General features: G+C 45.4%; 2 protein-coding genes across 9 annotated transcripts; both read left to right on the forward strand.

The window, feature by feature from the left end:
- The first annotated feature begins 24,531 nt into the window (after positions 1 to 24,531).
- LOC147110613 (transmembrane protein 238) lies at positions 24,532 to 44,315 on the forward strand. The gene is made up of 2 exons (XM_086000773.1): positions 24,532 to 25,150; positions 43,575 to 44,315. Exon 1 carries the CDS (start codon positions 24,637 to 24,639, stop codon positions 25,144 to 25,146), a length of 510 nt encoding a protein of 169 aa, XP_085856899.1. The 5' UTR covers positions 24,532 to 24,636; the 3' UTR covers positions 25,147 to 25,150; positions 43,575 to 44,315.
- A 24,895-nt stretch (positions 44,316 to 69,210) lies between these two features.
- Positions 69,211 to 109,858, forward strand: rrn3 (RRN3 homolog, RNA polymerase I transcription factor). Of its 8 annotated transcripts, none has more exons than XM_086000777.1 (19): positions 69,211 to 69,383; positions 70,716 to 70,896; positions 73,460 to 73,565; positions 73,663 to 73,719; positions 76,152 to 76,241; positions 76,487 to 76,616; positions 77,567 to 77,626; positions 80,545 to 80,608; positions 83,839 to 83,908; positions 86,663 to 86,761; positions 89,230 to 89,328; positions 90,461 to 90,596; positions 96,246 to 96,376; positions 97,871 to 98,001; positions 101,902 to 102,086; positions 103,264 to 103,372; positions 104,316 to 104,468; positions 106,563 to 106,650; positions 108,356 to 109,858. In XM_086000777.1, the coding sequence occupies exons 3-19, from the start codon at positions 73,473 to 73,475 to the stop codon at positions 108,506 to 108,508; spliced, it is 1,848 nt and encodes a 615-aa protein (XP_085856903.1). In that variant the 5' UTR covers positions 69,211 to 69,383; positions 70,716 to 70,896; positions 73,460 to 73,472; the 3' UTR covers positions 108,509 to 109,858. The 8 variants fall into 8 exon arrangements, 7 of the variants coding, with proteins under 7 accessions (XP_085856903.1, XP_085856904.1, XP_085856905.1 ...); XM_086000778.1 differs by having other exon boundaries at positions 70,716 to 70,781; XM_086000779.1 differs by having other exon boundaries at positions 69,211 to 69,377.
- The last annotated feature ends 286 nt before the right edge of the window (positions 109,859 to 110,144 follow it).

Below are 110,144 nucleotides of genomic sequence, written 5' to 3' on the forward strand. Positions count from 1 at the left end.
TGTCCATATAAAGTAGCAATAGCCTGAAATAACACCAATATCTTACAAACATGTCATATCTGCCTGTTTAAAACACCTGAGAATATATTTGTCAAATGTGTAATGCAATACTGTCTACAATGTACAGGAACACCGCTTAGACAACAGCTAATCTCTCATCATGTTTTATTTCGCTGCATAAAGCGATTGTTTGCAGAACTAAACCAATAACAAGCAATTTATGTAGAGAAAAGATGTGTCAGCAGACTACGCCTGGTCAAAGTCCCCCGTGTCCAGATGGCGAGGTACCCGCCCGTCTCCCCCTGTAACCACCAAAAAACAAATCCACCTCGTTCACTGCGTGGATCTCGCTCCTTAGAATTCTTCACACCGATCGATGTATTTCTTCCAGCGAGCTCGATCATTCCACGTTACATACAGAGGTCACTTTTCTTGCGGCGTTATCGGGAGACATTTCCCAGAAAATGCTTCCGTCCCTGTAGCAATTGGAGGATTATAATTGTCTTTAGTTTCCTGTGCAGGGTTTACACAGGCTGCTATTTACTTTGGATGCTCAGTATGTGCCGAGTTGGCCAATTTTTTGTTGTTGAAAGGAGCTGAATAGCGGCAGCTGAGATGTAATTCACAGATGATGCCACAATATTTAATCAACGGTATTTAAACGAGTGCCGTGCATGAATAGTGATAAGCACACATCAACAATTACACATGACTCACAGTGTTAACTGAATAGTGACTAACCGGCGGCGAGTGTCCAGTATTTTCTCTCAGGATCCGCGTTGATTTTTATTAAAAGTCACAGCAAACCTTTCCTCTTTTGCATATCGCAACCATCTGGTAATGTTCGGGCAGGACAATACAGAGCAACACGAAAAGCAAGCTTTAGGGGTTATGTTATACAGGAGAAAATAAACGTCTTGTAATGACTTGGTAAGTCAGGGAGACATTTTTGATAGTTTTAACGGAAGTATAAGGAGGCTTGGATTCGGAGCATTACTTTTTGTTGGTGTAAAAGTAAAGCCATTCTCTAACTTTAAATAGAAGTTGTCGATACTGTAATATTCGTATATCTGCTTGAGACAAGATGAGTGCTCTGCCCGGTGTGTGAAGTTCTGGGCTTCAGTAACGGCGCCTCCCTTGGGGGTTGTCTCCTTCCTGTTTCTGTCCCGCAGCCAATGGTGCTGTGGAAAACATAATGGTGTTTGCCCCTTTCCCCATCAGTCTGACAATCAAACTTTGCTGAATTGCTGCAAAGTCTCTCCATCTCCTGGGTTCACCGGAGTAGACAACAGGCATGAAGCGTTCGCCGGACGCTGTCTAAGCTCGACTGCCAGATCGCCAAGTGAGTACAGCCCCATACCCTTACTGAGAACCCCTGAAGATCCAGCTTCAGCCCCTCTCTCCCTCTCTCTTTAAGGATCAGACAAGAGTTGTTGCGGACAGCGGTTGTTCCAGCATGGGTCATTCTGCATAGCTTTCATGGGCGACTGCAAACGTGGAATCAAAATTTCAGACCTTAAGGGATATTCCAAACAAGCGCAAACGGTTATTAAGATGCTTGTTAATGTTAATGCATTTGTTGCAAAAGAGCGAGTCAACTCCCTGAATGTGCAGTCTTTTCAGATTACATATTATGTGTATATTGCAAAACTGTTGTCTCAGAGTTTGATGCGAAATTTCAGCATACGATAATAAAACGGCTCCCTGCAGACACCGATAAAATATTCCAGTTTCATCTGCTTTGGGACTGATGTAAATTGATATTACTGTTTATAAATTTCAGAAAGTAAAATATGCTACGGTTACAGTGTTACACTGCTGCAGTCATGGAGACTAAAGTTGTGATTCAATAGCAAATACTTCTCCATCTACGAGCTTCATAAAAAGAGTGGAGGCCGGAGAAGTGTGAGTCCCTTGATGCTTTAGAAGTTGACCAAAAATAAAATATGAAAGGGGGAAGGGTGGGACGGGATTAGGGTAAGATTTTTGACTGAACAACACTACGCTGTACAACCCATCATAGATTTACCAGATACAACCGTTAAATTACACTAAATATCTAAACTTAAACCTGAGGTCATTTTAAATTCCTCAGTAACAAACATAGGATTTTAACTCTAAAAACAGATGGCATCGTCTATTACGAAAACATCGAGAAAGCTAGCGCAAGTCATTTGGGCTATCCGAACTTAGATCTTAGCACAGTGTGAGACAGTGGGAAAGTTTAATTTGCAATAGTTTTGAACGTGGTGTGAGAATAGTTCTACAGCCCTGACAACGGATTATATTGAGTAGTTGATCTTCAGGAGCTTTGATCACAGACAAAAATGAAAAAGAATCAATCTCTCTTCCTGTAACTGCTTGCTTGTTACCTGCACTCGAACTCTTTCTGGCTCGTTACATATCCTTCTGCTTGTCTTCAGCTTTCTCTGTCTCTGCCTGCCTTTCACACATTTTGATTGTTGGTTATGTATCTCTGTCACTTTTCTCTCTTTTTCCTGCAATGCCAGATCTTTCTCTGTACTTATCTGTACTCTGTCTGCCTCTCACCATATTTCTCTGTCTCTCCCACTTTCTGTGTATCTCTCGCTTTGTATGCTGTTCATAAAATGCATCTCCCTTTCTCCCAGGGCAGAACGGGAGCTAGAAATCCAGGGACTGGAACAAAGAAGTAGGGAAGCTGGGGCTGGGAGTAAGTGATTACATAGGATTACATTGGATATATGGCACAGAAACAGGTCATTCGGCCCAACCAGTCCATGCTGGCGTTTATGCGCCACACGAGCCTCCTCATGTCTTTCCTCATCTAAATCTATCAGCATAACCCTCTATTCCCTTCTCCCTCATATGCTTGTCTAGCCCCCCCTTAAATGCATCTATACTATTCACTTCAACCACTCCCTGTGGTAGCGAGTTCCACATTCTCACCACTCTTTGGGTAAATACGTTTCTTCTGAATTCCCTATTGGATTTCTAGGTGACTATCTTATATTGATGGTCTCTAGTTATGCTCTTCCCCACAAGTGGAAACATTCCCTCTGTATCCACTCTATCAAAACCTTTCACAATTTTAAAGACCTCTATTAGGTCACCCCTCAGCCTTCTTTTTTCAAGAGAAAAGAGACCCAGCCTGTTCATCCTTTCCTGATAGGTATACCCTCGCATTTCTGGTATCATCCTTGTACATCTTCTCTGCACACTCTCCAGTGCCTCTATATCCTTTCTATAATATGGCGACCAGAACTGTATGCAGTACTCTAAGTGTGGTCTAACCAAGGTGATACAGGTTTAGTATAACTTCCCTACTTTTCAATTCTATCCCTCTAGAAATAAATCCTAGTGCTTGGTTTGCTTTTTTTATGTTACTTTTAGTGATTTGTGTATTTGTACTCTGAGATCCCTTTGTTCCTCTACCCCACCTAGACTCGCACCCTCCAAGTGATACGTGACCTCCCTATTCTTCCTACCAAAATGTAATACCTCACATTTATCTGTGTTGAACGTCATTTGCCAATTATATGCCCATTCTGCAAGTTTATTAATGTCCTCCTGTAACTTGTTGGTCCTCCTCAGTATTAACTATCCCCCCCAATTGATTGGTAGGACCAGGGATAGGAATAGGTCTGGAGGGGGGATGTGAGGAGCTTTGAGGCAGCAGGAATGAACAAGGTGACTCTTTAGGAAGGGATGAAAGGCAACAAGTGAGGAAACCCGGAGAAAACACAGGAGAGTCTATTGGGAGGGAATGAGCAAAGTGGAGAACTAGGAGCAAGGGGGGGGGGGCGGAATGAGCAGAGAGGCTAGCGTTTCATGGGACCGGGAGGGAGCATGAGGAGGCCGGGGCCAGGAGCTAGTGGGAAACGAGGCAGCCCCTTCTCCATATCATCCCAAAAAATTGCAACAATAATAATTTAGTTCTAATATCGTCTTCTCTAATCTTTATGATGATGCTAGTATTGGGGTTTCAGTCTATGTTTACTGTTTTACTGCTGCGTCCTGGTTTCAGCTGCTGCACCTCCTCTTGTAGTGTTGCGAAGGTGGGTGTCCGGGACCAGGGGGCAACTCTGGGATGGGAACCAGTGCGGAATGAGACCTGGAGCTGGGGAGTGGTGGCAGCAGGGCCCGGAGTTCTGGAAATTGGTCGGCAGCAAGGATTGAAGCCACAGAGAGTGTAGTATTGCGCCTCGACGAGCAGCGGGGGAGTGGGCGTGGAGCCACAGACAGGAGAGTTTGGAATGTAAAAAATAGAGCCGAGTCAAAGGAGTAGGACTGAGACCTGGAGATTGGGAACGGAACCAGGCAGAGGATTAGCCGGGAGTGTGTGTGTACTGGAGGAGGAGGAGGGGGGGGGGGGGGGGGGGATAAGATGAGAACAGATTGTAAACAACAACAACTTGTATTTATATGACGCCTTTAACGTAGTAAAACGTCCCAAGGCGCTGCACAGACATGTTTGTAGAATGTGATTAGTTGTTTTGCGACTGAATCAGTCAGAAATTAAACTAGAGACAGTATCCTGGGATCTTACTGGCCTCTAATTACATAATTATGGAATAAGATTGGTCCTTGCTTCTGCAATTTGATTAATTGAGGTTCTGAGCCGTGGTGTCAGTTTCAGAGGTCCTATTGGTCTAAGGTATATTCCCGCATTTCTGCATCGCCACGTTCCTAAGTTATTGCCGCCGCCGAGTAGATACGCCGTGCGCTGCACAACAAACATTTGCTGGTTTAAAATGACATTTCTGCAAAAATGGGGCAAGGAGAGATGTCTCCTGTTTGTAAAGTGCAACAACATTGTAAAGGGAACTAAGGTAAATATTTCAATTATGTGTTAGGCAATTAATTTAACAATTTATTTGAGTTTTATATTGTGTTTAGCAACCCCCCCCCCTCCTCCTCACCCTCGCGCAGGGGGGACTCGGGGCCTGAAGCTGAAAAAAATTCTCTCTCTCTCTCTCTCTTTCTTCCCTCTCTCTCTCTCCTTCTCCTCTTCCCTCTCTCTCCTTCTCCTCTTCCCTCTCTCCTCTTCCCTCTCTCTCCTCCTCTTCCCTCTCTGTCTCTCTCTACTTCCCCCTCTCAGGTGTCGCGGACGGAGCGCGGGCGCGCCGCCCGAAGTTTCCCGCTCGCTAACGGCCCTGCCGGCTCCCGCGGGCCGCTCACACTGACCGCGCATGCGCCGCCCGCACTCACCGCGCATGCGCCGCCCGCACTCACCGCGCATGCGCCGCCCGCACTCACCGCGCATGCGCTGCCCGCCCGCCCGCAGCGGCCGTCCATCAGCCGCGCGATACGCGGGGGACCTCAGCAACGGCACCGGACCTCAGGCGCTAGGCAGGGGGAGGGGCCGGAGAGAGGGACAGAGGGGAGTGGGGGAGAGGGAGACGGGAGGGGAGGGAGACGGGAGGGGAGGGAGACAGGGGAGGGAGACAGGGGAGGGAGACAGGGGAGGGGAGGGAGGGATAGGACAGGGAGAGGACATGACAGGGAGAGGGGGGACACACAGGGGCAGGGAGACCAAACGCCCCAAAATTGCCCTCGCGCCCCAAAATTGCCCTCGCGCCCCAAAATTGCCCTCGCAACGCGGGGCTCGCTAGGCAGGGGGAGGGGCCGGAGAGGGACAGAGGGGAGTGGGGGAGCGGGGGAGTGGGGGAGGGGTGGGCGGGGAGAGGGAGACAGGGGAGGGGAGGGGAGGGAGGGAGGGAGAGAGGGGAGGGGAGGGAGAGAGGGGAGGGAGGGATAGGACAGGGAGAGGACATGACAGGGAGAGGGGGGACACACAGGGGCAGGGAGACCAAACGCCCCAAAATTGCCCTCGTGCCCCAAAATTGCCCTCGCAACACGGGGCTCCCCAGCTAGTACTTTATAAATGGATTTAGGATTTTGCTGTGCCTAGTGTACAGAGGGACACTTCCCCTTCGTGACATTCCGTGCCGCTGTTAGGGCTAATGGCACCAAATTAGAACTTTGCATTTTATTAAGGCAATATATGTAAAATGCCAGAGAGGGCTCCCATGAAATCAGTTCCTCTTTGTCAAACGAAATATATGCGCCAACATGGAAAAGGATAGTTGTTCTGAGAATGGAATGCCCTGTTTATATTCTGCTTAAAAATACGTAAGATATAGGCCTCAGTGCCATTGGGCTAGGGAAGAAGCTAAATCACCGAGACTCCCATTACTTACTGTATTCAGTGAATCATAATGGAACCTGCGTCTATGTGCACATTGGATGATGACTGAATGGGACTACCCAGTCAGAAAGTTGTGGGTTCAAGTCCCACTCCAGAGACCTAAGTACAAAATCTAGGCTGACACTCGAGTGTAGTGCTGAGGGAGTGCTGCCCTGTCGGAGGTGACATCTTTCGGATGAAAGGTTAAACCCAGCCCCACAGGTGGTGTAAAAGATCACATGGCACCATTTCCAAGATTAGGGGAGTTATCCCCAGTGTCCTGGCCAATATCTGTCCCTCAAGCAACATCACCAAAACTGATTGTCTGGACATGATCTCATTGCTGTTTGTGGGACCTTGCTGCTGCCCTGTTTCCTACATTACAACACTGACTGCACTTCAAATGTACTTCATTGGCTGTAAATCACTTGTCCTGAAGTCGTGAAAGGTGCTAGATAAATGCAAGTCTTTTCTTGCCTTTTTTTCTGTCTAGGTACATATGAATTATAGGCACTTGAGCAAGTTACCCATAGAATACCTCAACAGCAGTCAGTGCTTTCAAGACAGGAGGCCAATACAAGGAAGAAAGTTGAAATGTTGATCCGTTTCTCAGAAACTAAACCCCATTGGGCATCAAAAACCTTTTTTTTAAATGAGCCAAAGTTAATATAACAACTTGCATTTATATTGCAGCTTTAATGTAAAAAAGAAAATCAGAAAATTGTGTGTTTGGAAGAAAGGCACTTCATAAATGTTTGAAGGGGATAGCGACACCAAGCCAGGGAAGGAGAGATCAGGAGATGGGACCAAAAGCTTGGTGGAAGCGATAGCAGGTTTTTAAAGGACAAGGGAGATTTGTGGCGGAGAGGTTTTTAAGGGAATTCTATCGAGTATAATTCAGGCAGCTGAAGCCTTTGCCACCAATGATGGAGAAAATGGAGCAGAAGATGAGGCTGGAGTTGGGGGAACACTATTCAGGGGATTATAGGACTGGAGGAGGCTGTAGACACATCGTGGGGCAAGGTCATGAAGGAATTTAAAGACAATGCTGAGGATTTTAAAGCTGTAGCATGGGGAGCCAATGTAGGTCAGCGAACACAGGGGTGATGGGCCAGCGGGACTTGGTATGGGACAGGATTTGTTTAATAAAGCTAGGCTTATGGAGGGTGGAATATGGGAGGCCAGCAAGGAATATCATTGGAGTAGTTGAACCTGAAAGGCATATATGAGGGTTTTGGTGGTGGGGAGCTGAGGTAGGGTGGTGGTGAACAATGTTGTCAAGGTGGAAGTATGCGGTCTTTGTGATAGAGAGGATATGGGGCTGAAGCTCAGCTCAGGCTTGGACAGGGCTCTAAGGTTGCCAACATTGAGACAGTGATGGCAGAAGGGGATGGAATCAGTGACAAGGGAGCTGTATGTGGAGGGGACCAAAGACAATGGCTTCAGACTTCTCAATCTGATAAATTCAAATACAGTAATAATAAATGTATTATCAAAGTGACTCCCAGTCGATTTTCTCCTTTTGTGTGATGACTGACCTGCATTTTCTGGGTTTTTTTCAATTTCACGATTCGCTTCTCTGTCGAGTTTTGCTTTGTTTCAGATTCTGGTTGCAATATATTAGTTGTGAAAAGCATCTTCCTAAATTAATCGTATTCAAAAGAGAAAATCAGAAGAATTGTGAGTTTGCAAGAGTGGTGTGAAATATGTTGAGAATGAAACGTTAAACATTTTTCCCAACCTATAGGCAACAGGCCCACATATTCAATCTGGAATCTGGTTGCACAAGTTCGGCTTTTACCTATAACCCTCTCCGGGGTTTGTAAATATAGCAGCGATCATTGCAGTGAATCTAAAGTAAATGGGGTTTATTGCTGGATTCAGGTGATATGCGTCTGTTCAGACCTCATTGAGGTAAAAAGAAAAAAAAGACTTGCATTTCTATAGCGCCTTTCACGACCACCGAACATCTCAAAGTGCTTTACAGCCAATGAAGTACTTTTGAACTGGAGTCACTGTTGTAATGTGGGAAATGCGGCAACCAAAATTGCACACAGCAAGCTCCCACAAACAGCAACGTGATAATGACCAGATAATCTGTTTTTGTTATGTTGGTTGAGGGATAAATATTGGCCAGGACACCGGGATAACTCCCCTGCTCTTCTTCGAAATAGTGCCATGGGATCTTTTACTTCCACCTGAGAGAGCAGACAGGGCCTCATAACGTCTCATCCAAAAGACGGCACCTCCGACAGTTCAGTGCTCCCAACTCGACCAGTGCAGGTTCCACCAATGCTCTTTTCAAACATCAGGTTGGATTTTCACATTTCAAACAGGGTCGAGCTAATATTTGCCAATACACATTTGCAATGTCACAGCATTTGCCAGTGTACATTTCAAGCATATTTGATGGTTCAGGCATCACACTAACTCGTTAGTGGGAGTTTCCAATATCACATAAGGTCCTCTACTGTGTGATATCTGCGGAATGTAACATTCGCTTTAAGTCGGATATTTGTTTATCAGTAAACTTTTCTATCTGATAAAAGATATTTCTTCGCGATTGAATAATGAGGGTCAATTCAAAACTGTCTTCGTCGGAAGAGAGCGCAGCAGTCTTCAGAGTCCCAACAAAAAAAAAACGGCTTTGCAATAGAGTTCCTATTTTCAAAATGACATCACATCGTGCTCTGAACCTCTGACAACATTAATGGTCATTTCCTGTTTTATTGTTTCCGAATCTTTAACCAAGCGTGTCCTGACTTGCAGCATTAGTGAAAATTAGAAATATTTTGCTGGAAAATAACTAAAACTGCAATAGCCATGGCAATATGTGCCTCGGTCAGGATAATAAGTGTACTACATGGCGTCTGTATTACAATTCCAAACTTTCAGTTTTAAAGTTAAAACATTGATTTTAAGTATTACCTCAGGGACAGTGCTCAACATTTTATTGAACGTTCAGATCTTTGACTTTTGAAACATGAATAATGGGATCGAACTCGAATTCGCTTCTTGTTGATCCCACGCCTTAAGACACGCGTTAAATGATGCCACCCAGTTATGCCGGAGGTTAATGAAGGAAAATACTGGGGGTTGGCGTCTGGGATTCGTCTAGGCAAATGATCGTTTCGAACAAATGTGGCAGGTGCAAGGAAGCAGCTCTTAGCAGAGTCAGGGTAGATAGGTGTGTGCGCAGCACAAATAGAATTCTATGATTCTATGAAACATACCAACAGTTAGTTAAAAAACTGATCTCATTAACCTATTTGTGGCAGATTTGTATATTAACAATTTGTTAGTAGAGTATACAGGATGGTTTTATGGTGAAATAGTCAACAGTCAGATGCAGGCAGGACTGACCATGTGGATTGACTGTACAGACAAACTCAACAACGATGAAACACTGACCAGGACTCTTCATAAATTAACACTGATGGTCATCTTTCTGGCTCTTATTCTAATATTTTTTGTTAGCCCACAACAGATGATCTCAGTTTTTTTTAATATTCAATATTGGACTTTGAAATTCCCACAAGAATACCGGTCCATGGATCACTCCCATCATCACCAGTCAAAGAAACAGCAATGAGATGATGACCATATACTCTGTTTTTTGCAATATTGGTTGAGGACCATTTATTGCCCAGGGCACTGGGGAGAACTCCTTGCTCTTCATGGAATAGTGCCATGGGACCTTTTATCTCCACCTGCAAGGGCAGATGGAGACCGGTTTAAAGTCTCATCCACATCAGAATGACGGCACCTCCGACAGTGCAGCACTCCCTCAGTGCTGCACTGGAGTATCAGCCTAGATTTATGTGCTCAAGTCTCTGAAGTGGGGCTTGAACCCACAACCTTCTGGCTCAGAACTTGCTTGCTTCTAGGTACAGTATTAGTTATTTTCAAAAGTAGATCCTCAAATTTAATTTTTTGAAAGTTACACGATTTCAGATGGCCTAGATTTTCCGATCGCAGGCCTCCCGCCGGCGGAGGGCTGTGATCTGAAAAAGTCTGTGCCCTTACCTGGGGGAGGCGCAGAGTTCCGCTGCTGGGTCTCTCCAAACTGCCGGTGCGCAGGGCCCACGTATCCCAGGGGCGCAGGTAGTTCGCAGCATCCCTGGGATCACGTGGGCCACGGGGAGCCAATCAGAGCAGGGAATCTCCATTCATAGATTTGACAGGAAGACCTGTCAAATCTATGAATAGAGATCATCCCAAAACATAAGTAAAACTTCAAATAATTTTTTTTAAAACATCACATTTTTAAAATGACTATAAATTACATAAATTAACTATTTTAAACAAACATTTAAATTTTTGAAAAAAATAATTAAAGTTTTTAACGGGGCTAAAAATAAACTTACCTTTCTTTAAAGTATTTTTAAATGATAAATCAGTGGAAATTTTTTTAAAACTTTTTTTCAACTCTTCTTAGGCAGTCCCTCAGAACCGAGGATGACTTGCTTCCACATTAAAAATGAGTTCTCAGGTGACTGATGAGTTCAATGCGGGACCTACAGTCTCTGTCGCAGGTGGGGCAGATGGTGGTTGAAGGGGTGGGTGGGTGGGGTGCTTTGGTTGACGTGCGCTCATTCTGCTGTTTGCGCTTGGCTTCCATTTGCTCCCGGCGAAGAGACTCGAGGTATTCGGCGCCTTCCCAGATGCTTCTCCTCCACTTTGTGCAGTCTTGGGCCAGGGATTCCCAGGTGTCGGTGGGGATGTTGTATTTTTTCAAGGAAGCGTTTCCTCTGCCCACCTGGGACTCTCTTGCCGTGCCGGAGCTCCGAGTAGAGCGCTTGTTTTGGGAGTCTCGTATCGGGCATGCGGACAATGTGACCCGTCCATCGGAGCTGATCGAGTGTGGTCAAAGCTTCGATGTTGGGGATGTTGGCCTGAGCGAGAACACTGATGTTGGTGCGCCTATCCTGCCAATGGATTTGCAGGATCTTGCGGAGGCAGTTGAAAATTTTCAACTCTTTACCAGGCAAGAATTGTAAATGTTTTCTGCGAGCGGAGGGTCTCCAATAAGCGGAGCTATCCGCCCGCAGAGTCCCTTCTCCAGGGCTGCTGGAGGATCTGTCAAGACCATTCTTGACAGATCGGAAATGTTTCCAGCGCATGCGCAGTGCATGCCTGAAACCAGCATTTCCGATGTCCCTACGGGTGAGTGCACAGCGCGTACCCACCCGTAGGGACCGGAATATCCAGCCTACACATTTGCGTACTTTTATCAACAATTCATGTGCACCGTGTTAGTACGAAAGACCGATGCCGGGAGGTCTTTATATTAACATACCAACAATTTAGTTCTTTTGCATTACATATATTTCTGCTTTTGCAGGTTACTGGGAAAATGCAGCTTGTAGCCCTGAGCTCTTCGGAGCAGTTTGCCTCAGACCAGATCTCATCTCAGGCAAATGCGAGAAGCTATTCTTTCGGAGGGTCGTTGAGCAGCCCAGCGCTTCGAGCCAAGTCCTGCGACATTACTGAACGCGGGGAGGGCAGCAATTGGGTTTATTATCACAAACCCGTAACCATCATCGTGATCGGAGTTTTCGCCTTACTGGCCGGGATCGTCCTCACCATCCTTTACTTCACTCAAGTGGTTGAGGTCCCTTACGTCCTCGGGCCGATTTGTCTCTCCATCGGTTTAATGTTCATGGTCACCGGACTGGTGTGGATTCCGATCGTGAAGAACAAGATCAGACATAAAGGATTAATCAGGAAACCGCACACCAGGCAGTCGGCTGCGTGATACATCCAAGTTGTCTTGGGCTTTTCAGTTACACGCATGGCCGAGACAGAGCATGAACCTATAGGATTCTGTTGTGCCTTTTCAAGCGTATGCTTTACTTTAGCAAGATATCACCATCATTACACCCAGTGTTAGTTCCTGGTAATCAACTGTGGATTGTCACTCCACAAATTTGCAGTGATTGCTTCACAATCCTTAATCCCTCACTTTACATAAAGCGTGCCTCCTCCACAATGGACCATAACCCGAGCTACTTATATAATGAGGAAGGTTAGAATAAGATTGCCCCCATAATCCCCTCACCCCCTGCCCAGTATAAAATATACTTACACAATTGCAAAATACTGCGGATGCTGGAAATCTGAAATTGTTTCTCTCTCCTCGATGCTGCCTGACCTGCTGAGTGTTTCCAGCATTTTCTGTTATATAATATATACCTATAATATCTATATACATAGTTAAAATAATGGATAGGTGGGAGTGATTTCAAAGTTGTAGTACCTTTTCTGGGTTTAAAAGATAAATGTACAACTTCAGATTACCATATATCCAGTCCGGGTTTTCAAGGTGCTGTCTGGGCACTTCTAAAGTATACAAAACAGACACTCAAGTTATTTTTAGCAGTCAGATTTATCTCCTTTTTTCTGTGCCTTATGATGTAGATGCCTAGCTTATTGACGTGATTGAGGTCCTTAACGAGTTTCTATCAGCAGCAAGACAAATATCAGAACTCAACCCCTGATCCCATCCCACCCTGCCCTGCCCTCTGTCTTGTTTAGGATTTGGGAGAAAGTGACAGCCCCTAACAACACTTGAGATTGCCTCCCATTAGTCTGTATTTTCCTCCTATGCCAGTCTCTAGTTCTGCTGAACCCCAGCCGCCAATGTTCCTGTATCCCAGTTCCTATTTTCCTGATATAGCAATCTCTAATTCTTCACTATTTTAATCTCTATTATGAGGAAAGTAAATATTAGGATACAGGAGAATTAAAGACTGGTTTAGGATGAAAATTGAGACTATGTTTTATCATATTGCCTCAATCTCTTTGTGTGATTACTCACTTGTAATCACTCTCAGGTATCCATTTCTCCCTCTCTCCCTGTCTCTCTGTGTCTCTCTCATACAGCATGCAATGCTATTTTATTCACAATGTTTTGTTAAAAAAAAATATTTTAATATTTTGACTTCATTGACATGAAGGCTCGAATGGAACATAAACGCCGGCATGGACTGGTTGGGCCGAATGGCCTGTTTCTGTGCCGTATATCCTATGTAAAGAATAATAAGATTCACATTTTTATATAATATTGCATGTTACCCTATATAAAAGTTAAATAATACAATCTGTTACAATTCAAATGTACCGTAAAGCAAGAAAGTTGGTAGCAAAAGAATGACCATTTGTTACAATGGTAACAAAGCTTTGGTGCAGGGTTTATCCTGAGATATTTCAGAACAAATCCTTTGTAAAATGACAATACAAAACGTTACTTCAATATACAAACTGACGGACAAAACAAGATTTAATGAACATATTGTATTTAAAGACATTAAACTATCACTCTTTTAATATATTGAATTTGTAATCCTTTAATGAGCATAGCATTTAATTTAACAAAATATTTGCTTGCAAAAGTATTGCCCAATATAACGAAAAGGAAAAAAATGGAATATAAAACTTGGTGGAACGCACTGAACGTTTGGTATATGCTGATGGTTGAGGGCAGTAATACTATCGCAAGTGGACTGGGTGGTGGGATATTGTGCTGACTTTCACCTCTGGGATATATCTGGGTTGGAATCCAACCTATCCAATGGAATGGAAATCTCTCTCTACATGGTGTGAGATTCTAACTGAAGTAAGTTTGGGGGACCTCAATGTATGTCCTTGCAGTGAGAATTCCCACTATATGGCAACAAACTGGTAATCCCCACCGGAGACATCACAAGAATGGCAGGTGTGGAAAAGAGGTGTCACACAGGTGCAGGATGAGTGCTCTTCTAAACTGGAATGAAGTATTGCTCGACTCAATTGTTACAGTAGAGTGGAGTGGAATTAGTTTATATCCAGACCAGTATCTAATTTGGGGGCCAGGTGTGGAAAAATATTGCTTTCTCAGGACTAACATTGCTCACCTTGGTAAATCGGCTAAAAATGAACAAACGAATAATGCCACAAAATGTTACCTTTACGTGAGGAAAGATCTAGAAAAGTATTTTTGATTTTTCAACATCAGCACTTCGAAACTTGCATCACTTTAATAACGTGCACATAGACGTCAGTTATTTTCCAATTATATACTTTGTTTTTATATAATATTTCAAAGCGTACTTTCATATTTTAACCTTGCACGCTACCTTTGAGAACACACCCAGTTCATAAATAGATTTTGGCCCCTTTGCTGGGGTGATTTCAGACCACGTGCAGTATTTGTCTGGCCAAGGTAGAACGAGATAACTCTGAACAGGTTACTGCTTTTATAAAAAGAACGTGGTGAAGACATTAGTATTTTCATTGGATTCAATGGCCCTTTTGTCCGCTTCTTATTGAAATTAAATGATAAGGAAATATTCCTCATTTTCTGATAAATGTAATGTTATTTCACTCGGTGCACCATGTGCCCAGTTGGAAACGCTTTGCTGGAATGCACTGCCTGAGAGAGTGGCGAAAGCGGATTCAATAGTGACCTTCAAAAGAGAATTGGATAAATACTTGAAGGGGAAATATTTGCAGGGCTATGGGGAAAGGGCAGGGGAGTGGGACTGATTGGATAGTTCTTTTAAAGAGCCGGCACAGGCACGATGGGCCGAATGTCCTCCTTCTGTGCTGTATAATTCTATGTCACCGCTAGTGTTGGGATACACGGTCCTAGCTCCCGCTTCCAAGACAGATACTCAATTCAGTGCTGGGGGCGGGGGGGGGGGATTTTTCCAATCCTGTAAATTCATGAGTAGTGGGTCAAAGCAGGGGTATTGTTAACAATCTGAGGTCTGTACATATATGAACTGACAACCCATCCCTAACGTTACTGGGACTTGAACTATGAAACCAATTTTGTAGATTCGTCTTAAGCATTACTTCTTATTCCCTAGATTCGTAGAGAAAAAAAATCCAAATGACATCACAGCACGAGAAACTGACCTCCTTACTGCTACCGAGGCGACGATGACAGCCAGTGTCCAGCGGGAGTTGGGGCAGTCAGTGCGCTAGTAACATCCCTGTTCCCCCTGCAAAAAATAGATGTGAACACAATCCCCTACCTGCCACGAGGCTTGCTACGTACATGCAGGGACTGTCCCTCCCGACTGAGTTGACCTGCTCTTTAGGAGCTGAATCTTGTTGCTGAAATTGGATGTGTCACCATTAGAAATAGGGAAGCATCCAAGATAATGGAAGGATTTTCACATCACACTGTTGGGTAGAGGGAAATGGCAGCCAAGCGGCTTTAACCTGGACTATTAAATACCAAGGCCTAAATCGCACATAGTACTAATTATTTATAATTTTCAAAATAGCTTATCTGCTACATCTTTTTTAGTATATACACAGAACATTGATGTTGAAACTTGATATACCAAAAATAAACCATAACTTAAAGGGCAAGTTATGAGGCTTGTCTTATTTTTCCATAAAACACCAAATCTCGCTGCAGTTTATACCACACCGCGAATGAGTTTAAAAGTTTACTTGAAGCTCTTGTTAATGCCGACACAGGAACTTCAGCGTATGTGGCCTGTCATCGCAGAGCTCGTTACCAAAGTCCATGGTAAAGAATTGTACTGCGATTCAGTCGCTGCCATTGTGGGTTCATTGTGGAGGTAAGTCGATTGCTTTGCACATCATGGACCAGTGGAAGAGAATGGGCAAAGCTTTCATGATTGTTTTTTTTAGTATAATAACAACATTGCTCAAGAAATGGACAAGTGCCAGTTTGAGAAATAATCCAACTTCAATAACCCACCTCAAGCAAACTTCAATATTCAGTCTGTACGTGGGGAGTAATTTGTCACAAACAGTGCTCTATGTAAGTCGTGTGATATAATTGCTGAATTCGTAAATAGCAGCATTTCAAAACATTTGCAAGAATTAATAATACGTAGGACGCTGTAACGGGAAAGTATTGAATAATTAGACGCATTCCCCAGTGATGCTGAGTTTATAGCTCCAGTAACAAAGGCCCTGATCGTGTGCAGGTCAATGTCAAATATATCTAAATAGCATTACACACTTGTGCCAGTGCTACGCGGACTAGGAGTGTATAAACTTTTATAAATAAATTGTGAGTTTTTTTTTACAAAAGGCATTTCCCTTTTTATTTTAACCGTGGGCAACATGTACAAAGTTGAGATGATCTCGTTATCAGAGACGCTAAAATGACTCAGTTGCACTGAGCTCTGTTCATTGCGATCCAAATGTTAACGACAACTTACATTTATATATTGCTCTTCCTGTGAAGGAAGCTCTCAGGGTCAACGGTCTGCTCACATTATAAAAGTGCAAAATTAGAAGTAAAATAGGCGGCCAGCTGGACCCTGACAAGTTTTACCCGACTTGCCTTATTCGGTTTGGACAGCAGGGTAAGACTGCACATCTCACATTGATTGAAAACCATAAGGAATTTCACATCAATGGAAAATGTGCATCATAACTGGCGTGATGATAAGAATCAGAGGGGCAGGTTGTAACATTTTGCTCAGACGAACAGCAAATTCATAACTTCCATAAATTAAGAAACAAACACGTGTAGATGTCCCTCATTACCGTCCCTCACAGTGCTGCACTCCCTCAGTACTGCCCCTCACAGTGCAGCACTCCCTCAATACTGTCCCTCACAGTGCAGCACTCCCTCAGTACTGTCCCTCACAGTGCAGCGCTCCCTCAGTACTGTCCCTCACAGTGCAGGACTCCCTCAGTACTGTCCCTCACAGTGCAGCGCTCCCTCAGTACTGTCCCTCACAGTGCAGGACTCCCTCAATACTGTCCCTCACAGTGCAGCACTCCCTCAGTACTGTCCCTCACAGAGCTGCACTCCTTCAGTACTGTCCCTCACAGTGCAGCGCTCCCTCAGTACTGTCCCTCACAGTGTAGTGCTCCCTCAGTACTGTCCCTCACAGTGCAGCGCTCCCTCAGTACTGTCCCTCACAGTGCAGCGCTCCCTCAGTATTGTCCCTCACAGTGCTGCACTCCCTTAGTACGGTCCCTCACAGTGCACCGCTCCCTGAGTACTGTCCCTCACAGTGCAGCACTCCCTCAGTACTGCCCCTCACAGTGCAGCACTCCCTCAGTACTGTCCCTCACAGTGCAGCACACCCTCAGTACTGTCCCTCACAGTGCAGCACTCCCTCAATACAGTCCCTCACAGTGCAGCACTTCCTCAGTACTGCCTCTCACAGTGCAGCACTCCCTCAGTGCTGTCCCTCACAGTGCACCACTCCCTCAGTACTGCCCCTCACAGTGCAGCACTCCCTCAGTACTGTCCCTCACAGTGCAGCACTCCCTCAATACTGTCCCTCACAGTGCAGCACTCCCTCAGTACTGTCCCTCACAGTGCAGCACTCCCTCAGTACTGTCCCTCACAGTGCAGCACACCCTCAGTACTGTCCCTCACAGTGCAGCGCTCCCTCAATACTGCCCCTCACAGTGCAGCGCTCCCTCAGTACTGTCCCTCACAGTGCAGCACTCCCTCAATACTGTCCCTCACAGTGCAGCTCTCCCTCAATACTGTCCCTCACAGTGCAGCACACCCTCAGTACTGTCCCTCACAGTGCAGCACTCCCTCAGTGCTGCCCCTCGCAGTGCAGCACTCCCTCAGTACTGTCCCTCACAGTGCAGCACTCCCTCAATACTGACCCTCACCGTGCAGCGCTCCCTCAGTACTGCCCCTCACAGTGCAGCACTCCCTGAGTACTGCCCCTCACAGTGCAGCGCTCCCTCAGTACTGCCCCTCACAGTGCAGCACTCCCTCAGTACTGTCCCTCACAGTGCAGTGCTCCCTCAGTACTGCCCCTCACAGTGCAGCACTCCCTCAATACTGTTCCTCACAGTGCAGCACTCCCTCAGTACTGTCCCTCACAGTGCAGCACTCCCTCAGTACTGTCCCTCACAGTGCAGCACTCCCTCAGTACTGTCCTTCACAGTGCAGCACTCCCTCAGTACTGTCCCTCACAGTGCAGCACTCCCTGAGTGCTGCCCCTCACAGTGCAGCGCTCCCTCAGTACTGCCCCACACAGTGCAGCACTACCTCAGTACTGTCCCTCACAGTGCAGTGCTCCCTCAGTAATGCCCCTCACAGTGCAGCACTCCCTCAATACTGTTCCTCACAGTGCAGCACTCCCTCAGTACTGTCCCTCACAGTGCAGCACTCCCTCAGTACTGTCCCTCACAGTGCAGCACTCCCTCAGTACTGTCCTTCACAGTGCAGCACTCCCTCAATACTGTCCCTCACAGTGCAGCACTCCCTCAGTACTGCCCCTCACAGTGCAGCACTCCCTCAGTACTGCCCCTCACAGTGCAGCGCTCCCTCAGTACTGTCCCTCACAGTGCTGCACTCCCTCAATACTGTCCCTCACAGTGCAGCGCTCCCTCAGTACTGTCCCTGATATTGCAGCACTCCCTCAGTACTGTCCCTCACAGTGCAGCACTCCCTCAGTACTGTCCCTCACAGTGCAGCACTCCCTCAGTACTGTCCCTCACAGTGCAGCGCTCCCTCAGTAATGCCACTCACAGTGCAGTGCTCCCTCAGTACTGTCCCTCACAGTGCAGCACTCCCTCAGTACTGTCCCTCACAGTGCAGTGCTCCCTCAGTACTGCCACTCACAGTGCAGCGCTCCCTCAGTACTGTCCCTCACAGTGCAGCACTCCCTCAGTACTGTCCCTCACAGTGCAGCACTCCCTCAGTACTGTCCCTCACAGTGCAGCACTCCCTCAGTACTGTCCCTCACAGTGCAGCGCTCCCTCAGTACTGCCACTCATAGTGCAGCGCTCCCTCAGTACTGTCCCTCACAGTGCAGTGCTCCCTCAGTACTGTCCCTCACAGTGCAGCACTCCCTCAGTACTGTCCCTCACAGTGCAGCACTCCCTCAGTACTGCCCCTCACAGTGCAGCACTCCCTCAGTACTGTTCCTTACAGTGCAGCACTCCCTCAGTACTGTCCCTCACAGTGCAGCACTCCCTCAATACTGTCCCTCACAGTGCAGCACTCCCTCAGTACTGCCACTGACAGTGCAGTGCTCCCTCAGCACTGTCCCTCACAGTGCAGCGCTCCTTCAGTACTGTTCCTCACAGTGCAGCACTCCCTCAGTACTGCCCCTCACAGTGCAGCACTCCCTCAGTACTGCCACTCAAAGTGCAGCACACCCTCAGTACTGTCCCTCACAGTGCAGCGCTCCCTCAATACTGTCCCTCACAGTGCAGCGCTCCCTCAGTACTGTCCCTCACAGTGCAGCACTCCCTCAGTACTGTCCTTCACAGTGCAGCACTCCCTCAATACTGTCCCTCACAGTGCAGCACTCCCTCAGTACTGCCCCTCACAGTGCAGCACTCCCTCAGTACTGCCCCTCACAGTGCAGCGCTCCCTCAGTACTGTCCCTCACAGTGCTGCACTCCCTCAATACTGTCCCTCACAGTGCAGCGCTCCCTCAGTACTGTCCCTGATATTGCAGCACTCCCTCAGTACTGTCCCTCACAGTGCAGCACTCCCTCAGTACTGTCCCTCACAGTGCAGCACTCCCTCAGTACTGTCCCTCACAGTGCAGCGCTCCCTCAGTAATGCCACTCACAGTGCAGTGCTCCCTCAGTACTGTCCCTCACAGTGCAGCACTCCCTCAGTACTGTCCCTCACAGTGCAGTGCTCCCTCAGTACTGCCACTCACAGTGCAGCGCTCCCTCAGTACTGTCCCTCACAGTGCAGCACTCCCTCAGTACTGTCCCTCACAGTGCAGCACTCCCTCAGTACTGTCCCTCACAGTGCAGCACTCCCTCAGTACTGTCCCTCACAGTGCAGCGCTCCCTCAGTACTGCCACTCATAGTGCAGCGCTCCCTCAGTACTGTCCCTCACAGTGCAGTGCTCCCTCAGTACTGTCCCTCACAGTGCAGCACTCCCTCAGTACTGTCCCTCACAGTGCAGCACTCCCTCAGTACTGCCCCTCACAGTGCAGCACTCCCTCAGTACTGTTCCTTACAGTGCAGCACTCCCTCAGTACTGTCCCTCACAGTGCAGCACTCCCTCAATACTGTCCCTCACAGTGCAGCACTCCCTCAGTACTGCCACTGACAGTGCAGTGCTCCCTCAGTACTGTCCCTCACAGTGCAGCGCTCCTTCAGTACTGTTCCTCACAGTGCAGCACTCCCTCAGTACTGCCCCTCACAGTGCAGCACTCCCTCAGTACTGCCACTCAAAGTGCAGCACACCCTCAGTACTGTCCCTCACAGTGCAGCGCTCCCTCAATACTGTCCCTCACAGTGCAGCGCTCCCTCAGTACTGTCCCTCACAGTGCAGCGCTCCCTCAGTACTGTCCCTCACAGTGCAGCGCTCCCTCAGTACTGTCCCTCACAGTGTTGCACTCCCTCAATACTGTCCCTCACAGTGCAGCGCTCCCTCAGTACTGTCCCTCACAGTGCAGCACTCCCTCAGTACTGTCCCTCACAGTGCAGCACTCCCTCAGTACTGTCCCTCACAGTGCAGCACTCCCTCAGTACTGTCCCTCACAGTGCAGCGCTCCCTCAGTACTGCCACTCATAGTGCAGCGCTCCCTCAGTACTGTCCCTCACAGTGCAGTGCTCCCTCAGTACTGTCCCTCACAGTGCAGCACTCCCTCAGTACTGTCCCTCACAGTGCAGCACTCCCTCAGTACTGCCCCTCACAGTGCAGCACTCCCTCAGTACTGTTCCTTACAGTGCAGCACTCCCTCAGTACTGTCCCTCACAGTGCAGCACTCCCTCAATACTGTCCCTCACAGTGCAGCACTCCCTCAGTACTGCCACTGACAGTGCAGTGCTCCCTCAGCACTGTCCCTCACAGTGCAGCGCTCCTTCAGTACTGTTCCTCACAGTGCAGCACTCCCTCAGTACTGCCCCTCACAGTGCAGCACTCCCTCAGTACTGCCACTCAAAGTGCAGCACACCCTCAGTACTGTCCCTCACAGTGCAGCGCTCCCTCAATACTGTCCCTCACAGTGCAGCGCTCCCTCAGTACTGTCCCTCACAGTGCAGCACTCCCTCAGTACTGTCCTTCACAGTGCAGCACTCCCTCAATACTGTCCCTCACAGTGCAGCACTCCCTCAGTACTGCCCCTCACAGTGCAGCACTCCCTCAGTACTGCCCCTCACAGTGCAGCGCTCCCTCAGTACTGTCCCTCACAGTGCTGCACTCCCTCAATACTGTCCCTCACAGTGCAGCGCTCCCTCAGTACTGTCCCTGATATTGCAGCACTCCCTCAGTACTGTCCCTCACAGTGCAGCACTCCCTCAGTACTGTCCCTCACAGTGCAGCACTCCCTCAGTACTGTCCCTCACAGTGCAGCGCTCCCTCAGTAATGCCACTCACAGTGCAGTGCTCCCTCAGTACTGTCCCTCACAGTGCAGCACTCCCTCAGTACTGTCCCTCACAGTGCAGTGCTCCCTCAGTACTGCCACTCACAGTGCAGCGCTCCCTCAGTACTGTCCCTCACAGTGCAGCACTCCCTCAGTACTGTCCCTCACAGTGCAGCACTCCCTCAGTACTGTCCCTCACAGTGCAGCACTCCCTCAGTACTGTCCCTCACAGTGCAGCGCTCCCTCAGTACTGCCACTCATAGTGCAGCGCTCCCTCAGTACTGTCCCTCACAGTGCAGTGCTCCCTCAGTACTGTCCCTCACAGTGCAGCACTCCCTCAGTACTGTCCCTCACAGTGCAGCACTCCCTCAGTACTGCCCCTCACAGTGCAGCACTCCCTCAGTACTGTTCCTTACAGTGCAGCACTCCCTCAGTACTGTCCCTCACAGTGCAGCACTCCCTCAATACTGTCCCTCACAGTGCAGCACTCCCTCAGTACTGCCACTGACAGTGCAGTGCTCCCTCAGTACTGTCCCTCACAGTGCAGCGCTCCTTCAGTACTGTTCCTCACAGTGCAGCACTCCCTCAGTACTGCCCCTCACAGTGCAGCACTCCCTCAGTACTGCCACTCAAAGTGCAGCACACCCTCAGTACTGTCCCTCACAGTGCAGCGCTCCCTCAATACTGTCCCTCACAGTGCAGCGCTCCCTCAGTACTGTCCCTCACAGTGCAGCGCTCCCTCAGTACTGTCCCTCACAGTGCAGCGCTCCCTCAGTACTGTCCCTCACAGTGTTGCACTCCCTCAGTACTGTCCCTCACAGTGCACCGCTCCCTCAGTACTGTCCCTCACAGTGCAGCACTCCCTCAGTACTGCCCCTCACAGTGCAGCACTCCCTCAGTACTGTCCCTCACAGTGCAGCACACCCTCAGTACTGTCCCTCACAGTGCAGCACTCCCTCAATACTGTCCCTCACAGTGCAGCGGTCCCTCAGTACTGTCCCTCACAGTGCAGCGCTCCCTCAGTACTGTCCCTCACAGTGCAGCGCTCCCTCAGTACTGTCCCTCACAGTGCTGCACTCCCTCAGTACTGTCCCTCACAGTGCAGCACTCCCTCAGTACTGTCCCTCACAGTGCAGCACTCCCTCAGTACTGTCCCTCACAGTGCAGCACTCCCTCAGTACTGTCACTCACAGTGCAGCACTCCCTCAGTACTGTCCCTCACAGTGCAGCGCTCCCTCAGTACTGCCCCTCACAGTGCAGCACTCCCTGAGTACTGCCTCTCACAGTGCAGCGCTCCCTCAGTACTGCCCTTCACAGTGCAGCACTCCCTCAGTACTGTCCCTCACAGTGCAGTGCTCCCTCAGTACTGCCCCTCACAGTGCAGCACTCCCTCAGTACTGTCCCTCACAGTGCAGCACTCACTCCGTACTGTCCCTCACAGTGTAGCACTCCCTCAGTACTGTCCCTCACAGTGCAGTGCTCGCTCAGTACTGTCCCTCACAGTGCAGCACTCCCACATTACTGCCCCTCCGACAGTGCAGCACTCCCTCAATACTGTCACTCACGGTGCAGCACTCCCTCAGTACTGTCCCTCACAGTGCAGCACTCCCTCAGTACCGTCCCTCACAGTGCAGCACTCCCTCAGTACTGTCCCTCACAGTGCAGCGCTCCCTCAATACTGTCCCTCACAGTGCAGCACTCCCTCAGTACTGTCCCTCACAGTGCAGCGCTCCCTCAGTACTGTCCCTCACAGTGCAGCACTCCTTCAGTACTGTCCCTCACAGTGCAGCACTCCCTCAGTACTGTCCCTCACAGTGTAGCACTCCCTCAGTACTGTCCCTCACAGTACAGCACTCCCTCAGTACTGCCACTCACAGTGCAGCACTCCCTCAGTACTGTCCCTCACAGTGCAGCACTCCCGCAGTACTGTCCCTGACAGTGCAGCACTCTCTCAGTACTGTCCCTCACAGTGCAGCACTCCCTCAGTACTGTCCCTCACAGTGCAGCACTCCCTCAGTACTGTCCCCCACCATGCACCACTCCCTCAGTACTGTCCCTCACAGTGCAGCACTCCCGCAGTACTGCCCCTCCGACGGTGCAGCACCCCCGCAGTACTGCCCCTCCGACAGTGCAGCACTCCTGCAGTACTGCCTCCCACAGTGCAGCACTCCCACAGAAATGCCCCTCCGACAGTGCAGCACTCCCGCAGTACTGCCCCTCCAACAGTGCAGCACTCCTGCAATACTGCCTCTCACAGTGCAGCACTCCCGCAGTAATGCCCCTCTGACAGTGCAGCACTCCCGCAGTACTGCCCCTCACAGTGCAGCACTCCCGCAGTACTGCTCCTCCAACAGTGCAGCACGTCCGCAGTATTGCCCCTGACAGTGCAGCGCTCCCTCAGTACTGCCCCTCCGAAAGTGCAGCACTCCCGCAGTACTGCCTCTCACAGTGCAGCACTCCTGCAGTAATGCCCCTCCGACAGTGCAGCACTCCCGCAGTACTGCCTCTCACAGTGCAGCACTCCCGCAGTATTGCCCCTCCGACAGTGCAGCGCTCCCTCAGTACTGTCCCTCTGACAGGGGACCTTTACAATGTAACCCCTCCACATCCACGGTTTAAATCGGCCAGGGTCCTTGTTGCAGATTGCAGGTACAAGGGCTGCACCTGATTGTGACGCCCATGCAGTCTTTTAAGTAAATCGAGTGAAAATCCTGAGATGTGTGTAAGATAAATAAAAAAGCCTTTCACTCAGTAGAAAGTTTGCAGACAAACTGGGACGAATCCGCGATGGGAATAATTGAATTTCCCACATTTTGGTTTGATGAAACAATGATATAAATAGGGTTGGAACTATCCTAAGTGTAGCGCTGAGAGTTGATTGGAAAAAATCCTTACAATTGTTATTGAGTTGGTCGGAATTCTGAACAAACGGTCTGCTTTATTCCATAACGAGCGAACAAAGATTTGTGTTGCATGTTCTCCTCCAACACAAACTGGCCACACAAGTCAGGATGAGCCTTGTTTCATTGACGAGGGAGGTCCCCACCCCGCCCACAGGTGACGTGCGGGACACGCCAGCCAGGTGTTGCGCCAGGTGAATGGGTGGGTGTGGTGGCTTTGACCTTTAGCCCATCGTTACCTGTCGGAGCAGGCCAGGTAGCAGGCTGCCGCCGCAATGGCCTTCCTGCAAGCTGGCTTGGGGCGCTGTGCCTGCGCCTTCTGGCTGGCGGTCGCCTTTGACGCGGTGGGGCTGACGGTGCTGCTGATCGGGGTCTTCGTCAACGTCTTCTTCTACGATTTCCTGATCTACGCCGGCTCGATCGTCATCTTCATGAGCTTGGTCTGGTGGATCTTCTGGTACACGGGCAACATCGAGGTGCCGCTGGACGAGCTGGAGGACGACGTGGGTCTCAAGAAAGACGTCAAGATAGCTGGCTTCTTCAGGCGGTTCTCCAGCAGACTCTCTCAGAGTTTGAGGAGCAGGTCGTGGAGGTCGAGGACCAACTTGCACAGCAATACTAGAAGTGCAGCAGGCAGCACGGCAGACAGCAGGACGAAAGAAAGCTCGTTTACCTTCCCCGCACCAACTGATCAACAGCTGAAGACACTCTCTGCTTCTGTGAGCGCCGAGATTCATTTCAGACCTCCGGAAACACCTACTGACACGGAAAACGCTGCCATGTAGCCGGGTAACACTGTCGAATTTATCCACATTAAATAAATAAAGCAAGATTTTTGTGTAGCTTTTAAGTATGGCAAGAGAGGGTGTGTACTTTGCAAAGGAGCATTTACCTTAAGCTAATAATTAACCAGTACTGCCGCTGGGAAATCGATTTGTGAGAGTTGGGAGCTGTTTACTGTGCGCTGTAGGACTGGATGGGGAGTTTCGCCCACATGTCCAGCAATCCCATTTTAATTTATGATGAAATGCACGCCACAAGCAGGCAGGACCCTTGCAGCTTTCCTTCTAGTATTTTGAAGATATCAGAAAGACATGTTTGGCGGTGAAAGTTTCACATATTTAGGGCAGAGATACAGGTAAGGGCTGAACATCATCACCCCTCCACTCCCGTGTGTGTGTGTCACTACAGTTTGTTCATGACATCATAAAGGAGCCTGACTGCCTTCAGTCAGTGTTTCACGTTAACTTTCTCTTCTTCTGCCTGCACACCCGTGTCGTCCAGTAGAAATCCCTGACTAGCCACATGCATTCATTTTTGTAGGAAACAACTGACATGCACTCACACATTACAAATAAATACACTTCACATGTGTACATTTACTTAATTAACATCTACCATCATTCAGTAACCAAGGAAGTAAAGCACTCACAAGGATCAAAAAATTTTTTGCATCTCTGCTTTTCCAATTACCATTTTACAAGCAAATTTTTTTAATTATTCGTTCCAGGATGTGGTCATCGCTGGCAAGGCCAGCATTTATTGCCCATCCCTAATTGCCCTGAGAAGGTGGTGGTGAGACGCCTTCTTGAACCACTGCAGTCCTTGTTGTAGGGGGTGGCGTGTGCACCCAGTCAGCTTCACCTCTGACTGTCCCTTGAGCGGTTCGAATCGCTCCCACACCCCTGGGTTCTAGACACTGGACTTAGGTACAGGTGGCGATACAGAAAATCGAGTAGACAAGTGGTTTGGTGTAAGAAAACCAAGATTTTATTAAAGCAGATTAAAACACAATCTTATAAGAATTACTGGTATGAAATACAGGCATAAAACAATTACACTTATATGGGAATGGGGAACACATGGCACATCGAGGGAAAACAACTACATTAAACAATCCCCTTATCGTTAATCCCACCCCTATACCTAACTAGATTAAGCTATGAGGGGCCAGGAATTTATGCTCACCAGTCCAAAACCTGTTGCTTTAACGGTTGTGATATTTTGAGGTCTGTCCTCCCTGTCCTTTGAGGTACCCGTTGCCACGTGGTCCCAGGGCACGGCGCTGAAGTTGTTGCTGCGGAGCACCCTCCTTTTCCCTCAGCTACCGTCGTCGTCTCATCGTGAAGGGTTTTCTTCTTCCTCGGGTGGTCGTCGGCGGTAATGGCGCGGTCAGAGTCGGTTGGCGGTTTTTACCGTTTGGAAGATTTTACTACCCAAGCTTTGAACGCCAGTATATTCATCACGGGCGCTGCCACCCACGTTTAACGCTTGCTTATTCGCAGTGTTCAAATGCCAACTTATTCTCACTGTCCATACACACACTGCTAATTTCTTCACCAAACGCCAGCTTATAACTAGGCATTTGGGTTTCTACCAATGCGTCTTTCGCTGCCCTTCTCTGCTCTTATCGGTCTACCTTCTTCTTCATCTCGTCTCATCTGCCCCTTTTGTGGCCTGTGTGGCTTTTTAACTCGGGTCTCATTCTCCTCCCGTGTTTGGCCCCGGTGTAATGGGCGTCCTTGGTTGTTGAGCGGTGCGGGGAGCGAGAAGAGAGCCCGCCACGAGGCCAGGGTGCGAGCACAAGTGGCAGCAGGCCAAAAGCCAAATGATGAGAGCAGCAGCAAGAGAGCTAAGAGAGCGATTACCACTGATGGGCCTACAATTATACCCGTTCTTCAACTCCTTATCTGCGCGCCAAATCAGGTCAGTCCATTGTTTAACTTTTGGCGGGCTTGTTTTAAATGATTACAGCCATTTATTTTAACTACTTTTGGAGTGGTTGTCTCCGGGTCTAATGGCCCCGATGTCCTGGTTGTTTGTCATGGATAAGACTTAATTGTCCCCATCCTAACTTGATGGCTACTGTGAGCTGTTACTGATTAAACATGCAGAAACCTAATGGCCATGATTATAGGCCCATTCTAGCTTGATTAGATTCAAGTTGAATGAATGCGTATTCTGTGTTTACTTTGTCTGGCTGGCTCCAGAGAGTCCTGTTCTCACAAATTCCTGCATTTTAAGTTTCATTTCTGGGCCTGCTTGCCTGCAGAGCCTTGCTTTAAAATCCTGTCAGTTTTGGTCACGAGGTTTACAGAAGCCATTTTGGGTACCCTGCTTTTAATAACTTGTCCAAAAACAGGGTCCCTTGATCCATAACTTGGGGAGTGTGGGAATTTTGAGAACCCTGCAACTTACATTGTGGTGAAGGTACTCCCACAGTGCTGTTAGGGAGGGAATTCCAGGATTTTGAGCCAGCAACGATGAAGGAACGACGATATATTTCCAAGTCAGGATGGTGTGTAACTTGGAGGGGAACTTGCAGGTGATGGTGTTCCCATGCACCTGCTGCTCTTGTCCTTCTAGGTGGAAAAGGTCGCGGGTTTGGAAGGTGCTGCCGAAGAAGCCTTGGCGAGTTGCTGCAGTGCATCTTGTAGATGGTACACACTGCAGCCACGGTGCGCCGGTGGTGGAGGGAGTGAATGTTTAAGGCAGTGGATGGGGTGCAAATCAAGCAGGCTGCTATCTCCTGGATGGTGTCAAGCTTCTTGAGTGTTGTTGGAGCTGCAGTCATCCAGGCAAGTGGAGAGTATTCCATCACACTCCTGACTTGTGCCTTGTAGATGGTGGAAAGGCTTTGGGGAGTCAGGAGGTGAGACATTCGCGGCAGAATACCCAGCCTCTGGCCTGCTCTTGTTGCCACTGTATTTAAATGGCTGGTCAGTTAAGTTTCTGGTCAATGGTGACCCCCAGGATGTTGATAGTGGGGGATTTGGTAATGCCATTGAATGTCAAGGGCCGGTGGTTAGACTCTCGCTTGTTGGAGACAGTCATTGCCTGGCACTTCTGTGGCGCAAATGTTACTTGCCACTTATCAGCCAAAGCCTGAATGTTGTCCCAGTCTTGTTGCATGCAGGCATGGACTGCTTCATTTTCTGAAGAGTTGCGAATGGAACTGAACACTGTGTAATCATCATTGAACATCCCCATTTTTGACCTTATGATGGAAGGAAGGTCATTGATGAAACAGCTGAAGATGGTTGGGCCTAGGACACTGTTCTTAGGAACTCCTGCAGCGATGTCCTGGGGCTGAAATGATTGACCTCCAACAACCACAACCATCTTCTTTTGTGCTAGGTATGACTCCAGCCAGTGGAGAGTTTCCCCCCGATTCCCATTGACTTCAATTTTACTAGGGCTCCTTGATGCCACACTCGGTCAAATGCTGCCTTGCTGTCAAGGGCAGTAACTCTCACCTTACCTCGGGAATTCAGCTCTTTTGTCCATGTTTGTACCAAGGTTGTAATGAGGTCTGGAGCCAAGTGGCCTTGGCTGAACCCAAACTGAGAATCGGTGAGCAGGTTATTGGTGAGTAATTGCCACTTGAAAGCACTGTTGACGACACCTTCCATCACTTTGCTGATGATTGAGAGTAGACTGATGGGGTGGTAATTGGCCAGATTGGATTTGTTCTGATTTTTGTGGACAGGACATACCTGGGCAGTTTTCCACATTGTCGGGTGTTGTAGCTGTACTGGAACAGCTTGGCTAGAGGCGCAACTAGTTCTGGAGCGCAAGTCTTCAGCATGATAGCTGGGATGTTGTAGGGGCCCATAGCCTTTGCTGTATCCAGTGCGCTCAGCCATATCTTGATATCACGTGGAGTAAATTGAATTGGCTGAAGACTGGCTTCTGTGATGGTGAGGACTTCAGCACTTCTGGCTGAAGATGGTTGCAAATGTTTAGGTACACCTTGTCTTTTGCACTCGTGTGCTGGGCTCTGCCATCATTGAGGATAGGGATATTCCTGGAGCCTCCTCCTTCCGTTAGCTGTTTAATTGTCCACCACCATTCACGACTGGATGTAGCAGGACTGCAGAGCTTTAATCTGATCTGTTGATTGTGGGATCGCTTAGCCCTGTCTATAGCATGCTGCTCCGCTTTTTAACATGCATGTAGTCCTGTGTTGCAGCTTCCCCAGGTTGGCACCTCATTTTTAGGTACGCCTGGTGCTGCTCCTGGTATGCTCTTCTGCACTCCTCATTGAACCAGGGTTGGTCCCCAGCTTGATGGCAATGGTAAAGTGAAGAATATGCTGGGCCATGAGGTTACAGATTGTGGTGGAATACAATTTTGCTGCTGCTGATGGCCCACAGTGCTTCATGGATGCCGTGTTTTGAGCTGCTAGATCTGTTCTGAATCTATCCCATTTAGCATGGTGGCAGTGCCACACAACACGATGGAGAGTATCCTCAGTGTGAAGACAGGACTTCGTCTCCACAAGGACTTTGCGGTGGTCACTGCTACCAATGCTGTCATGGATAGATGCATCTGTGACTGGTAGATTGGTGAGGACAAGATCAAGTAGGTTTTTCCCTCGTGTTGGTTCTCTCACCACCTGTCGCAGGCCCAGACTGGCAGCTATGTCCTTTAGGACTCGGCCAGCTCGGTCAGTAGTGGTGCTACCAAGCCACTCTTGGTGATGGACATTGAAGTCCCCCACCCAGAGTACATTCTGTGCCCCTGCTACCCTCAGTGCTTCTTCCAAGTGGTGTTCAATATGGAGGAGTACTGATTCATCAGCTGAGGGAGGGCAGTAGTTGGTAATCAGCAGGAGGTTTCCTTGACCATGCTTGACCTGAAGCCATGAGACTTCATAGGGTCCAGAGTCAATGCTGAGGACTCCCTCTGAATTGTATACCACTGTGCCGCCACCTCTGGTGGGTCTGTCCTGCCGGTTGGACAGATGACCAAGGATGGTGATGGAGGAGTCTGGGACATTGGCTGAAAGGTATGATTCTGTGAGTATGACTATGTCAGATGTTAGTGAGGAGGGTTCTTTACAGGGTCCACTGGGCTGGGTAGGCTGTTGTTGTGTCTAAAGCCAGTGCATAGGTCGATGCCGGGTTGTCCATCCCGTTTTATTCTTATTATTGTTTCTCATAGTGGTTTGTTACAACTGAGTGGCTTGCTAGGCCATTTCAGAGGACAGTTAAGAGTCAACCACATTGCTGTGGGTCTGGAGTCACATATAGGCCAGACCGGGTAAGGACGGCAGATTTAGTGAACCAGATGGGTTTTTACAACAATCCGATAGTTTCATGGTCACCGCTACTGATTTTTATTCCAGATTTATTTAATTAACTGAATTTAAATTCCCCAGCTGCCGTGGTGGGATTTTGAATTCACGTCCCTGGATCATTAGTTCAGTAACATAACCACTATGCTACCGTTCCCGTTTTGCACAAAGGATGTTCTTGCCATGGAGGGAGTGCAGCAAAGATTCACCAGGCTGATACCTGGGATGGCGGGAATGACGTATGAGGAGAGATTGGGTCGATTGGGCTTATACGCGCTGGAGTTTAGAAGAATGAGAGGGGATCTCATTGAAACTTATAAAATTCTAACAGGACTAGACAGACTAGATGCAGGAAGGATGTTCCCGATGGCCAGGGAGTCCAGAACCAGAGGTCACAGTCTAAGGATAAGGGGTAAGCCATTTAGGAAAGAGATGAGGAGGAATTTCTTCACCCAGAGAGTGGTGAACCTGTGGAATTCTCTACCACAGAAGGCAGTGGAGGCCAATTCATTAAATATATTCAAGAAGGAGTTAGATATATTTCTTAAGGCTAAAGGGATCAAGGGATATGGGGAGAAGGCAGGGACAGGGTACTGAATTTGGATGATTAGCCATGATCTCATTGAATGGCGGAGCGGGGCCGAATGGCCTACTCCTGCTCCTATTTTCTATGTTTCTATGTAAGTACTTGTGCATATGCTGTGCGAATGTGAGATCACATGCCCAATAGGGTTACCAACCCTCTCCGATTGGTGGTGCATCAATCTCCTGGGCATTGCCTTTAGCTACCTGGGAGATCTTCACACTTTAGGTTTCCTGCTGCAGTAGCACCTTCCCACCCCCGCCGCCACTCAGAGAAGCCTCTAGTTTGGTGATATCATGTCCCGGTGCTGGAGAAAGCCGCAACCGGCTTAGGGGTGACCATGAATCGGACCAGCTGGTGGGGGAAGAGAATTGGGAGTCGAGACGAGTCAGGGGGAGAGAGACGGAGTGGGGCGAGGTATGGGGCTAGGGTAAACAGGAACTATTGGGCAGGGGATTGGAGCTTGGGGGAAGAGAGTGACAGCAGACTTGGTGGTCCAAGGAGAGAGAGAGAGATAGAGGACTGGGGATCGGGGGACTGGGACTTTGGGGGAAGAGAGAGAGGGAATGAGGTCTGGGGGGGGAAGAGGGAGGCTGTGGGCCGGTGGACTGGGGCTCGGGCGGGGGAGAGGGATAATTGAGGCTTGTGCGGGGCAGGCTACTGAGAGGGGGCATGGGATGATTGTAGGTTCCAGCATTTTCTGCCACAGAAACAATGTGGTGAGTGGCAGCAGCTTTGAGAGAGGAGCAGCCAATAAAGGAGTGAGTGCAACCTGGAGACTTCACTGTGAGTAAATAGTGAAAGATTGTTTCCACTGGTGGGAAAATGGGAAGCAAGGGGACAGAAGGGATTCTCAGAGGATTCTCACTGGAAGAACCAAGGCGGAGGGAGATGTAAGGTTTTTGAACTGAGGGCCCCCTCCTGTGCTGTGTTTTATATCACTCTATGAAAACCCTCCTTTTTTGAAGCCAAGCCCAGGCAGTGGTTTAGAAATGACGGTGTTGAGCTGAGTTCAGGATGTGATGTCCTGTGAGAAGTGCCCCAAACACCGAGCCCACTGCCCTTCGTGCGATCTCTCGGTTTGGTTCAGGTTGGTCTGTGCTGGCCGGTTTTGACGTGTGAATTCCAAGTTCAGATCGGCTCTGACGGAGGCTCTCAGTTCAGCGTTATCATCTTCACACAGAACCTGAGTCCAAAGCAAAGTTCAAGGAGATAGGAGGTTGATAGATGGGGTCTGTTAAAAGTGGCCTCGACTAGGGAACCTGACTGCACCTTGTGCAGTGCGAGGGGATTGTGGCTGTAATTACTGGGTGAGTATCAGCGGGTTATAGGATTACTACTAATTACAGGTAGGATATTGGGGTGTTACATCTATTTCTACCACTTACATATAGACTATTAGTAATTTGTTCTTTACTGTTGGTTATGAGGGGAATCCGAGTGTTACCAATATTACTATTAGTTATCAGTGCAATTTCAGTGAGTTACTATTAGTTATCGGCAGAATGAAAGTTCCTCCCACCTCTGATTTCCCCTCTGTGAATACCTCCCCCACCCTCAGTATCCCTTCTTCCCCACTCTCAGTATCCCTTCTTCCCCATCCTCAGTACCCCTTCTTCCCCACTCTCAGTATCCCTTCTTCCCCACCCTCAGTATCCCTTCTTCCCCACCCTCAGTACCCCTTCTTCCCCACCCTCAGTATCCCTTCTTCCCCACCCTCAGTACCCCTTCTTCCCCACCCTCAGTATCCCTTCTTCCCCACCCTCAGTATCCCTTCTTCCCCACCCTCAGTATCCCTTCTTCCCCACCCTCAGTACCCCTTCTTCCTCACCCTCAGTATCCCTTCTTCCCCACCCTCAGTATCCCTTCTTCCCCACCCTCAGTATCCCTTCTTCCCCACCCTCAGTACCCCTTCTTCCTCACCCTCAGTATCCCTTCTTCCCCACCCTCAGTATCCCTTCTTCCCCACCCTCAGTATCCCTTCTTCCCCACCCTTAGTACCCCTTCTTCCCCACCCTCAGTACCCCTTCTTCCCCACCCTCAGTATCCCTTCTTCCCCACCCTCAGTATCCCTTCTTCCCCTGCTCGCAGGTGGCCTCCTGATTCTTGGAACTTCTTGCACAACAGCTGCTGGCATGAAACCATGAGCAAAAATACTGAACTACAAGGGACCCAACATTTATTATGTAAATGCAATATAGATGTCGCGTCATCAGATGTTATGTGACCTGGCATCACATGGTGAGAATGTCACGTGATCAAACCTCCAGGAATGCCCTCAACCATAGTTGGCAACCCTAATGCCCAAGGATGATATCTATTACTCATTTTTTTATTTACAAATCAGAAATGCCATTAGCCACATCTGGATTCCCAATTACATGTGGAAAGTGGTTAATGTATTGGACAACACTGGTGCAAATTTTGACCTGTGATTAACTGCATAATCAGTAATAATTTATACTATTTTAGCAGGTTTATTTTACTCCTAAGGAACAGGTTTATAACCCACACATGTCCTCAGCCACGCTGACCTCTGACTCTCTACTGAATTCAAATTCTTGCCTTTAATTGTAACAATATATAAAATGTGCGGTATATTATTAATGTACTGACATTTAATCCACTTTAGTGGAATAAAATCAATCTAGAAATAGGTGGCATTTTAAATGAAATAAAAGGATTTTTTAATGTAGTATTGTTATTGTTATTAATGTGGATGGTTATATAAGTACTGATAAAATGTCTGTTCAGACAGGATTGGTGTGCTCTATTTTCTTGAGCATAAAGATAATTATTACACTAACATTACAAGGGGAATTATAGAGGTTCCACAATGAGAGTTGTGGGATATAACCAACATCTCCCAAATGGACTGACCTGTTAACTCATCAGTAATCTCAAAGTCTTCAGTCAGTTATGGTCAGCCCTGTTAGATGCTTTCTTGTTCTTTTTTTGTCTTGTTACTTTAAACACCAGATTACACATACACTCAGTTGTAGCAATGCAGGACCAGGACTTTATTGAAACCACGCTAGTATGAGAGTGAACTGCTGAGACATCACACTTCATGATTCCAGTGTGAGCTGCTAAACAGTCATTCATTCACATTTTTATACCAAATTTCACCTTTGATCACTGCATTCCATGCATACAACAACAACAACTTGTATTTATATAGCGCCTTTAACATAGTAAAACATCCCAAGGCGCTGCACAGGAGTATTATTAGACAAAAAAAATTGACACCGAGCCACATAAGGATAAATTAGGGCTGGTGACCAAAAGCTCGGTCAAAGAGGTATGTTTTAAGGAGCGTCTTAAAGGAGGAAAGAGAGGTAGTGAGGCAAAGAGGTTTAGGCAGCGAATTCCAGAGCTTAGGGCCTAGAGCTTATACCACCAATAAATCATAGCACATCAAATATACAAATGCCAACAGAATAACAGTATAAACTAAACAAACAAGCCCTTAACTGTTCTACTTATTTTATTTCCATCATAAACTCTTCACATCATTTATTACCATAAACACAAGTAACCTGATTCCTGACCTGATAGGCACACAGGTCAGATTTCTGATCTGTGGAGATGCATTTGCTTTAAAATCCCCTTACACAATTTACAACTCATGCTCAGCAGAAATCTGTTTTAACTTTTAACTCATCTTGTGCTGGTCTCACAGACTGCGCAGAAAGGACATTTGAGGTACCCAGGTAGTATGAGCCCTCATTCCACATCCACCACCATCAACTGATATTTATATAGCATTTATATAGCAATCCTCATTTAAAAGAACACCTCAGAGTACTTAACAAGGTAGTTCAGTGGATTGGATGGAGTGGACATCCAACAGGAGAAGGGAGACAAAAAAAGAGATGCTTATTCAAGACAGAATATGTTGCATTTATATATAGGGCCAATTTTTGTCTTCAGGTGTAAGCAGTTCCAATTTGTTTAGCGCTGCTTTAAGATCTGCCTGAATCTCAAGTGTAAATCTCATGAGCACCATCATGTCAACGACTGGAGTGATTCAAGGAGGAGGCCCACCACCACGTTCTCAGAGCAACTAGGCATGGGCAATAAATGCAATCTTGCCAATGTTGCCCACACCCCAAGAACAAATAAAATTAAAAATAACGGCCCGTAATTTCCGATAGGAGGCTTCCTGCGTGCGGATGTTTCCTATTGGAAAAAAATCTACGCTCTTACCTGAGGGCTCCCGAGGTACAGACACTTCCGCTCCTGGGCCTCTCCACAGTCGGAATCCGCAGGGCCCACGTATCCCAGGGGCGCAGGTGGTTCCCAAGCGTCCCTGGGATCACGTGGGCCAGGCCAGCCAATAGGAGAAGGGAATCTCCCTTCTCCTATTGGCTGAAGTATGACATTCCTATTGGCTGACATAGACCCGTCAAAAGTATGAATGGAGATCACCCCAAAAACACATCAAAACATTAACTAATTATTTTTTAATCATGTTTTTAAAAAGAGTTAAAATTACATTAAATTAAATATTTTAAACAAAAATTAAATTTTTTGAAAAAATAATTAAAGTTTTTTATGGGGCTAAAAATAAACTTACCTTTTTTAAAAGTATTTTTAAATTATAAATGAGTGAAAAAAAAATTTTAAAACTTTTTTTCAACTCTTATGCTGGTAAAAGCAGGCCTTACGCTTTTACCAGGCGTAAGATTTTTAAGTGTTTTCAGCGGGCAGAGGTTCTGCAGAAAGCGGAACTCTCCATCCGCAGAGGTCCTTCTCCAGGGCAGGCGTTAGATCGGAAATGCCGGTTTTCAGCGCATGCGCTTCGCATGCCTGAAACCGGCATTTCCAATGACCCTACGGGTGTGTACACAGCGCGTACACACCCATAGGGATTGGAAAATACGGGCCAATAGCACTCAATTCACTGGTCAAAGCTCATTTGCAAAATTATTCAAAACCCCAGGTGCAAACTCACATCAATCTAGGGATAGCAACGTTGGTAGGAAAGGAAAACTGTGCGTAAACATAATTTAAAGGATGGGGAAAAGTAAAGGGGAATGTCACAGTGGGGTGGACACAAATTCAGAAAGCTCCTGGAGAGCCTTAAAAGGCACCTCAGCCCATCAGCAGCCTTTTCCAAAGTTGAAGGACAGGAGATTAAGAAATAACCGGCCAAGGTTAAAATAAATGGAGCTCTAGGTGCAGGCATAAGTCTGTAAACAAGTGATGGTGCAACCCAGCACGTGTCCCCTATTTGATGCTGCTGAAGATGAGGCGGTGCTATATGAGTTAGTTGTGAGGAAAGTTGCCGTCTGTGCCACTCTACAGTACGAACCCATAGATTACCACTGCAAAATGCGGAAGATGCGTCAAAGTTTCAGGCCCGAGCTGACTGTTATGGTCCCTGTGCGCGTGCAAGCTCTCTGCTGCATGGTAGTTGCAAATGTCCTTACACCAAATGGTCCAGCGCAGCGCCTGCTCTGCTGCTAACCCAGACTCCGAGAAGACGGGTCCCTGTGCAATTCCCAATTGGTCTATCAGGATCTGCAGAAATTATTGGTGGTATCTTGACTGGTATGGCCAAATAAGCAATGCTGGCTTATTATCAGTCTGGCATGCAAGCACCCTTTAAGATGCTCATTAAAACCTACCTTTGGTCCTCTGCCCTAATATCTTGTTATGTGGCTTGGTGTCAAATTTTGTTTGATAACGCTCCTGTGAAGCGCTTTGGGACATTTTACTACATTTGCTACGTGATCTAATCAAAGCCTTTAAAATAATAAAGGGATTTGCTAGGGTAGATACATGGAAACTATTTCCTCTGGTGGGGGAGTCAAGGCCAAGAGGGTATCATCTTAAAATTAGAGCTGGGCCATTCAGGAGTGAAATCAGGAAGCATTTTGTTCACACTAAGGGTAGTGGAAAACTGGAATTCTCTCCCCAAAAAGCTGTGGATGCTGGGTCAGTTGAAATGATCAAGCCTGAGATCGATAGATTATTGTTAGGTAAGGGTATGAGGCGAGAGTTGAGGTACAGATCAGCCATGATCTAATTGAATGGTGGAACAGGCTCGAGGGGCTGAATGGCCGACTCCTGTTCTTATGTTACGATGATCCTTATTGGACAACTACTAATGAATAATAAAGGAAACTTGGGGTAAAATAAAAAAAACCACTGGCACAAGGCCCATGAAAGTCTAAGTGCCAGCAGTGAATAAAAAAACTTTCAAACAAAGTATGAAAGGGACTTTAGAAAGCCCAAACCACTGCAGGCTTTAAGAACCTCGTACCTGCAGGTCCACCCAAGGCCTCCTTCTCACTAGGTTTCTAGGAGTGTGCTGGGGCCTCAGCATCCTACCTGTGACTCGGAAAATGACTCCTCACCGGAAAATGACTCCTCACCTCCTTTTACATATACGAAAGGTGGTCCCACCTGTTTCGGATGGAAGCTCTGTGTGCCAGAAATAAAACCTCCCAGAAAACCGGGTGGCTCCAGAAACAGGGACAACATGAGTGGGACCAAATCCTGCTCGATTTCCCAGCCTCCGCTGCCCAATTTTCATCACATACAATTAATTACTTTGGAAGTGGTGAGTTATTAGGTAGGCAAACACAGCGGCAATGAGTAGATTGATCAGTTAATCTGTTTTTGGCAGGATTGAACACTGGAAGAACTCCCTGCTGTTCTCTGAAAATGTCATGGGATGTAAAACATCCAGGTGGATGAGACATTAAATTAATTTGTCATCCCCCACAATACAGCTCTCTCTGTGCACTGCATTGGACTGTCATCCCAGATTATGACCTCAAAATTCTCATGTGGGGGGTCATATCCACAAGGTTCTCACTAAGAGGTGACAGTGCTACCACCTGAGCTAATTTGGTACAGGAACTTTTAGGAGGTGAAGGCAGGGAGGGAGATAACAAGTTATAGATGGGTGGCAGCAATAATTTCAAGGACCTTAGAGAAAAAGGTAGATTGGAAGATAAGGCACTACAGAAAATAGTGCGGGTCATAATTCATATTACACTTCTTTGTGCATTCTGCTTATACCACAATTGGTAATATTTAAAAATGAAATGATAAAAATTTGACACAAGGTTTTGAGGTAGATTTTCCTGGTCCAGAACATTGGATTACCTGGACTCAGCAAATACAGGAAAATTGGATGGGAAGGAGTGCACGCCACTAATGGAGACATAGAAACATACAAGATAGGAGCAGGAGCAGGCCATTTGGTGCCTTGAGCCTGTTCTGCCATTTAATGATATCATGGCTGATCATCCAAATTAGGTACCCTCTCCCTGCTTTCTCCCCATATCCCTTGATCCCTTTAGCCTTAAGAAATATATCTAACTCCTTCTTGAATATATTTAATGAATTGGCCTCAACTGCCTTCTGTGGTAGAAAATTCCACAGGTTCACCACTCTCTGGGTGAAGAAATTCCTCCTCATCTCAGTCCTAAATGGCTTACTCCTTATCCTTAGACTGTGACCCCTGGTTCTGGACTCCCCCGCCATCAGGAACATCCTTGCTGCATCTAGTCTGTCTAGTCCTGTTAGAATTTTATAAGTTTCAATGAGATCCCCGCTCATTCTTCTAAACTCTAGCGAATATAAGCCTAATCGACCCAATCTCTCTTCATACATCATTCCTGCCATCCCAGGTATCAGTCTGGTGAATCTTCGCTGCACTCCCTCCATGGCAAGAACATCCTTCCTCAGAAAAGGCGACCAAGACTGCACACAATACTCAAGGTGTGGTCTCACCAAGGCCCTGTACAACTGCAGCAAGACATCCTTGCTCCTGTACTCGAATCCTCTCGCTATGAAGGCCAACATACCATTTGCCTTCTTAACCGCTTGCTGCATCTGCATGCTTACCTTCAACGACTGGTGCACAAGGACACCCAGGTCTCGTTGCACTTCCCCTTTTCCCAATCTATTGCTGTTCAGATAATAATCTGCCTTCCTGTTTTTGCCACCAAAGTGGATAACCTCACATTTATCCACATAATACTGCATCTGCCATGCATCTGCCCAATCACCCAACCTGTCCAAATCATACTGGAGTTTCTCTGCATCCTCCTCACAGCACACACGCCCACCCAGCTTTGTGTCGTCTGCAAACTTGGAGATATTACATCTAGTTCCCCCGTCTAGATCATTAATATATATATTGTGAATAGCTGGGGTCCTAGCACTGATCCCTGCGGTACCCCACTAGTCACTGCCTGCCACTCGGAAAAATACCCATTCCAACTCTTTGCTTTCTGTCTGCCAACCAGTTCTCTATCCAAGTCAGTACCTTACCCCCAATCCCATGTGCTTTAACTTTGCATGCTAATCTCTTATGCGAGACCGTATCGAAAGGCTTCTGAAAGTCCAAATACACCACATCTACTGGTTCTCCCTTATCTATTCTACCAGTTACATCCTCAAAAATTTCCAGATTAGTCAAGCATGATTTACCTTTTGTAAATCCATGTTGACTTTGTCCGACCCTGTCACTGTTTTCCAAGTGCTCTGCTATTACATCTTTTATAATGGATGCTAGCATTTTCCCCACTACCGATGTCAGGCTTACCGGTCTATAATTCCCCGTTTTCTCTCTACCACCCTTCTTAAATAGTGGGGTTACATTAGCCACCCTTCAATCCATGGGAACTGTTCCAGAGTCTATAGAATTTTGGAAGATGACCAGCAATCCAAAGTATGTATTTAATTGGTCTGCCATTTCTTTGTTCCCAATTATAAATTCCCCTGATTCTGACTGCAACGGACCGATGCTTGACTTCACCAATCTTTTTGCTGAATCTTAAACTGCTCCCAATCCTCAGGTTTGCTGCTTTTTCTGGCCAATTTATATGTCCTCTCCTTAGATTTTATGCTATCCCTGATTTCCCTTGTTAGCCACGGTTGAGTCACCTTTTTTGTTTTATTTTTATGCCAAACAGGGATGAACAAATTCTGTAGTTCATCCATGTGATCTTTAAATGTTTGCCATTGCCTATCCACCATCAACCCGTTAAGTAACACTCCCCAATCCATCCTAGCCAACTTGCGCCTCAAATCATCATAGTTTCCTTTATTTAAATTCAGGACCCTAGTCTCTGAGTCAACTACTTCACTCTCCATCTTAATGAAGAATTCTATCATATTATGATCGCTTGTCCCCAAGATTGTTAATTAATCCTTTCTCATTACATAATACCCAGTCTAAGATGGTCTGATCTCTAGTTGGTTCCTCGACATATTGGTCCAGGAAACCATCCTGTATACACTCTAGGAATTCCTCCTCCACAGTATTGTTACTAATTTGGTTAGCCCAATCTATATGTAAATTAAAGTCACCCATGATAACTGCTGTGCCCTTATTGCATGCATCTCTAATTTCCCGTATAATGCCAACTCCCATTAATGTTTTCTGCCCCATGGTATTCCTCAGCTCTACCCATATAGATTCCACATCATCAGAGCTAATATCCTTCCTTACTAGTGTTAATCTCCTCTTTAACCAGCAATGCTACCCCACCTCCTTTCCCTTTTTGCCTGTCCTTCCTGAATATTGTATACCCCTGGATGTTGAATTCCCAGCCTTAGTCACCCTGGAGCCATGTCTCCGTAATCCCAATTATATCATATCCGTTTACATCTATTTGCGCAGCTAATTCATTCACCTTATTATGAATGCTCCTCGCATTAAGACACAAAGGGGGAGAAATTGGGTGAGTAGCGCCACTTGTTAGTGCCTAAAGAGGCAGGCAGTGGCTGTAGCGTTAGCCTTTTGCGCTGCGCCACCACCAATGATGTCATCAGTGTGCGCAGCGCCCCATTCCCGCCCCGTTCGCGATATTTGGTAGCGAACGGCGCAGTTGCACCGTTCGCTACCCGCGCCCAGTTCACGGGGCCTTACTGTGCCGGCAGCGGCGCAAGTTAAGGTGGAGGTGCGGGGTGGCCGCCTTTTTCGGCGGCCGCCTGCCAGCACCTCCGTCCCCGGCCTCCTTAAACCCCCCCCCGTGGCATTGCCGGCTGTTTCCCAAGAGCCCAGCATTTCTCCTTGGTGCCGGGCTCGTTTGCCGGCACTCGCGAGCGGGGATCGCGCTGTTGCAAGCACCTCCCCCTTAACAGTGGGAGGAAGGCCTGCAGTACCGCAGCGTGCCGTGCCGCAGTGTGTGGCGCTGCGGCACGTTGCGCTGCGATATTCAGTTTCAGCGCCCTAAGAGGGACGTGGAGCGCCTCAAGCCTCACCCCGTGTCCCTCGAGGGGCAATGAAACTGAATATCTGACGATCGCTGAAGCCTCGAACGTTGCGCTAAATCCTGCGCTCAGGCGACTTTTGCGCCACTTTGGCGCCCCAACCCAATTTCTAGGCCAAAGCCTTTAGGCTTGTTTTTTTAACACTCTCAGTCCTTTTAGAATTATTATTTACTGTAGCCCTGTTTGATTTACACCCTTGATTTTTCTGCCTTCTACTTTTGCTTTTCTCCTTCCTGTCTTTTGTTTCTATCCTTGCTTCCCTTTCCTCTGTCACCCTGCACAGGTTCCCAACCCCCTGGCATTTTAGTTTACACCCTCCCCAACAGCACTAGCAAACACTCCCCCTAGGACATTGGTCCCGGTCCCACCCAGGTGCAAACCGTCCAGTTTGTACTGGTCCCACCTCCCCCAGAACCAGTTCTAATGTCCCAGGAATTTGAATCCCTCCCCCTTGCACCATTCCTCTAGCCATGTATTCATCTGAAATATCCTTCTATTTCTACTCTGACTAGTGCGTGGCACTGATAGCAATCCAGAGATTACTATGTTTGAGGTCTTATTTTTTAATTTACCTCCTAACTCCCTATATTCAGCTTTTAGGACCTCATCCCATTTTTTACCTATATCGTTGGTACCTATATGCACCACGACAACTGGCTGTTCACCTTACCCCTCCAGAATGCCCTGCTGCTGTCCCAAGACATCCTTGACCCTTGCACCAGGGAGGCAACATACCATCCTGGAGTTTTGTTTGCGGCCACAGAAACGCCTATCTATTCCCCTTACAATAGAATCCCCTATCACTATAGCTCTCCAGCTCTTTTTCCTCCCATCCTGTGCAGCAGAACCACCCATGGTGCCAGGATGTTGGCTGCTGCTGCCTTCCCCCGATAAGCCATCTCCCTCAACAATATCCAAAGTGGTATATCTGTTTGAGAGAGGGATGGCCACAGGGCTCCCCTGCACTACCTGCCTGCGCCTACTACTCTGCCTGGCGGTCACCCATTCCCTTCCTGCCTGTGCAGCCTTTACCTGCGGTGTGACCAACTCATTAAACGTGCTATCCACGATGTCCTCAGCATTGTGAATGCTCCAGTATTTCTCCATTCGCAGCTCCAGCGCCGCAATGCAGTCTGCCAGTAGCTGCAGCTGGATACACTTCCCGCACACATGGTCATCAGGGACATAGGAAGTGTCCCTGATTTCCCAAATAGCGCAGGAGGAGCATGCCACAGGGCCGAGCTGTGCTGCCATGACTTACCCTTTAATTAATTTAAATTAAATTTAAATTAAATTAAATCAAATCAATACCACAAATTACACTAAAATTAAATTATATACTCAAGGGCCCTTGTTTACTAGCACTCCCCGCTACACAACAGAGACCTTAGAAACTATAACCACAAAAACTAAGACCTTCTAAACTTTATAAACTATTAACCTTAACTGTCAAACTATAGAGTAGTATAAATACTCACCTGGACGTACTCACCCAATCAGCTGCTTCCTCTTACCCGCGTCACTTTTTGAATTGTGAGATTGGTAAGCCTCTGAGGAAAAAAGCCCGCGAAACTGAGTTTAAATACTCGCTGTACCGCCGCTCTCTCCGCTCCCGACACCGGCCTCTGAGGAAAAAAGCCAGCGAAATTGAGTTTAAGTTCTCACTGTTCCGCTGCTCTCTCCGCTCCCGAGACCGCGCAACTTTCTATTTATTAATTTAAATGGATTGAAAATTGGGGGGGGGGGGTGAAGGGTTGCTCTTATAGGTGTGCGCTGCTGCTTGCCTGATTTTCTTGTATTTGCTGTGCCTGAATGATCCAATAGCCCCCAGGGGCATCACAACTGAGCTGTTCTTTTCGTCAACAAACATCCACACATGCACACCTTAAGCAGTGGTCACTGAATAGTGGTGAGGAGTGGAAGTCCTGGTTGGGTTTTTTTCCCCTTTAGTCCAGGGGTACCAATTACAGTGTTCCTGTTGGCAATTTACTGAGATCAGCACAGACTGGTGATCAAACCTGGAACTTGCCAGGTCTGTATGACTGTTCTGCACTGTGCAGCAAGCTGAACCATCAGGAGAGCTCAAGATTTAATCTTAAATGGGAACTAAATCGATCTGTGGATTGGGAAGTGATTCTGTTGACTGTACTCTGATTCTTTTTCACAATGGCCTGTTCTCAATTGTGAAGACATTATTAGTCATTGACAAGTCAGGTTCTATACCGACTAATACAGTGAACAGATCTGTGTTTCTTTGATATAAGAATCTGTAAATGCATAGTAACTGATTCTAATTTATATTTTTACAGAATCCATTACTAGCATCAAAGGGATCACTACCCAAGTCTGAATGCTGACTGTCAGGATTACATTTATTTAATATTACCGTAAAATTTTTAACAAGAAGGATTTAACTTTTCTGGCAAGATTCATTGCATTACCTGCTATTGTTGCTGTTTTTTTCCCGAAGAATGAGGCCTGCTGATCAGTGAGTGTGTATATGTTCTTAATCATGAATTATTCCACTGGACTGGATTGATTGTTTTAATTGCTGCTTTAACAATTATGTTGCACTTAATTGTATTTATTGGTTCACTCTGGCAAATCAGATAAAACTCATTTTGTACATTAAAATGCAATAAACTTTTTTGTAACTATGGTATTGCAAATAATCACATTTTCTGTCATGTTATCTGATAGGATTTGGGGCAGATGGAAATATTATGGTTTAATGCAACAGAATATGGGACTTCTTTTAAAATATCATGACTGTTCATTTATATGTCTCTCATAAATGCTATAATAGGAAACTAATACTTCTATGATTGCTGAACTGTCAGTTTTTTAAAAATACATGAAAACACTACTGAATAAATTAAAAATAGACATTAGAAGAGTACGCTGTTCTCTCATCCATACTATAATTTATTAAGTGCAAAACAGTTATCATAATTGTGGCTTCTATTTGATTGGGGTTGGGCTTTACAGTGAGAGAAAGTTGTCCGCACGTATGTATTTGTAGTCCTTAAATTGGATTTCTGTTGACTGAATTATTGTATTCCCTTTGTGAATTATTTTATACACTACATTTAACTATTTTTGCTTCATTCTCATTATGTTTTAAAGATGTAAGTTAAATATTTAGTAGAATCATAAATATTAATATCAATGCTGAAATGTGTCCATCATATAAAACAAGTGATGCAACTGAAATGGCCTATGCTAACTTTGCAATCGTTGACAGCAGCTTTACAGCAACAGGTCTGTTTGGCATCCATTGATTTCTCCATCCATGACAAATGTTCAGTCACATGAGTATAATCAAGGCCTGTTTTTATCCAAACTATTAACCACATAGAACAATCATATTCTGTCTTGACTCCCAGAACCACATTATCAGCTTCAGTGTGTTAAACATTAACATCCAGTCATAACTTAAAAAAAACGAATTACACAAGTGTCCTATTTGAAAGTAAAGACGTAGTAAAGACTATCACGTGGTTTGATTCATCGTTGATTCAAGCCAGGCTTCTTAATGCCTGATAGAAACATTATTGTGTACATCATATTTATTGAATAATGATTTATAGCTTGTGCCTTCTATGGGGTTTTTGACACATTAACAAGCAAACAGGGATACTGACGGACATTCCCGTGTAATAGTAAGAGGGTGCTGCATTGTTACAGATGCCATCCTTTAGATGAAAAGTTAAGCTGAGGCCATTTGCCCACGGCATTACTTGAAGAAGAGCAGGGGATTGTCCCAGTGTCCTGGCCAACATTCTTCCCTCAACAAACACCACCAAAAAACATATTAACTGCTCATTCATCTCATTGATGTGTGGGGGATTTTATTATTTGCAAAACAGCTGCCACGTTTGCCTACATAATGACAGTTGCTGCACTTCATTGTATGTGAAGAACTTTGGTATGTTCCTGGGAAATGTGGTAAGGTGTTATATCATTACAAGCCTTTCTGTTGCATTGTTTTGTGTTACATAGTCTTGAAACAGTATATCATCCAATATGGCATTAATAAGAGCTTGTAGGATATAATGTAGCTGGGTACAACCTGTAATGTTTACCTGATAGTAGTATAAACAGAGGAGAATGAAGTAAGTGTGAATCACATGACCAGCGTTGCTAAGGTTTATCTCCAACTCCCAGTAATTGAACTGCTCAGATTACATTCTGCCAGGTGCTTAAAGCCATTTACTTCATTCCCATCTCTTGCCTGATATGATCTGTAGGGACAGTTAATAGTCTCAGAGCAATTTCCCAGTGGCCCATAACAATGAAACTGCACAGCCTTTCACTGCCTTCTATAACACAAAAATAATGTGAGGATGTTACTTCCTGCTATTCAATTAATGGACACATTGTATGGCTCGCCCCCCCTAGTTATTCATGGTTACCTGCAAAACTACAATAAAAACAATTCAAGCAACATTTTCCTGCTTCTTGCAGGCTAGTCAGGTTACCCATTTGTTTTCAAGTATCACAGAAAATCACAGAATCACAGAAACCCCCACAGTGCAGATAGAGGCCATTTCGGCCCATCGAGCCTGCACCAACACATATCCCACCCGATCCCCGTAACCCCTACAACACATATCCCACCCTATCCCCGTAACCCCACATATTTAATCCCCCTAACACTAAGGGTCAATTTATCATAGCCAATCAACCTAACCCGCACATCTTTGGACTGTGGGAGGAAACCGGAGCACCCGGAGGAAACCCACGCAAACACGGGGAGAATGTGCAAACTCCACACAGACAGTCACCCGAGGCCGGATTCAAACCCGGGTCCCTGGCGCTGTGAGGCAACAGTGCTAACCACTATGCCACCGTGCTGCCCTGCAAACTCCACACAGACAGTCACCCGAGGCCGGATTCGAACCCGGGTCCCTGGCGCTGTGAGGCAACAGTGCTAACCACTATGCCACCATCACTGTCTAGATCAGAAATTATTTGGCACGGACTCTCTTCACAGCTCAGTGAGTTCATACAAGGATGTATTTTTTGGCCAGCAGGTTCAGTCCCATTAACATTGAACTTGCAAGCAGGGAAGTTGGGTGGGGAATCCTTTTGCCAGGTCCCCATCCAATTACCACATTTCAGTCTTCCAACCAGTCTATTAGGCTGGCCTGAAGTGGTCTGCTACTTTTCTGAAGGAAAATTTAAGTAATTGCAGTATACAGATCATGTGGTACGACAGCACTGCAGTACGACTAACGCTGTAAACTATTATTGCAGTGCACAACACTCATTACACTTTGGTTCATGGGTGCCTGCTATCTGCGAAATTAACTGCCCAAGCCTACCACAGATTTTCATAAGGCTTGGAGTAAAACATATAAGAGGTCATTTCATGGCAGTATTAGACCTCGAGATTCAAACACCATTGATAAATATTAATGGTTTATAAAATCACCCAGGGTTATATTCAGGCGAAATATGTCTCTCCTGCAAAATGGAAGAGTTAGTTTCACTTTTGGCAGTCAGAGTAGATAAGACAGATAAACTGGAAAAAACAGCAGAATAAAAACTATATTTTTTTAGTGGATGAGGTAAATTTATAATTGCAATCACGCTGTCACATTAGATTTTTGCAATGACCATGACGTTGTCTAGATTTGATTGCACACCAAAGTACTGTTAACGTTTTAGTTAACACACTTGCATGTCACTCAATTTCCAGAAGATCTCTTGGAACAGACTCAAGGTAGCCAATGATAATGGCTGCCATCTTACCACCCTCTCCTCTGGCTCTTCTCCGTACTTTGCAGCATAAAACTGACTTTCTCCACAAGTCCTAGAAATTTCTGCAGGTTCCTGACTGAATTTACATGGAGTTACAAATCTTTTGCAAGAAGCGGTTGTGATAAATGTAAAACTGGAAATATAGAGTCTCATTTGTTAAATATTGAGTCCAATATCGCTTTGAGCTACATACGTTTTGTTTGCATTATCCCTTTGGTTCTTAGTTGACAGGGGCGTTCTTTTCACTAAAACTCCCAATACAAACTTTTCATACAACACTAGTGCAAGATGTTGATGGAAAATGATTAAATATACATACAGATTGCGGGAAAGTTTGCTATTATAATATCATGGACCACTAAACAACTGATCAGTACTACATGAGTTCTCCAACTGGTATAAGAGTAAACAGGGAAAGTTTGCTTTTTATTATATGGAAGGATGACAACATCATGCAAATATCTGCATTATTAGTCACTCAGCTGGTAAAGGCAATGAATAATTCAGATGTACAGACCAGAAGATCGAGCGTTGGCTGAGGTAGAGACCATTGCATCTTCTAAGGAAAAAATAGATAAATACTTGACGCAGATGAAGATACAGGGCTATGGTAAGAAAGCAGGGCAATTGGAATAGATTTGGATTTCACTGACAAAGAACTTGCAAAGACACAATGGGCAGAATGGCTTCCTTCTGTGCTGTAAACGCCTGTGGTTCTATGTTAAATCCTTGTTCTGTGCTGAGTTAGGTGCTCATTTTGGCTGCCGCTCTGGACCCGAGTTCTATCACTTCGATCTCTCCCTTTTTCCTCTTTCTTCATTACCCTCCCCCGGCCTTCATTCCACCTTTTCTTTCTCCGCCATCATGTGCTCTACCCTCACTGACCCCTATTCTCCACTACTCATCATCTTTCCTACTCTCCTGCCGCCGCTCAAAGCTTGACTCCCTCCTAAATAATTCCACAGCTTCCCTTTGTGCCTCTCTTGGCATCCTTCGAAAGGCCCACCGAGGCACTTGTCACTGCCTTCTAGCTAGCAGCAACCCAAACTACCCTATCTTACTCTCTCCCTGCCCTCTCCACCCTAAGCGCCTGCTGCGAACTAATCTCGCCAACCTCCTCCCTGTCCCTCCCTGCTCTGCCCTTCTGGACTCTGCTAGTAAATTAGGTATCATCGCCCTCTCCGCATTTCCCTTCAAAATGTACGTTCACTTGTAAATAAAGGCCTTGTTATCCATGACCCTATTGTAGATGATCAAATTGACATCATGGCCTTGACGGAGACATGGTTGAGGGGTGATGTCACCTTTCCCCTTAATGAAGCTTCCCCACCTAGCTATACATTCCATCATATTCCACGCCCAAACCACCATGGTGGTGGTGTAGCCCTTATATCTAAATCACACCTTGGTCTATCTCCCTACTCCTCCAGCAACTTCTCCGCCTTCGAGCATCTCACCTTGTTCCACCCCTCACGTCTCTTTTAAAATCCTTATTCTGTACCGCCCATCCAAATATCACACCAATTATCTCAATGAGATAGCTTCTCTGCTTTCCTCCCTCTGCCTCTGCACCAAGCGACTTCTCATCCTCGGTGACTTCAACCTCCACCTCAACTCTTCTTGCTCCCTCTCCGCTGAGTTCACTGTCCTCCTTTCCTCCCTTAATCTCTCCCTGCATGTCAACTCCCCCACCCATATACACAGCCAGCCCCTTAATCTTACTATCTCACGTGGCCTCGTTAACCCCTCCGTAACCATCACCGATAAGGCATTCTCTGACCATTTCCTTATTTCATTCTCTACCCATATTCCCCTTCTCCTCCTAAACCCACTTCTTTTTGTATCCGACCCTGGAAAAAACTCTCCCTCAAGTCCCTTACCACTGCACTTTCTAATTCTCAACTACCTAGCCTTTGGCCTACAATTCTTCATGACATCTCTGCAGCTACTGACTTACTAAATCACACCCTCTCCACCATCCTTGATGCCATTTTCCCCACTAAAATCATTACACTCTCTCACGCTAGATATTCCCCCTGGTATACCCCTAATTTCTGCTCCTTTAAGCCCAAGGGATGCAGACCTGAATGTCTTTTGTGGACAACTGGTCTAATCATCCATCACCAGATTTGGCTAGATCATATAAAGCACTACCGGGTCCTGCCCACTATTCTAAGATCATCCAGGACGGCAAAACTAACTCCAGGCTTCTCTTCACCACTAACTGTCTTCTCAAACCGCCGTCTCCTGCCTCCTCCTCCCTCAACTCCAACAATAAATGTGAGGAGCGCATGAACATCTTTGTTAAAAAGATCGACAACATCCATTCAACTGCTTCTGCTTTCAATTCCCTCCCTCTAGCTCACCGGACCATACTTCCTCTCTGTTTTCCCCCTGCCTTAAACCTAAATTTGCATATTTCTCTAATTTCTCTCCTATCTCCCCTCTTGCCCTTTCAAAGCTCATCTTGTCAATGAGACTGACCTCCTGCTCTCTTGACCCCGTTCTTACTAAATTGCTGACCACCCAACTTCCCTTCCGAGCTCCCATGTTAGCTGACATTGTTAACGGTTCTCTCTCCTCAGGTATTGTCCCCCTTTCCTTCAAATCTGCCGTCATCACCCCTCTCCTCAAAAAACTAACCTTTGACCTCTCCGTCCTTGCAAACTATCGCCCTATCTCCAACCTCCCTTTCCTCTCCAAAGTTCTTGAACGTGTTGTCGCCTCCCAAATCCGTCCCCATCTTTCACAGAACTCCTTGTTTGAATCTGTCCAATCAGGCTTCCGTCCCTGCCACAGTACCGAAACTGCTCTTACCAAGGTCACAAATGACATCCTAACTGCGACAAACGTAACCTGTCCCTTCTCGTCCTTCTGGACTTGTCTGCAGCCTTTGACACGGTTGACCACAAAATTCTGCTCCAATGCCTCGCCACCATCGTCCAACTGGATGGGACTGCACTCGCCTGGTTTCATTCCTTTCTTTCCAGCCGTAACCATAGAATCACCTGCAATGGCTCCTCTTCCTGATCCCGTACTGTCACGTCTGGTATCCCCCAAGGATCTATCCTTGGCCCCCTCCTATTTCTCATCTACATGCTGCCCTCGGTGACATCATCCGGCAACACATCGTGAGTTTTCACATGTATACTGATGATACCCAGCTCTACCTCTCCTCCACCTCTCCTGAACCCTCCACCATCTCTATACTATCAGACTGCTTGTCCGACATCCAGCACTGGATAAGTAGAAATTTCCTCCAATTAAATATCGGGAAGACCAAAGCCATTGTCTTCGGTTCACATCACAAACTTTGTTCCCTTTCCAGTGATTCGATCTCTCTCCCCGGCAACTGTCTAATGCTGACCAAGCCTGTTCGCAACCTCGGTGTCATATTTGATCACAAATTGAGCTTCCAACTCATATCCGTTCTATCACTAAGACCGCCCATTTCCACCTTTCGTAATATCACCCGTCTCCGCCCTTACCTTAACCTATCTGCTGCCAAAACCCTCATCCATGCCTTTATCACCTCTAGACTTGACTATTCCAATGCACTCCTGGCTGGCCTCCCTAGTTCTACCCTCCATAAACTTGAGGCCATCCAAAATTCTGCCGCCCGTGTGCTAACTTGCACCAAGTCCCACTCACCCATCTCCCCTGTGCTTGCTGACCTACATTGGCTCCCAGTTAAGCAACACCTTGATTTTAAAATTCTCATCCTTGTTTTCAAATCCCTCCATGGCCTTGCCCCTCCTTATCTCTGCAATCTCCTCCAGCCCTACAATCACCCTATACCTCTGTGTTCCGCCCATTCTGGCCTTTTGGCCCGGTTTTAAATGCTCCACCATTGGCGGTCGTGCCTTCAGCTGCCTAGGTCTAAGCTCTGGAATTCCCTTCCTAAATCTCTCCGCCTCTCCACTTCTCTTTCCTCCTTTAAGATGCTCCTTAAAGCCTAACTCTTCGACCAAGCTTTTGGTCATCTGCCCTAACAGCTCCTTATATGGCTCGGTGTCAAAAACATTTTTGCTAACACTCCTGTGAAGTGCCTTGGGACATTTTATTACGTTAAAGACGCTATATAAATATAAGTTGTTGTTATGGATGTTACAATTGACTTCAAAGCACTGGTTTAATGAGGGGTAAATCATCCAAAATTCCAGCTCCTGATTACTATCCAGTGCCCCGTATGTGGATGTTGATTGAGGACAGAATTGGCTTGGCCATGGTGCCCCCTATGGTCGCATAACCTGCTAGCATTCATTGTGAAGGTTCACACATGCAGAATGGCCATTTCGGTAAAGTTCAGAGGGCACCCACCCCCCAGAACCGTACTCCAAACAAGGAGTTAATGTCTTCAGGAAAGGTGGAGGTGGGAAAGAAAATTGGCTGTAAAGGAAGAGCCTCCCTCCCCCAACCACATACACACACATTCTTGGTTCAATGTCATCAACATATCTCTTCATATTTTCCATGGCTTAATGTTAAATATAACCTCAATGGGGCATAAAGTTATACACCATCAAATTATTTACTTGTAGGAAAATATGTATTACGTAAGTGTGTAGCACGGGAGGGGGACTAAATATGTGCAAAAACTAGATTCTGGAAGGAATTTGTGGGCAGTCGTTTGTAGATTATTTTTTTAAAGTTTTGGCAGTAGTTAAAGGAAAACTTTTACTTAACCCACTGACGTTTTCCAGTATCAGGTTCTTAGCACTAATTCATTTGATATCATATCAAGTACACTGGAAAAGCAAGCTTCAAAGTCCATGATTTCCAGTTACTAGGAGCAGAGATATATTGATTTGGGGAGTTCATTAACAGCATTTTGAACAATTGCAGCTTCCGCTTAAAATATATAGGGAAAGTATGAACATTTTAAAATTATATTTTATGAAAGTAACTTTTAAAAAAAACCCTCATGATTAAGTATAGATGGGTATCCTGTATTCAGGTAAAATTAAAATGAACTTAAAACTAAGTTTTAAGTAAGCACACTATTTTGCCCTTGTTCAAGACCTTGGTCAGAGATGAATTTTCTAGATTTTTAACTCCCAAATTGACCTGCATTTTAATCTGGTTTTTCACCTCCCCGCAGGAAATCACAGTTTCAGATAGGGTGGAGAGTGCATATATTGTGATACATAGAAACATAGAAGATAGGAGCAGGAGTAGGCCATTCGGCCCCTCGAGTCTGCTCCGCCATTCAATGAGATCATGGCTGATCATCCAAATTCAGTACCCTGTCCCTGCCTTCTCCCCATATCCCTTGATCCCTTTAGCCTTAAGAAATATATCCCACTCCTTCTTGAACATATTTAATGAACTGGCCTCCACCGCCTTCTGTGGCAGAGAATTCCACAGGTTCACCACTCTCTGGGTGAAGAAATTCCTCCTCATCTCAGTCCTAAATGGCTTACCCCTTATTCTTAGACTATGACCCCTAGTTCTGGACTCCCCGGCCATCGGGAACATCCTTCCTGCATCTAGTCTGTCCAGGCCTGACAGAATTTTATAGGTTTCGATGAGATCCCCTCTCAATCTTCTAAACTCCAGTGAGTACAAGGCCAATCGACACAATTTCTCCTCATACGTCATTCCTGCCATCCCAGTTATCAGCCTGGTGAATCTTCGCTGCACTCCTTCCATGGCAAGGACATCCTTCCTCAGATAAGGCGACCAAAACTGCACACAATACTCAAGGTGCGGTCTCACAAAGGCCTTGTACAACTGCAGCAAGACATCGTTGTTCCTGTACTCGAACCCTCTTGCTACGAAGGCCAACATACCATTTGCCTTCTTAACCGCCTGCTGCACCTGCATGCTTACCTTCAGCGACTGGTGCACAAGAACACCCAGGTCTCTTTGCACTTCCCCTTCTCCCAATCTATTGCCATTCAAATAATAATCTGCCTTCCTGTTTTTGCCACCAAAGTGGAAAACCTCACATTTATCCACATTATAGTACATTTGCCATATTTCTGCACAATCACCCAACCTGTCCAAATCGTACTGGAGTTTCACGACATCCTCCTCACAGCATACCCTCTCACCCAGCTTTGTGTCGTCTGCAAATTTGGAGATACTCCATCCAATTCCCTCGTCCAGATCATTAATATATATTGTGAACAGATGGGGTCCAGGACCGATCCTTGCGGTACCCCACTAGTCACTGCCTGCCACTCGGAAAAAGACCCGTTTATTCCAACTCTTTGCTTTCTATCTGCCAACTCTCTATCCAAGTCAACACCTTGCCCCCAATCCCATGTGCCTTAATTTTGCAAGCTAATCTCTTATGCGGGACCTTATCGAAAGCCTTCTGAAAATCCAAATACACCACATCCACTGGTTCTCCCTTATCTATTTTACCAGTTACATCCTCAAAAAATTCCAGTAGATTAGTCAAGCACGATTTACCTTTTGTAAATCCATGTTGACTTTGTCCGATCCTGTCACTGCTTTCCAAGTGCTCTGCTATTACATCTTTTATAATGGACTCTAGCATTTTCCCCACTACCGATGTCAGGCTTACCGGTCTATAATTCCCTGCTTTTTCTCTACCACCTTTTTTGAATAGTGGGGTAACATTAGCTACCCTTCAATCCATGGGTACTGTTCCAGTGTCTATCGAGTTCTGGAAGATGACCAGCAATGCATCTACTATCTCCAGGGCCACTTCCTTAAGTACCCTAGGATGTAGATTATCAGGCCCTGGGGATTTATTGGCCTTCAATCCCATCAACTTCCCCAACACCATTTCCCTACAAATACTGATTTCTTTCAGTTCCTCCCTCTCATTAGTCCCTATGTTCCCCGACATCTCTGGGAGGTTATTTGTGTCCTCCTTTGTGAAGACAGAACCAAAATATGTATTTAGTTGGTTTGCCATTTCTTTGTTCCCCATTATAAATTCCCCTGATTCTGACTGTAAGGGACCTACGCTTGACTTCACCAATCTTTTTCTCTTCACATATCTATAAAAGCTTTTACAGTCAGTTTTTATGTTCCCTGCAAGTTTACTTTCATAATCTATTTTCGCCCTCTTAATTAATCCCTTTGTCCTCCTTTGCTGAATCCTAAACTGCTCCCAATCCTCAGGTTTGCTGCTTTTTTTGGCCAATTTATATGTTCTCTCTTTGGATCTTATGTTATCCCTAATTTCCCTTGTTAGCCACGGTTGCGTCACCTTTTTTGATTTATTTTTATGCCAAACTGGGATAAGCAAATTCCGTAGTTCATCCATGCGTTCTTTGAATGTTTGCCATTGCCTATCCACCGTCAACCCTTTGAGTGACATTACCCAATCAATCCTACCCAACTCGCATCTCATACCATCATAGTTCCCTTTATTTAAATTCAGGACCTTAGTTTGAGTCAACTACTTCACTCTCCATCTTAATGAAGAATTCTATCATATTATGATCGTTCCGACCCAAGGGGCCTCGCACAACAAGATTGCTAATTAATCCTTTCTCATTGCATAATACCCAGTCTAAGATGGCCTGATCCCTAGTTGGTTCCTCGACATATTGGTCCAGGAAACCATCCCGTATACACCCCAGGAATTCCTCCTCCACAGTATTATTACTAATTTGGTTAGCCCAATCTATAGGTAGATTAAAGTCACCCATGATGACTGCTGTGCCCTTATTGCACGCTTCTTTAATTTCCCTTTTAATGCCATCCCCAACCTCTGCATTGCTGTTTGGGGGTCTATACACCACTCCCACTAATGTTTTCTGCCCTTTGGTATTTCTCAGTTCTACCCATACAGATTCCACATCATCAGAGCTAATATCTTTCCTTACAATTGTGTTAATCCCCTCTTTAACCAGCAATGCTACCCCACCTCCTTTTCCTTTTTGCCTATCTTTCCTGAATATTGAATACCCCTGGATTTTGAGTTCCCAACCTTGGTCACCCTGGAGCCATGTTTCCATAATTCCAATCATATCATATTCATTTACCTCTATTTGCGCTGCTAATTCATCCACCTTATTACGAATGCTCCTTGCATTAAGACACAAAGCCTTCAGGCTTGTTTTTTTAACGCTCTTAGACCTTTTAGAATTATTATTTACTGTGGCCATGTTTGTTTTAAACCCTTGATTTCTCTGACTGCCACCTTTGTTTTTCTCCTTCCTGTCTTTTGCTTCTATCCTTGTTTCCCTTTCCTTTGTCTCCCTGCTCAGGTTCCCAACCCCCTGCCATTTTAGTTTAAACCCTCCCCCACAGCACTAGCAAACACTCCCCCAAGGACATCGGTCCCTGTCCTGCCCAGGTGCAGACCGTTCGGTTTGTACTGGTCCCACCTCCCCCAGAACCAGTTCCAATGTCCTAGGAATTTGAATCCCTCCCCCTTGCACCATTCCTCTAGCCACGTATTCATTTGAAGTATCCTTCTATTTCTACTCTGACTAGCACGTGGCACCGGTAGCAATCCTGAGATTACTACCTTTGAGGTCCTATTTTTAAATTTACCTCCTAACTCCCTATATTCAGCTTTTAGGACCTCATCCCGTTCTTTACCTATATCGTTGGTACCTATATGCACCACGACAACTGGCTGTTCACCCTCCCCTTCCAAAATTTTCTGCAGCTTCTCTGAGACATCCTTGACCCTTGCACCAGGGAGGCAACACACCATCCTGGAGTCTCGTTTGCTGCCGCAGAAACGCCTATCTATTCCCCTTACAATAGAATCCCCTATCACTATACCTCTACCCCTCTTTTTCCTCCCGTCCTGTGCAGCAGAACCACCCCTGGTGCCAGGAGGTTGGTTGCTGCTGCCTTCCCCTGTTAAGCCATCCCCCCCAACAGTATTCCAAATGGTATAACTGTTCGAGAGGGGGATGACCCCAGGGGATTTCTGCACTACCTACCTGATACAAAAGATATCACAATTATTAATATACCAGAAGGTATTTTCCTGTCCGTCATTGTTCGTATGTTCGTAAAACCAGAGCCTTCAGCTGTCTTGGCCCTACATTTTGGAACTCCCTTCCTCAAACCCCTCTAGCTCTCTCACCCCTACCCCAGCTTTAAAAGCCCTCTCAAAACACATCTCTTTGATCAGGCTTTTGGTCGCCTCTCCTAACTCTCCCACAAAGGCTGGTTATCAGCTCCTTTGCTCCTCTGTGAAGTGCCTTGTGACATTTCTCTTGGCCATTTAAGGTGCTATCTAAATACAGGTTGTTGTTGACTAGTCCCCTGATATACTAGTTGGTGATGGCACTGCCTGGTGTAGTACTAAGCCCATTAATGTGTCAGCCACGGCTCAGTTAGTAGCACACTCGCCTGTGAGTCAGAAGGTTGTGGGTTCAAGTCCCACTCCAGAGGCTTGAGCACAACAATCTAGGCTGATACTCCAGTGCAGTACAGAGGGAGTGCTGCAATGTTGGAGATGACATCTTTTGGATGAGATATTAAACCAAGGCCCCATTTGCTCTCTCAGGTGGACGTAAAAGATCCCACGGCACTATGAAGAAGAGCAGGGACATCATCCCCAGTGCCCTGGCTAATATTTATCCCTCAATTAACATCACAAAAGCAGATTGTCTGGTCATTATCACAATGCTGTTTGTGGGAGCTTGCTGTGCGCAAATTGGTTACAACAGTGACCACACTTCAAAAAGTACTTCAATGGCTGTAAAGTGCTCTGGAATGTCCTGAGGTTGTGAAAGGCGCTATATAAATGCAAGTCTTTTTCTTTTTAAAAACCAGAAGGTTCCAGGTTCAGTTCCTGTGCAGAGTTAGCTGATCTCAGCTGTACAACAGTAGAATATGTAGGGTTCTCAAAATTCCCACATTCCCCAAAAGTTATGGATAAAGGGACCCTGTATGGACAAGTTATTATAAAGGGTACCCAAAATGGCTTCCAAGACCTCGTGACCAAAACCGACAGGATTTCTAAAAGCAAGGCCCTGCAAAAAGGCAGGCCCTGAAACGAAACCTAACATGCATGAATCTGTCAAAAGACTTAGCAAAGCCAGACAGCTAGGTAAACACAGAATATGCATTCTTCACCTTGGAACAGATCAAGCCAGGATGGCTCTAATCTGAAAGCCATCAACTCTTCACATAAATAATCGGTAACAGCTCACAGGTAGCTGCCAAGCCAGGAAACCCGATTAAGTTTCATAAATGACAAACAACCAGGATATCGAAGCCATTATACCAGGAGACAACCACCCCAGAAGTCGTTAAAGTAAATGGCTGTAATCATTTTAAACGAGCCCGCCAAAAGTTAGACAAAGGACTGACCTGATTTGGCGCGCAGATAAGGGGTGAAGAACCGGGTATAATTGTAGGCCCATCGATAGTGATCGCTCTCTTATCTCTTGCCGCTTACCTCCGGGCTCCTGCCTCTCGCTCTCGGTTCGTGCCTTGTGGCGGGCCCTTTTCTCCCTTCCCGCGCCGCTTGACACCAAGGACGCCCATTACTACACCGGGAGCCAAACGCGGGAGGAGAACGAGACCTGAATCGAAGACGCACAGGACACACGGGGCCACGAACAGACGAGACGAGTCGAGAAAAACGGTAAAACCGGTAAAGGCAGAGAAGGGCAGCGGAAAGACACATTGGGGACAAACGGCCTAGTTATAAGTTGGCATTTGAAGCATGGATAGTGAAATCAAGACAAACGGCCTAGTTATAAGCTGGCGTTTGATGCATGGACAGTAAAGCCCAATTAAGAATAAACTGGTGTTCGAAGCTTGGGTAGGAAAATCTTAACAGTAAAAACCGCCAACTGAACCCCAACCGCAGTAATACCGTCGGCGACCGCCCGAAGAAGAAGACCCATTGCGACAAAGTACCCAACGAAGACGTTAATGGAGGAGAAAAGAGGGTGCTTCGCACAAACAACTCCATCGCCGCGCTGCGCCGTGACCACGTGGCAACGACAAATCCCAAAGGACAACAAGAGTGAACCTCAAACCCCACAACCAGTTAAAGCAACAGGTTTCGAATTGGTGAGCATGAATTCCTGGCCCCTCGTAGCTTAATCTAGTTAGGTATTGGGGTTGGGATAAGGATAAGGGGATTTTTAATGTATTTGTTTCCCTCGATGTGCCGTGTGTTCCCCATTCCCATGTAAGTGTAACTGTTTATGCCTGTAACTATATCAGTAATTCTCAGTAAGATTGTGTTTTATTGTGCCTTTAATAAAAATTGCGGTTTTCTTGCACCAAACCACTTGTCTACTCAATTTTCTGTATCGCTGCCTGTACCTAAGTCCGGTGTCTAGAACCCAGGGGTGTGGGAGCGATTCGAACCGCTCAGAGACAGTCAGAAGTGAAGCTGACTGGGCACACGCTACCCCCTACAAATATTACAATTGGCCGTAGCATCCTTCTCAGGCAAGGGAAAAATCAGACGGGGATTCATCTCCATCTCCACTCAGTGATCCTTGTTGGAAAGTGCACAAGTAATATTTGGATAATAATAGGATCAGGTTAGGCTTTACTGCTCTCCACAGTTGAATAGCCTGCTAACATTCACTGTCTAGGTGTGTACATGAAGATAGGCCAGTTGGGTCTGGTAATGGAGCGCTGCCAATGCCCATGCAATACAAAGTGTAATGCACATTAACAGTGGACCACCCTAACATCTTGCATTTTTACTTACAACTTTTTCTGCAATTCAGTACTGCCACCACAAAGACCAAGCTAGGCCCTTGGCACAATGGTGTCTCAGGGATAGAGGTGTTGTGAGCATAGCAGTCCTGTTTGTGGTGTGGGATTTATTCCTCTAATATTCTTTACTCTGTTGTCTACAAGCCAAGGCTGCACATACTCATTTAGAGAGGATCCAGCCAGAGGGCCTGCAGATATCAGGACCCCCTCCCACTCTCAAGGTGGTCGCACATCCTCCCATTCCAATCACCTCCCACCAAGAATTGAACAAGTGCCTGAGAGTAGGCAAGTGCTGGCAGTCACTGCATTTTCATGTGGCTCCAGCTGTTGCAGGAGCTTCTGGGAGCTCTGTATCTAGAGGATCATGGCCACGACCACCCCAGCAGGAAAACAGCCGCCCACCTCTTCCTGTCACCACAGTTGCTCTTTCCATAGGGAAGCAATTTGACATAGTGTGAGATTAAGAAATAGAGCCAGCACACCACCAGCCACCAAGGGAAAATATGGGGGTGGGAAACAGGAGTTTATTGGATATAGGCACTTCAATAAATGATGGCACTTTACTTACCCCCTTGTTTGGTAATCATCGTCTTACCCTAAATTGTAAAATCTGTTCTGACGAAGGATCATCGATCTGAAACGTTAACTCTGTTTCTCTCGTCACAGATGCTGCCTGACCTGCTGAGTATTCCCAGCATCTTCTGTTTTTATTTCAGATTTCCAGCATCCGCAGTATTTTGCTTTTGTAAAATCTAGTCTGGGTCCTTTAGACCTAATTTACCAATATTCATGGGACCCATACATTCCATAAAATGGTCCCAAAAACGCAATCACAAAATTAGGCACGCTGCGCCTTGGGAGTGCCCATGAGGCCTTGCTGGTGGCGAGAGGTCTTTCAAAATTGGGGATATAGTGTAAATGCAGCTCTGGTCCACGATCAGGATTTGATCTGATACGAAGCAGAGTATAGCTGTTAGATTCACGTATCTCTGGTAAACAGGATCAAGTGCAAACCAATATGGTGGGTATATTGGCCTAGAAATTCAGTCGCGTTTGCGCCCACTTATTGGCTATAGAGTGGTTTGCGCCAGAAGTTTTTTAGCGCCCGAAATTCAGTTGGTCCCTAACATCGGCGTTAGCCGGTAGCGCTGCGCCGGCACCGATGACGTCATCGGTGTGCGCAGCGCCCCGGTTCCAATGCTATTCCGTGCCGATGGCCAAATTCAGTTGCGGCCGCCTCGCCCGTAGCGGCCGCAAACAGCGTTTGAAAAACGGTGCCTTGCAGCTCCGAGAGGCCGGCGCATAAAGGTGGAGGGGCGGCCGGCCGCTTTCCCGGCGGCCGCCTGGCCGCACCTCCCTCCCCGGACTCCTGCACCACCCCCCCGCGGCATTGGTGTCTGACTCCCGCGAGCCCGGCACTTCTCCGTGGTGCCGGGCTCATTTGCCGGGGGAATCCAGCGGCGATCTCACGGCTGCAGGCAGCTCCTCCTTAAGAGAAGGAGGAGGCCTGCAGTACCCCAGCCTGCCGCACCGCATCGGGTGCCGCAGCGGCAGCTGGACGCCTGAAACTGACTTTCATCGCCCCAAACGAGGCGGCCAAACCCTGCAATAGCGCCCGCCTCCGTCTTGGGGCGGCGCAACTGAATTTCAGGCGGGCGCTACGGGAATCCGGGCGAGCGCAAAATTTCGGGCACTAAAGACCTGGCGCAGCGATACCGAATTTTTAGCCCATTGTGTTTAATCAGAGTTTAGGACGGAATATAACACACTAGTAATACAGCAAAAACATACGACCGTGACAAGCAGCTGGTACCGGACCTGATCAGACAGACGGTTGGCATGCGTGAACAGTTCTCTGGCTTCTGGCCTCTCTCTCTCTCTCTCTCTCTAGGGCCTTCGACGGTGAGCATGGGATCACTCTTAAAAGAGCGTTCGACCAGCTGTTCGGCTCTCCCTTCCACCGTCTGTGTGCAAGCCCTTGGGGTGTCACTTTTTATTCTCTTTTTAGGGGTGGGCCTGAGGCCAAGTTATTGACAAGACCATTTAACCTATAGAGATTCCTCCAAAACTTCCTCAACCAATGACAGCTTAAGTTCTTTGTCTTGGTGTTTGTATGAAAGCCCTCCCCAAAAGGTCTCATTTACTTCATCCTTGCTTTTTTACATTTGGAAGGTTCCTCCATTGGAATCCATTTGATCTTTTTACTCTCTCCCCCTTAACCCAGCAAGTACAAGGCCCCAGTCAAAGCTGTCGCACATTAACCAGTCGCTATCTCACCATTCTGACCTTCACAAGTAAGGTCTATGATACACTCCCTTTCTCTGCTGTGATCTTTTCTCTCAGAACTTTTACATTCCCATGAATTATGGTTTTGCGCTGCTTTTAGTGTTCAATACCTGTTGCTTTAGACTTTTTTTTCCCTTTCAAAAATACATAGCAACTTGCAGCTGCTTGGGCTATCTCACCTTTATTTAACAAATCTGTGGAGATTATAATATGGTTATTAGTAATAATGGAAGAAACATAGGTTGGGCCTTTACTGGCCAAATTAAAGATACATTAACAAAGTCAAACCCTAACTTACAAACAACAGATAACTAGCCTGGCAGGACCATCCTATGGGCCCCTGTGTGGAATGTTTATGTTTCACCTAATCTAACTGATTAAAAAGACTGTCTCAAATTCTAATGCAAGCTTCCCAGGAAAACAAAACTTATTTAAAAGCCATATACATTTTTAGGCACCCCTAATTTTTAACATAGCTCATTGAAGGAGGGAATCTCACTCCGCTTTGGAGTCAGTTCAGGCCTGTAAAATTCTGTTGATTATCCTTTGAAAAACTTTACGGTCATGGAAAGTAGTCACTTAAAAGTCGAGGAATTTATTTGCCCTTTGATGGTCCTGGGCAGTTTTAGAAGGAAATATTTGCAGGGCTATGGGTAAAGAGTGGGACTAAGTGGCTAGCTCTTTTAAAGAGGCATGAAGGCACGAAGGCCTCCTTTTGTGCTGTCAGCTGTGGTTCATTTGGTAGCACTCTCGCTTGTGAGTCAGAAGGTTGTGGGTTCAGAGTCCCACTCCAGAGACTTAGGCCTAGAAATTCAGTTGTTTGCGCCAGCCGCTAGCGCCTTAGGAGGAGGAGAAGTGGGGTGCTAAGCGGCTAGGGCCGGGCGCAGCGCGATCTGCGCCTCTCGCGAACTTCAGTTAAGATTTAGCGGCGGCGCAAAACCTTTGCGCGCGCTCAGCTGCGCGCGCAGATCCTGACGTCATTTCATGGTGCAACGCCCTTTGTGCGCCCCAAACCGGAAATTCAGTGGCGCCGGCCTATTGTGCGTCTGGCGCCCCGAGCGACTGGTAGAGGGGAACGGTTCCCAGTCGCTGCGGGGCGCGGGGGGCGCTAATTAAAGGGGACTCCTCCTGCAGTATAAATGGCAGCCATTTTGCACCACTCCTTCTTTGTGAGAGACGGATCTTTGGAGAGAGACAAAGGTAGAGAGCTTTCTGGTTTGGCTCAACACTCGCACAGGTACTTGTGGCTTCAGGCCACAGCTTTGCACTTGTCTTTAACTTCAGAGTCATAGCATTGATTGGAAACATATAATGGGGGCTGCAATGGGTGGAAACGTTGGGCTTCTCCATTGCATTCAAAGGGCTCAGAGACGCCGTGAGAGAGTGCCAGTCATGGCCAGACGGAGAAGGGGCAACAGGCGTCGGCAAAGGAGGCCTTACCCACCCAGGGTATACCGCCAGCAGTTCTCATATCTGAACATGTCTGAGGAGCAGTGTGTTCGGAGGCTGCGATTCAGAAGGGCGGTGGTCACTGAGATCTGCCACCTGCTTCGCGGAGATCTGCAGCCACAGCTGAGGAGCAGGACGTCTCTGTCGGTGGCAGTGAAGGCGACAGTGGCTCTCAACTTCTATGCCACCGGCTCCTTCCAATCCGCTACTGGGGACATTTCCAACATCTCCCAGTTTGCAGTACATTGCTGCATCCGCCAGGTGACCAATGCCCTTTTCAGAAGGAGGCGACAGTTCATCTCCTTCCCCATGACCGTTGACAAGCAGCAACAGCGTGCAATGGGCTTTGCAGCATTAGCGGGCTTCCCCATGGTGCAGGGCGCCATTGACTGCACGCATGTGGCTTTGCGGGCACCTCTAGAGAATGCCGAGGATTACCGCAACCGGAAGGGCTACCATTCGCTCAACATGCAGTTGGTGTGTGACCACAGGCAGCTCATCCTAGCTGTCAATGCCCGCTTTCCAGGCAGCAGCCACGATGCCTTCATCCTGCGCCAGACTTCTGTGGCAGACATGTTCGAGGCCCAGCCTCACCCACGAGGATGGCTTCTCGGGGACAAACGCTATCCTTTGTGCACCTGGCTGATGACCCCGCTCTGTGCGCCCAGCACCCCTGCTGAAGAGGGATACAATGAGAGCCATCAAGCAACCAGGAACATCATTGACCAAACAATCGGCGTGCTGAAGCAACGGTTCCGCTGTCTGGATTGTTCCGGGGGAGCCCTACAGCACTCGCCTGAGCGAGTCTCCCATTTCGTGGTCGTGTGCTGCATGCTGCACAACCTGGCTATCCGCAGGACTCAGCCACTGCCAGCAGACATTGGAGGACCACCAGAGGAGGAGGAGGAGGACCAGCACAGGAGGGAGGCAGAAAGTGCAAGGGCCGCCCGTCGGCGGCTTATTGCAAGTCGGTTCTAGGCCCCCTCTCAGGGAATGGCTTGTGCCAATGGCAGAAGATGAATGTAGCCGCTCCACAAGCCCTCAGCCGAGCAGGGCAACCAGGACTTCCAAAAGAAAGCATGGACAGTGCGATTTAAGAATTTTTTTTACTATGATACCTCTGTGCCCTTCCCACATGACAAACTAATGGAGAGAAACCCCCCCCCAAAACACAAATACACCAGTCTCGGCCTTTACAAGTAAAACAAATATACCAGTCTTGGCCTTTAAATATGAAACAAATACACCAGTCTCGGCCTTTAAATATGAAACAAATACACCAGTCTCGGCTTTTATATATGAAACAAATACACCAGTCTCGGCTTTTATAAGTAAAACAAAACATTTGGCCACACCTTCTACTTTTTCCCCTGCGAGGGTGATCCGTTTCGCTTCCGTGACTGGCCCCTACCCGCCCTGCAGCTCGTCCTCAATGGAACCCCAGTGGCTGCAGCAAGGCTGGGGGAAGGCTGCTGAGGGTCAGATGGTGAGATGGCAGATGCCCTTGGGGGTCGGCCTGGACCAGCTCTGGGCCTGGAGGGGCCGGCTGCTGACTGCTCCAACTCTGCTTGGGCGGCAGCAGTCTGTCCAACAGCTGGTGGCAGCTGCAATGGAGGAGTGACAGTGTTGGCTGCAGGAATGCTGCCAACCTGACAGATCACAGGCACTCCCTGGTCGGCTGAGACATTGGCACGCGCACGGGCCAGCACTGCAGCATGCGCAGCAATCTGCTGAGGCACAGACTGCTGGGCTGCTGTGGCACAGCGAGTGCCCCGGCGATGCCTGGCCGATCCAGCGAGTGTGGCAGCAGTTAGTGCCCGTGTGGCCCTGGTCTGTGTCTGCATGACAGCAGCCAGTGAATGCACGGCACGACTGAGCACTTGGCTAGAAGCCGCCTGTGAAGCAGCGAAGTCCTGCTGACTCCTAGCCTGTGCTGCCGCGATGTCCTGCAGACTCCTGGCCTGTGCTGCATTGAATTGTTGCAGACTCCTGGCCTGTGCTGCACTGAATTGTTGCAGACTCCTGGCCTCTGCTGCCCCGAATTCCTGCACACTCCTTGCCAGTGACTCTATGGAGTCAGGCATCCTCGCCACTGCAGCCATGAGCTCAGTGTGCCTGCGCTCAGCCTGGGCGCCCATTTCCGCTAGGAGCCGCACCTCCTCTGCGCTCACCATAGCAGGACTGGAGGCCGCACTCACCCTCCGGGGAGAAGGCCGCCGAGCTTCCCCACCCCTCCCGCATTGCTGCAGCCCGCTGGTCCCCGGAGCTTCACTATCCTCCGACCCTTCCCCCCTGCTCCCCTCCAGGGAAGACGTGTCACCATCATGGCCATGGGCTGCCTCGGCTGAGGGTGTCCCTGATGGGCTGGCTTCCTCTTCCTCCTCCTCTATGTCTGACTCGGACACAGTGCCAGCTTGAGGGGCCGCCTCCTCACCTGGCGAGTCACCATCTGAAAGCAGGGAGGCACAAGAGTTGCTTTAGAGTGAGGACAGGGCGGCAGCGAGGGAGGCATGAGTGCTGCTGTGCACTGCATTGGTTCGATAGTGTTAAAGGATGCTGGCGTGAGGCGCAAGTGGAAAGGGAGAGGTCAAAAAGGTGATGACCTTACCATTGGTGCCCAGAACAGGGTCAGCATCTCCAGTGGCGACGGGGCCACTCAGCCGGCCTGCCATGATCTGCTCCACTCGCTGCTTGAGGTCGCTCAGCTGTTTCAGGTCAGGACGGCCTCCCCCGGTCTGTCGCTGCTGTCTTCTGTTATGCGCCAGCTTGGCCTGCAAGAGAAAGGACCGCCTCTAAGTACAGTGTCAAGCCCTGATCTTACCCACACTGCCTCCCATGTTCGATTAGCCCTGACAGTGTCAAGCCCTGATCTTGCCCGCACTGCCTCCCATGGTCGAATAGCCCTGACAGTGTCTAAAGTCCTGATTGCGCAAGTGCTTTTCATGACAGTCCCATAGCTGCTGGATGAGGGCTGGCCATTAGGGCTTTCAGACCTGTTTGGCCATAAAGTGAGGTGCACATGCAGGGATGAGGAGGATACTGGAAAGGGTACTCACCCTGACAACCCGAGTGAGGTCGTTGAATTTTTTCCGGCACTGGCTTGGTGTCCTGCCAACCACGCTGTTGGATGTGACCCTGTTTGCCACATCCCTCCATGCTTTCCGATATTCGGCAGGCAGCGGCCTCCTGCCACCCTCAGGGAAGAGGATATGGCGCCTGCGGTCCACTGCGCCAACCAGCAGCCTCAGGTCACCCTCGCCGAAGCGCTGCGCTCTCTCCCTGGCCTTCTCCATTCTCCTGGGCGTGGAGCTGTTCCAGAAGCAGTGTTCAGGCCTTGCCTTAGGGCTGCAGTGTGCAGGGCGTGGCAGCCAAGCAATTCCACCCTCCCCCTTTAAGTGCTGACCGGCGCCTGACTGTCTGGCCTCAATGAGCAACTCGCCGCACCATCGCTGCGCCCGCCTTCGGTGTTTGCGCCCCGGATCGCCGGCTTAGCGCCGAATGATAGTCGTGCATCGCCTGCTTTAGCGCAGCAGCAACCTCTTGGGGCGATGCAACTGAATATCGGCGAAGGTGGCGCTAAGTTGCGCCAGGCGCAAAAGTTAGCGAACGCCATGCTGTAGCGCCCCAAACGTGGCTATACTGAATTTCTAGGCCTTAGAATCATAGAATGGTTACAGCAGAGCACTTGAGTGCAAAAATCTAGGCTGACACTCCAGTGCAGTACTGTCGGAGGTGCCGTCTTTCAGATGAGACGTTAAACCAAGGCCCCGTCTGCTCTCTCAGTTGGACGTAAAAGATCCCATGGCGCTATTTCGAAGATGAGCAGCGGAGTTAATCCCTGGTGTCCTGGCCAATATTTACCCCTCAATCAACATAACAAAAACAGATTATCTGGTCATTATCACATTGCTGTCAGTGACTACACTTCAGAAGTACTTCATTGGTTGTAAAGTGCTTTGGGACGTCCTGAGGTCGTGAAAGGCGCTATAGAAATGTAAGTCTTTCTTTTTACATAAGAACATAAGAAATAGGAACAGGAGTAGGCCATTTGGACCCTCGAGCCTGCTCCGCCATTCAATAAGATCATGGCTGATCTTCTGCCTCATCTCCACTTTCCTGCACTGTCCCCAATCCCTTGATTCCCTTAATATTCAAAAATCTATCGATTTCTGTCTTGAATATACACAACGACTGAGCCTCCACAGCCTTCTGGGGTAGAGAATTCCAAAGATTCACCACCCTCTGAGTGAAGAAATTTCTTCTCATCTCAGTCCTAAATGGTCGACCCCTTATTCTGAGACTGTGACCCCTGGTTTTGGACTCCCCAGCCAGGGGAAATATGCTCCCTTCATCTACCCTGTCAAGTCCTGTAAGAATTTTGTATGTTTCAATAAGATCACCTCTCATTCTTCTAAACTCTATAGAATACCGGCCTAGTCTACTCAATCTCTCCTCATAGGACAATCCCCCCATCCCAGGAACCAGTCTGGCCAACCTTCGTTGCACTCCCTCTATGGTAAGTATATCCTTCCTTAGGTAAGGAGCCAATACTGTACACAATACTCCAGGTGTGGTCTCACCAGGGCCCTATATAATTGCAGTAAGACGTCTTTACTCTTATACTCAAATCCTCTTGTAATAAAGGCCAACATACCATTTGCTTTCCTAATTGCTTGCTGTACCTGCATGTTAACTTTCAGTGATTCGTATACAAGGACACCCAGGTCCCTCTGAACACCAACATTTCTCAATCTCTCACCGTTTAAAAAACTCTGCTTTTCTATTTTTCCTACCAAAGTGGATAACTTCACATTTCTCCACATTATATTCCATCTGCCATGTTCTTGCCCATTCACTTAGCTTGTCTATATCCCCTTGAAGCCTCCTTGTAACCTCCTCACAACTTACATTCCCACCCAGCTTTGTATCATCAGCAAACTTGGGTATATTACATTTGATCCCCTCATCCAAATCATTGATGTAGATTGTGAATAGCTGTGGCCCAAGCACTGATCCTTGCGGTACCCCACTAGTTACAGCCTGCCAACCCGAAAAAGACCCGTTTATTCCTACTCTCTGTTTTCTGTCCATTAACTAATTCTCAATCCATGCTAATATATTACCCCCAATCCCATGAGCCCTAATTTTGTTTAATAACCTCTTGTGTGGCACCTTATCAAATGCCTTCTGAGAATCCAAATACACCACATCCACTGGTTCCCCCTTATCTATTCTGCTAGTTACAAACTCAAAAAACTCTTAACAGATTTGTCAAACATGATTTCCCTTTCATAAATCCGTGTTGACGCTGCCCAATCCTATTATTATTTTCTAAGTGCCCTGTTACCACGTCCTTAATAATAGATTCTAGCATTTTCCCTACTACTGATGTCAGGCTAACTGGTCTGTAGTTCCCCGTTTTCTCTCTTCATCCTTTCTTAAATCGTGGAGTTATATTTGCTACCTTCCAATCCGCGGGAACCATTCTAGAATCTATGGAAAATAACAAGCAATGCATCCACGATCTCTATAGCCAGCTCTTTCAAAACCCTAGGATGTAGGCCATCAGGTCCAGGGGATTTATCGGCTTTCAGTCCCATTAATTTCTCCAGTACTTTTTTTTAGTAATACAGGAAACTTTGGTTTATCCGGAGCTTAACTGTCCGGAATGCTCGAGCCACTGGCAAAAATCAGGAGCCGTTTTGTTAGTTTTTTTTCTTTTCGTTGCTTTTTTTTCCACCAGTTAGGCTCTGCAAAGTCTCGCTGAAGCTGTTGCTAAGCTACAGAGACGCTTGCAAGGTACGGCCGACTGTTTAGAAGCTGTTGCTAAGCAACAGGGTTTGTTGCCAGATACAGAGATCAAAATCTCAGTATGTTTCAACATTAGCGCTGGTTTGTCCGGCAGTTTTGATGAGGCGGCAACAGCTCGGTCCCGTCGGTGCCGGATAGCACAAAGTTTCCTGTACTAATTTCTTTCAGTTGCTCAATCTCGCTCTGGCGTTTCTGGCGTCTTCTTCCGTGAAGACAGACACAAAGTATAAGTTTGATTTCTCTGCCATTTCCTTATTCCCCATTATAATTTCTCCTGTCCCAGCCTGTAAGGAACCCACATTTACTTTCGCTAATCTTTTCCTTTTTACATACCTATAGAAGCTTTTACAGTCTGTTTTTATGTCTCTCGCTAGTTTACTCTCATATTCTATTATCCCTTTTTCAATTTTTGGTCCTCCTTTGCTGAATTCTAAAATCCTCCCAATCCTCAGGCTTACTACCCTTTTTGACATTATAAGCCTCTTTCTTTGATTTAATATTATCTTTAACTTCTCTTGTTAGCCACGGTTGGACCATTTTTCCTGTGGGGTTTTTGAGCCTTAAAGGAATATATATTTGTTGCAGATTATGTATTAATTCTTTAAATGCTAGCCATTGCTTCTCTACCGTCATACTTTTTAATGTAGTTTCCCAATCTACTGTAGCCAACTCGCCCTCATACCTAAGCAGTTTGCTTTGTTTAGATTTAAGACCCTAATTTCGGATTTAACTAAATCACTTTCAAATTCAATATAAAATTCCATCATATTTATGGTCACTCTTCCCTAAAGGCCCCTTTACTGCAAGATTATTAATGAACGCTTTCTCATTGCACAATACTAGATCTAAAATAGCCTTTAAGATTCTCTGAGCCCCAAGGGCCTCTGGTGTCCCAAACAGCGTTTGGTGGCTGGGTTTTGGCTGTGGGGTGGTATTTGAGCACAGATTGCTCGCGCCTTTGCTGGGGACGGACACAGTCGGGGCCGCTCACACTGGAGGCTAATCCTTCTATTCCCTGATCAGCAGCCGCTCGGCCGGCCCGATGATGTTGTTCCGGGTGAAGCGCGTGTGCTTCCGGAGCAGTAACAAAATGGCCCCGGCACGGGGAGGCTGTGCGGGGAGTGGTTAGCGGGGCCCGGGCCGAGCTCTCGCCCTCACCGGTATCGGTATGTGTCTCACATCAGCCGCTGGCTCCGGTTGTCCGGTCTCTTTAACCAGCCGGCGCAGGGGGTTGCAGGTCCCGCGTTGGTCGTCTCCAGCTTCAGGGCGCCCGATGCCATCATCAGCAACGTGTTTGGGGCCGAGACTGGGTTGAACACCGCCTGCCCGCCCTCCCTGCAAACTGGCCGAGGATCCCGTACAACATGGAGTTCAGCTGTTAAATTGTCGCGTTGGGTGAACAGTTAGTGCAGGCTTCCCGACACTGAATACAGGCGTTTAAGTAATTCAGTCATAAAATCATCATTATCCTTTGCTGAGGTCCAGGGGAAGAGCAGTGAGTCACAAACAGACCTCTCATATCTGTGGGGGTTCCTTGTTACAGATAAGACTGTAAGAAGGTAAGGTGTTTGTCAAAGTGGAGCCGACTTGCCTGGAGATCTATGCTTCAGCACTGGCTTGTTGGGGATGATTTACACAGAGGGGCAATCACTTGTGACACATGGAATCTAGAAAGTTACCATGCAGGTACAGCAAGCACTTAGGAAGGCAAATGGTATGTTAGCTTTTATTGCAAGGGGGTTGGAGTATAAAAGTAAGGAAGTCTTGCCATTATATAGGGCTTTGGTGAGACCACACCAGGAGTACTCTGCACAGTTTTGCTCTCCTTGCCTAAGGAAGGATGTACTTGCCTTCGAAGGGGTGCAATGAAGGTTCACTAGATTGATTCCTGAGATGAGAGGGCTGTCCAATGAGGAAAGATTGAGTGGAATGGGCCTATATTTGTTGGAGTTTAGAAGAATGAGATGTGATCTCATTGAAACGTATAAAATTCTTAGAGGGCTTGACAGGGTAGATGCTAAGAGGCTGTTTCCCCTGGCTGAAGAGTCTAAAACTAGGGGTCATAGTCTCAGGATAGGGGGTTAGCCATTTAGGACATTTCTTCATTAAAAGGATTGTGAATCTTTGGCATTCTCTACCCCAGAGGGCTGTGGATGCTCAGTCGTTGATTATATTCAAGAGCTGAGACCGATGGAGTTTTGGGTACTAAGGGAACCAAGGGATATGGAGATAAGCCATGATCTTAGTGAATGGTGGAGCAGGCTCTAGGGGCCGTATGGCCTACTCCTCCTCTATCTTATGTTCTTACTCCGCAGCAGAGTTTTTCTTTGGTAGAAGTAGCTGGCTTTCTTAGTCTGTTTCTAATTTTTATTTCCTCTATTCTTCTGTAAGAACTTTTACCTAAAAGATGTAAATCGTATCCTTAACAGTACAAGGTACCTTTTAAGAATAGTGTCAGAGGTTAGAAGATAAATTGTGACTACACTATCCTATTACAGGCAGAGTGTCTGAGATCGAGAAAGGTGAGAGGGAAACCAGCTCGGATATAGTCACTCGTGTGTAAGGTGGGTAATTCCGCCGCAAAGTGGTTCATTGACTCAACACTTCAGAAGCTAACGCCTGCATTTCAGGGAAGGAAGGAGATTGACCCAAGCCTGCTGCTTGTGAGGATGAGGCCGTGTAAGCTCTAAATGTTAATAACACACGTACTCTTGAGCTACTGGCACAGTCAAAGCTGTTAAGTTATCAACTATCTAAGGATTTACTCTTAAAGTAATCGCAGCGATTTATAACCTCATAACCTGGTCGCCGCTATAGTTGGCGCTGATTGACAGTGATACACTGAATTGCCTGTGTAATCTTTTCTGCTAGTTGTGTTTAGGAACTCTGTCCTTTAATGATTTGCTACTCAACTGCTAGGTATCTCTATTAAAATATTAAACTTTAATTTTAAGCTGTGATTTTTAACTAATAAATAGTGTTTAGTGTATGACTTGTGGTCTGGCTTCTTCGTTGATGATTTGGGAAGAGTTAATTCACTCAGAAGCTTGAGGGTAACCTAATCGAGGGTTAGCAAATTAAATTAATTTTGATCTGAACTGGTTAGTATGAGACGGTTTGGCGAGCCGTGTCTGGCATCAATCATCCCTAGACCAGACAGTTCCTTAGTAAAGAGTTAAAGGAGGTAATTAATAATTCGTCTGGTTCCTCGACATATATTTGTCAGGGTACCAAAACCCATCTTTCTTCCGGCGGACGGCATTGTCCATATTTAAATTAACTGCAGTTAGGTTTAAAAAGTGTTTAGGAAGTCCATGGGAGGTTGCAGAAATAGGTAGTGGAGAGGACATGGAGGGATTTGAACAGGAGGAGGAGAATTTTAAAATCAAGGTGCTGATGGGCAGGGAGCCAAATGTAGGTCAGCGAGTACAGGGCCGATGGGTGAGATGGACTTGGTGCGGTTAGTATACGAGCAACAGTGTTTTGGAAGAGCTCAAGTTCATGGAGGGCGAAAATGGGAAGCCAGCCAGGACAGCATTGGAATAGTCAAATCTGGAGGTAATGAAAGCATAGATGAGGATTTCAGTAGCAGCTAAGCTGAAGCAGGGTTGGAACCAGACAATGTTATGAAGGTGGATGAGAGGATATGGAGCCAGAAGTTCAGCTCGGGTTCAAGTAGTACGGCGAGGTTGTGAACTGTCTGGTTCATCCTACGATAGTGGTGTGGAAGGGGGATGGAATCGGCGGCAAAGGAACAGAGTTTGTGGTGGGCGCCGAAGATAATGGCTGGAATTTTCCCATCAACAAACAGGTGGGTTTGGAGTGTGGGGGCAGTTAAAGTGTTAAAAGTGGGATTCTGGACCTGTACCCACCTCCAACCCGCCCACTTCCGAGTTTGCCGGTTGCGGGACGGGCAGCCAGCCCACTGCTCAATTTAAATTTACCTCAATTTAAATATTGTAATGAGGCTGGAAGTCTCTATTTTCCCCTCCATTTTGTTTTCAACTGCCTGTGGACGGGTTTCACACAATTCGTGAAATCCGGTAGTTAAACCGAGACGGGAACTGCTGCATCCAGGAGGTAAGTGGCTTTATACCTACCTCCTGGATCCAGGGTCCCTAATCAATCTACCCCCATGAGGCCTCCGATCACCCTCCCCAGGTCCCCCACCCCCCAACGACGATGATGTGGCCGACCACGATCTTCCGGTGGCCATCCCCAATCCTCCCACCCCACCCCCTGATCCCCAATCCCTGGCCAACCCCCCCCCCCCCCCCCCCACCACCCCAACTGCGATCTCTGATGCCTGATGTAACCCCACCCAGCGATCCCCGCTTGCCTGTTGATCCTGCGATATCCCCGACCCTCCTCCCACAATCCCTCCCCGGACCCACCCCTCGCAACTGTTGCCTACCCGCAGGAAACCGAGGCCTCTCATTCAAGTTGGTCCCTGACGGTCAAATCGGCACGGGTCTCCCGCCCACTTCGTGACACCCCCACCCCCCAACCTGCCTCCCCGAACAAAATTCCGGCCAATGTCTTTGCTCTTCCCAATGTTTGATTGGAGGAAATTACGGCTGATCTAGGACTGGATATCGGACAAGCAGTCTGACAACACAGAGGGAGTGGAGGGGTCAAGAGCGGCTCTGAGTGTTGTCAACGCACAAGTGGAACTTGACGTCATGTCTTCAGATGATGTCGCCAAGGGGCAGCATGTAGATGAGAAATAGGAGGGGGGGGCCAAGGATAGTTCCTTGGGGGGACTCCAGAGGTAACGTGGCGGCGGTGGTAAGAGAAGCCATTGCAGGTGATTCTCTGGATAGGCAAGAGTGGAACCAGGCCAGGGCAGTCCCACTCAGCTGGAAAATGGAACAGGTGTTGGAGTAGAATAGCGTGCTCGCCCCTGTCAAAGGCTGCAAAGAGGTCGAGAAGGGTGAGGAGGAATAATGCGCCATGGTCACAGTCACATAGGATATAATTTGTGACTTATTATGGCCATTTCAGTCCTGTGACGGGTGAATATTTGATTGGAGAGGTACAAACATGGAGTTGCGGGAAAGGTGGGTACGGATTTGGGAGGCGACAGCATGTTCAAGGACTTTGGAAAGGAAAGGGAGGTTGAAGATGGGGCTGTGATTTTCAAGGATGGAAGGAGGAGGGGATGATGAGATTTGAGAGGGAGGGGAGAGGGAAGCGTTTACAATACAGCTGTATACAAATACGTGTTTCTAATTTCCTGAAGGTTTCTATTGACGATGTTGGGCGAAAGTGAATTCCTCAGTTCCCCACCAAGGAAAACTGTCCGATTTGGTGGCACTGTTACGGAAACCTTGAAGAAGTATAAACAGGTAAAATAAGCTATACCAATTAATTATATTTATAGAAATGTGCATGAAATTTTCTTGCCTATTTGTACATTTGATTCGAAAGATGCTTTTCTCCTAGGGAGATACCGTGGATTATGACTTGCTGATGACTCAACTGGTTGATCCAGAGATAAAGGTAATCAAAAAATTGTGTTATTTAACTTTTTTCTTAAAATGTAACATTTTGCTGATATGCCTTTTAAATTTCATAATCCCTAACAATTCACATTTGATCTCGAAAAAGTCTGAAGTGCTTAACAATATAGCATTTTCAATTTTGGGAGATGAGATGGCACTGTTCTTTTAGCTGTGGGATCTGCGTATGTACCTACTTCAGATCAGTGGAATGTGAGGAGCATTTGCACCAGTGTCGGACTCACTTCGCACCAGCTGTAAAGTTGTAGTGTAAATGTGGAATGGAGGCCTGATCTGACTCTGGAACAAAGCAGAGTGAGACCTCCTGAGTTTGGTACTGTTGCAGTGTAAATGAGCTCTAAATCTGTCCTTCCCATTGCTAACTGAAATAAATTTTGAGCAGTTTCAGTCTAACTGTAGTAGGACCACAGTGAAACAACATTCACTCACTTACAAGTAGTTGATGCAAGGCCCAGGTTTTCAAACTTTTCTGTTTGGGGAAAGCCCCTGCAAATATTGGCACACTCATGGGGCCACCCTGTAAATATTGGCTCACCCAGGGCCACTCTGCAAGTATTGCCAGACTCCCAAGGACCCTCTGTCCTAACTTCCAAATGACAGTGGCCCAGATTTTGCAGTTGCTTCGACGGTGTACGAGCATACTCCGTCGTAAGCCTTCTAAAAGGCCCTGCAAGTTCTGGGTTTCCGCAAGCGCTGCGCATGCGTGAAAACCCGGAACTTGCGATCTGTCAAGGTTCGCATTGAGAGATCTACCGAACTAAAAGTAAAATCACTTTCGCTGACGCAGAGTTGGGCTATTTGCCCAACTACTGCCCAGCAAATGTCCACGAAATTTACGGCTGGTGTTAATATAAATTGTAAATTAAAAAATGATGCACAAACACTTAAAATTACTTTATGCAAATTTTGGAACGGCTTAAAATCTTTTAAATTATTTTTCAAAATATTTTTTTAATTGTATATATTTTATGTATTGAAGGGACTTTTAGCTAAATTTGAAAATGAGAACAATTATTTTTATTAGAATTGTGTAAATTCTTTAATTATTTGGGGATTCCGTTTGGAAATTACAGCAGTGGAATCCCCCTTTCTGATTGGATGACCTGGCCCACATGATCCCAGGGACGCTTCCGAACCGCCTGCGTCCCTGAGATCCGTGGGCCTTTACGCAGGTGTACACCAGCAGGCCTAGGACCTGAAGTCACCGCAGCCTGGGAGCCTGAAGGTAAGTTCGTATATTTTTAGCGGGTTGGAGGCATACTTCGGAGGTACACCACCGACCGCAAATTCCGGGCCTATATCATCTACCTAAATTAAAATAGTATGAATATGACAGACATACGAGGAACAGCTCCACAGTTTCTGATGATGATCTCTTCACCTCCACCCTAGTTGAGGCAGCAGGATTTATCTTTTTTGGTCATGATGATTTAACCACTACTTAAATATGAAATTACCATCTTTAATTCTGCCACAAAGCAGTGTTAATGTGGTTAGTAATGAGGTGATGATTCAGACTTTTTCTAAATTCTTCAAAGGCTGTTAGTGAGGATTATATACTGAGGCAATTATTTCTTGCTCTAGACCTAATGCAGCATTTTATATTAATTACTATATTAAAAAAATCTAACTATGAACTGAGATTTAACATCACAATTTTAAGAGTGTGACGGGCACTGTTTTTACAAAATTAATGGTAATGTAGCTTTTTGAGAAAAATCTGCTCAAAAATACCAATTTTTCTTTATCGTTTAACTGTGATTCTATTTCCTTCTGTAAATCTGTTGTATAGTGCAGCGGTTTTGTTCGGACAGCTTGCAAACACAAACGGATTTGAGAATTGCCAAGTTAGGTAGCTATATTGGGCTGCTTATCCTGTCTTTTTTTCTAATGGATTAAGAATGTATTTATTGAAGTTTTTCTAATTAGATGTTAAACTGATGCCCCGTCCGCCCGTTCGGTTGGTTCAGGTGGGCATAAAGTGGAGCATGGACTGGTTGGGCCGAATGGCCTGTTTCTGTGCCGTATATCCTATGTAAAAGATCCCGTGGCACTATTTGAGGAAGAGCAGAGAATTCTTCCGATGTCCTGGCTAATTTTTATCCCTCAACCAACACCATCAACAAGCAGATTAGCTGGTTGTTCATTTTATTTGCGAGACTTTGCTGTGCAAATTGGCTGTGACATTTACCTAATAACTGTGACTGCACTTCAAAGTAATTCATTGGTTGTAAAGCACTTCCTGGGATTTTCTAAGGATGTCATAAGGTTCTATATAAATACAAATTCTTTCTTTTAGATTGAATAGGTGTGCTAACAGAATTTAGATTAACTGATTAGATGTAATGTCCCTACTTTGACTATCAAATTTTGAAATTTATATTTAATGTGCATATTGTTTTTTTTCCTCAGGATGCTCAAATAATCAACTGGCTTCAGGAATTTCGTGCCTCTGTAGCACAATTGACAAAAGACTTTGAGTATCTCGTTAGCAAAATACTGGTTAGTTTCTTCAGATTTTCTTTCAAGGCTCCTTTTTGTACGCATGGAGATTAGGTCAGAAAATGTTTGCTGTACTTCATTGTAGAATAGCTCTTAGCAAGGTGTTCATTTTTGTAATCTGCCATTTTGATATTCCCTCATGGCAAGGAATAACTGTTAAATAAGAGTTAAATAAAACCTGAAAGTTTAAACAAAATTTGAAATTAACTGCAAGCGCTTCATCAGATTTTAAAAACATTTTTCAGAAGCTGCCATGGTTGTGCCGAAGCCTAATGGTGGTAGAGGAATACTTGGCCTTCTTAAGTAACCTAGTGTCAGCACAGACGGTGTACTTGAGGTCTTGCCTTAGTATGGTGGTCTCCAATTTTGTACCAGGTAAGAAAATATTGCTTTGTTCCTCATTTCTAAGACATTGTGGGACTGAATAGTCTGTCCCTTAACAGTGAAGGAGAGGGGCCCTGTGTTTTGGTTCAAGTTGTTAATCAGAGAAGTGCCTTTTAGCCGCTTGCTTTTTCGTGTAGAGCAGGATTGTCAGGTTGTTTTAGTAGACTTGCTTTTGTAAACAATGGTAACTAACGAGCCAGAATAACTTTTTTATATACACGTTTACTTCCTTGTAAATCACGTGTTGCTGCTGAGAGTGCAGATAATAGAAGATAGGAGCAGGAGTAGGCCATTCAGCCCCTCGAGCCTGCTCCGCCATTCAATGAGATCATGGCTGATCTGCCAGTGTTTGCCGTTGCTGGCACTGTGAAAAGCTAGTGTGAGTTTCTGCTGATCCCAGCAGCATGGAGACGCTGCAGCTGCTGCTCAGCACTGCTTAAATTGAGAGCAGATTTGAACAGGGATCAACCCACGTTCTAACTGAGTGTTAATGGTCTAACACTTGGTGATTCAACACTGCTCTGGAGTAACCTGTTTGGAAGAGCAGTAGGTACTGGCCGTGCGATTTTATGTCTGTAGAAGTAATGATCAATTATACTGTGATTTGTTTCATTCACCATGTATGTGCTTTTTGCCAGGTGCAAAAAGAGAAGTGGAGAGGTAAGAGGCAGGGGAGAGCAACATCGGAGAAATGTGTTGGCGATATTCACTTTGTAGGAGAGTTTGAGAAGAAAGTTGTCATGTGGCAGACTGACAACTGCACTAGATTTGATAGTGTGTGTATTAAAAAAGCAGGCATCTGAGGGACAGGAGATAGTGTGAGGTAGAGTGAAACTTGGCAACTGGACCACTCTGGAGCTTTTAGTAAACTAAGCTCCAGGATTGTTTGTTCATAGCCCTTTATCTTACAATATTAATCTATGTATATCTATTTCATATAGGGAGGATTGTTATCCAAGAAAATGGCGTGGATATCTCAGACTCTGAAGACGAAGATGAAAGTAAGTAAGTTTTTTGTAAGAATAAGTAAAGTGGTCCTCGCAGTAATCCGGACTATGAAGATTTGTATCAATCCTCTGAAATATCCCAAAGTATTGCTACTTCATCACTGAAGACAAAAATCACTTCATTTCACATCGTCCATAATAAACACATACTTTCTCTGGAATTTTTCAAAAAAACTGATTGACTTCTACACCAAAAAGATTAACCCAAACATATGGAATCACAGAATCTGATTTTATTAACAATATTCTCTGCATAAATTGAAAAATAGGAAGTGTGGGAGGTTTGGTACAAAATGGAAGCCTAATTTGGTGTGTTTAAAAGTTAATAGGTTAGTGCCTATGACTTGACATAAACAGATGTCCACTTAAGTTCAGTATAAGGTGGACCGACAAGGAGTTCTTTATTGATCTTAAAGCTGCACCATCCGACTTGTTTTAGTGACAAGAAATTGCTTGATAGATACAGTTGAGAGCGACCATTCGGCCCATCCTATCATCCCATCCAGAAAGCTTACACAGTCCCCACATCACAGCATTCAACTTAAATGATTCCAGGCTTTTCATTTCCAGTACTCTTCTCAGAAGTGTATACCATGTGTTGATCAGTTGTGTGTGAAGACCATCCTGCTATCAGTTATAAATTAGATTTCATGAGTTTGAACCTATGCTTCCTTGACCTACTGTCATAGTTTGGTTTGAAGTAGTGTTCCAGATACTATTTATTATCTTAGGTCAGCTTATAAAAAGGTACTTATCACTCACCATTACAAACTGAAAAGCCTAAGTTTCTCCAGCCTTTCCTCATAACTCAAGTCTTCTGATGGGATAATTCTTGTGGTTGTTCTCATCACTGTCACCAGAGCTTCAGTACCTCCCTGTGACTTGGTAACCAGATCTGAGCACAGTCCTCGGAGTGGCCTTATAGGAGCAGTTTAAGTGTGTCTTTTTACTTGTACAACCAAAATAGTAGAGTATGATTCATTTTCTATTTGCTCTATAATGACTTGATGTGAAACATCAAGTCTACTGAAACTGTTAAATCTATTTTGACACCATTCACAAGGTATTTATGTTGTATTTTCTTCCTTCCTATGTTCAGTAATTTACACTTGTTTGTATTATGTTTCATTTATTATTGTTCTGCTCACTTACATTTTGTCTAACTGATTTTGTAGTCCCTGAGCTCCTCCGCAGATTCAGTGGACCTTTCTCGTTTTGTATCACCTGTGAATTTGACCAGTTTGCACTGACCTTAATTGTTAATATAAATTAGAAACCGTAGAGATCCCAACGCTAATCCCTGGGGCACTTAACACTTTCCTCCCCCCACCCCCCTTTCCCACAACAGAATCTTTTTAACAAGTTCCTGCTGCTTCATACCCTACAGCCAGTTTCTTACCCATATCCAGGCTTTACCTTGGATCCCCACTGCTTTAAGCTTAAGTAGGAATCTTTAATGGACAGCGTCAATGCTTTTTGGAAGTCCAGGTACACCGTGTTGTAGGGTTTTCAACAGTCCATTTGGATTGTCACTTCCTCAAAAAGTCATGTTGACCAGGCAGGATCTTCCCCTTCTGCACTTCCGTGGACTGCTGTCTACTAGGAAATTAACTTGCAGGTAATCCTCTATTTTACCTATGATGTTTGACTCCATTATTTTACCTGGTATTTATATCAAACTAAAGAGTCTATGCTGCCACCTCCTTTGAAAATGGAAATACTGTTAGCAATCTACCAGGACCTCCTTAATAAAAACAGAAAATGCTGGAAATACTCAGCAGGTCAGGCAGCATCTGTGGAGAGAGAAACCGAGTTAACGTTTCAGGTTGATGACCTTTCGTCAGAACCTCCTTAATGTTTGATTCACTCAAAATGACTGTCAACACCTTATAAATCTCATTATTTGTCTTGATATTCAGGGATAAATACCTTGTATCTGTGCAGACTTATTGATTAGCCTGTCTAGTAATCCATTCATTAATTTCTAAGTTAATTTTGTCTCAGTCATCACTATTTAGGGAGGGCATTTTTCTCATGTCTTTCCCGCTGAATACTTGGAGGGCGTAATCATTTACTATTTTAACTACTTTATGCTCATCCTCTATTTCAACCTTGTTAACATCCTTTATGGTTCTCATCTCTTCACTGTTGGAATTCTTTTGGTACTGTAACTTGTTTTGTGTCTTAAGGTATGCTCTTTTCTAGGCCTCCTTGTCTCTCTTAATCATCCTTTTAATATGTGCCTGAATGATGAAACATTCAGTGATTATATTAAGTGATTGAACATTTGAATGGAATAAACTATCTTTGAATAATATTTTCTAATTAAATGTAATTTCAGTGCTATGCACGGTAATATGCACTTTCAGCTGGTAAACTTGATCAGTTTTTAAAATATTTTTTAAAGTCTTCTGCAGTGCAAACTGTTAAGAAAATTAAACATATACCCACTCACATTATACCCTCATCATCCTAATAACATCCTGATTTTGGAAGCCAGCAGCTAGGAGGTATATGAGTGTGACCTGGAAGTGACTCTATTTTTGTTGTACCCAACCTCCCTTTCTTGGGGAGAAATGTTGGTATCTGCTCGACAACCCTAGTGTGGCTGGCAATTCAGAATAGTGGGACTGTAAATGTGGACCTGTGTCCCACCATTCTTTGGTAATGTATCACCACCCTTAAATGAAACCATTTTTCACCCATTGATTGTACCAAGCTTTTCTGTGTTGTGTGTGGACCAAATGCAATGCATCTACTCCAATCCTCGTGCCCAAACTACAACTCTTAAAGCATTGCGAGACTTTCCCAATTCCCTTAAAGTATTTTTTCTTGTGCTACTAAGAACAGAAAGCCTCCTTGCCTTGATAGGTCCAATAGGTATTCCTAACTGTTACATTCTTACTCTACAGATCTTCCTAGAAATTTTGACATCTGTCATCGAGCTCTGCAGATGATAGCAAAATATGTGCCCTCGTAAGTATGTCATACTGCAGTCCATAGTTCATTTGTACCTTCAATGACTAAAATGCAACAAAGTTTATTTTAAAGAACCTTGGCCTAGAAATTCATTAAGGCGCTGCCAGCTTTGCGGCCAGTTACCGCCTAAAGAGGGCTTCTGCGCCAAAAAGGAGTTTGCGCTGATATTCAGCGCAGCGGTATTGGCGGCGGTAGCCGTTAGCGCTGCGCCGGCACCGATGACGTCATCGGTGTGCGCAGTGCCCCGGTTCCGCCCCGAAACCGCCCCGATCCCCATATTTAGTTGCGGCCGCCTCCTCCGCAGCGGCCGCAAACAGCGACCAGAAAACGGGGCCGTACTGTAGCCTTAGTGGGGCGCTTTAAGGTGGAGGTGCGGCCGGCTGCTTTTTCGGCGGCCGCCTGCCCGCACCTCCTTCCCCGGCCTCCTCCACCCCCCCCCCCCCCCCCGTGGCATTGCCGGCTGCTTTCCGCGAACCCGGCACTTCTCCGTGGTGCCGGGCTCATTTGCCGGCACTATCCAGCGGCGATCTCCCCGTTGCAGGCAGCTCCCCCTTAAGAGAAGGAGGAGGCCTGCAGTACTGCAGCCTGCCGCTCCACAGCGGCTGGCGCAGCGGCGCCAAGAGCGCTGAAATTCAGTTTCAGCGCCCCCAAGCGGAGGCGGGCACACCCTGGAATAGCGCCCGGTTCCGAATTGGGGCGCAAAAACTGAATATCTGACGATCGCAAATGGCTCCCCGCCCAGCGCTAACTTTTGGGCGCTAGCCAGCTGGCGGGGCCATAGTGAATTTCTAGGCCCTTATGTCTATTATTTGATGAATTAATGAACACATATTCCTTATGAGGATACAGTAGCTTTTCATATTGACATTCAGTACTGATTCCTTAATCTATCCAGTGCAGCCTTATCCCCACTCTATTTCTAAATCAAATGGAGCAACATACATGTTAATGAGGTTATTGTATCTTTCACTGTATTTCATTTTGACTGAGAATTGAATTGTCATACATAAGCTGGAGCATACTGTATCAGTTTTGACCTTTTAGCCTCCCTGTTTTTGTTCACTTCCCCCTGTGATGTCTTCAACTGTTTAAAAAAAATTAAGTTACAGAAAAACAAATAATCTACAATAAGTTTGAAATTAATCATTTTTTATAACTATTTGGCTTTAAAAAGTTCTATTTTTGAATAAAAATCTCGTGGGGAGGGTAGTCTGGTGTTACAACCCTAAAGCATTACATTGTCAGCCAGAGTTCACACTCCTCAGTCTTGGCCAGGCCAGTTTGGATGAAGGAGAGAAAGTTTCCCTTCTCCATTGTTGACGCCGATACTAGTGGATTGATGGACTAGTGGCTGTGAATGATGATGGAGTAGCAGCAACCTAGCATGTCATCCTGGCACAGCTCAGTGATCAAACCTGTCGCCTTCAAAATATCGAATTGAATGTGTCGTGTTGCAGCTGGCCAGTATAGTTTGTTGTACGTTACTACATTGTGCAACTGTTGTTAAGATAGTTTCTTTCAAATGTACTTTTTTATGTGAGGTCAAGGTGATGTCACCACAGGATTTTGTTGCTGTCCTGGTCATATTTAGTTAGTGTAGCAATTTGGAAATTGCTCGTGTTGCCTAAGCTGAATTTTTTAAACTTAAAATTTCTGTACTTAGATTCAGCTTTTAAGGGGCCAGGTCGCAAGGCTGCATGTACCATTTTTTGTACAATAAGCTGTTGGATCAACCGAATAGATTAATCTAAATTATATAGGTTCGGATGCCAGAGATAAATCAACTTGTTCGTTTTTATTAATATTGACAGAAAGTACAAGCAAGATTTACGTCTATATACTTACTATGGTAGGATATCCCTTGGGTCTGCCTTTAACTCTAATTAATAAATCCAGACAGTTTTAGCATAAAATACCAAAAACTTTCTGAAAGTGTGGATAATGTCAGATGACTTGCTTTAAATCTATCAATTCTGAGATTATTGTCGTGTGAATTTTTAAGTGTCATATGCTACTACACCAGTAGATGGCAATGTCACATGCACTCCATTCTCACTGGAATGCTGGCTTTGATTATGTAGATGAGACAATTTTGCATCATTATAAACATCACACCTTAACAGAAGGGTAACAGCTGAAATGTTGACGTTGGCTTCAATCTAGCTATAATTCTTGTACAAACCCATTGATGCTTCTTAAATTGCATTAACCTGACACCTGCTTACTTAACATTCCCCTTTGGAATTCTAATGACCTAATCAAACCATGTCTTAGCCTATATCACGTAGAATACATTCTCAAAATGCAAAGATATTAATACTGACTTCTGTATTGTTAAGCTATTTATCTTATATTATACACTATCCTACATAAGCCAACAGCCTGAAATCAGCATCAACAATAGGGAATAAAGTATTAATTAGTAAACAAAGGTAGGGTCATTATATACAATCTCAAACATTCATGTCATTGTACGAAGGTGGCTATTTTGCAATACCTTAAGAGGCCAGGGAATTGTTCCATTCCATTTGCACAGCCGGACCTTAGCTAATGCAGATGAGTGGAAGCCTTCTGATTCCACATTAAAGGATAGGCATTTCACTTAGAGTACCAATTTTGTGACAGCTTGGAGGGTCAAAGCGCGCACCCCCCGCCTTGCGATTTAAGACAGGGAGCGGGGAAGGTTCTTGCGCGAATGTGCTCTTGCTGTCCCTATCTCACTCTCTCGGACAAAGGGTGAGCTGTGTCCTAGCATAGCTAGAACAGTGAGCCTACATTTAAAGATTTAGTTAATTGTGTCTTTATTGTTTTCCATAATTGAGGAATGTTGGGAAATTGATCAATTGCATTAATTGTGAAAACTGTTTGTTGTTTATTCATGTATTTTAAGTAAAATAAACCAGTTGATTTTAAATTGTGCATTGTCTCAATAACGTGCTCTTCAGTTTGCATAGGAAAGAGCTGCATATGGCCTCCTTATTGCTTGATTCTCCCTGTTTTGGTCCTAGGAGTTAAAGTGATGACTGATGCAAAATATAAACAGACTGTGTTGCTATTTAGTATCCAATCGATAGATCAATTTTTGACTTATTACAGTCTTGTGATGTTTTCCTATGTTAAAAGGTGCTACATAAATGAAAGTTGTTGTTTCTATGAGATCTTTTCAGTTTTACAAGCATTATTTCTGCATTGAACTAAAACATACTTTTTTAATTCATTTTTGGCAGAACACCACAATTTTTGATGCCAATACTAGCTGAAAAATTTCCATTTGTAAACAAATCAGCCAGAACCCTGGTAAGCAACAGTACCTTCTTTGTAATCTAATTCTGGAAAATAAACACACTTTATAATGTAACATATTTAGTAGGGCTATCAATTAATTACAGTTAACCTCTGACAACGCGTTCATTTTTTTGGCAATTAATATTTTTAAATGTACATTAATCGTGGAAGTATCCCAAAAGTTCCAGAAAATGCTTTTCTATCCTGTCCACTCAGATGGTTGGAAATGTCAGGAATTCATGTGTTCTGTGGACAAAACAAATGAGTCTTTCAAGGTTTTTTAACAGTGGCAGCAAACCAGGAACTGCTAGGTAATCCGCAGCCATCATTCTTGTGCGTGGAATTCTGCTCCTCTATCTGCACATAGTCCAACATGAATGTTAATTCTTGAGGTGATCGCAATGTTTCTCTCAGAAGTATACGGAAGCACAGCCTGGCTCCTGGTAGGCAAAGCCAGGCTGCTGATTCCCTTAAAAAAGCAAGGGAAGAGAGCTTAAACTAAAAGTAGAAAAAGAACAAAATGACCACTGTGTTTTTGTGTGATTTGATTGAACTGTCATCATGGGCTTAACTGTACAAACAGAAAGCAATTCAACGGAAGAAAAACTAATGGTAAAGTGTTATGGAGCAAAGCACCAAAGGACTTGTGAATGAGAAGACTTTATAAAAAAAAAACTTTAATGGTTTATTAGATAGAAAGACGGTTACTTGTATCTGTTGAACTGAGTTCCGGTATCACAGAAGTACATCTAGTCTTCAGTACCATTTGCATGCTAAACATGCCTTCACTTCTCAAAATAAACTTTCTAGCAGTTTCTCTGCTGCAGGTAACAACAATACAACAACAAATAAAACAGGTCAGTTTTGACGGAGTACTCTTTTATTTAAAAAAAAAAAAAAAAACCATCGCTGCAAGCCCATGATTCAAGCTAAGTACAACAATAATGGGGATGTTTGTGTACAAACCTTTGAAGGTGGTAGAACAGGTTAACAAAGTAGTTAATAAAGCATATGGGATCCTGGGCTTTATAAATAGAGACGCAGAGTACAAAAGCCAGGAAGTTTATAAAGCTAAACCTGTATATAACACTAGTTCGGCCCCAGCTGGAGTATTGAGTCCAATTCTGGGCACCACACTTTAGGAAGGACGTGAGGACTTTGGAGAGGGTACAGAAGAGAGTGGTTCCAGGGATGAGGGATTAAGTTATTATGTGAATAGACTAGAGAAGCTGGGGTTGTCCTTGGAGCAGAGAAGGCTAAGAGGAGATTTGATAGAGGTATTTAAAATTATAAAGGGTTTAGATAGAGTAAATAAAGAGAAACTGTTTCCAGTGGCTAAAGAGTCGATAACTAGAGGGCACAAATTTAAGGTGATTGGCAAAAGAACCAGTGGTGACATGAGGAAAAATATTTTTACACAACGAGTGGTTAGGATTTGGAATGCGCTGCCTGATAGGGTGGTGGAAACAGATTCAATAGTAGCCTTCAAAAGGGAATTGGATAAATACTTCAAGGAGAAAAGATTGCAGGGATATGGGGAAAGAGCAGGGGGAGTGGGACTAACTGGATTGCTCTTCGAAAGAGCCAGTGCAGAATTGATGGGCCGAATGACACCCTTCTGTGCTGTACAGGAAACTTCGCGATATCCGGCACCGACGGGACCGAGCTGCTGCCGATCTATCAAAACTTCCGGATAGACCAGCGCTAATGTTGAAGGATACGGAGGTTTTCATCTCCGTATCTGACAACAAACACTGTTGCTTAGTAACAGCTTGTAAACACTCGACCCCGTACCTTGGAAGCGTCTCTGAAGCTGTTGCTAAGCTACAGAGATGCTTTCCAGAGCCTGACTGTTTTATAAAAAATAAATAAATAAATAAATAAATGCTAGGAGAAGAAAAAAAACCTAACCAAAACGGCTGCTGATTTCTGCCGTTAGATCGAGGTTTCCGGACATACAACCTCCGGATAAACCAAAGTTTCCTGTACTATTCTATGATTCTATAATCAATGTTATTTCAAAGTGGATAGTTACCGAGTGCAGATCCATTAACATTGAAAGTGATACAGGGCTAAGGAGATGTTATTAATAGCATCTTCCAATCAGTCGTACACCTTGCCTTCCAGAGAAACCACTGCATCACAAATAGACAATCTATATAACCAGGGGAAAAGGACTACAGAGTCACTGCTATTGAAGATTGTGGCAGTTATTGCTTTGACTGGTGATCACTGGACATCCATGAGCAATTGGAGCAATCTTGGAATTACTGCACACCTGATTGCTGCTGCTTGGACACTACAGTCTTTTATGTTAATAAGCATACTGAAAGATTATAGTACCAGCAAAATGTAACTTTGGTGTTAAATATCTTTGTGTTTTGTTTTGGCATGCACAGTGCTAATTAGTTGATTTAACATTTCAATAGATATAATTAGAATAAAAATTGCCATGAAGCCTGTTGATTATGGGTATGATACTGGGCTGCATTCTCCTCCACACAGTCATGCTCTTTTTACTATGACATCGACGTTCTTCTGAATGCTTCCTTGTCTGTAGAAGATGGCCAAAATTGTCACAATAGACCAATTAACTTAATTTTTGGGGCTTTTGTTAGCTAGACAAATTGCCATTAAATGTTTATTTTGAAAAAATATAGTTGAAATTAGTTGAGAATTCCTTTACTGTGCTGTTGACAAACTAATTTGTGTGACATGAAGTAAATGAACCAAAAATTAGTATTTTTTTCTGATTTTATTTGTCAGGAATGTTATGTGCACAATTTATTGAGGATCACTGTGTATTTGCCAGTGCTGCGCTTAGAGATTTTGGAACTCGTAGTGGAAAAATTTCTAAAACTGGATGTAAGTACTCAAACTTGAAATGAAATTCTGAAGTGATCTATTTGTTGGGGTTGCAAATGAACTTCATGCTTTCATTAAAATGACTAACATTTTTTGGACACTGCTAGAACAATGTACTGTATTTGAAAAAAATTATCTTATTTATTTTTTTATTTTTTAAAAGCAGCATTTTCTCTCCTTATGTGACATTTTGTCCTAAGAGAGTTAAAATGTTGCTGAAAAAATAAATCCTGTTGGTGGAAAATGTTGAACACCTTAGCTGTGCACTATTTATAGTATAAGGGGGTGAAATTAATTATTGCCCCATTTGGGAGTAGTAATCTTTGAAAGCTGGGAAACTTAGCGCCAGGCGCTAATGGTTTTCCAGCTTTCCCAAAATTGGGTTTAGTGCTCCAGGAAAGAAGTGGAGCGCTAAATCAAGCACTCTACTTCCTTCCTGGAGCGCTAAAGGATGTAGGCGGGGCGGTAGAGGTGCAGTACTGCACAATGTCCTGTGCAGCATTCCGAGGCTCCTTCCCTCCCTTAAATGGAAGAACCATCGCTGCAGGCTCTGCATTGGGACCAGTTAGCTGGTCCCTGACGGTGGCCGCGATCTGGCTTGATCTGCCCCATGCACTCCAGCAGAGTGCCGGGCTGATCGATCACGGCCCAGGAGAAGCAAAACAAATTGACCAAAACTATTTCAGAAATGTAGGTACTTAGCTTGTCAACATCCCCTCTAACTTTCGCCCCCGAAGCGCCCGGCCTCCTGCTCAACGCTTTCTGCAGCTGTCGGTGTCATCCTGCAGGGCGCGGAACTGAAGTTCAGGTCCGGGGCGATGCGCACGGCGATGATGTCATGATCTCCAGGTGAAGGAGATCGTGGCGCAACGCCATACCGCCGCCGCAAACCTCCCGCCGAATATAGCAGGAGTCAATCTTCTGGCTCTGCCTGGTCGGTAAGTGCTTAGCGCCCCCCAGAGGTGCTAATGGGGCGCTGTGGTGCCCAATTTCTCCCCCTTTGTCTCTTTTAAATCATCAAATTGGTTAACACTGTAATTTCAATACATTCCTTCTGAAAAGAAAAGAATTTTTTAAAATTTATATAGCACCTTTCATGACCTCAGGATGTCCCAATGTGCTTCACAGCCAATGAAGTACTTTTGAAGTGTAGTCATGGTTGTAATGTAGGAAATTTGCAGCAGCCAACTTGCGTACAGTAGGACTCAAACACAGCAATGATAAATAACCAGGTAGTCTGTTTTAATGTTGGTTGAGGGATAAATGTTGGCCAGGATGCCAGGAGAACTCCCCTGCTCTTTACACAGTGCGATGGGATCTTTCACGTCTACGTGAGAGGCAGTTGTGACGTTCACTTCATGAGCTGAGCCTTGCCAGTTGTCGAAGAGTTTTGAAGGTCCCACTGCAGGAGATGGCAAAGTTCTGTGACTGCCTTCCCTCTGAATCATAAGCAGCAGAGATACATCTCCTCTGATATGTCCATCATAGTTGTGGCATGGTCAGTACATTCAGCTCCTTTGGTAGGAGTGGATCTGCTAGAGCCCACTTCGTTTGCAAATGTATCTGCTTATATTCCTGGCTGAAAAAGTCCTCTTAGTCTTGTCCCTCTGTCTCCTTGAGGACAAAGGGAATGCCCATGCCTACAAGGAATTGCTGGTTATTTTCAGGCAAACTGTCTTGAGAGGAAGGGGTTCAAAAATTTAGTTTATTTCCTTTTTTTTGGTCCAAATTTAAGAAACAATGATGGTACAATAGTGCAATGCAAAGAAACCAAAAATAGACAGGACAGCTTCCTGTGGTTTTGCGCCTGCAATTGTGTGCTGTGTTACAGGGGCACAGCAATGGTGTCGCGCCTATGACGTGTCATGTCAGAATTTCCAGGGCAGCAAGATCGCACCCCAAATGAATAGAATTACTGCCCTATTGAGACTTGCATCACGGAGGAAGTTAGGACGGGGAATGTGTCAATATTTGAAGGGAGGGCTCTCTGAGGAGTGCGTCGGTACTTGTAATGAATGTAATCAGTAGTTGTAACATTTGAAAATCACTATTAATGCATTCATAAAATGACCAAATGAAGCTAAAGCAAAAAGAGTGTAATATTTGTATGTCATGCTTACTCCAGGGCGAATGTACAATTACCACTATCCCAGTGAAGACTGGTACTGCAAATATTAATGTTTCCATTGGCAGAGGTCCTCTGCATTTTATTCACTGGAAGATACACTTAAATTAACTCAGTGTTGTACATTCTTTTGCAATGCAATATTTGTCTGATAGCCATGACTTAATTTACACTGGAGAAAAAGCAAATTGCAGCCAAAAGAAATTGGTAGTATGGAGACATTGGGCAGGCCCTAAAGGATATGTTGAATTACATACCAATGCAGCCTAAAACTTAGATTTATTCAGTACCAAATATTTCTTGGATTGTTGGAAGGTATAATATTGGCTCCATTATTCCTCAGGTGAATGCCTCGCGTAACGACATTGAAGATGCGGAAGAAACTGCTGCTGAGGCTAACAATGGATTGTCTACATGCGCAGAGGAAGGCCTCTTTGATATGGTAAATATTTTGAAAAATGTTTCAGCCCTTGCACTTTCTGCGAACTTTTTATTCGGTCGATCAATTTAAATTGAAAGTTTTATGTAATTTGAATGGAAGAAATTAAGACATTCTGGGAAGTGCCTCACCTCTGTCATGAATGTAAATATACCTACATAGACCCAGGTTCCCTGTAGCTTGCATACTACAGTCCTTGCAAATAACCTACTTTCTCCCACTGTTATTAGTCTGGGAAATGCATAAAGTACATTTCCTCATTCACTTTCATATTGCTACCGCCCTATACTTTTACATTGACTAGGGGATATCAAAAGTTTTGTTAAATTCTGTTAGAGGTAATGGTGAGCAATTTTGAAATGCTAATTTAATGGTGCAAATTTAGCATCTGGTAAGCCTTTGAAATATGAGCAGCAAGTTGGGATAGCTATCTTTCTACATTTGTTAGTATGGTGGATTTTAAGATTGGGTGTGTACAATACCACAGTCTGATTTGGAACTTCCCCGTGATCTGGAAACTTTACAGTAAATAGGTCTAAAAGAATATAACAACAACAGCTTGTATTTATAGAGCACCTTTAACGTAGTAAAACGTCCCAAAGCACTTCACAGGAGCGATTATAAAACAAAATTTGACACCGAGTCACATAAGGAGATATTAGGGCAGATGACCTAAAGAATGGGTTTTAAGGAGCATCTTAAAGGAGGAAAGAGAAGCTGAGAGGTTTAGGGTGGGAATTCCAGAGCTTTAGGGCCTTGGCAGCTGAAGGCACAGCCATCAATGATGGAGCAGTTAAAGTCGGGGATGCTCAAGAAGGCAGAATTAGAGGAGCGCAGATATCTCGGAGGGTTGTGGGGCTGGAGGAGGTTACAGAGAAAGGGAAGGGCAAGGCCATGGAGAGATTTGAAAACAAGGATGAGAATTTTATCTCCCATCCCTACCATTGGGTTGGCAGACCCAGTTGTGTAAAAGTGATGAAAACCATCTTTGCATGCCGGCTACTACCTGACGTCACGAGAAGAATGGTTCCCATGAAAATTATAACACTTTGGGCGGGCGGGGAAGTAAAAATGCAAAAAATATTGTTTATTCTTCCTCTTGGCCTGCTGATATTTGTCTCTTCCCTCTGTACAGGATGAGGATGAAGAGACGCAGAAAGTCAATTTGGTACTGCCAAATAATGATGTGATGGCCCATCCAGTGGCTGAACGATTGGATATTCTGATGTCTGTTTTGCTGGCTTACATAAAGGACGTTTGTTATGTCAATGGTACTAACAATAATAACTTGCAATTGTATAGTGCCTTTTAAAGTAATAAAATATCCCAAAGTGTTTCACAATGTGCAGTACTAGAAGAATTAGAATTGACCAAATGCATGGTCAAAAAGAGAAGTATCAAGGCAAAAAGATTTAGGGAGGGAATTCCAGAAGTTAAGACTAAAACTGCTCCCACCAAGTGAGAAACTTGCAGGGGGCAGAGTCAGAGGATTGTAGGAGGTTGCAGGGATAGAGTGAGGAAAGGCCTTGGAGAGATTTGTACACAAGGACTAGGGTTTTGTTTACATTATGTTTAGGGACAGGAAGTCAATGGTGATGGACAAGCAGTTCTTAATACAGGTGAGGATGTACAGGTTGGAGTTTAAGTTGGGGCTCGGGGGGTCGTTTGGAGAAGTTGATGCTTGAGGTAACAAAGCTTAGATAATGATTTTAGTGGTGGTGAGGTGAGTTAGGGACAGAGGTGGACAATATTGCAGAGATAAAAGTAAGTGGTCTTGATGGATAGGATGTAGAGTTTGAAGTTCAACTTGGGGCCTAATAGGATTCTGATGGTTGCGTGCCATCTGGTTCAACCTGAGCAAGCTGCTGGGGAGAGGGATGGAGTTGGGGGTCACGGTGCAGGGTTTTTGGTGGGAGCTCAGTACATAGAATTACACAGTACGTGGAAACAAGTGCATTCCATAACTTCACAACCCTCTGTATATAAAAAAAAAAAAAAAAACCTCATTCTAGATCCCTAAATCACCGATGGCTTTGGATTTCCTAATGTTCAGTTGGAGAAAGTTCCAGTTGATCCATGACTTGATTTTAGATAGGCAGTCTGATGAGACAGAACTGATGATGGAATCAAGGCTGGTGATGAAGTAGAGATAGGTGTCATTAGTATAAATATGGAAAGTGACCCCATGCCTGTGGATAATGTCTCTGAGGGGCAGAATGGAAAAGGAAAAGGAAGGGGTGAAGGATTGAACCTAGGGATATTCTGGAGGTGACGAGTAGTAATAGAACCAAGTGAGATAGTCCCAAGAGTTGGCCCACAAAGGAGAGAACGTGGGAGAGAATGGAGTGGTCAACCGTGTTGCAAGGTGTGGTGAGGCTGAGGAGAACAAGGAGGGATAATACATCATATTTGCATTTGCAGAGGATGTTAATGTATTTGACTAAGGCTGTCTTGGTGCTGTGGGCAGGTGGAAACTGGATAGAAGGGATTTGGGGAAAAAATTTTAGGAGACCTGTGCACAAGGTTCGATGCTGACAACACATTCAAGGACATTGGAGAAGAAAAGGAATTGATTATGGGATGGTACAGTAGTTGGAAAGGACAGGATCAAGGTAATTTTTTTGAGGAGAGTGTGATCAGTGGTTTTGAAGGTGAGGGGACTGATGCCTGACCAAGGAGTTATTTATAATCGCGAGCATAAAATTTGTTCAGTTTTGAACAGTTACTGAATTTGGTAAAGGGAAAATATTATCTATGTAGCTCTTACCGTCTACTGACTCGCTACATTTACATAACGTATCAAAGTTTGCTGATGATACAAAGTTCGGTGGGAAAGGGAAAGTAAGCTGTGAGGAGGACGCAAAGAGGCTGCAAAGAGATATAGACAGGGTTGACTGGGCAAGACCATGACAAATGGAATACAATGTGGGGAAGTGTGAAGTTATCCACTTTGGTAGGAAAAACAAAAAAGCAGAATATTTTTTTAATGGTGAGCGACTGGGAAATGTTTGCACTCAGAGGGACCTGGGTGTCCTTGTACATGAATCACAGAAAGTTAACATGCAGGTACAGCAAGCAATTGGGAAAGCAAATGGTATGTTAGCTTTTGTTACAAAGGGATTAGAGTATAAGAGTAAAGAAGTCTTGCTACAATTATACAGGGCATTGGTGAGGCCACACTTGGAGTACCTAAGGAAATATATACTTGCCTTAGAGGGAGTGCAGCAAAGGTTCACTAGACTGGTTCCAGGGATGAGGGGATTGCCTAATGAGGAGAGATTGAGTTGACTAGGCCTATATTCCTTCGAGTTTAAAAGAATGAGAGGCGATCTAATTGAAACATAACATTCTTAAGGGGCTTGACAGGGTTAATGCTGGGAAAATGTTTCCCCTGGCTGGGGAGTCTAGAATACGGGGTCACAGTCACAGAATAAGGGGTCGGCCATTTCGGACTGAGATGAGAAATGTTTTCACTCAAAGGGTTGTGAATCTTTGGAATTTTCTACCCCAGAGAGCTGTGGATGCTCAGTCATTGAGTATATTCAAGACCGAGGTCGAGAAATTTTGGGGAATTAAGGGATATGGGAATAGTGCGGGAAGATTGAGTTGAGGTAGAAGATCAGCCATGATCTTGTCGAAGGGCCAAGTGGCCTACTCCAGCACCTATTTCTTATGTACACTTTAAATCTAAATTTTAAAAAGGGTCAATTGACATTTGTGTTAGCGCTATTCAAAAAATGATGGATGCTTTTATTGAGGATGGGAGTCAATGTTTTACAGGGTCTGCCAAAGGAGCATTTTAATCATGGGATTTTAAACCAAATTATTTTTAAAGTTATTGGTGCAGTGGTGTTTTACTTTGGAGCATTGTCTATCTTGGTCCTTCTGAGTTCTTAATCTTGGTTGTACTGTTGTGGGGAGGAGGGAGGAAAAATTGGAATAGAGAATCACTAACAGCTCATTTGTTTATCTCACGCATAAAAATGATTTCAAATGTGAGGAAGTAGACTGGTGGAGAAAAAAGAGGTTGTATTTATATAGCACCTTTTCACATTTTCAAAATATATCAAAAGCCTCGCACTGAATTTCCTTTTTGCAGCACAGTGTCTGTTATGTCAACAAACGTTAAGGCTAAATCCTCATATTATCCCAGCCAAGTCCCTAGCTGGGCTGTATGTAAGGCCTCATTGTGGAAACACATGTTGATAGAACAGAGCAAATGTGTGTGTAAAAGAAGAGTCCAACCTCACCAGGTGAGATATTCAATTAGAGGGTGAGAAGGTTGGATCTCAAACAAGCGTGCTAAGCTTGAATAAAGGAGACTATGAAGGTATGAGAGTGGAATTGAGTAGAGTGGATTGGGAAAATAGATTAAAGGGTAAGACGATACATGATCAGTGGTGTACATTTAAGGAGTTATTTTACAACTTCCAAAAAAAAAATATTCCACTGAGAAGAAAAGGGTGTAAAAGAAAAGACAGCCATCCGTGGCTAAGTAAAGAAATTAAGGATAGTATTCGACTAAAAACAAGGGCATATAAGGTAGCCAAATCTAGTGGGAGGATAGAGGATTGGGAAAACTTTAAAAGACAGCAAAAAATAACAAAAAGATTGATTAAGAAAGGGAAGATAGATTATGAAAGCAAATTAGCAAAAAATATAAAAACAGATAGTAAGAGTTTTTATAGTTATATAAAAAGAAAAAGGGTGGCTAAAGTAAATGTTGGTCCCTTAGAGGATGAGACCGGGAAATTAATGGTGGGAAATATGGAGATGGCAAAAACACTGAATGAATATTTTATATCAGTCTTTACAGTAGAAGACACTAAGAATATCCCAACACTGGACAAACAGGGGGCTATGGGGGGGGGAGGAGCTAAACACGATCAAAATCACTAAGGAAGTGGTACTCGGTAAAATAATGGGACTCAAGGCGGATAAATCACCTGGACCTGATGGCTTACATCCTAGGGTCTTGAGGGAAGTGGCGGTAGGGATTGTGGATGCATTGATAATTTTCCAAAACTCCCTGGACTTGGCAAAGGTCCTGGCAGACTGGAAAACTGCTAATGTAACACCCTTATTTAAAAAGGGCAGTAGACAGAAGGCTGGAAACTATAGACCGGTTAGCCTAACATCTGTGGTAGGTAAAATTTTGGAGTCCATTATTAAGGAGACAGTAACAGGACATTTGGATAATCATAATTTAATAGGACAAAGTCAGCATGGTTTTATGAAGGGGAAGTCATGTTTGACAAATTTGCTGGAGTTCTTTGAGGAAGTAACATATAGGGTGGATAAAGGGGAACCAGTGGACGTAGTGTATTTAGACTTCCAAAAGGCATTTGACAAGGTGCCACACAAAAGATTATTGCTTAAGCTAAAAAATCACGGGATTGGGGATAATATTCTGGCATGGATAGAGGATTGGCTATCTAACAGAAGGCAGAGAGTTGGGATAAATGGTTCATTCTCAGACTGGCAATCAGTAACTAGTGGTGTTCCGCAGGGGTCAGTGCTGGGTCCCCAACTCTTTACAATCTATATTAACGATTTGGAGGAGGGGACCGAGTGTAACATATCAAAGTTTGCAGATGATACTAAGATGGGAGGGAAAGTAGTGAGTGAGGAGGACATAAAAAACCTGCAAGGGGACATAGACAGGCTAAGTAAGTGGGCAGAGATTTGGCAGATGGAATACAATACTGGAAAGTGTGAGGTTATGCACTTTGGCAGGAAAAATCGTAGAGCAAGTTATTATCTTAATGGCAAGAAACTGGAAAGTACTGAAGTACAAAGGGATCTGGGGGTCCTGGTGCACGAAACTCAAAAGGTTAGTATGCAGGTGCAGCAAGTGATTAAGAAGGCCAATGGAATATTGGCTTTCATTGCTAGGGGGATAGAATATAAAAATAGGGAGGTATTACTTCAGTTGTACAAGGTATTGGTGAGACCGCACCTGGAATACTGCATACAGTTTTGGTGTCCATACTTAAGAAAGGACATACTTGCTCTCGAGTCAGTACAAAGAAGGTTCACTCGGTTAATCCCGGGGATGAGGGGATGGACATATGAGGAGAGGTTGAGTAGATTGGGACTCTACTCATTGGAGTTCAGAAGAATGAGAGGCGATCTTATTGAAACATATAAGATTGTGAAGGGGTTGGATCGGGTGGATGCGGGGAGGATGTTCCCGATGATGGGTGAAACTAGAACTAGGGGGCATAGTCTTAGAATAAGGGGCTGCTCTTTCAAAACTGAGATGAGGAGGAACTACTTCACTCAGAGGGTGGTAGGTCCATGGAATATGCTGCCCCAAAAAGCTGTAGAAGCTACATCATTACATAAATTTAAAACAGAAATAGACAGTTTCCTAGAAGTAAAGGGAATTAAAGGTTACGGGGAGCGGGCAGGAATTTGGACATGAGTCTAGGTTCGGATCGGTCATGGCCCTGTGGGTAGCGGAGCGGGTCCAGGGGCCGTGTAGCCTGATCCTGCTCCTATTTCGTGTGTCTAATTCTGTTAGATTCAGGAGATGGTTCTGTGATAGTGGATTGGCGGTTAGGATCAGATCAGCCATGATCTTATTGAATGGCGGAGCAGGCTCGAGGGGCCGATTGGCCTACTCCTGCTCCTATTTCTTATGTTCTTATGTAAGAACTGTGGGGATAGGAGGGAGGGAATGTATACGTAGTGACAAACTGCTCCAAAAATGAGGAAGACCATATCAAAGGTAGATAATGCAATATTTTTCCCCTTTTGTTCATCTATTGCATACAAGTGAATTATACTTCAATAAGACACCAGATTCAAAGTTGTTAAACATCTTCTTTAAATAGTAACATGCTGAGCCTGTGTTGGGATATATTTCTGCAGTAAATATTTGGTTTACTTGAATGTGTAAATCATCTCTTCTGTAGGTGAGTTGGAGCTGACCAGGACAAAAGACTTGTACCGTGACTTGATAGTAGTGTTTGATAAACTGGTCCTACGCACTCATGCTTCTTGTTATGTCCAGTACTTCATGTTCTATATCTGCAGTTTCAAGTTGGTGAGTATCAGATTTTTTCATGGATTGATGATTTTTGTAAAAAACAAAACAAAATGAGTAATAGCCAGTGTGTTAGTTAAGGGATGATATAGATTGTACAAGGAAAATACTTAATTTTGTAAGGGACCTTGCGTCCCTTACAAACCAGATTGTATTTTTATCTGCCTAGTGTCTATGTAAATATAGCAAGGTCCCAGGATTGAACAGAGGACTTTTGTATTCTGGCTAATTGAAATATACGATGTGCCACCACATGACCTTGTCTTCAGTATGCAGTTGAATATACACCATAGCAGACTGAGGCTCCGGCTATAAACCAGCAAACACATTTATTTAATCGTTAAATAGGTAAAAGCATATTTATACTAGTCTTGCAGTAGTCATAATCTTTAACAATCAACAAAGATGCTTCTTTTGCGCTATCTTTTGAAACAGTCATTGAATTATTAAGTGGTGAAGTGCTATCATAGAGCCAGATCACCTTAGTCTCTTCATGATTGGTGAGCTGATACAGCCTACTTTAAACCCACACTTGGAAGCTGCTGGCCACAGAGCTGTCTGTCAAAGAGACGTACAAAGAATCATTTGTCTTGCTCTTCTTAGAGGCTTGATTCATAGCTTTACTCCAGACACACCCGTCATTCTAAGCCACTCCCCCAGGATGTCAGTCATCTCGGATTTTAAATTGAATCAGATATCTTCATTTATCTATGCCGATTACTTTGAATGACCTGCTAAATGGGCTCCCATCCAAGTACAATGGTAGTTATAATACCTGCATACCAAAGACTTCCAGAACTACATATATTTCTGTGGTGTGAATATTAGGTGATCTGTAATGTAAATTTCCTCCAGCTTACAGTAAGCAGCTAGCAATAACTAATTTTAACCTTGTGTGTGTATTGTGCCCAGAGACGCGTGTAGTTCTGGAAGTTCTTGGTATGCAGGTATGATAACTACCATTGTACTTGGATGGGAGCCCATCCAGCAGGTCATTCAAAGTATTTGGCAATACATAATTCAAAATGATGATCTAACCCAGGCAAAAATGCATTACGTTTTGTCACAAATGAGGAATCTACCATTGGAGATGACAATGAACGATTGACATTATTAGAACATTATTGTGGAAAGAGAAAAGGCTATTTGCCCCATTCAACTTAGTACTTAAAATGGAGCATGTACAATTTGCACTGTTATGAGTCCTACTCACCTTGTTTCATCTCCAGAGGAAAATGAATCCCTATAGGTAAAGCTACCAAGCAGAAATGTCTCCCTAATGGGCCTTGTGAAAGTTCAGGATATCAATCTAACATTGGAATCCCGATTCATCAACTTTCACCATATGCACTCCACAGATGAACATAGTTTATTGCAGCAGCCCTACAAATACCAGTGTTAAAAGATAGATAAAACTTTGAATGGTTTAAGTCAGAACATAGCTCTGGTGAATAAAATGCTTATTCAGTTAGTTTTGTCACTGCAATTTTTTAGGGACTGGCAGAGGCTTTTTTACAATACCTTTGGAAGATGATGCAGAATCCAAATAATCCTGCCGTAATAAGACAAGCAGCTGCAGGCTACATTGGAAGTTTTCTGGCCCGAGCAACCTATATTCCTGTGGTGTAAGTAATCAGCAGGTCCCATAGCTTTGTATTATAATTTGACTCATTTTTAATCTTGCATGTAAATTCTGGCTTTTGGATAATGAGCACTGTTGTTGGATGACTGCAGAGATTTTAAATCATATTTTGACTGCCCTAACGTCACTAACATAGGAATCCTTTTATACATGAATACCGCATGGTAAACCACTACTTGTTACCCTATGTACTATTGGTTGACTAGGATCATGAGGCACCAGTGTAAAATATATTGCTGGGGTGACTTATTCCAGTAAAGGTGCACAGTTTCCACACACACTATTATACATCTTGACTGCAACATTCAGCACCTTAGCGTGGTAGTTATGGCCGTTTATAAAAAAATTTAAAAAAAGGCTTCCGGTGTGGCCTGCGCTGTTCCTCATCTTGGTGAGGGCGATAGCACGGGTGATACGTGTGGCGCCGGCAGTATGCAGAGTAGGCAGATCTTCACGTTAGTCAGCGTGTAACGCTGATTAAACGCACGACCTGCCATTTTCGATGTCGCCGCTCCATTCAACGCCCTCTCCTAAACATGCACAGGTGAACGTGTGCTAAGCTGCACGAGGGACCCCTCCCCCACTTAAAGGCATATACCCAACTTGTAGGTAAGTTGATTATTGCTTTTGTACTGGCCCTTGCAGAGTTTGTAGGAGTACTGGGTTGCTGTAAGAGATTTTAAAAGTGTGCAGGGAGTGCTGCTGGACATTGGGAAGGCGCTGGCTGGTACTGGAAGGTCTCCGAGTACACCACTTGCTCCCAGTCATGGCTCTAGTTGTAGTCCCCCTTGTGCTACAGCATGACTGGGAGATGGAGCAGAGGCAGCAACGAAGACAAGCTGCTCGCAGAGGGAGGAGGAGGAGGGCTCTCATCAGGAGGCCTTACTCTAAACAGAGAGAAGCAGGAGGAGCGCGCAGATGGCTGTGCGATATCCAGCTTCTCCATGGTGCAGGGCGCCATTGACTGCACACACGTGGCTTTGCGGGCGCCGCATCTCAATGGTGAGATGTTCCGTAACCGCAAAGGGTACCACTCACTTAATGTGCAGTTGATGTGCGACCACGCCCAGTATATCATGATGAATGCCCGGTTTCCTGGCAGCAGTCATGAATCTTCATCCTGCGCCACTCCGCTGTGCCAGCAATCTTCCAGTCCCACTTCGAACCTGAGGGTGGCTGCTAGGCGACAAGGGCTATCTGCTCTACACCTGGCTGATGACACCCTTCCGCAACCCCACCATTCGTGGCCAGCACTCATAATGACAGCCATGATGCCACGAGCAACATCATTGAACAGACCATCAGGGTGCTCAAACAATGATTCCGCTGCCTTGACCGCTTGGGAGGAGCCCTCCAGTAATCACCGGAGTGGGTATCTTAATTCCTGGTGGTCTGCTGCATCCTCATTAAATTGGCCATCATGAGGACACAGCCCTTGACACCACGGGTTCCACGACCACCTCAGGATGAGGAGGGTGGGAGGAGGCAACCTGCAAGTCCACGTTCTGGACGGGCTGTCCATGAGCGCATCATTTGACTCCACTTCCCCTGAATAATGCCCCAAATCCCCCCATTGCTCAACACTTCCCCACCTTATCATTCCTCTTTCACGGAACATCACAGCGTCCTCTTGGCCACAATGCTGAAATGAAATGAAAGCCACCACAAAACATTCCGAACCTAATTTATAAATGCATCATTCCAATACTACATAACAAAGTCAACTAATCACCCTTGTGCATTCCCTTTGTGCCTGTCTTCCGTGTGCCTTTACCTGTCCTAGTGCTCCTACGCAGTGCTACCCCAGTGGCTGCAGCATGGCGGGCGGAAGGCTGCTGACTTTCAGTGGGGGAGACTGCAGATGGCCTTGCAGGACAACCTTGAGCAGCTCTGGGCCTAGAAGGCCCGGCTGTAGACTGCACCACTTTGGCATGGGTGGCAGCAGTCTGGGCTGGCTGGCTGGCTGATCGGCAACAGCAAGGGCACTGGCGGAGTGGCAGTGGTGGAAGTACGAATGCTGTCATCCTGAGAGAGGACAGCAGGTTCGTGCTCCATGGAGCCACTGGCACTCCCCTGGGGCGGTGCCTCAGCAGTCCTAGTAATGTTAGAGGACAGATTGCTGGACCGCTGTGACACCCTACAAGCCCCTTTCCACACTGGTAAACGCAGCCATGATGGCAGCAGTCGGAGCTTGCATGACAGAAGTCTGAGCTTCCACTGCAGCTCTCGGATGTTGGGCCGCTTCCGCATGTGCTGCAATGGAAGCTGAGACATCGCCCATCAGACCCTGTATCATAGTTGAGTCCACAAGTGCTTTAATGGAGTTGCCCATCACGTCCATCCTGGAAACCATGGGCTCCAAGCTCTGCGCAAAGGCCCGTGCAATATCGGAGTTGGACTCCTCCATGTTCCTTTACAGTGACAACAGGCTCTCTCGCAGGCCTGCCAATGCACCAAGCATTTCTATGTGCATGCCCATCGAAGTCCTCATCTGAGTCCTCTGCAGAAGAACTCATGTGCGACCTCGCCCTCTGGGGAGCTTGCACCTGCGCTACCCTTTCCCCATGCCCCGGCTGCAGCACCTGCGCTACCCTTTCCCCATGCCCTGGCTGCAGCACCTGCGCTACCCTTTCCCCATGCCCCGGCTGCAGGCTACTCGTGCCCGGTGAATCACCATGTGCAGATCCCACCTCTATAGTACCCTCTGAAGTATGTGCAGTGCCAATTTCTGAGCTGGTACCTGCGAGTGTCAGATCGAGTGATGGTGTCTCTTCTTCTCCATCACTCTCCTCTTGTTCTTCCTGCACTGACTGGGAAGTTTGAAGTTCTTGGGTATCTGAAAGGAGAAAGGCACAAGAGTAGGGTTGTGGTGAAGGGAGGGAGGAAAATAAGATGTGCATGCTTACACCATCAGCGGCTTGTAAGTGAGAAGAGATTGTGGGATGAGGGGGAGGTGGGATCTGAGAAGGAGGATTAGGTATGAGCATACAGTCATCAATAGTTTCAGTCTCGCCGATTGCCATGTCCCCTCCAATGATGTCTAGCACAGTCTCCTCCAGCTGGGACAGGATATGCAGCCGTGACTGTCCCCCGCCAGTTAGCTGCTGCTATCTCCTGTTATGCACCACCTTGGCCTGCAAGAGAAAGAGGAGTGTGCCAGTGAGTGTGGTAGAATGTGTTTGGGGATGTGCCTGTCATGGTTGAATAACTGGCAGTGTGTGCAAGGTGTGAGGCTTGCAGCAGTGGCAGGTGTGTGAGGGTGAGGTGAAGGTATGTGCCGTGATTGATCGAGATTGCTGGTAGGTGAGCGATGGTGTGGTGCATTGAGCAGTGTGAGAGGCTAGTGGTGCAGTTGGTGGGATATGGCATTTGAAGATGCATTCACTGACCTTGACCATTCGTGTGAAGTCATTAAACTTCTCGCGGCACTGGATCCAGTTCCTCGGGGAGAGGGCCTCCTGGGTAGAGGACCTGTCTTCTCGGTTCAACACCCTGCACTAAGGCCTCCAGTGCTGTGACGGAGAACCTAGGTGCCCTTTCTCTGCCCTGTTGAGCCATAACTGCCGTAATTTGTATTTGCGGTGGTCAGGTTTTTCTCCCTTCCTTCCTCAAGTTCCTCCTGCGATGTGTAGCAATCCTATTGCATTCTGACCCCAGTGCAGTTCTGTAGCAGTACCCAACCACGTGGATGTCTTGGAATAAGTGGAGAGAATGGACATGAATCAGAGATAAGGAAGATTAATATCTAAACTAGAAAGTGACATAATTGGTAACTGTACATTTGAATTAAATGGAGTGAATGGCCAAGAATTGACTTCTTAGAACCTGTTTATGTGCCAATAATAAACTAATTCACTGAGTAAGATTTCATTCCCTTGACTAGCACTGTGAAGGCTTGTTTGGATCTGCTGGTTCCCTGGTTACACCACTACATTGACAGCCAGGATGCCGGAACAAAAGCTTACTGTGATGTGGCTCTCCACGGATCATTCTACTCTGCTTGCCAAGCTGTGTTTTACATCTTCATATTCCGTTACAAGCAATTACTGGATGGAAATCTGAGGAAAGGTGATTAACTAAGTTTTATATTAAATTTGGTACCTTTTTAAAGTGGAGGCTATCGTGGAATTTTAAAATACATTTTTCAAAACTCCACAAAATGGAAAATAAGGCTTGATGTTTCGTATAATGAAGTGGCAGGATGTTGCAACATCGCAGAGCACTGTGCACCACAGTGGTATTATGCAGATTTGCACTTGCAAGTTCCCAGATTATCAGTTAATCTCGGTCATGTTGCTGTGAAAGTAGTGCTACTTTATGAAGGTCAGACATTCTGTTTCCCCTCTTCCTCACACCACATGACAGTAAGGGAGGGAATAATCCAAATCAGAATTTGCTGCTGCTCTTTTAGCAGGTGGCTATAGAGTAGAACTGGTGGAAACCTGGTGAGTGTCTACAGCCCATTGTCTTGCCTGGAAATGGCTGTGGTATAGGGGAAATACAGGAGAAGAACTGAGGAATAATAACAAAAATATGAAATACATCAAAAACTAACTACCAGGAAACTTTGGTTTATCCGGAGGTTGTATGTCCGGAAACCTCGATCTACCGGCAGAAATCAGGAGCCGTTTTGTTAGGTTTTTTTTCTTCTCGTGGCTTTTTTTTCCAACAGTCAGGCTCTGCAAAGTCTCTGTAGCTTAGCAACAGCTTCGGAGAGACGCTTCTAAGGTACGGCCGACTGTTTAGAAGCTAAGCAACAGTGTTTATTGTCAGATACGGAGATGAAAACCTCCGTATGCTTCAACATTAACGCTGGTATGTCCGGCAGTTTTGATAGATCGGCAACAGCTCGGTCCCGTCGGTGCCGGATATAACAAAGTTTCCTGTAGGTGGTCTGGTAAGTCTGTTGATGCCCTAAAATGCTCTGCTATAGATGAGTAGCATACTGGATTGAATACAGCAGAGCCAATGCAGGAAAGGCAGGGGGATCAGAGAGTTAGTCTGCACAGGCTTTTCTTGCATACCTCTCAGTGGATGGCTGTAGTGTGACCTTGGTAGAGACCCAAGAATGACAATAATAAAAACATAGATTTTGAAAGATATACTTAGGAGTTTTCTTTTTACTCTAGTTTCTGTTGAAGGCTTTTTAAGTTGGAGCAATGTACAGTGAATTTTTAAATAGTTTCAAAAAACATTAAGTAGAATTTGCTTCACATTTAGTTTTATTATTTGCTTTGCTGTACAGGTTTGACATACTTGCAAAGTCTAAATTTTGAACGTATGGTAATGTGCCAGCTGAACCCTCTAAAAGTCTGTTTACCTTCTGTCGTCAACTTGTTTGCAGCTATTACTAGGTGAGTATTATTGGATATTGATAATACATATTCTTGGGCCCAAGTACAAAGACTGTTTGACATTGCACTTCATATTTGAATGATTTGAATCTTGAAGTATGTTAAAGTATTTATAGATATGGATCCTTGATGCTATATTCCAGCAGAGTTCTAAAAATAGTGTCAAAAGCCTTGAAAACATCTTTTAATGTAACACTTTGAATGATTAAACTCTGAACCAATTTCTAGACTAGATTTGTTTATCACTATTTAAATTTGCAATGTGTATAATGGGAGCATTTTAAAGGTAATTATAATTTCAGGGTTGTACATTTAAAGATCTACACACAAGACGGAATGTCCTAGGGTCTGCACCACTGGCAGGGTCTCGTACAGTAGCAGCCTTATTAGAAAATTGTGAGTGCATTGCCCATAATTTTCCTTCTATTAATGTCAGTTGTTGGAAAATCTCAGGCAATGCCCCCACAATTTTCCAATAAGCTTCCCATTTTGTGTGAACCCCTGCTGATGTTACGGAGCCTCAAGTTCCGCCCATGGTTTCTTTTATTTTATCTAGTTGTAATTGATGAATGAGATTTAATTGTGACTTGGTTTTTACTATAGAAATATAAACCAGAGATGACATTTGATAAAACCATGAATTTATGGGTGTGTCTTCTCTTTGTTAATAAACAATAATTCTTAATGCATTGTTGAAAATTTGTTTTTTCTGTTGTAAAATGAAAAGCATTACTGTTTGATGAAGATTTCTTGAGGAACTTGACGATTACAGAAACATGCTTTAGTAATAAAAAATATCTCAAGGCAGTAGTTTGACTTTTATAATCTGATAAACACTAAATAACAACAAAGGTACATAAAGGCAGAAAAACATAGGCATACTTGTAGAGATCATCATGATCTAATTATAGTAATTTTAAAGTGTTTTTTTTTCTTTTTACAGAAAGTATCAATTAGTTTTCTGCTACACAATTATTGAACGAAACAATCGACAGCTCATACCAGTTGTTAGGAGCAGCACTGGAGGTGACTTGGTGCAGGTTTGCACTAATCCGCTTGATTGCTTCTTTCCCTTTGATCCTTATATTCTTAAAAGGTTAGTGTATGGCAGTGTTTGATATTAAATCCAATAGGAAAATATAAATCCAATAGGGAAATAAGGGGCAATTTCTTTACTCCGAGTGGTTAGAGTATGGAACTTGCTACCATAGGAAGTGGTTGAGGCAAATATCTTAGATGCTTTCAAAAGGAAACTAGACAAGTACATGAGGGAAAAGCGAAGAAGTTATGCTGAAAGGCTGAGATGAGGTAGATCGAATGGGAGGAGACTTGTGTGGAGTACAGGTAGACTATCCTTTATCCGAAAACCTCGGGACCAGCCGAGTTTCGGATAAAGGAGAATTTCGGATTTCGGAAAGTGGGTCGGCGGGGGTCCGCGGTGGGGTCGTGCGCACGACTTACGCTGACGCTCAGCGTAAGTCAGTCGGGGTCGGCGGGGGGGTTGGCGGTTGTCGGGGCCGGCGGGGTCCGCGGGGGGGTTGGCGGTTGTCGGGGTCCGCGGGGGGGTCGGCGGGGGGGATCGGCGGTTGTCGGGGCCGGCGGGGTCCGCGGGGGGGGTCGGCGGTTGTCGGGGCTGGCGGGGTCGGCGGTTGTTGGGGCCGGCGGGGGGGGGGGTCGGCGGTTGTCGGGGCCGGGGGGGTCGGCGGTTGTCGGGGCCGGCGGGGTCGGCGGTTGTCAGGACCGGCGGGGGGGGTCGGCGGTTGTCAGGGCCGGCGGGGGGGGTCGGCGGTTGTCGGGGCCGGGGGGGTCGGCGGTTGTCGGGGCCGGCGGGGTCGGCGGTTGTCGGGGCCAGCGGGGTCCGCGGGGGGGTCGGCGGTTGTCGGTGCTGGCGGGGTCGGCGGTTGTCGGGGCCGGCTGGGTCCGCGGGGGGGTCGGCGGTTGTCGGGGCCGGCGGGGTCCGCGGGGGGGTCGGGGCTGGCGGGGTCGGCGGTTGTCGGGGCCGGGGGGGTCGGCGGTTGGCGGGGTCGGCGGTTGTCGGGGCCGGCGGGGTCCGCGGAGGGGTCGGCAGTTGTCGGGGCCGGCGGGGTCCACGGGGGGGTCGGCGGTTGTCGGGGCCGGCGGGGTCCGCGGGGGGGGGTCGGCGGGGGGTCGTGCGCACGACTTACCCTTTATCCGAACTTCCGAAACCGGAACCCTCTAAAAACCGAAGGTTTTTTCGTTCGTACGCACGACTTACGCTGAACGAAAAAACCTTCGGTTTTTAGAGGGTTTTGGTTTTCGGAAGTCCGGATAAAGGGTAGTCTACCTGTATTGATGGGGTAATAGAGAAGTCATCCCTCCTCTCAAGCGAACCCCCTGAAATAAGGGGTCGACGCTTGCCCTATAGCGACCACTAATTCACCAGACGGACACCTTGGATCAGTTTCACGATCTTTATTCAAGCATATGCAGGGGGAAAATCTCAGTCTCAGCCGCCTGAGAAAGGATGCTTCCAATGAGTAATTATACCTAACTCGGGGCATGCACCCCTCATGCACGACCCTTCTATGATCATTGATTGGTGTATAATTTATTAGAGGGGCTACCTTCATTTGTTGCCTCTTATCAGAGAGGTTGCTGAATGGTTCACAGAGACCCATCTCTGCAGCATGAGCATGCTAACTTATCTGTTTCTACTCTAGTAATGAGGTGCTTACCTCATTCTATTAAAATCTTGTTTGTCCTGTCTTATCTACCGTTCTATATTCCTAAGCAAGGACAGGAGACAGGCTTACTAGCATTGTTTCTACTCACTTTAATTCTAGAAATCCTTTTAACCCCTTACAGTATAAATACCAGCACAGACTAGTTGGGCCGAATGGCCTGTTTCTGTATATTCTATGTAAAGAACAGCTAGCTTGTTCTGTTTGATATTTTTCTTTTTGAATCTATAATCTATTAGATTTCACTTATTACATCGCTACTATGTTTTCAGTTAAACTTTTTTAAAATCAGATTTTGGAGTGCAACAAGTTTTAACTCTAACAGTATAGCTATTCTCAGCATTATTTTGTAATGCATTATGACAATATTGGCAGTATATGCGCTGCTGAAATGAGTACACTGTTAACCTTTTGAGCGAGTTATAACTGAGTACTAAATGATTTGTTGAGATTATTTGAGCATAGATCATAATTTGTTTTTTTGACAGATCTAAGAAAATGTTTGATGGTGTTTATCGGGTCTGGGAGGATTTGAGCCTGCAGGACGTTCAGGTTCCACAGAAAATCATTAAACTGGTGGGCACTGCATGTTATTCTAACAGGATTTTTTTATCACAATGTAGCAAATGGAAAAATTAGTTGGTGAAATTTTCCTGTTTTTGGTACCACAGGTAACTTTGACTTGCTCTTGTTGAGAGTGATTCATATGCCCTTTTTTTTATAGATAAATAGCAATCCGCTGCTATTTTTGTATGGGGAAATTCTCCGATAACCAATTTGCCCATGTGGACAAAGGAAGGCTGACCTGCATAACTAGCGTGCAATACTTGTGAAGCAGGTTAACATCCATTTGAATAGTAGTGACGATGAAAAGACTGCTATTCCAGCTGGTTACTATGCAAAACACGCAGCTAGAGCTCTATTCATAGATGTAATCTCTAATCTGTAGCACCAGAAAATACAATCAGCAGAGAGTAAAACACCAGAATTAATAACATTTCCAGTCAGACTTTCAGTATTAAATATTGCAAGTACTGGATGATACGTTATTATAGTAAAAAATCAATAACAATCCCATTTATAAAATCCTGAATGGTCATGCCATGTTTGTACTATGCTTGTGATCTAGTTAGCAAATCTCCTGCTCTTCCTTTTGACCCATATGCATTTTTAACTTGTTTAAAGTACTAATAAAAAAGTTTTGATCAACTAGTTACTGTACATTCTATAACATACTCCAATAATGCACTTCAAAGGCTAAACAGAAGAACTACTTTGTAAAGTACAGTAGGAACAAGTCCTGACCACCAGGAGCGAGAAACCAGGAAAATAACTTTCCATACCCACCATCTCCTCCAGTTAGGGGTTCCTTTGAACACCCCATACCCCCATAGGGTCAGTTAAAGAAACATCCATTACTGGTGAGTAGAAATGCCTGTGTCAGTGTATTGCTGAGGGTTCTTGTGCTTAAATGTCTACAATAGTGACTTAATGAGATGGAGTATTTTAAAGAAATATGTCACTACCGTTTAAGTTTCTGAGGAAAACCCAATGTAAAGTCTCAATAGGCAAGCACTAAAGTGGTTAGCGCTTTTTAAAGAAAATTTTGGTACTGCTAAAGACACCTTTCATTACAGCTAGAGCTGCCTTTAGCTAGAAAGGCAGGTTACAGGAAACTTCGCGATATCCAGCACCGACGGGACCAAGCTGCTGCCGATCTATCAAAATTTCCGGATAGACCAGCGCTAATGTTGAAGGATACGGAGGATTTCATCTCCGTATCTGACAACAAACACTGTTGCTTAGCAACAGCTTGTAAACACTCGGCCCGTACCTTGGAAGCATCTCTGAAGCTGTTGCTAAGCTACAGAGGCTTTCCAGAGCCTGACTGTTTTTATAAAAAAAAATGCTAGGAGAAGAAAAAAAACCTAACTAAAATGGCTGCTGATTTCTGCCGTTAGATCGAGGTTTCCGGACATACAAACTCCGGATAAACCAAAGTTTCCTGTACTAACTTATCAGCTACCATCAATGCCACTGTGAGATCACAATGAGTCTACAAGTAGTTCTTGAGGTGAAACACTTAGCTATTCCAAAATTCTCTTCACGTGATGACTGACTAGGCTCCTGACTATTACGACAGGCAGATCTGAGCAAAAGAAACATTGGACTTGAACTCAGTGGTGTTTGATTGGTAAGCCACTGCTGTAACTGCTAGGAAACTGAGTAGTATTGGTTTGACTTTAAAATACATAATGTCCCTTCTACCATCATTTTTTAGGATACAGCTGAAGATGAAGAGGATGATTTCTTAAAAGGAGAGTCACTGCAAAATGAGCCTGTTGGGATCGCGCCGAGCTCTTTTGAATCCCACATGCAAAGTACTAGCAGTGTTGGCTCTCCACCTATTACGTTTCCACTTCATCACTTTTGAACTTAATTGTAAATCAGATAAATGTACAAATTTTCAGATGTAGCTTCAAAAAAAGTTGCTTTCCATTCGTATGGTGGGCACCACCACCATAATGTGCTAAAATGGAGAAGAAAATCCTACGTCAGAGACTGTTCAGGAACATTGTAAACTGAAGTTGGCTTTTGTCTGGACTCTATTTTTCTTCCAACTCGCTGAGCTCCTTTGTCTAATTGTTTCAGCTGTTTTGTAAATATTTTTGTATATTTGTGTGTATATAGTAATTTGTAAATCTTAACATTTGCTATGCTTTTGTTTTAAACAATTTGTCATCAATTGCTTCCTAAATTATCTTTGGTTTGGTTGTAAACTCGTTTGATCCCCCTGGTTGAGGGATCAAATTTATTTTCTTTCAGGAATAAAAAATAAGTCTTAATTACTAGTCCAAGACAAGAACACATACGAAACCAGTGGTCACGGTTTCCAAATCAGTTGTACCGAAATTGTAATCCCAAGCACTCATTTTTCTTAAGCTGTCTGGATTATTAAAGTAATGTTTCAACTTGTTTTTGTGGGAAGGGTGCATATTTTTACATTTGATGCAGGCAACTGATGCTAATCTCCCATTTGTTCCCCTTCTGTTTTCTGTTATTGTCACACTGGCTTTGGCTACTTTTCTTTTAAAATAAGCAGCTCAATGAAAGTCTGAATCTTCATTACAGGTAAAAAGGAAAAACTCTGAATGCTGGAAATCTGTGATGAGAACAAAATGCTAAAAATGAACAGCTTGATCAGTATTTGAAACAGACTGGTTAATTTCTGGGATGAAACAGTTTGTCAGAGCCTAATTTTCAGATGCTGTTCATTTCTAGAATTTTCTTTTTTTTTACCTCTGAATCTGTCACAAGTACTGGGGAATGTTTTTCTTTTGTAGTCCTGACCTAAATATAGCAGATACTGGGACTGAAAGTAGAAGAACATTTGGTGCCTGGTTTAAAATTTAGTGATTTTTATTTACCTGGCTTCAAATTACACCCATGTTAATTACTTTTACCATAAAGTTACCAGTGTATGGCAGGCCGTTTGGTGTGCAGTTTGGTGCCTGGTAAAGGGGAGGGGAAGAGATGGGTTACATTGAAGTTTAGAGCAGAATTGTGCTGCAGCATTGGAACTGTACTTGGTCGCTTGCATGTCTTTTCAACCATATTCTAGAGTGCTTGTTGCAAAGTGTGTTAATGAAATATGTATTTTTTTTAAGCAAAACTTGTACAGATGCTGTGCAGATACTGATTTGGTGACAATTCTTCAGTTTTCAATGGTTTAATTTAACTTCTAGATCATCTCATAAAGTTTTTGCATTGTACTAAATACAAATGTCTATTTGATTATTAGTTTAATCACGGTCTCTGCAATATACATTATCCTGTCTTTTGTACTTTTGCTCAAATGTTTGTCTCCATTTTGTTTTGGGGTTGAATGTGTACTTATGGTATTGCATCCAATTTAGCCAGCCACCTTTTATATATAATCTTCACTTATAAGTTTCATGTCCTGAAAGGTACAGGTAGAGTCATTATTTAAAGCTGTACTGTTTGATGAGTTTAGTATGCTTTGGGAATTGTGATAAGTAATTGATACAAGATGATAATGAATATATTTA

This window comes from Somniosus microcephalus, chromosome 11, assembly GCF_052327205.1.
Source record: "Somniosus microcephalus isolate GS21.2 chromosome 11, FLI_Smic_1.0, whole genome shotgun sequence".
Classification (NCBI taxonomy): domain Eukaryota; kingdom Metazoa; phylum Chordata; class Chondrichthyes; order Squaliformes; family Somniosidae; genus Somniosus; species Somniosus microcephalus.

Excerpts from the sequence above, each read along its gene's own strand:
- LOC147110613 (XM_086000773.1), top strand. The coding sequence starts at position 24,637 with ATGGCCTTCCTGCAAGCTGGCTTGGGGCGCTGTGCCTGCGCCTTCTGG.
- rrn3 (XM_086000774.1), top strand. The coding sequence starts at position 71,952 with ATGGAATCGGCGGCAAAGGAACAGAGTTTGTGGTGGGCGCCGAAGATA. Across the intron at positions 73,720-76,151 it reads TGGTTGATCCAGAGATAAAG|GATGCTCAAATAATCAACTG; the intron begins GTAATCAAAAAA and ends TTTTTTCCTCAG. Across the intron at positions 77,627-80,544 it reads CTCTGAAGACGAAGATGAAA|ATCTTCCTAGAAATTTTGAC; the intron begins GTAAGTAAGTTT and ends CTTACTCTACAG.